General features: G+C 42.6%; 2 protein-coding genes and 1 long non-coding RNA gene across 8 annotated transcripts; 2 read left to right on the forward strand and 1 right to left on the reverse strand.

Moving 5' to 3' along the window:
• The first annotated feature begins 11229 nt into the window (after nucleotides 1–11229).
• Nucleotides 11230–83783, forward strand: ptpn9a (protein tyrosine phosphatase non-receptor type 9a). The gene is made up of 13 exons (XM_041837660.2): nucleotides 11230–11847; nucleotides 52964–53107; nucleotides 61547–61636; nucleotides 70379–70503; nucleotides 71044–71149; nucleotides 71304–71414; nucleotides 72948–73264; nucleotides 73861–73948; nucleotides 77945–78014; nucleotides 80860–80938; nucleotides 81181–81331; nucleotides 81594–81801; nucleotides 82159–83783. Exons 1-13 carry the CDS (start codon nucleotides 11815–11817, stop codon nucleotides 82347–82349), a joined length of 1713 nt encoding a protein of 570 aa, XP_041693594.1. The 5' UTR covers nucleotides 11230–11814; the 3' UTR covers nucleotides 82350–83783.
• Nucleotides 83784–90638: 6855 nt separating this feature from the next.
• LOC121532023 lies at nucleotides 90639–102878 on the reverse strand. Its single transcript, XR_005994227.2, has 3 exons — nucleotides 102796–102878; nucleotides 91232–91370; nucleotides 90639–91122 (listed from the first exon to the last, which is right to left on the reverse strand). It is a non-coding gene; the product is annotated as an uncharacterized LOC121532023 (long non-coding RNA).
• Nucleotides 91603–120723, forward strand: sin3aa (SIN3 transcription regulator family member Aa). Of its 6 annotated transcripts, none has more exons than XM_045212982.1 (21): nucleotides 91603–91639; nucleotides 108035–108248; nucleotides 108514–108675; nucleotides 108826–108932; nucleotides 109008–109329; nucleotides 109476–109727; nucleotides 109825–109977; nucleotides 110733–110888; nucleotides 111077–111166; nucleotides 111456–111574; nucleotides 111783–111993; nucleotides 112347–112463; nucleotides 113123–113361; nucleotides 113963–114146; nucleotides 114270–114855; nucleotides 117208–117377; nucleotides 117590–117763; nucleotides 117890–117982; nucleotides 118268–118362; nucleotides 118488–118689; nucleotides 119106–120723. In XM_045212982.1, the coding sequence occupies exons 2-21, from the start codon at nucleotides 108066–108068 to the stop codon at nucleotides 119334–119336; spliced, it is 3846 nt and encodes a 1281-aa protein (XP_045068917.1). In that variant the 5' UTR covers nucleotides 91603–91639; nucleotides 108035–108065; the 3' UTR covers nucleotides 119337–120723. The 6 variants fall into 6 exon arrangements, with proteins under 6 accessions (XP_045068917.1, XP_045068918.1, XP_045068919.1 ...); XM_045212983.1 differs by having other exon boundaries at nucleotides 109479–109727; XM_045212984.1 differs by having other exon boundaries at nucleotides 91604–91639; nucleotides 109035–109329.
• The last annotated feature ends 13203 nt before the right edge of the window (nucleotides 120724–133926 follow it).

Below are 133926 nucleotides of genomic sequence, written 5' to 3' on the forward strand. Positions count from 1 at the left end.
ACACACAAAATAGCACAGTTGGTCAGGAGCCGTTAAAACGGCAGCTATCCCCTCCGGCGCCATCCCCTCTGGCGTGTGTGTGCTAATTAGATTGTGATGTTTAGGAAATCAGTTCTTTTGAGTAAGCATTTTAACTCAAAAGGAGCCCATGGAGCAGCTGCAACGCCCGCAACCGCAGAGCTCTCCATAGGGTGGTGTGGTCTGCCGAACACATTACTGGGGGCAAACAACCCACCCTCCAGGACACCTAAAGCACCCGATGTCACAGAAAGGCCAAAAAGATCATCAAGGACATCAACCATCCGAGCCACTGCCTGTTCACCCCGCTATCATCCAGAAGGTGAGGTCAGTACAGGTGCATCAAAGCTGGGACCGAGAGACTGAAAAACAGCTTCTATCTCAAGGCCATCAGACTGTTAAATAGGCATCACTAGCACATTAGAGGCTGCTGCCTATAGACATTGACTAGAAATCACTGGCCACTTAAAGAAATGGAACACTAGTCACTTTAATAATGTTGACATATCTTGCATTACTCATTTCATATGTACAGTGGGGAAAAAAAGTATTTAGTCAGCCACCAATTGTGCAAGTTCTCCCACTTAAAAAGATGAGAGAGGCCTGTAATTTTCATCATAGGTACACGTCAACTATGACAGACAAAATGTGGAAAAAAAATCCAGAAAATCACATTGTAGGATTTTTAATGAATTTATTTGCAAATTATGGTGGAAAATAAGTATTTGGTCAATAACAAAAGTTTCTCAATACTTTGTTATATACCCTTTGTTGGCAATGACACAGGTCAAACGTTTTCTGTAAGTCTTCACAAGGTTTTCACACACTGTTGCTGGTATTTTGGCCCATTCCTCCATGCAGATCTCCTCTAGAGCAGTGATGTTTTGGGGCTGTCGCTGGGCAACACGGACTTTCAACTCCCTCCAAAGATTTTCTATGGGGTTGAGATCTGGAGACTCCAGGACCTTGAAATGCTTCTTATGAAGCCAATCCTTCGTTGCCCGGGCGGTGTGTTTGGGATCATTGTCATGCTGAAAGACCCAGCCACGTTTCATCTTCAATGCCCTTGCTGATGGAAGGAGGTTTTCACTCAAAATCTCACGATACATGACCCCATTCATTCTTTCCTTTACACGGATCAGTCGTCCTGGTCCCTTTGCAGAAAAACAGCCCCAAAGTATGATGTTTTCACTCCCATGCTTCACAGTAGGTATGGTGTTCTTTGGATGCAACTCAGCATTCTTTGTCCTCCAAACACGACGAGTTGAGTTTTTACCAAAAAGTTATATTTTGGTTTCATCTGACCATATGACATTCTCCCAATCCTCTTCTGGATGCACTCTAGCAAACTTCAGACGGGCCTGGACATGTACTGGCTTAAGCAGGGGGACACGTCTAGCACTGCAGGATTTGAGTCCCTGGCGGCGTAGTGTGTTACTGATGGTAGGCTTTGTTACTTTGGTCCCAGCTCTCTGCAGTTCATTCACTAGGTCCCCCGTGTGGTTCTGGGATTTTTGCTCACCGTTCTTGTGATCATTTTGACCCCACGGGGTGAGATCTTGCGTGGAGCCCCAGATCGAGGGAGATTATCAGTGGTCTTGTATGTCTTCCATTTCCTAATAATTGCTCCCACAGTTGATTTCTTCAAACCAAGCTGCTTACCTATTGCAGATTCAGTCTTCCCAGCCTGGTGCAGGTCTACAATTTTGTTTCTGGTGTCCTTTGACAGCTCTTTGGTCTTGGCCATAGTGGAGTTTGGAGTGTGACTGTTTGAGGTTGTGGACAGGTGTATTTTATACTGATAACAAGTTCAAACAGGTGCCATTAATACAGGTAACGAGTGGAGGACAGAGGAGCCTCTTAAAGAAGAAGTTACAGGTCTGTGAGAGCCAGAAATCTTGCTTGTTTGTAGGTGACCAAATACTTATTTTCCACCATAATTTGCAAATAAATTCATTAAAAATCCTACAATGTGATTTTCTGGATTTTTTTCCCTCCATTTGTCTGTCATAGTTGACGTGTACCTATGATGAAAATTACAGGCCTCTCTCATCTTTTTAAGTGGGAGAACTTGCACAATTGGTGGCTGACTAAATACTTTTTTTCCCCACTGTATATACTGTGTAAGCTGTTTGGAAAATGACAAATATGTGTGCAAAGCTGTCATCAAAGCAAAGGGTGGCTTTTTGAAGAATCTCAAATATAACATATTCTTTTTTGGTTACTACATGATTCCATATGTGTTATTTCATAGTTTTGATGTCTTCACTATTATTCACTACAATGTAATAAAAATAAAGAAAAACCCTTGAATGAGTAGGTGTTCTAAAACTTTTGACCGGTCCTGTATATATTCTTAATTCCATTCCTTACTTAGATTTGTGTGTATTGGATATATGTTGTGAAATTGTTAGATATTAATCGTTAGATATTACTGCACTGTCGGAGCTAGAAGCACAAGCATTTCGCTACACCCGCAATAACATCTGCTAAACACGTGTATGTGACAAATAAAATTAGATTAGATTTGGTTGGTCTCAGCGTTATCTGGGGCAACCTCAAGGGCTTGCAGCAAGGATCCCAAAGCAGTTCTCTGAAATTCTTCTGGCTTTTGAGTGGTGGTAGTTGTAGATTTTCTTGGCGTCATCAAGGCCAGAAAAACCTTTGAATAAAATAAGTGTTTCCATTAGCATTGAACAGGAACATGAAGGCTATCAAATGTGTACTGTAACAACTGTGTAGGCTATGCTTTGGACATAGGCCCCATCCTCTTACTGGGATGCCAGATCACTTTTATGTGAGGCATACAGTGAGCGAAAAAAGTATTTGATCCCCTGCTGATTTTGTACGTTTGCCCACTGACAAAGAAATGATCAGTCTATAATTTTAATGGTAGGTTTATTTGAACAGCGAGAGACAGAATAACAACAAAAACATCCAGAAAAACGCATGACAAAAATGTTATAAATTGATTTGCATTTTAATGAGGGAAATAAGTATTTGACCCCCTCTCAATCAGAAAGATTTCTGGCTCCCAGGTGTCTTTTATGCAGGTAACGAGCTGAGATTAGGAGCACACTCCTAAAGGGAGTGCTCCTAATCTCAGTTTGTAACCTGTATAAAAGACACTTGTCCACAGAAGCAATCAATCAATTAGATTCCAAACTCTCCACCATGGCCAAGACCAAAGAGCTCTCCAAGGATGTCAGGGACAAGATTGTAGACCTACACAAGGCTGGAATGGGCTACAAGACCATCGCCAAGCAGCTTGGTGAGAAGGTGACAACAGTTGGTGCGGTTATTCGCAAATGGAAGAAACACAAAAGAACTGTCAATCTCCCTCGGCCTGGGGCTCCATGCAAGATCTCACCTCGTGGAGTTGCAATGATCATGAGAACGGTGAGGAATCAGCTCAGAACTACACGGGAGGATCTTGTCAATGATCTCAAGGCAGCTGGGACCATAGTCACCAAGAAAACAATTGGTAACACACTACGCCGTGAAAGACTGAAATACTGCAGTGCCCGCAAGGTCCCCCTGCTCAAGAAAGCACATATACAGGGCCGTCTAAAGTTTGCCAATGAACATCTGAATGATTCAGAGGAGAACTGGGTGAAAGTGTTGTGGTCCAAAATCGAGCTCTTTGGCATCAACTCAACTCGCCGTGTTTGGAGGAGGAGGAATGCTGCCTATGACCCCAAGAACACCATCCCCACCGTTAAACATGGAGGTGGAAACATTATGCTTTGGGGGTGTTTTTCTGCTAAGGGGACAGGACAACTTCACTGCATCAAAGGGACGATGGACGGGGCCATGTACCGTCAAATCTTGGGTGAGAACCTCCTTCCCTCAGCCAGGGCATTGAAAATGGGTAGTGGATGGTTATTCCAGCATGACAATGACCCAAAACACACGGCAAAGGCAACAAAGGAGTGGCTCAAGAAGAAGCACATTAAGGTCCTGGAGTGGCCTAGCCAAAATCTGTGGAGGGAGCTGAAGGTTCGAGTTGCCAAACGTCAGCCTTGAAACCTTAATGACTTGGAGAAGATCTGCAAAGAGGAGTGGGACAAAATCCCTCCTGAGATGTGTGCAAACCTGGTGGCCAACTACAAGAAATGTCTGACCTCTGTGATTGCCAACCAGGGTTTTGCCACCAAGTACTAAGTCATGTTTTGCAGAGGGGTCAAATACTTATTTCCCTAATTAAAATGAAAATCAATTTATAACATTTTTGACATGTGTTTTTCTGGATTTTTTTGTTGTTATTCTGTCTCTCACTGTTCAAATAAACGTACCATTAAAATTATAGACTGATCATGTCTTTGTCAGTGGGCAAACGTACAAAATCAGCAGGGGATCAAATACTTTTTTCCCTCACTGTATAATTACAACGTCTATAATATGTATAATTTTCACATATGTATAGTCATGTATTTAGCATATCTTACCTGGATATGGTCACCGGCAAGCATTTGGTAGCGGCAGCTGGCCTACAATGAGTTGGAAGCCGAACTTGCTTCCTGAGAAGATTCCTGCATCTCCTTCCCGACTATGCGCCCACGTTGATCATGGTGAAGCCCATTTTGCCACAGAGGGATAAGCAACAAAATCCTACTTCAGGACATGCCAGATAGTGTGCCACACTTCCATGATGATGGCACAAACTGTCGAGATTCCTAGCTTATAACTCGGAGCGATACTTTGCTGTGTGCTGCCACTCGCCAAAAACCGAAGGGTCACAGACAGATGGTTGTGTATATCGATGACATCCTTATCTACCTTCGAGGAACACATCGCCCATGTCCGGGTAGTCCTGGGACGCTTCCTGGAGAACTATCTGTAAGTGAAGCGGAGAAGTGCCAGTTCCATCAGGTCACCGTCTCCTTCTTGGAATATTGGTTCAGCCCGCAGGGGGTGGTTATGGAGGAAAGGAAGGTAGATGCGGTCAGGTCATGGCCAGTCCCAACCACCATAAAGGGACTACAATGGTTTTTGGGGGTTTGCCAACTTTTACCGCTGCTTCATCAGGAACTTCAGCTCCATCGCCTCACCTCTCGCCTGCTGAAGGGGCATTTCACCTCTGCCCCGTTGCTGAAACACCCAGACCCTACGCTGCCTTTTGTGGTGGAGGTGGACGCCTCAGAATTGGGTGTGGGGGCCGTCCTGTGACAACGTCAAGATAATCCACAAAAACTGAATCCATGTGCATACTACTCTAAAAAATCTTAGAGCTCTCCCTCTCAAACTGAACAGGACATCAGTAGGCCTAGTCAGCGTGCATAGAGAGAATGCATTTTTTGGGCAAATAAAAAATGGAAGCCTTTGACACACCTCCTGAACAGCACAGCCATTGGTTAGGCAGCACAAAAGCGTTTACATGAGCAAGAGCAGGGAAGGCCGGGGCTCATGATTGGGAACGCCTATCCATTGCAGTCTGTAATGCAGTGGAGCCTAGTTTTATATACAGTGCATTTGTAAAGTATTCAGACCCCTTGACTTAAAGGGAGAGGTTGTTATCCTGGCACCACACGGCCAGGTCTCTGACCACCTCCCTATAGGTTGTCTCATTGTTGTCGGTGATCAGGCCTACCACTGTTGTGTCGTTGGCAAACTTAATGATGGTGTTGGAGTCGTGCCTGGCCATGCAGTCATGGGTGAACAGGGAGTAGAGGAGGGGACTGAGCACGCACCCCTGAGGGGCCCCCGTGTTGAGGATCAGCGTGGCAGATGTGTTGTTACCTACCCTTACCACCTGGGGGCGGCCCGTCAGGAAGTCCAGGATCCAGTTGCAGAGGGAGGTGTTTAGTCCCAGGATCCTTTGCTTAGTGATGAGCTTTGAGGGCACTATGGTATTGAACGCTGAGCTGTAGTCAATGAATAGCATTCTCATGTAGGTGTTCCTCTTGTCCAGGTGGGAAAGGGCAGTGTGGAGTGCAATAGAGATTGCATCATTTCTACATTTAAGTCATTTAGCAGACGCTCTTATCCAGAGCGACATACAAATTGGTGCATTTAACTTAGGATAGCCAGTGGGACAACTACCCTTTGTTTTACGGGGGGTGGGGGAGGGGGGGTATAGAAGGATTACTGTTATACTAATCCAGGTATTCCTTAAAGAGGTAGGGTTTCAAGTGTCTCCGGAAGGTGGTCAGTGACTCTGCTGTCCTGGCGTCGTGGGGGAGCTTGTTCCACCATTGGGGTGCCAGAGCAGCGTATAGCTTTGACTGAGCTGAGCGGGAACTGTGCTTCTGTAGAGGTAGGGGGGCTAGCAGGCCAGAGGTGGATGAACGTAGTGCCCTCGTTTGGGTGTAGGGTCTGATCAGAGCCTGAAGGTAAGTAGGTGCCGTTCCCCTCACAGCTCCGTAGGCAAGCACCATAGAGCATGAACCTGCAGGATCGGGTCACCGCTTTGATGTTAGCGGAGAACGACAGGGTGTTGTCCAGGGTCACGCCAAGGTTCTTTGCACTCTGGGAGGAGGACACAATGGAGTTGTCAACCGTGATGGCGAGATCATGGAGCGGGCAGTCCTTCCCCGGGAGGAAGAGCAGCTCCGTCTTGCCGAGGTTCAGCTTGAGGTGGTGATCCGACATCCACACTGATATGTCTGCCAGACATGCAGAGATGCGATTCGCCACCTGGTTATCAGAAGGGGGAAAGGAGAAAATTAATTGTGTGTCATCTGCGTAGCAATGATAGGAGAGACCATGTGAGGATATGACAGAGCCAAGTGACTTGGTGTATAGAGAGAATAGAAGAGGGCCTAGAACTGAGCCCTGGGGGACACCAGTGGTGAGAGCATGTGGTGCGGAGACAGATTCTCGCCACGCCACCTGGTAGGAGCGACCTGTCAGGTAGGACGCAATCCAAGAGTGAGCAGCGCCGGAGATGCCCAACTCGGAGAGGGTGGAGAGGAGGATCTGATGGTTCACAGTATCAAAGGCAGCAGATAGGTCTAGAAGGATAAGAACAGAGGAGAGAGAGTTAGCTTTAGCAGTGTGGAATGCCTCTGTGACACAGAGATGAGCAGTCTCAGTTGAATGACCAGTCTTGAAACCTGACTGGTTTGGATCAAGAAGGTCATTCTGAGAGAGATAGCAGGAGAGTTGACTAGAGATGGCACGCTCAAGAGTTTTGGAGAGAAAAGAAAGAAGGGATACTGGTCTGTAGTTGTTGACATCGGAGGGATCGAGTGTAGGTTTTTTGAGGAGGGGTACAACTCTCGCTCTCTTGAAGACGGAAGGGACATAGCCAGCAGTCAAGGATGAGTTGATGAGCGAGGTGAGGTAAGGGAGAAGGTCTCCGGAAATGATCTGGAGAAGAGAGGAGGTGATAGGATCAAGCGGGCAGGTTGTTGGGCGGCCGGCCATCACAAGTCGCAAGATTTCATCTGGAGAGAGAGGGGAGAAAGAAGTCAAAGCATAGGGTAGGGCAGTGTGAGCAGGACCAGTGGTGTCATTTGACTTAATAAATGAGGATTGGATGTCGTCAACCTTCTTTTCAAAATGGTTGACGAAGTCATCCACAGAGAGGGAGGATGGAGGGGGAGGAGGAGCAGGATTCAGCAGGGAGGAGAAGGTGGCAAAGAGCTTCCTAGGGTTAGAGGCAGAGGCTTGAAATTTAGAGTGGTAGAAAGTGGCTTTAGCAGCAGAAACAGAGGAAGAAAATGTAGAGAGGAGGGAGTGAAAAGATGACAGGTCCGCAGGGAGTCTAGTTTTCCTACAATGTGATGTCACAGAGAAACATTGTTTATGACCTTTCTTCTTATCTTTTTAACTACAGATCATAGAAACGTGCCGTTTTCACATATGTAGACACTTTGGTGCTGGAGATAATAAATATGAGGTTGAAAAGTGGCAGAATTGCGTTTAAGGCTTCCATGTGGAAACTTCGGTTCTATCTGACAATATGAGAACCTTCATTGCAGTTTTCCAAAATGCATTGCTTTCCACTACATGGGAGTATGTGGGGCCTGTCTCTTAACTTCTAAATGCAATGGATCACTCAATTCAAGCATATTAGCCTAGGCCTACATGTAGAGACAACAACATCTTCCTACTGACTGGTGGTGATGGTCACAAAGAAAATGAGTACCTAAATGCTATTTAATCCAATTGTATAGGTAGGCTATCTTCTGATTAGAATGTTAAAGTTTCCAATATATTTTTAATTCTAGGAGTTTAAAGGTGACTCACTTTTATTAAACAGAGCTGAAAATGACAAATAATTGCAATGTTTGAATCATTATCAGCTGGTTTTATCTAATTGGGTTATTTGGATCCCCATTAGCTTTTGCCGAAGCAGCAGCTATTCTTCCTGGGGTCCACAAAAAACACAAATCATGACAAGTAACAAAACATTGATACACTGATAGACAAGGACAGTCACCCAAATGTACAATTCAACGATATACAAACATTACAACAACAACAAAATAATAATAATACAAACAATACAACTAAAATAATAAAGTGAGTGTTAGCGTGTGTTTGTGTGTGTCCCCTCACAGTCCCTGGCGTTCCATTAAACTCTGTTTTTGGTCAAACTGTAGTTCATTATGCATTGAATTCACATCAAGGTGTGTGCGAGAAACAAAATCGTGATTTTCCTATGCCATTTTTCTGAATGAAAGAAGGGAAGTTGAACTGATCTTCATTGTGGCCACCAGAGGGGTGAGTTGTTATATCTAAGAGTCTGTGCCTCACCAGGCGACATTACGTTCTCCTGGCAGCAGGATATTCCCATAAAAACACTACATGACCAAAAGTATGTGGACACCTGCTCGGCGAACATCTCTTTCCAAAATCATGGGCATTAATATGGAGTTGGTCCCCCCTTTGCTGCTATAACAGCCTCCACTCTTCTGGGAAGGCTTTTCACTAGATGTTGGAACATTGCTGCGGGGACTTGCTTCCATTCAGCTACGAGCATTAGTGAGGTCGGGCACTGATGTTGGGCGATTAGGCTCGCAGTCGGCGTTCCAATTCATCATTTGGCAAAGTGGGTGGGGTTATATCCTGCCTGGTTGGCCCAGTCCGGGGGTATCGTCGGACGGGGCCACAGTGTCTCCCGACCCCCCCCTCCCCCCTGTCTCAGCCTCCAGTATCTATGCTGCAATAGTCTATGTGCCGGGGGGCTACGGTCAGTCTGTTATATCTGGTGTTATTCTCCTGTCTTATCCGGTGTCCTGTGTGAATTTAACTATGCTCCCTCTAATTTTCTCTCTTTCCATTTCTCCCTCCCATCCCGGAGGACCTGAGCCCTAGGACCATGCCTCAGGACTACCTGGCCTGATGACTCCTTGCTGTCCCCAGTCCACCTGGTTGTGCTGCTGCTCCAGTTTCCACTCTTCTGCCTGCGGCTATGGAAACCTGACCTGTTCACCGGACGTGCTACCTTGTCCCAGACCTGCTGTGTTCAACTCTCTCTCTCTACCGCACCTGCTATTTCAACCTCTAAATGCCCGACTATGAAAAGCCAAGTGACATTTACTCCTGATGTTCTGACCTGTTGCAACCTCTACAACCACTGTGATTATTATTTGACCCTGCTGGTCATCTATGATCGTTTGAACATCTTGGAGAAAAATCTGGCATTAATGGCCATGTACTGTTATAATCTTCACCCGGCACAGCCAGAAGAGGACTGGACACCCCTCAGAGCCTGCTTCATCTCTATGTTTCTTCCTAGGTTCCTGCCTTTTCTAGGGAGTTTTTCCTAGCCACCGTGCTTCTACATCTGCATTGCTTGCTGTTTGGGGTTTTAGGCTGGGTTTATGTATAAGCACTTTGTGACATCTGCTTATGTAAAAAGGGCTTCATAAATACATTTGATTGTAAAATTCAATCAAATCAATAATCGGCACAAATAATATGTGTTCACTATAAGCCCAATATTGTCAACATACCAGCCTGAACATTGTATTTTTCAATAGTGGTCTGTATATAATGTTTTTAAAAAAACTTTTACATACACCTTAGCCAAATACATTTAAACTCAGTTTTTCACAATTCCTGACATTTAATCCTAGTAAAAATTCCCTATCTTAGGTCAGTTAGGATCACCACTTTATTTTAAGAATGTGAAATGTCAGAATAATAGTCGAGAGAGATTTATTTCAGCTTTTATTCTTTCATCACATTCCCAGTGGGTCAGAAGTTTACATACACTCAATTAGTATTTGGTAGCATTGCCTTTAAATTGTTTAACTTGGGTCAAACATTTTGGGTAGCCTTCCACAAGCTTCCCACAATAAGTTGGGTGAATTTTGGCCCATTCCTCCTGACAGAGCTGGTGTACGATCTTTGTCCCCATGTGCACTTGCAAACCGTAGTCTGGCTTTTTTATGGCGGTTTTGGAGCAGTGGCTTCTTCCTTGCTGAGCGGCCTTTCAGGTTACGTCGATATAGGACTTGTTTTACTGTGGATATAGATACTTTTGTATCAGTTTCCTCCAGCATCTTCACAAGGTCCTTTGCTGTTGTTCTGGGATTGATTTGCACTTTTCGCACCAAAGTACGTTCATCTCTAGGATACAGAACACGTCTCCTTCCTGAGCGGTATGACGGCTGCGTGGTCCCATGGTGTTTATAGTTGCATACTATTGTTTGTACAGATGAACGTGGTACCTTCAGGCGTTTGGAAATTGCTCCCAAGGATGAACCAGACTTGTGGAGGTCTACGATTTTTTTTCTGAGGTCTTGGCTGATTTCTTTTGACTTTCCCATGATGTCAAGCAAAGAGGCACTGAGTTTGAAGGTAGGCCTTGAAATACATCCACAGGTACACCTCCAATTGACTCAAATGATGTCAATTAGCCTATCAGAAGCTTCAAAAGCCATGACATAATTTCCTGGAATTTTCCAAGCTGTTTAAAGGCACAGTCAATTTAGTGTATGTTGTGTTTGCTAATCCAAGTTTATCATTTTAAAAGTCTAATTGATCATTAGAAAACCCTTTTGCAATTATGTTAGCACAGCTGAAAACTGTTGTGCTGATTAAAGAAGCAATAAAACTGGCCTTCTTGAGACTAGTTGAGTATCTGGAGCATCAGCAATTGTGGGTTCGATTACAGGCTCAAAATGGCCAGAAACATATATATATATATATATATATATATATATATATATGCACACACACATACATTTACATAAATTCCTTCTTGCATTTGGTTATAAGCACCAAAAAAATCGACATTGATAAAATTGTTTATAGCTTTTGAATGGGTTATCTACCTCGCAATGTTTTGAAATGCAGGCTTTTATTTTGAATGTTTCCTCATTACCATAGTACAGTGACGTCATCGTTAGTACTACTGGCAGAATAGTAGTCCAGGCGACGTACGTAGAAAATAAAAGCTTGCACACCAAACCTCTTGACTTTAGTCTTGATTCTTTGCAAAGGTGGGTGGCTGTACTGGCTGGACAAATGGGTCAAATTCGACCAACAGCGATTCGTCACAGAGAAACGCCAAGCTGTTGAGGACTATTTTCTTCAGTACTCGAGCAGATTTGACACAACATCGATTTTCGCTCATGCATGAGTATTTTGATGGAAGATTCCAGATAATTTCATATTCGACTCCACTAAAACAGGCTAGTCAAACAAAAAAATAGTATAAGCTTTCCATTTCTATATGAGGAACATTTCAGCTTTGTAAAATGCCAGTAACATAGGCAAACCGGTTGAGGTACTGCCCGGTACGAGGATAGAACTGTCGTGGTTTACCTTTACGAAAAGAAAAAAAGACGACCAAATTGAAGAATTAAGGTGTCCAAATCTCAAGAACGAGACTGAAGAATGGCAGCCAGTTTGTCAGCGGAGGAAGAACAGGTAATTTTTTAAATAATTGAAAACATTTGATAATATATACCGTCGTAAGAAGTCATGATATTGTGTGTTAAGTAGTTGCATTGCAGGTAGCCTACCATAGCCAGAATCCGGCTTTCGTTCATTTCTTCTCTCTAATCGGAATGGTGTGGTACAGTGTGCTAACCCAATAATGTAGCTACTGTTAATGCGAGTCTACCGTTACTCCATTACTGTAACAGTCCATTGGATTCCATGAAAATACTACGCCTAACATTGGAGTGAGTAACTACCGGAAGTGTTGTCGAATCCAATGGGTTGTATTCGCATTAGCTAGCGTAGCATCCTGAAGAAAACTGCAGTTTAATTAAAATCTAGCAGTATTTCATTGTTCTCAATGTATAATTTTGGATAATTAGGAGTACAGCGCCCTCTCCCATTCCTGAATTGAGGAATGTTTTCCGAGCCATATCTCCCGCGGACTCCGCGGTGTGCTGAACACGGCAGCCTGCAGTTCAGACCTTAAAGTGGAAATATATTTACAGCGACTTTTAGGTCTGAATCTTTAGGCTACCTACACCACTGCAAGTTATGCTCTTAAATTGTTAAATTGACGTTGACGATGCTTCTAACATGAAAGTTCAAAATATTACAGTGGATTGTTTATGGTTTATAGCTAGTGAAAAACACAACAATGGAAACTTGATTTAATCATTTCCGCGAATGTAGACGAAGTGTCTATCAAATGCTATAGAATTAGAAATAATCGGTTTTAGGGCAAGAAAATAAAAAGCAATGATTTTTGCAAATACTTTATATTTGCATTGCTTTTGCATTGATGCACTTAGCCCACACATCCCTCTTAACATACCACACAACAACAATATGGCTAGTACAGGTCAATGTTAAATATATCCATGCCAAGCTGCTGTCACTGCCTCTGTATTTTTCAAACCAGGGCCTATAAGGCAGGAAACTGGTATTATATAATGATAGGCTAGAGTGCTTATTGTCCATATGATTAACATTTATCCACAGCATAAAAAGGAGCTGGTGGGCCTATTGTAGGTCTATTCATGCTATAAAGGCTGATGGCCCTTTTTCCAGCCTGTTGGTAATGATGCTCTTTACACTTTCCAGGCCTTAATCCCATTCCCCGTGGCTCATCTGGCCGGCAGGCAGTGAGTCTTATCTGGGGACTTCATTTCCTCTGCGGGCCCAGCCATGGTGGAGGGCTGAACGGCTGTAGGCTGGGTTATTAGATCCTCAGCCTTGTTGTAGCAGGGGGCCTCTGGGGGACTCTACTATTATGGTGGAACTTCACTTTCAGGCAGCTGTTAAAAGCATTTCCACTGGAGTGATGCTGCTGTTGTGGGGATAATTTCTGTGTGTGTGTGTTGGGGGAGGGGGCAGGCAGTCAGTCGGCTCCCAGGAAGCTTAACAGGAAGAAGGAGAGAGTGGGGGATAGAAAGAATGACGCACGAGACTTCCTGTTAGGATCGACTCGTGCCAAATGGGACTGAATGGAATAGGATGGCACTCTCCACATATGGCTAATGTCGAGAGAAGTGTCTCAGCAATAATCATGATCATGTTACATATGAACCACCCTTGACATTGTTAAACTTATCAGCTCAAACATTTAGCAAGACTGAGTCCTGGCTTGTTTCTTTTAGATTCTGGCCTGTATATCCTAGTAGTGATGCACGGGATACCAACATTTCTGTAGTTCTTCAATACTTGAACATGAAAAAACGGTGTCTCGTGGCGTCTACAGATTGAGGATCAAGTCTATCCATCAGCACAGCCGATCCTTTTATAGCGCGAGTACACCGTTCATGCCTCCTCTTGCCTGCCTGCACCACTTACTCATTGCTAGCTCTAGCCTGCCATGAGGAACCACTGAACTCACTGGGAGTCTGTGCTGCATCACCACTTGTGCTGCACAGAAGTTAAAACACTTGAATAATGCAAGATGCCATGTAGACATCATGAAAATGATCGGAGAGGTTGAGAGTAGAAGAAGTTCAGGAGCAAAAAAATAAATAAATATATATATATAGATATAGAATTACTGTAAAATTAACTCTGTCCATAAGGTGTAGATAGTAAGTATAGACCGTAAGTAGAGGCCTGGGCGTTGTTGTTCACTAATTTACTCCAAGTAGGGAAAGGATGGTGGGGTTGAAAAGTAATAAAGGGGAATATATATATATAAAAAATAAAAATAAACATGGGGGATTGGAAGTGATGCAGACAATTACATTGATAGAAGATACAATCTATCTGCAATATTAAGCTGATTCATCCCCCCCCCCAAAAAAAAAAAACTCCTGTTAATTACTGTTCCCAAAACAATGTCTAGTACAGGCTATACTACAATGGAAGAAGATACTGGTAGCTTTCCTTGCTAGCTTACAGCAGAAGCCAACATCAATTCACTACTATAGTACCTTGTTTGTGTATGGAAAGCCATTTTAAAGTGGAAGTTCACCCAAAATGGCTTAAGGACAACAAAGTCAAGGTATTGGAGTGGCCATCACAAAGCCCTGACCTCAATCCTATAGAAAATATGTGGGCAGTACTGAAAAAGCGCGTGCGAGCAAGGAGGCCTACAAACCTGACCAGCTCTCAGGAGGAATGGGCCAGAATTCACCCAACTTATTGTGGGAAGCTTATGGAAGGCTACCCGAAACGTTTGACCCAAGTTAAACAATTTAAAAGCAATGCTACCAAATACTAATTGACTGTATGTAAACTTCTGACCCACTGGGAATGTGATTAAATAAATAAATAAAAGCTGAAATAAATTATTATATTATTCTGACATTTTTCACATTCTTAAAGTAAAGTGGTGATCCTAACTGACCTAAGACAGGGAATTTTTACTAGGACTAAATGTCAGGAATTATGAAAAACTGAGTTTAAATGTATTTGGCTAAGGTGTATGTAAACTTCCGACTTCAACTGTAAATGTCCTTTTGTTTCCCATGAAATGGGGGCGGCAGGTAGCTTAGTGGTTAAGAGCGTTGTGCCAGTAACCGAAAGGTCGCTGGTTCTAATCCCTGAGCCGACTAGGTGAAAAATCTGTCGATGTGCCCTTGAGCAAGGCACTTAACCCTAATTGCTCCTGTAAGTCGCTCTGGATAAGAGCGTCTGCTAAATAAAAAAATAAAAATAAAAAAAAGAGTTTGAATAGGAAATGTAGTCATTGACAAGGTTAGAACTGTTTTTAATTGAAATAATTGTCCTTCAAACTTTGCTTTCGTCAAAGAATCCTCCATTTGCAGCAATTACAGCCTTGCAGACCTTTGGCATTCTAGTTGTCAATTTGTTGAGGTAATCTGAAGAGATTTCACCCCATGCTTCCTGAAGCACCTCCCACAAGTTGGATTGGCTTGATGGGCACTTCTTACGTACCATACGGTCAAGCTGCTCCCACAACAGCTCAATAGGGTTGAGATCCGGTGAATGTGCTGACCACTCCATTAGAGACAGAATACCAGCTGACTGCTTCTTCCCTAAATACACTGCTCAAAAAAATAAAGGGAACACTTAAACAACACAATGTAACTCCAAGTCAATCACACTTCTGTGAAATCAAACTGTCCACTTAGGAAGCAACACTGATTGACAAATTTCACATGCTGTTGTGCAAATGGAATAGACAACAGGTGGAAATTATAGGCAATTAGCAAGACACCCCCAATAAAGGACTGGTTTTGCAGGTGGTGACCACAGACCAGTCCTTTATTGGGGGTGTCTTGCTAATTGCCTATAATTTCCACCGTTTTGCAGGTGGTGATCTCAGTTCCTATGCTTCCTGGCTGATGTTTTGGTCACTTTTGAATGCTGGTGGTGCTTTCACTCTAGTGGTAGCATGAGACGGAGTCTACAACCCACACAAGTGGCTCAGGTAGTGCAGCTCATCCAGGATGGCACATCAATGCGAGCTGTGGCAAGAAGGTTTGCTGTGTCTGTCAGCGTAGTGTCCAGAGCATGGAGGCGCTACCAGGAGACAGGCCAGTACATCAGGAGACATGGAGGAGGCCGTAGGAGGGCAACAACCCAGCAGCAGGACCGCTACCTCCGCCTTTGTGCAAGGAGGAGCACTGCCAGAGCCCTGCAAAATGACCTCCAGCAGGCCACAAATGTGCATGTGTCTGCTCAAACGGTCAGAAACAGACTCCATGAGGGTGGTATGAGGGCCCGACGTCCACAGGTGGGGGTTACAGCCCAACACCGTGCAGGACGTTTGGCATTTGCCAGAGAACACCAAGATTGGCAAATTCGCCACTGGCGCCCTGTGCTCTTCACAGATGAAAGCAGGTTCTGCTGCCTGCAACATCCTCCAGCATGACCGGTTTGGCGGTGGGTCAGTCATGGTGTGGGGTGGCATTTCTTTGGGGGGCCGCACAGCCCTCCATGTGCTCGCCAGAGGTAGCCTGACTGCCATTAGGTACCGAGATGAGATCCTCAGACCCCTTGTGAGACCATATGCTGGTGCGGTTGGCCCTGGGTTCCTCCTAATGCAAGACAATGCTAGACCTCATGTGGCTGGAGTGTGTCCGCAGTTCCTGCAAGAGGAAGGCATTGATGCTATGGACTGGCCCGCCCGTTCCCCAGACCTGAATCCAATTGAGCACATCTGGGACATCATGTCTCGCTCCATCCACCAACGCCACACCACAGACTGTCCAGGAGTTGGCGGATGCTTTAGTCCAGGTCTGGGGGGAGATCCCTCAGGAGACGTGGAGGCCACACACACTACTGAGCCTCATTTTGACTTGTTTTAAGGACATTACATCAAAGTTGGATCAGCCTGTAGTGTGGTTTTCCACTTTAATTTTGAGGGTGACTCCAAATCCAGACCTCCATGGGTTGACACATTTGATTTCCATTGATACTTTTTGTGTGATTTTGTTGTCAGCCCATTCAACTATGTAAAGAAAAAAGTATTTAATAAGATTATTTCATTCAGATCTAGGATGTGTTATTTTAGTGTTCCCTTAATTTTTTTGAGCAGTGTAGTTATTACATAGTTTGGAGCTGTGCTTTGGGTCATTGTCCTGTTGTAGGAGGAAATTGGCTCCAATCAAGTGCTTTCCACAGGGCATGGCGTTGCAAAATGGAGTGCTAGCCTTCCTTCAAGATCCCTTTTACCCTGTACAAATCTCCCACTTTACCACCACCAAAGCACCCCCAGACCATAACATTGCCTCCACCATGCTTGACAGATGGCATCAAGCACTCCTCCAACATCTTTTCATTTGGTCTGAGTCTCACAAATGTTCTTCTTTGTGATCCGAACACCTCAAACTTCGATTTGTCTGTCCATAACACTTTTTTCCAATCTTCCTCTGTCCAGTGTCTGTGTTCTTTTGCCCATCTTAATCTTTTATTTTTATTGGCCAATCTGAGAGATGGCTTTTTCTTTGCAACTCTGCCTAGAAGGTCAGCATCCCGGAGTCGCCTCTTCACTGTTGACGTTGAGACTGGTGTTTTGCGGGTATTATTTAATGAAGCTGCCAGTTGAGGACCTGTGAGGCGTCTGTTTCTCAAACTAGACACTAATGTATTTGTCCTCTTGCGCAGTTGTGCACCGGGGCCTCCCACTCCTCTTTATATTCTGGTTAGAGCCAGTTTGCGCTGTTCTGTGAAGGGAGACTGGTGTTTTGCGGGTACTATTTAATGAAGCTGCCAGTTGGGGACCTGTAAAGCGTCTGTTTCTCAACATAATTGCAAAAGGCTTTTCTAATGATCAATTAGCCTTTTTAAAATGATAAACTTGGATTAGCAAACACAACGTGCCATTGGAACACAGGACTGATAGTTGCTGATAATGGGTCTCTGTACGCGTATGTAGATATTCCATAAAATATCAGCTGTTTCAAGCTACAATAGCCATTTACAACATTAACAATGTCTACACTGTATTTCTGATCAATTTGATGTAATGTTAATGGACAAAAACAAGGAAATTCCTAAGTAACCCCAAACTTTTGGACGGTAGTGTACATGTAGGTAGAGTTATTAAAGTGACTGCATAGATAATAAACAGGTGGTGGTAGTAGTAGCGTAAAAGAGGGGTGGGGGGGCAATGCAAATAGTCTGGGTAGCCATTTGATTAGATGTTCAGGAGTCTTATGGCTTGGGGGTAGAAGCTTCTTGGACCTAGATTTGGCGCTCCGGTACCGCTTGCCGTGCGGTAGCAGAGAGAACAGTATGACTAGGGTGGCTGGAGTCCTTGACAATTTTTAGGGCCTTCCTCTGACACCGCCTGGTATAGAGGTCCTGGAAAGCAGGAAGCTTGGCCCCAGTGATGTACTGGGGTGTACGCACTACCCTCTGTAGTGCCTTGCGGTCGGAGGCCGAGCAGTTGGCATACCAGGCAGTGATGCAACCAGTCAGGATGCTTTCGATGGTGCAGCTGTATAACTTTTTGAGGATCCATGCCAAATGTTTTCAGTCTCCTGAGGGGGAATAGGCTTCATTGTGCCCTCTTCACGCATGTCTTGGTGTGTTTGACCATGATAGTTTGTTGGTGGCGTGGACACCAAGGAACTTGAAGCTCTCAAACTGCTCCATTACAGCCCCGTCGATGAGAATGGGGGTGTGCTCGGTTCTCTTCTTTTTCCTGTAGTCCACAATCATCTCCTTTGTCTTGATCACGTTGAGGGAGAGGTTGTTGTCCTGGCACCACACGGCCAGGTCTCTGACCTCCTCCCTATAGTCTGTCTCGTCGTTGTCGGTGATCAGGCCTACCACTGTTGTGTCATCTGCGAACTTAATGATGGTGTTTGAGTTGTGCCTGGCCATGCAGTCATGAGTGAACAGGGAGTAGAGGAGGGGACTGAGCGCGCACCCCTGAGGGGCCCCCGTGTTGAGGATCAACGTGGCAGATGTGGTGTTACCTACCCTTACCACCTGGGGGCAGCACGTCAGGAAGTCCAGGATCCAGTTGCAGAGGGAGGTGTTTAGTCCCAGGGTCCTTAGCTTAGTGACGAGCTTTGAGGGCACTATGGTGTTGAACGCTGAGCTGTAGTCAATGAAAAGCATTCTCTCATTCGTGCTAGTGTAAAGGTCTTCTGTATAGTTTGTAATCCGGTAGATACTCTTTGTCGTGGTTCTACGATGGATAATTACAGGAGGCGGGAAGAATCTTCTTACTATTGGTCTTCAAGAAAGGAAATCAGAAGTAAACAAAGATGGTAGCTAGCTAGGCTAGCGGTTAGTAATCTCTTTAGTAAGGCTAGGCGAATAACGTTAGTAGCTGAGTGACATTGGCCAAAATGAAGTGCAATAATGTTCCGGTCAGATACAAATACAGTCATGGTCAAAAGTTTTGAGAATGACACAAATGTGAAAATTATTAAAGTCTGCTGCCTGATGGCAATTTGCATATACTCCAGAATGTTATGAAGAGTGATCAGATGAATTGCAATTAATTGCAAAGTCCCTCTGCCATGAAAATTAACTTAATCCCCAAAAAACATTTCCACTGCATTTCAGCCCTGCCACAAAAGGACCAGCTGACATCATGTCAGTGATTATCTCGTTAACACAGGTGAGTGTTGACGAGGACAAGGCTGGAGATCACTCTGTCATGCTGATTGAGTTAGAATAACAGACTGGAAGCTTTAAAAGGAGGGTGGTGCTTGAAATCATTGTTCTTCTGTTAACCATGGTTACCTGCAAGGAAACACGTGCCGTCATCATTCCTTTGCACGAAAAGGGCTTTACAGGCAAGGATATTGCTGCTAGTAAGATTGCACCTAAATCAACAATTTTTCGGATCATCAAGAACTTCAAGGAGAGAGGTTCAATAGGCCCTTTTCACGTGACGTCAGACAACTTCCGTTCTGCCGCGATGCAGGTTATGTTTACATCCGGTGTCGCTTAGGAACGCTTAGCTAGTAGCACATCATTATGGAGTTCACCCAGTCCCTTTCACATCTGCCACCAATACGACTTAACGACGTAGAACGACTTGCTGACAAGTGGTCCCTTACTTCAAGATCGAAGCTTGATAAAGGCTACAAGTTCTTCGTTGAAGGTTACCTGTTTGATTATGAAGGTACGTGTTTATCTTTATTTAGCTTAAATTAGCCCTATGCTAGCGAAGGTTATGAGCTGACGAGTTTCTGTTTTGCAGCCTCTTTTTAATATTACTGCTGTTTGTATCGACCGTAAGATAAGAGTCAGTAATGTATTAATGGCTAATGCTGCGCCCTTTCTCCCAATCACTGTATTGAAACAGTCTCAAGTGTAGTTAACGGTGAGGTGACAGTGAGAGGGCGATGTTACAGGTCCAGGTGACTGTAGTGAGAGGGAGGATGGTGTTTCACAGCGGATCTCGGTGCAGTCTACTATAACTCTCACCTGAGGGCAGTAGAGCTTGAACTTATCAGGCATTGTGGCCTGCACCTGCTCTCTTGTCATCCACACCGGCAGTGAGCCAAGAACCTGGTAAAGGTAGCTAGTCCATGTTAAAATGATGCGGCTAACTGTGGACAGGCTGACCTCAAAGATGGTAGACAAGGTTTTCTCCTGAAGCCCAGCTGCAACACGACACAGAAACATAAATAGTTCATCAATAAGTGGAAGTTTTCGGTGAGGGCTAGGTGTCACATGTGCCGTTTGCTGTGCCTTAGACCAGTATACAAGCCGTGAAGCAGAGGGATAAACAGAATCCCAAAACACAGTGAAGACCTCCTTTGAGCTGAATCGTGTGTAGTAGCGATAGTCCTCATCTGTGACACAAAAATTAAAAAGGAGTGGATGCTGCTTCTTAACTGTCAGGTGCTGGATCTCAATTTCTAGGGACAACACTTGCAGCTCCAACTCTCGAATTCTTTGAGTAGCACTGTCCAGTTTACCTTAAGGGGAAGAAAAAGCATACATGTTGGTAGGTTAGTTATTACTCATCTATCCCATCCCATTTTCAATAAATAAAACTGAAGAAGCTTCTAAGATGGATGAGGTTTAAAACGCCAAGTCTTTTCACAGAGAGACCAGTTACTCCAAATCGTAGTATAAAATAGTATTTTTACTTAACTGCCATATACTTTTACTTTTTTTGCCAAACAGATACATGGTTACTCTTATTTGTAATACTAACCAGGAGAAGGACGGCAGGCATAGTCGTGATCGTTTGTCACTGCAGGCAAAGCACCCTCTGTGCTGTCAGGCATCTCATGATCAGAATCATCCAGGACAGCAACACCAAGACGCTTTCTTGCTCGCTGGTAAACTGACTCCCGAGCTTGTGAGCCGCCTCCTATATGTGTGAAATTAACCATATGCTTGTCATGATACATTTTGGTAATCACTTTTCAGTCCCTAAAATGACAAAATGTAGCAGCTATATTGCATCAGGATTAAATTATTAAACATTTTGTACAAGTAATATATTATTGGATTACAGTAGTATTACGTTTAACGCTGTCTACCTATCCTTACCCCAATCATTCCAGTGGAATCTAGACGGTACTGATCCCTGTTTAATACGGATCCGTCCACTGGCCGATGTGTATCTATCCTCAGGGGGAAAGTGCTGACTGCAAACAAAGGTGCTCCCACGAAGAATTTTAAAACTTGGTCCCTCATCTGTCCTGATCGCCCTCACCCAACGGGCACGTATTTCTCCATCAACAGGGAAATCGTGAAAACTCAGATACGGGAATTTCTGTTTGTTGTTTGAACAAAATGGTACACTGCAATAGCATCTTCTCGAAGATTGTGCCATGCTTCGGTGTTGGATGGGATACTGTTGCGATACAGACACCGAGAGAAAAGAAACAGCTAAATTAACATTCAGCTTTGACCAGGAATCAATATTTATCTAGCTATCATGCACAACAGTATTTGAATAGGTGAGTTACTATACATTCATGAATAAACTAACTGCCTAACAAAGGGTTAGATAGCTAGCTAAGTAAACTTGTTACATTACAGCCAGGCAGCAATGTAACGCTACCTTTTAACGTTATCGGTATCTGGTACTAAGTTGTTGTTAGCTAACGCTTTGCCCACTTTTAAGTAACTAAGGCAGTGAACAATTATGAATTAACAATAACGTTAGCAAGTTACAAACCATTGCATATACGTAAACATTATTACTCTTAACTTTACTAATTTAACTTAAACGTACCTTTTGGAATTTCTTCAAGTAGCTAGCTTGCTAGTTAGTGGTCAACAGTTGTATTTTCGTTGAGAAGTCTCAGGTTACGGGCGAACGGAAGTGAAGTTAACCTGCTACGCGGAAAGGCGGAAGTTAGATGACGTCATCGTGAAAAGGGCCTATTGTTGTGAAGAAGGCGTCAGGGCGCCCAAGAAAGTCCAACAAGCGCCAGGACCGTCTCCTAAAGTTGATTCAGCTGCGGGATCGGGGCACCACCAGTGCAGAGCTTGCTCAGGAATGGCAGCAGGCAGGTGTGAGTGCATCTGCACGCACAGTGAGGCGAAGACTTTTGGAGGATGACCTGGTGTCAAGAAGGGCAGCGTGGAAGCCACTTCTCTCCAGGAAAAACATCAGGGACAGACTGATACTCTGAAAAAGGTACAGGGATTGGACTGCTGAGGACTGGGGTAAAGTCATTTTCTCTGAATCCCCTTTCCGATTGTTTGGGGCATCCAGAAAAAAGCTTGTCCGGAGAAGACAAGGTGAGCGCTACCATCAGTCCTGTGTCATGCCAACAGTAAAGCATCCTGAGACCATTCATGTGTGGGGTTGCTTCTCAGCCAAGGGAGTGGGCTCACTCACAATTTGGCCTAAGAACACAGCCATGAATAAAGAATGGTACCAACACATCCTCTGAGAGCAACTTCTCCCAACCATCCAAGAACAGTTTGGTGACGAACAATGCCTTTTCCAGCATGATGGAGCACCTTGCCATAAGGCAAAAGTGATAACTAAGTGGCTCGGGGAACAAAACATCGAAATTTTGGGTCCATGGCCAGGAAACTCCCCAGACCTTAATCCCATTGAGAACTTGTGGTCAATCCTCAAGAGGCAGGTGGACAAACAAAACCCCACAAATTCTGACAAACTCCAAGCATTGATTATGCAAGGATGGGCTGCCATCAGTCAGGATGTGGCCCAGAAGTTAATTGACAGCATGCCAGGGCGGATTGCAGAGGTCATGAAAAAGAAGGGTCAACACTGCAAATATTGACTCTTTGCATAAACTTAATGTAATTGTCAATAAAAGCCTTTGACACTTATGGAATGCTTGTAATTATACTTCAGTATACCATAGTAACATCTGACAAAAATATCTAAAAACACTGAAGCAGCAAACTTTGAAGACCAATACTTGTGTCATTCTCAACTTTTGACCACGACTGTACACTACACATTTCCACTTTTCTCCTGACCGCGATGGAGCTTTGTGTCCGGCATAGCTGCAGGCCATCCGACATCCTGCTTATGGTGTCAATAAGACACATGAAGTCATTTACCAGCTGCGGTTGACCGTGTCCAGTGATCACTTTGGCCACTGACTACAATGGGGACCGGTTGAAACCGGGTTCTGTTCCTACCGTCTTTCCACCATAGACGGGAAAGCTCCAACCATTCAAGGTATGTTGCTAACACCTGTAGCTAGTCACCACAAAGTAATTTTATACAGTTTATTTGTTTGCCATTCCTGTTTTTCACTTAGCTACTACGGTAACGTTATCCTGTCCTACTGACGGTCTTGCTTATTTTGCTTTGTGATTCCTTTTTCATTATAATGTTACAGATAAGAAATAGTATGTGATTTTCTACTAGGCATCGCAGTTTTCTGTAGTGCTATTGATTGCATAAAATGACTTGCCGTAGTTAAGGTCCATGAGTAGAACACAGCCCTAGCCAGAGCCATATATCTAAATATATAACTCTGGCCCTAGATGGTGCGTGAGTTGTAATGACGACAAACTAGCCCAACCGTCACATTATTTCTATTAAAACATTTAGAATATCAGCTCATGCCCTAAATTGACAAGTAATTACTGACTCTGTTTTATACCAGCCAACATCACCAATCACTTTTTCAGTTTATACATGCCTGGGAGGGAATGGAAGGAGGAGAGGGGTGGTGGAACAGACCATGAGGATAGGACAATGAACCATACTGTCTTGGATTTTCTTTGTTCAATTTCTTTTGTCTTTGTATCCTTTTCACACCCAATGTTCCTCCACTCATGCCTCATCCAATAATTTTTCAGAAGGATTGAATGAAAGACTAATTAGGACTAATTTTAGTTTTGTTATTCTGTTACACATATTTCAGGAGATCCGAGAAGCCGTGTGGAGTATTCCAAACAGGCCAAGGACTGGGTAGAGAAGCTGGGTACCTCTAAGCTTTGCGCGCGCAGTAGCCCCGAGACTGCCATGCCGAAATATCAGCCCACAGAGAGAAGCATCAGATTGTACTTCAATCAACTTTCTATAACAGTGGTCACCAACCTGTCGATCACATAGGAGCTACCGTCCTATAGGTTTTCAATCCAACCCAACCCTAATCAAGCTCACCTGTTGGAGTGAAAACCTACAAGACTGTTGTTCTCCAGGGACATGTTTGTAAATCCCTAGTCTAACTAATGCTGAGTAACAGTGTGAATAGTATATTAACTGTCATTTTTGTTTTATAATAAAATTGTGTAACAAATTTTATTTGACTGCAATGTTATTTCTTGAAAATGTTATTCTTATAAGACGCTATGAGCCTCCTCAACTTCCTGGAATCCAATGTAGCTGCTGTTGGGGTCAGGGTAGTTAGACGTAATTGTTGCCACCACAGAGTCCGGGAGTACCCATCGTTGGCCTCGACCTAGATGTTCTTCCCTTAGCATCCACTCCAGGGTGATCCGATAAGAGACCAGTCTGTATTGTCTAGAGAGACAGAAAAGAAATGCATCACAATGTTATATACAACAATCAAGAAAATAAATAGGCCTATACAACATGAAATATAACAGGCTCAGGGATTCATTTATAAGCCAAAGGGTGTTAGTTGTGTGAGGGTGGTTTTTCTTCCTCTTGTCTGTGGGTTTACAGGCTAATTAGGATATTATTGGTATAAAAGCTAGATTGGCAATTGCAAGCAACATGTTCTTCTCTACCACTATTGACTTTATACTTCTTACATGGTTTGATAAAATAAATTCGTGTTTATGTAGTCCCAGATTGTGAAGTGCGCGTCCCATGCAGTCTATTTCTAAATATCCTGTGAGTAATATTAGCCAAAACACTTATGATTCAGAGAGCTTCCCATTTGGACCGTCAGGTGTGGTGTGCCATTTCCAGTTGATCCTTGGCATTCTGAAAAAAGTCTCCAACACACCAGGATTGATGTGAGACAAGAAATCAAAGTGTGTATTTACACATACAGTTGAAGTCGGTAGTTTACATACACCTTAGCCAAATACATTTAAACTCAGTTTTTCACAATTCCTGACATTTAGTCCTAGTAAAAATTCACGGTAGGCCTTGAAATACATCCACAGGTACACCTCCAATTGACTCAAATGATGTCAATTAGCCTATCAGAAGCTTCTAAAGCAATTACATCATTTTCTGGAATTTTCCAAGCTGTTTAAAAGGCACAGTCAACTTAGTGTATGTAAACTTCTGACCCACTGGAATTGTGATACAGTGAATTATAAGTGAAATAATCTTTCTGTAAACATTGTTGGAAAAATGACTTGTCATGCACAAAGTAGATGTCCTAACCGACTTGCCAAAACAATAGTTTGTTAACAAGAAATGTGTGGTGGTTGAAAAACTAGTTTTTAATATATTTTAATCCAACCTAAGTGTATTTAAACTTCTGACTTCAACTGTACGCCATCTTCTGCTGCATCATCAGTCTGTTCTACCTCCTCTATTATCGGAATAAGCTGGTCCCATTCTCGAACAGCTGAGACATTCACTGTCTGTTGGTAGTGGTAGGATCTCCCGCAACTGCACCACCAGTCTCCGTGCTTTCTGGGAAAAGCCTAAGTTTCCTCGACATCTGCTTGCTCTTGTCTCTCTCTTCTCTGTCTGCCCGCAAATGAAACAACTCAGCCTCAGTATACTCCGGCTCAAACGGATATGGCACAACTGTGCCATTCCGAAAATAAGGCAGGTCTCCAATTTTCCTCTTCGTTCTCGATCTGACATTCTTTACTCTAAATTTGATGGCAGCAAATACTGGTGAGGGAGTGAGAACAGAAAATTGTTTACATCCTTCAACCACGCCCACCTCGGAAGTCCCGGGTCTTGACTCGCGGCGGGCATTAATCTACTTCCTTGATTTCAGTACAAAAATAACTAAATACATTGGTAAAAATGTACCTACAAAAAGAAGTTTGCAAAAAAATTGCGGCCTTCGGAGGCCAGAGCGGCGTGTTTTGGGGTATTTATGATGGACTTTGACGTTGCATGGGTTTCTATGGGGAAGGTGGGGGTAGCATCTAAATACTCAAGCAATGGACCTAAAAATTGCCTGGGATACTGACAAACGACCAGGCTAGTGTTTAGAAAAGGCCCAGAAGTGTTTTTGGGTGAACTTCCCTTTTAACATAACATGTATTCATTAAATCACTAGCCAGGTTTCCATCCAACCTTTTTAAAATGGGATTTAAAGTACATGGCGGATAGAAATGGCATGACAGGCCTGAAGGAAACATACAATTTGTCTGTAAACTTTTCAAATGTCGACAAAACAAAATACACTAGACAAGGTGGGATCTTTTTGTGTCGGAAAAATGTATTATCAGAGAAATGTCGCTTTTATGTGCAAAATTGATATAATAACATCATATGGAAGTAAACGTGGAGTCACGCGATGACATGTTGTGTGGTCCTCCCACTACGACTCGCCGGGAAAGAATGCAGTTTATTAGGCTACAGATTAAATAAATTATGATGAACTTCATAGGGTGGTGAAAGTGCACGGTGATGAGCTTGATGCTCCTTTCCAATAAATATTGAGGGTCTTATTCTGGTGACATCATCATCGACGCTTGGCTGCCGTTAGACAAATAAAAATAATCTTTCTCTTTTGTCCAAAATAATCTAATGTAGGCTACACCCGCACTGTATATGCAAGCTGTTGGCTAGAGCGCACGTGCCAGTGCCAGAGGTGGGCACACTCGCTATCTAACGGACAATTTATTTTGTGAGAAAATGACCAGTAGAGTTGAAATGCGATGGAAACCCATTTTTTATTCGGTACACGGGAATTTAACCACTAAAAGTATTATGTGCACTACGTCATCATGCACAGCCTTTTATCCGCAACAAGTCAATTTGATGGAAACACATCTTTGGTGGGAAAATGCGCATAATGTTTTTGTGATTTTTAGAATATTTGCATGAAAATATTTTGCCAATTGGATGGAAACCTAGCTATTAATTGTATTTTTGATATCAATACTTTAATTTGTTATATCAATAATTAAACATTTTGATATAATACATTGAATTGTCAATATCAATAATATTTGCATTTGACATCAATAATTCAGTTATCGATATCAATCATTAGAATGTGATATTATAATTGTTTATATAAAAAAGGATATAATGACCTTCATGGAGAAGGGATTACATTTGCATGCTCCTACATATAGTCTCCAGTGAAAGTCTACACTGCCCTTGCAATGTCTTCACACCCAGAGTTAATACTTGGTGGAAATACCTTTTTAGCAGCCATTTACAGCTGTGAATCATTTGGAATAAGATTATACTAACCTTGCACAACTCTTAGGGCAACATATACATTGTTTTTGTCAAAATTGCTCAAGCGCAGTGAATTTGGTTGGGAATCATTGATGGACAACAATATTCAATGCTTGTCACTGATTTTCAAGCAGATTTAGGTCAGGACTGAGACTACTAGACCATTCAAGAACACTCAACACCTCTTGGAAAGCCATTCTAGTGTGTTTCTGGTATCCTTTCATATTTCTTTTGATTCTAACATACTCCCCAGCCCCTGCCGGTAACAAGCATACCCATAACACCACAATACTCACCTTATTCAAAATGATTCACACCTGTAATGGCTGCCAATGGTGCTTCCACCAAGTATTAACTATGGCAAGGCCACTGGAAATGTGTAGCGAGGTGGCATTTGCACCAGCACTTTTCAATGATGTAGTTTAATGAAATATATTTCTGCAAACCGTTAGAGGGGCAAAGTGCGTAATTGTTCTTTACCGATTCGCCTCGTGATTTGTCAACTCAAGCAAAAATGTTTGTCCCTTCACATTGGAGTGCTGCTGCCGGCTCTGTGCGTGTCTTGACCAATCAGATTCACGGAAATCGCAGGTCGCGCGGGCTGGGCACAACGCACAAAGCTGAAGGCGCGCTCTCCACTTTCCTTCTGTATTTATTTAGCAAGCGTCATAACACCACTCCAAACACAAGCAAAAACATACATTAATGTGGCAGAATTATTAACTGAAATTAAACAAACACAATGGCTGACAGACTGAGTTAATTTTTAATTAGGCCTACAGTTGCATAGAGCAGGACTACCAGATGCAAACTTGCACAAAGCAATTTCAGCCCTGTGAGTTTTATTGTCCAACAGATTAATCGCCTCATACCGTGTAAGGTCCAGAGTTTTACCTGGTTAGGTTACCAGATCAGGAAAAACTACAGGCCCCATAAAATATTCCTTCACAACACTCTGGGACTTGTGGTACCACCTCTTAACTATGGGGTGTGAAGACATCTTCCTATTACATTTTTAAAATTAATTTGGAACATTTATGATTTTTCTTTCACTTTAGAAATGTGGAGTAGGTCGTCCACATTGGTAGTATAAAAACCACATTTAGTCCAATATATATTCAATTTTAAGGCGGCAAAATGTGAATTATTGGTATCCATAATACAATTAAACTTTTTCCATATTTTGTTACGTTACAGCTTTATTATAAAATGGATTAAATAAATAAATAATCACATCAATCTACACACAATACCCCCTAATGACAAAGCAAACACAGGTTTTTAGAAATGTTTGCAAATGTATTAATAATATAAAACAGAAATACCTTATTTACATAAGTATTCAGACCCTTTGCTATTTGACTCAATTGAGCTCAGGTGCATCCTGTTTCCATTGATTATCCTTGATGTTTCTACAACTTGATTGGAGTCCACCTGTGGTAAATGCAGTTGACTGGACATGATTTGGAAAGGCACACGCCTGTCTATATAAGGTCCCACAGTTGACCGTGCATGTCAGAGCAAAAACCAAGCCATGAGGTCAAAGGAATTGTCAGTAGAGCTTCGAGACAGGATTGCGTCGAGGCAAAACATTTCTGCGGAATTGAAGGTCCCCAAGAACACAGTGGCCTCCATCATTCTTAAATGGAAGTTTGGAACCACCAAGACTCTTCCTAGAGCTGGCCGCCCGGCCGAACTGAGCAATCTGGGGAGAAAGAACTTGGTAAGGGAGATGACCAAGAACCCGATGGTCACTCTGACAGAGCTCCAGAGTTCCACTGTGGAGAACCTTCCAGAAGGACAACCATCTCTGCAGCACTCCACCAATCAGGCCTTTATGTTAGTGGCCAGACGGAAGCCACTCCTCAGTAAAAGGCACATGACAGCCCGCTTGGAGTTTGCCAAAAGACACCTAAAGGACTCTCAGACCATGAGAAACAAGATTCTCTGGTCTGATGAAACCAAGATTGAACTCTTTGGCCTGAATGCCAAGCGTCACGTCTGGAGGAAACCTGGTACCATCCCTACGGTGAAGCATGGTGGTGGCAGCATCATGCTGTGGGGATGTTTTTTAGCGGCAGGGACTGGGAGACTAGTCAGGATCGAGGGAAAGATGAACGGAGTAAAGTACAGAGAGATCCTTGAAAACCTGCTTCAGAGAGCTCAGGACCTCAGACTGGGGCGAAGGTTCACCTTCCACCAGGACAACGACCATAAGCACACAGCCAAGACAACGCAGGAGTGGCTTCAGGACAAGTCTCTGAATGTCCTTGAGCGGCCCAGCCAGAGACCGGAATTGAACACGATCAAACATCTCTGGAGAGACCTGAAGATAGCTGTGCAGCAACGCTCCCCATACAACCTGACAGAGCTTGAGAGGATCTGCAGAGAAGAATGGGAGAAACTCCTCAAATACAGGTGTGCCAAACTCATACCCAAGAACACTCGAGGCTGTAATCGCTGCCAAAGGTGCTTCAACAAAGTACTGAGTAAAGTGTCTGAATACTTATGTAAATGTGATATTTCAGTTCTAAAAACCTGTTTTTGCTTTGTCATTATGGGGTATTGTGTGTAGATTGATGGGGGGAAAAAACTATTTAATCCATTTTAGAATAAGGCTGTAACGTAACAATGTGGAAAAAGTCAAGGCGTCTGAATACTTTCCGAATGCAAACATAACACAAAATATTGCTGATTACAAAGCTGATTGTCACTAGAGATTTACCATTCAAATAAATTATTACCGTTGTTGTTGTTATGTAGTTAGATTGGTTAAAAATAACAAAGTCAAATTGATTTGTATGATTGCATAATCAATTCATTAATACATATATTTAAAAAATCTAACATGTAAAATATTGATCTCAAAAGATCTGTCTGGATCAAGTGCCATTCTGTGACTTTGGCTAATACGGCTTCTTTTTTTGTTGTTGTCTCAAGTATCATGATACTAAACCCTGGTATCGTTATCAAAGTCAAAATTCTGGTATCGTGACAACACTATGTCCGAGGCTGTCAAAGTACTTTGTGTTGTAACTTTCTCAATGTAGCATGAAGATGTTTGAACAGCCATTCATTTAAAGCATTTTCAACGACATTAAAGACTAGAACCTTGCACTCATTTAATAGCCTATATCTGTACTATTATTTAGCAATTCTGGCAATTTCTGTAACTTTTTTTTACGTGCAATTCTTACATCACATTGTGTCCTGCTTAATGTTTTTTCAATTAAACAAACAGGTCAGTCATTTGCAGTGATCTCTTCTGGGTGATATATGTGAGGGGAAATTCCACAGCAACTGTTTCCCGTGTGTATCAAGAATGGTCCAACTGTGGGAAGCATTGGAGTCAACATGGACCAGCATCCCTGTGAACGCTTTCAACACCTTGAAGAGTCCATGTACGACAAATTGAGGCTGTTCTGAGGGCAAAAAGGGGGAGGCAACTAAATATTAGGAAGGTGTTCAAACAATGCAACAAAACAATTTCTGTGTTAGTGTGTCCCCTCATAGTCCCTGCCGGTCCATGAGTTGTTTTTCTAAATTGTTGTTTTAAAGGTAATTTTGCTGTTTGCTTGAGTAATTTGAGAAGGGAGTTCCATGCAATCATGGCTCTGTATTAAACTGCCTTGCCGTGAATTTGTTTTGGACTTGGGGACTGTGAAGAGACCCCTGGTGGCATGTCTTGTGGGGTATGTATGGGTGTCTCAGCTGAATGTTATTTGATTATGCAGACAATTCTCGTCACAGTAATATTTCTCAAACTAGAAGAGAAGCCGTTAATGTCTCATCAACCCTCAACCAGGAAAGACTGGCATGCATGTTGTTGTTGTTAGTTCTGCATGTGCTGTTAAGGGCAAGGCGTGCTGCTCCGTTTTGAGCCAGCTGCAGCTTTGCTAGGTCTTTCTTTGCTGCACTTGGCCATATTACTGGACAGTAATCCATATGGGACAAAACCAGAGCCTGAACAACTAGTACAGTTGATTTGTTTAAAAAAAAATGCAGAACATCTTTTTGTAACAGACAACAACTTTGTCAATATGACATAACTAGAAGAGTTTAGCTTCCTCAACCTGCTCAATGGTCACGCCCTTTATGTACAACTCCAGTTGAGGTTTAGGTCTTAGAGAAGGTTTTGAACCAAATACAATGCTTTTTAGTTTTTATGTATTTAAGACCAGTTTATTATTAATCACCCATTCTGATACTGACTGTAACTCCTTATTTAGAATTTCAGTGAACAATTTATGATCAATAACATCAAGGCTGCAGTGAAGTCTAACAATACTGCTCCAACTAGCATGTTATTATCCATTTATTTTAACCAATCATCAGTGCAGTACAAGTTGAGTGTCCTTCTCTATATGTATGCTGAACGTCAGTAGTTAACTTGTTCATTGAAAAATAGCATTGTATTTGGTCAAACACAATCCCCTCCATCAGTTTACTAAGAACAAGCAGCAAACTGATTGGGCGGCTGTTACATTTACATTTTAGTCATTTAGCAGACGCTCTTATCCAGAGCGACTTACAGTTAGTGAATACATATTTTTTTATACTGGCCCCCCGTGGGAATCGAACCCACAACCCTGGCGTTGCAAACGCCATGCTCTATCAACTGAGCTACATCCCGGCCGGCCATTCCCTCCCCTACCCTGGACGACGCTGGGCCAATTGTGCGCCGCCCATGAGTCTCCCGGTCGCGGCAGAGCCTGGATTCGAACCAGGATCTCTAGTGACACAGTTAGCACTGCGATGCAGTGCCTTAGACCACTGCGCCACTCAGGAGACTACATTAAAGACTAGAGTGTGTTAAGCCAGCAAACGGTGCTTTGCTATTTTTAGGCAGTGGAATTACTTTAGCTTCCTTCCACGCCAGTGGACACACACACACCATTGTGCTTTGGTTAAAGATATAGCAAAAAGGGGTGGCAATGATACCATTTTCAATAGTTTCCCATCAAGATTGTCTATACCTGGTGGCTTATCATTATTGATGCAAAACAATCGTTTTTCCACCTCTCCCACACCAACTTGACCAAATTCAAAACAGCAGTCCTTTTATCTTTTATACAAAAATATGTTTCACTGTTAAATGTTGTCATTTCACTTCTCAGTTTTTCCACTTTACTAGTGAAATAGTAATTGAAATGATTGGCAATATCGAAAGATGTTATGTTACTCATCAATGTCAATGAACGATGGAGATTAATTGGGTTTTCTGCCCATGATATCAATGAAGGTACTCAAGTCTTTTTCCGTTGTGTTTTATGCATTTTATCTTTGTTTGGTAATATAAATTCTTATTTTTTAAGTTTATTCACATTTCTCAATTTACAGTATGTCAACCAATCAGCTGAGCAGCCTGACCTGTTAGCCACTGCTTTTGCATCATTTATTTGAACCATACAATTTTCCAATTCAGAATCAATCAAGGGGGCTCTATCAGTTCTCACAGTTAGTTTCTTAACAGGTGCATGCTTGTTAACAATTACCATGAATAATTTTAGAAATACTTCCAGTGCTGCATCTGGATTCTCTTCCTCATACACATCAGACCAACATAAATGTTTTACATCTTCAACAAAATAATCCCGAGAACGTTTTGCATGATCTCTTATAAATTACTTTAGGCTCAACCTTTGGCACTTTGGCTTTCCTTGTTATTGCCACAATTGTATGTTCAGTACAGTCTATGGAAATGGATATTGCTTTGGAGCAAAGCTCTGCAGCATTAGTGAAGATATGATCAAGACAAGTGGATGTCACAGATCCAACACTATTGATATGCACTCTAGTTTGTTGCGTGATGGGTCATATTGCAGGCATTAGTCACAGTTAGAAGCTTCCTCTTGAGAGGACAGCTAGTTGCTAGCCAGTCAATGTTCAGGTCACCCAGAAAATAGACAGTGGTGTAGTGATGCCTGGAGAAGTGAGTATACTCTATTTTTGCCAACAATTTCCCAAGCGGCCCGCCCGGCAAAGGAAATGCGCCCTGTGTAAAAACTTCTATGAGAAACAGTGACAAACATTCTGAATGACCTGAAATTATAAATCCCATATTGGTATTTCACAGTCAGGCCAACCAAGCTATGCTGTGCAAATAGGCTAATAGTTGGAAACAGATCATTGAGGCTGTCAACAGAGTAAGAAATTCACATGTTTCTGAGTTTGAACATTATTTTTAGGTTTTTGCTCTGTCACACTTTTTAAATAGAACATACAAGTGCATAACATTGCTTAAACCACATCAGGAGACCACTTTTGAGGTCTGGGAAAAATCTAAGAAATGTTTATTTTGAGTGTAGTTACCCTTTAATTCAATTGCACAGGCACCTAGCACTGTTGTTTGGTTAGCAGTGTTTCTGTAGCACATGAGATGGCGTTTGCGAAACAAATGGCCACTAGATCGATTCAAATAATCATGATATCATTCTGCTATGCTACTTTGTAGTTAACATTTAATAGAGAATGTTTTTGGGAAAGCCTTTCCATCTACCAGAAGATGGTTAGGCCTATCATTAGCATCGCTATATTGTTCCTGTTCTTTAATTGTTTGAAACCTGGACTTTTTACTTCATATTATGAGGCATGTCTTACCTTGCTTCAAATCAAATCAAATTTTATTGGCCACATGCGCCGAATACAACAGGTGTAGACATTACAGTGAAATGCTTACTTACAGCCCTTAACCAACAATGCATTAATTTTTTTATAAAAAAGTTAAATAAAACAACAACAAAAAAGTGTTGAGGAAAAAAAGAGCAGAAGTAAAATAAAATAACAGTAGGGAGGGTATAAATACAGGGGGGTACCGGTGCAGAGTCAATGTGCGGGGGCACCGGCTAGTTGAGGTAATATGTACATGTGGTAGAGTTAAAGTGACTATGCATAAATAATTAACAGAGTAGCAGAAGCGTAAAAAGATGGGGTGGGGGGGCAGTGAAAATAGTCTGGGTAGCCATGATTAGCTGTTCAGGAGTCTTATGGCTTGGGGGTAGAAGCTGTTGAGAAGTCTTTTGGACCTAGACTTGGCACTCCGGTACCGCTTGCCGTGCGGTAGCAGAGAGAACAGTCTATGACTAGGGTGGCTGAAGTCTTTGACAATTTTGTGGGCTTTCCTCTGACACCACCTGGTATAGAGGTCCTGGATGGCAGGAAGCTTGGCCCCAGTGATGTACTGGGCCGTACACACTACCCTCTGTAGTGCCTTGCGGTCGGAGGCCGAGCAGTGGCCATACCAGGCGGTGATGCAACCAGTCAGGATGCTCTGGATGGTGCAGCTGTATAATTTTTTTGAGGATCTGAGGACCCATGCCAAATCTTTTCAGTCTCCTGAGGGGGAATAGGCTTTGTCGTGCCCTCTTCACGACTGTCTTGGTGTGTTTGGACCATGATAGTTCGTTGGTGATGTGGACACCAAGGAACTTGAAGCTCTCAACCTGTTCTATTACAGCCCCGTCGATGAGAATGGGGGCGTGCTCAGTCCTCTTTTTTTTCCTGTAGTCCACAATAATCTCCTTTGTCTTGGTCACGTTGAGGGAGAGGTTGTTATCCTGGCACCTCACGGCCAGGTCTCTGACCTCCTCCCTATAGGCTGTCTCATGGTTGTCGGTGATCAGGCCTACCACTGTTGTGTTGTCGGCAAACTTAATGATGGTGTTGGAATCAGGCCATGCAGTCATGGGTGAACAGGGAGTACAGGAGGGGACTGAGCACGCACCCCTGAGGGGCCCCCGTGTTGAGGATCAGTGTGGCAGATGTGGATTGGAGTGGGTCTAGGGTTTCTGGGATAATGGTGTTGATGTGAGCCATGACCAGCCTTTCAAAGCACTTCATGGCTACAGACATCAGTGCTACGGGTCGGTAGTCATTTAGGCAGGTTATGTTAGTGTCCTTGGGCACGGGGACTATGGTGGTCTGCTTGAAACATGTTGGTATTACAGACTCAGTCAGGGACATGTTGAAAATGTCAGTGAAGACACAAAGTAGCCTATAGCCAAAATCCCACCTTAGAAACATGGAGGCAATTATTTTATGTGAAAAAATTGCTAAACATTTGTCTGTCCTTTTACGCATGTAAACAACTAGCTTGCCTGCTCTAGCCGCACTGATTGGCCGCAAGTAATTTTAACACGCTAAATGTAAATAAACTGATTTCACAAGTTAAAGGAACGGAACGAACTGGTTCAGAACTTTATTTTGCTCGTCGGAACAGTGTAACGAAACAAAAAAGAAAGGGATTCTGTTCAGAACAAAATTATTGGAAAATAATTTTGGTTTCAATCCCTGGTTTCCATGCTCTCTGGCAGCTTTCATAGCTGGGCTAAGTTCTTTCCGCCAGCTTCAGAGAAGTCTTCATTGAGGAAGATGTTGGTTCCTCTGAAGTTCTTGGCTCTCTCCAGAACAGCAATCTTGTCCTTAAACCTCAAGAACTTGACCACTATCGGCCTGGGTCTGTCACCTAGGCTGGTTAAATGTTTTCCAGACCTGTGGGCGCACTCCACCTCAATCTTCGTATTCTCCATATGCAGCTTTTCAGTGATCGTTTTTCTTACTTTCTCCTCACTCGGCCTCATATGAAGACTCTGATATGCTATCCACAATGATGTTATTCCTCCTGGATTGTCCCTCTAGATAGTCTGTTCCCAGTCATTGTTAATAATGATTCACAGAGAGTGCTGATGTCATCTCAAGCGGAATTAGTTTGTTGTCATCTTGCTGCATGTCTCTTTCAGGACATCCACCTCTCCCTGGGAGAACTGCAAACTGTTCTTAAGGTCCTGGACCTCTGGTCAGATTGTCCATTCTTTTGTTAGTGGAGTCTATCAGTATTTGGACAAAGTTCTTGAAGCTATTTTCCTGTTGTTGTAACAACTGCATGTAGAACCCTTTTTGTTCATTGAAAATATTATTCACTTGTGATAGTGAAACACTGTCCTCTGGTAATCCACGCAGTTCCAAACAGGGCAGGTTGCAGGGCAGATTTAAACATCAACTAACAGCAGGGATTTAGACAATGTACTGTACAATGTACTGTACTCTTTGCTTTACTGTATTGTACGACTGTATTGTATTGACTACTCTACTTTACTCTACTGTACTATACTCACTGTGCTGTACTGTGCTCAACTTACTGTATTGTACTGTACTCTAGTTTTGTCACAATACCAGAATTTTGACTTCGATACCAGGTTTAGTATCACGATACTCCATACCATCAAGAAACTCAATACCAAAATGATACCACAGCAAAAAAAATAGGCGTATTAGCCAAAGTCACAGAATGGCACCTGATCCACACAGATCTTTTGAGTTCAATATCATTACATTTGAAATGTTTGTACATTTTTTACTTTGTTTTTACCAACCAACTACATAACAACATAATGGTAATCATTTATTTGAATGGTAAATCTCTATTGATAAACTGGGTAAATCAAGATGTAGCCTAGGCTTATTCACAATACAGGTGAAATCATATTCGATAGGAGTGTGTGTGCATGTTTTGCTGATTTCATGGGACATTTTCCTTTCCATTTGGGACTTATTTTATTGTACTGATCAACAATATTTGCATAGAAGAAGCAATCTCTTTTATAAAAGTGTGCGCTGTCTCTTTTAAGACCTAATGACGTCATTATCACACACACAGACAGACAGATAGACAGACAGACAGACAGTGAAAGAGACAGGAGAGGATGGCTTGGCGAAGATGGCGGCTTCAACAGATAGTTTTTACTGTGCTGCGCACCAAACTAAAGAAAACTTGCCCCAAAAACGAGTTTCCTGTCAATCCTATTGTTTTTATTTGCTCAAGATAGAAGAACTTCCCTGTGACTGGAATGAAGTGGTTAATTTATTTTGGCATGTCCATGCAAAGTCATGACAGAGAATAAGCTAGCCATTCTACTGCTAACCATCAAGAGGAACGTGCTAATAGACAACTGCCACAACTACGCTGGCCCCATGGATAATCTCAAGCTTTCCACGGCTGATGAAGATGACGAGTTCCCCTCTTTACCGGTTACTCCATGCAAACCTCCAGCCTCCAAAAAACCCAACATGGACTCTGACATTGTGGCTACCCTCTCCTTACTCAACTCCAGGTCTGACGCCATTGAGAAAATGATAGGCGCAAACACCGTGGTAATCGAAGGCTTGAAAAACACCGTTTTTTTTTGTGTTGAAATCAAGGATGTGAAAATGAGTGGCTAACGTTGAAAAGAGTGTGGAAAAGGTGGAACGGAAGACCAATGCCTACCATGGACGTCTCACTGATCTGGAGCAATACACAAGAAGATGGAACCTGAGACGCTACGGCGTGCCTAAGGTGAAGAGAAGAACAAAGTTGCTGATACCATCGACGTTGTGCATCGCCTCGGCAAGAAGAAACCGCAAAACTATTCAAGACCAAGGGGCATCATAATCCTCTTCACCGCCAGATTCTACAGGGATGCTGTCTGGAAAGCTGCAAAGAAGAACGCGTTCCTTCAGAGCCACGGTCTGCATTTCGCCGAGCATCTTTGCCCGGAGGACATAGAAAGTAGGAACAAGCTGTGGCCAGCAATCAAGAAAGCACGAGAGGGAAAGGCTTCCTACTTTGTTGCAGGACGAGGCTTCTTCAACGGTTCGGAAGTCAATATTCCTCCCTAGAATCTTACCAGCAAGAACAGACTGATGATTTCAGCCATGGTAGTCAAAACATTTTGTACTGACTACCTAACCAGCCTCGGGTGACTATTTTTCAGACCACTCAGGTACCTCCAATCATTTAGGAGCTTTTTCTTGTATGACCAGACCAAAAAAGCCCTATTTTGTTTATACTCAAATGAGTTTTATTTTCCTGTTCAAAAAGTTACTGTTTTAAAGGGGCATACAGGTCTGCTCTGATTTTACTTTATACTGTTTTTGTTCTATTTATTTATTAATGCTTATTTCCAAGTGAAAGGTCTCAGGAATATATTTGCTTACTATTCATTTTATTTTTCATGAGCACTTTTCATATGCAGTTAAAATAGTCGGTATCTCTCTTTTCTTGTTTTTACTCAGAATAGTCCCTGATTACACTGAAGAGGGTTTTTATTCTCTCTCACTACAGAGAACCCTTGGTTTTGGTCTTTAACATATTCTTCTGTTGTTGACTTTCAAGAGCTGGTTAACAACTAGCCCAGAGAGTTTATGATGTAGGCTTTAAGTGGACTTACTTTAAGTGGACTTAAATGGTGCATATCTCAGTTCCTTATAGCTTACGTTCACTGCTCCTATGTGGTTTTTGACTCATCCTACAGTTGATACTTTCCTATTCTCTTTGTTGTTTTGTCTTTGTCTATAGTTTATCTTAATGCTAGGGGGTTACAAAACAATGTGAAGCACAAGGCCTTATTTTTATTTGCTAAACAACTTTGAACAGATTTTTGTTTTTTCCAAGAGTCACAATTTCCGCTGATGCCAATTTCTGGAAGTCACAGTGGGGCAATGATAGTTGGCTTTCCCATGGCTCTGAACGCTCTGCTGGGGTCACTACAATGAAAAATACCTTTGGTGGTCAAATTCTACACTCGGGACTGTGACCCCTTTGGTCACTTTATTTGTCTTGTGATCAGTTACAATGACATTATATTACTGTAAACCTGTATGGGTACAACACCAAACATGAGAATGATGAGTTACTTGAATCTGTAGAGAAACTTATACTTCATTGGTTATCTAAATTTCCCAATTCGTTATTATTGATAGGAGGGGACTTTAACATTTTACTATGGATAATTCAACTGATAGATGGCCCCCAGGTAGGCCAACCAATCAGAATTTGGATTTTATACTTTTTATGGAAAGGTTTGATCTTACTGATATGGACAGCGAAGGTTTTATACAAATCTCCGCTGTTGAAAACTAAATGTTAGTCTAAAAGAAATGTGAGATAATGTCTAGATGCTTTTTATAACGGAGATCAAGTTTATAAATTGCCTGGCTGGGCGGATGAGACAGTGGATTGCACAGTCAAATGGAACAGAGTAAATAGGCATTTTAACATCATAGATTTAGCCGGTGGTAACTTGTGGAATTAGGTTTTAACCAATCAGCATTCCGGATTAGACCCACCCGTTGTATAAAGAACAATGATCCACAGGTATTGATGGAATTACAACAGAATTGTACAAGTTATTCTCTGAACAAGTAGCTCCCTTCCTACTTGAGGTCATTTTTTAGAGTATTAAAAACAATGTTCTCCCTCCTACAATGAATCAGGGTTTAATAACACTGATTCCTAAGCCTAAAAAGATGTGCTTCTCATCTAACTGGCTTCCAATTTGTCTTCTTAATAATGATTATAAGATATTAGCCTTACTACTTGCAAAGAGAATTAAAGAAGTCCTGGATGAAATAATTGATGAAACAGTCTGGCTTCATGAGAAACAAGACATATCTCTAACAATATCAGATTAGTACTAGACATAATTGGCTACTCAGACCTTTTAACCGAGGATAGCTTTATATTATTTTTAGATTTTTATAAAGCATTTGAAACAGTAGAGCATCAGTTCCTCTTCCACTCCCTTAAGAAATGTGGCTTTGGGGACTTTTCCTGTAGGGCTATTAAGACGATACGAAGGGTAACAGCTCTATCAAACTGAAACATGGCACCTCATCTAGATTTGAGTTAAAGAGAGGAATTAAACAAGGTTGTCTTATTTCACAGCATTTGTTTTTATTAGTCACCCAACTTCTTACAAATGCTATTAATAAAGTCCTGTACAAGGTATTATACAATAAATTATTATAAGCCAGCTGGCTGAGGATACTACACTTTTTCTGAAAGATGCTAGTCAGATTCCCATGTTGATCAATGTGATAAACAAGATGCTTTGGAAAAGGATTCTACACTGAACAAAAATATAAACGCAACATGCAACAATTTCCAAGATTTTACTGAGTTACAGTTCATATATGGAAATCAGTCAATTGAAATAAATAAATTAGGCCCTAATCTATGGATTTCACATGGCTGGGAATAGAGATATGCATCTGTTGGTCACAGATACTGGACCTTCGCATAGAGTTGATCAGGCTGTTGATTGTGGCCTGTGGAACGTTGTCCCACTCCTTTTCAATGGCTATGCAAAGTTGCTGGATATTGGTGGGAACTGGAACACGCTGTCATACACGTCAATCCAGAGCATCCCGAACATGCTCAATGGGTGACATGTCTGAGTATGCATGCCATGGAAGAACTGTGACATTTTCAGCTTCCAGGGATTGTGTACAGATCCTTGTGACATGGGGCCGTGCATTATCATGCTGAAACATGACGTGATGGTGGCGGATCAATAACACGACAATGTGCTATCAAACTGCCATCGATAAAATGCAATTGTGTTCTTTGTCCGTGCCTGCCCATACAAAAAACCCACCACCACCATGGGGGCACTCTGTTCACATTGTTGACAGCAAACTGCTCGCCCACACAACACCATACGTCTGCCATCTGCCCAGTACAGTTGAAACCGAGATTAATCCATGAAGAGCACACTTCTCCAGTGTGCCAGTGACCATCAAAGGTGAGCATTTGCCCACAAGTCTGTTATGACGCCGAACTGCAGTCAGGTCAAGACCCTGGTGAGGACGACGAGCATGCAGATGAGCTTCCCCGAGACGGTTTCTGACAGTGCCGAAATTCTTTGGTTGTGCAAACTCTGTTTCATCAGCTGTCTGGGTGGCTGGTCTCAGACGATCCCGCAGGTGAAGATGTCGGATGTTGAGGTCCTGGGCTGGCGTGGTTACATCTGGTCTGCGGTTGTGAGGCCGGTTGGATGTACTGCCAAATTCTCTAAAATGACGGAGGCGGCTTATGGTAAAGAAATGAACATTACATTTTCTGACAACAGCTCTGTTGGACATTCCTGCAGTCAGCATGTCAATCTGTGGCATTGTGTTGTGTGACACAACTGCACATTTTAGAGTGGTATTTTATTGTCCCCAGCACATGATGCACCTGTGTAATGATCATGCTGTTTAATCAGCTTCTTGATATGCCACACCTGTCAGGTGGAAGGATTATCTTGGCAAAGGAGAAATGCTCACTAACAGGGATGTGAACAAATTTGTGCACAGAATTTGATTGAAATAAGTTCTGAGATATTTTATTTCAGCTCATGAAACATGGAACCAACACTTTACATATTGCGTTTATATTTTGGTTCAGTATATGTCTTACCATTTGAATGCGAACCCATGGCTGTCAAAGATTGTGACACCCTCATATTATGGTATTCCAGTGAAAGATTAACTTACATATACTGTATTTAGGCATAACCATTACTAAGCATCAGAAGTCTAGAGGCTTACTACATTCTATCCCTGTTATAAACATTTAAAAAAATAAAGACGCTAAAGCAATGGCTACAGCAGGACTTATCTTTGAAAGGAAGAGTGGTAATAACCAAGGTTGAGGTTATCTCTAGAGTAAAATACGCTGCGCTATCTATGTCTTGACAGTAAAATAAGCAAAAAGAGAGACCAGATGTTATCAACTTTCTGTGGTTAAACCGTACACATTACATTAGGAAAACTGTTGTAATGAACACTTATGAGTATGGTGGGCTTAATTTTCTGGACTTCTCTACTTTAAATAATACTTTTTAAGATCCATTGGAGCTTTATTCCTCATGTCTTCTCTACTTTTGTTGGCCTTAACTTCATGTTGGTTTGCAATTATAATATTGACAAAGTTCAAGTGAAACTCTGCTTTGCATCGGCAGGTTGTCTTGTCATGGTCCTTAATTTAGAAGCATCATTTCTATCCACGCAGATATTATATCTGGAATAATCGGGACATATTGTATAAAAATAAGTCTTTGTTTTTAGAATATTGGTTCCGAAATAATATCCTGTTGGTGAGCCAACTTGTAAATGCAGAGGGTCTTTTACTTAATTATGAGGATTTCTTATAACTTTACAAGATCCCTGTAAGATTTCACCCCTGTTAACTCATCAGTAGGAAAGATTTTATTTTTTTATTTTGGTCCATACAACAACAGAGCTATACAGTGCATTCGGAAAGTATTCAGACCCCTATACTTTTTCCACATTTTGTTACATTACAGCTTTATTCTAAAATTGATTAAATAATTTTTTGCCCTCATCAATCTACACACAATACCCCATAATGACGACGTGAAAACAGGTTTTACAATTAAAAATAATTTTAAAAAATACCTTATTACATAAGTATTCACACCCTTTGCTATGAGACTCAAAATTGAGCTCAGGTGCATCCTGTTTCCATTGATCATCCTTGATGTTTCTACAACTTGATTGGAGTCCACTTGTGGTAAATTCAATTGATTGGACATGATTTGGAAAGGCACACACTTGTCTATATAAGGTCCCACAGTTGACAGTGCATGTCAGAGCAAAAACCAAGCCATGAGGTCGAAGGAATTGTCCGTAGAGCTCCGAGACAGGATTGTGTCGAGGCACAGATCTGGGGAAGGGTACCAAAACATTTCTGCAGCATTGAAGGTCCCCAAGAACACAGTGGCCTCCATCATTCTGAAATGGAAGAAGTTTGAACCACCAAGACTCTTCCTAGAGCTGGCCGCCCGGCCAAAATGAGCAATCTGGGGAGAAGGGCCTCCTGTAGCTCAGTTGGTAGAGCATGGCGCTTGCAACGCCAGGGTTGTGGGTTCGATTCCCACGGGGGGCCAGTATGAAAAATGTATGCATTCACTAACTGTAAGTCGCTCTGGATAAGAGCGTCTGCTAAATGACTAAAATGTGAAATGTAAGGGCGATGGTCACCCTGACAGAGCTCCAGAGTTCCTCTGTGGAGATGGGAGAACCTTCTAGAAGGACAACCATCTCTGCAGCAGTCCATCAATCAGGCCTTAATGGTAGAGTGGCCAGATGGAAGCCACTCCTCAGTAAAAGGCACATGATAGCCCACTTGGTGTTTGCCAAAAGGCACCTAAAGGACTAAGACCATGAGAAACACAAGATTCTCTGGTCTGATGAAACCAAGATTGAAGTCTTTGGCCTGAATGCCAAGCGTCACGTCTGGAGGAACTCTGGCACCATCCCTACCGTGAAACGTGGCGGTAGCAGCATAATGCTTTTGGGATGTTTTTCAGCGGCAGGGACTGGGAGACTAGTCAGGATCGAGGGAAAGATGAACAGAGCAAAGTACAGAAAGATCCTTGATGAAAACCTGCTCCAGAGTGCTCAGGGCCTTACACTGGGGCGAAGGTTCACCTTCCAACAGGACAACGACCCTAAGCACACAGCCAAGACAACGCAGGAGTGGCTTCGGGACAATGGCCGGCAGGGATGTAGCTCGGTTGGTAGAGCATGGCGTTTGCAAAGCCAGGGTTGTGGGTTCGATTCCCATAGGGGGCCAGTATAAAAAATATATAATAATGTATGCACTAACTGTAAGTCGCTCTGGATAAGAGCGTCTGCTAAATGACTTAAATGTAAATGTATAAGCAGTGAGAATGTGCATTTGGATCTGAGACAAAAACAATTGCAACACCAAGGGCTACATATCATTTTCTACTTCATCTTGTAAACTGGTGACCAGTTTTGAAGGAATAGCTTAAGTTGCAAACCAGACCTAGGAGCAAGAGCACTAGGTCTGGTGAGGATGTCAGATTCTCTTGGCCAGTAGAAAGGGGGAAGCGAAGGGGGTGTTTGGAGTTTGCTCAACTCTCCCAACAAGTCACGAGTTTGAGTAGGTGCGGCTTAAAATGCGGGCGGGAATTTTGCGGAATTAAATTGGTGTCAGAATTTAATAAAATCGTCAGTCATAAAGCAGGAAGTGTGTTGGTCGAGCGGAATTATTATTTTGCAGAAAATAGTAATGTACAGTGAGTTTATAGAGTTAGAAAGTAGCTTACGTCAACTAATGGCTGTCTCTAGTCAGTGAGCCGCGAGCAAGCCAGAGCGTAGACTCGTTGCTAGGCAACTCAGACGCAGGCTGCAGGGAGAGAGAGGAGCAGCATGAAGCAGCTAACAGTTAAGCTAGCAACCAAAAAAGTTTCACAGCCTTTCTCTTATGTTCTACTGGTTTTCATATCAACTTTCTTTCGTTGTCCAGAAGCCAAAGGCACAAACAGATGTTCATCTCTTGTCACATGAAACGTCTCTCATCAGGTGCGTCTTTTAGAACAGTGTTTTCCCGCAAATTGCATTTTGGCAAATGTTTGAAAATGATGTATTCTATTCTCTGCTTCATTACAGTAGTTGCATGTTCAATAATATGAGAGGATAGGCGTGCTATTGTCGCATGTTATTTAAGCTCTTAATGGAAAATGTCCATTCCTTCCATGGCACTAATTTTACTGTTTGGAACGAATTTAACCGTTTGTTAACCGGTTAATGGGGTCGGCAACAAAATTGACCGAAACCTGCATCCCTAGTACACACCCCTTGACTTTCTCCACATTTTGTTGTGTTAAAGCGGAATTTAAAATGGATTAAATTGAGATTGTTTTTGTCACTGGCCTACACACAATACCCCCAAATGTCAAAGTGGAATTATGTTTTTCGAAATATTTACAAAAATAAATAAAAATGTAAAGCTGAAATGTCTTGAATCAATAAGTATTAAAACCCTTTTGTTATGGTAAGCTTCCATAAGTTCATGTGTAGAAATGTACTTAGGTCACATAAGTTGCATGGAATCACTCTGTGTTCAATAATAGTGTTTAACAGGATTTTTGAAAGACTATGTCATCTCTGTACCCCACACATACAATTATCTGTAAGGTAACTCAGTCGAGCAGTGAATTTCAAACACCGATTCAACCACAAAGACCAGGGAGGTTTTCCAATGCCTCACAAAGAAGGGCACCTATTGGTAGATGGGTAAAAATAAAAAAAAGACATTACATGTCCCTTTGAGCATGGTGACGTTATTAATTCATTAATTAAAACAGTTAGAGTTTAATGGCTGTGATAGGAGAAAACTGAGGATGGATCAACAACATTGTAGTTACTCCACAATAATAACCTAAATGACAGAGTTAAAAGAAGGAAGCCTGTACAGAATACAAATATTCCAAAACATGCATCCTGTTTGCAATAACGTACTAAAGTAAAAATGCAAAACATTTAGCAAAGAAATTAACTTTATATCCTGAATACAAAGCGTTATGTTTGGGGCAAATCCAATAAAACACATTACTGAGTACCACTCCATATTTTTAAGCATAGTGGTGGCTGCATCATGTAATGGGAATGCTTGTAATCGCTAAGGACTGGGGAGTTTTTTAGGATAAAAAGGAAACGGAATGGAGCTAAGCACAGGCACAAAAATCCTAGAGAAACTTGTTTGTCTGCTTTCCAATAGACACTGGGAGACAAATTCACCTGTCAGCAGGAAAATTACTTAAAACACAAGGCCAAATCTACACTGGAGTTGCTTATCAAGAAGACGGTGAATGTTCCTGAGTGGCCGAGTTACAGTTTGGATTTAAATCTACTTGAAAATCTATGGCAAGACCTGAAAATTGTTCTCTAGCAATGATCAACAACCAATTTGACAGCGCTTGAATATTTATTTTAAAGAATAATGGGCAAATGTTGCACAATCCAGGTGTGGAAAGCTCTTAGAGACTTACACAGAAAGACTCACAGCTGTAATCACTGCCAAAGGTGCTTCTACAAAGTATTGATTCAGGTGTGTGAATACTTATGAAAATGAGATATTTATCAATTTTGAATTCAGGCGGATTGTTTCCTGTAGTCCACAATCCGCTCCTTTGTCTTGCTGACGTTGAGGGAGAGGTTGTTGAACTAGCACCACACTACCAGGTCACTGACCACCTCCCTATATGCTGACTCATTGTTGTCGGTGATCAGGCCTTCCACCGTCGTCATCAGCAAACGTAATGATTGTGTTGGAGTCGTGCACGGCCACGCAGTTGTGGGTGAACAGGGAGTACAGGAGGAGACTAAAGACGCACCTCTAAGGGGCCGCCGTGTTGAGGGTCAGCGTGGCGGACAGGGCCTAAAATGTTATTTTTGTTCCACCAGCCGCTGTGTTAAGTAGATTTTAAAAATCTACCAGCCACTCAGATTTTTGAACCAGCCAAAGTATTTTTGTTCGCAATAATTACACTAACAAAACACAAAAAGACAGATGAGCATGCTTTGTAATGTTTCTAAAACAATAAATGTATAACTATTAAGAAATAGTGGTATATTGTTTAATTTCATATCGTTTTTTGTGACCAAAGTCTTTTAACCAAAATATCACATAAGACAAACATTTTCACCTGCCCCTTTAAGGGCGGGAGGTTACCGTGGTAACGCAACTCCAGTCATGTTTGTGCCAGTGAGATTGAGTGTCTGACTGGTAGCACATTGTCCTCTCTTCCCTAGCAGTTGAAACTCAAACATTGAAAAACTACCTAGCATTTGAATAAAACAATGTAAATAGCCAAGAAACACAAGGACAAAGTCTCACTTCAGTAGACTTTTGTTTCAAGTAAATTAGACCAACTTTTATGCCTGTACGCAGCGCTTCTAAAAATGTATCTTTCAACTCCTTCACGTGCAGTGTTGCAGCGCGAGGTGGGATAGGCTATAGGATTTGTAGTTCTTTGACTTTGTGCGATCAATTTACCAGATATGAAACAAAATGGCAGAAATACTTTGAAAACAGCTACTGCAGAATTTGTTTTCCTATAAATGTGATCATACTTGACTATTTTTATTCACAAATGTGAGTGAAATGTTTGCACGGTGGAGCCCTGACCAACCGCAAACGTGGAAGGTGAAGTAGAAAATCTACCCACATTTGACAGGTGGAGGGTGTTCATTTTAGGCCTTTGTGGTGGATGTGTTGTTTCCTCCCCTCACCATCTGGGGGCAGCCCGTCAGGAAGTCCAGGATCCAGTTGCAGAGGGAGGTGTTAAGTCCCAGGGTCCTAAGCTTAGTGATGAGCTTGGAGGGCACTATGGTGTTGAACGCTAAGCTGTAGTCAATGAACAGCATTCTCGCATAGGTGTTCCTCTTGTCAAGGTGGGAGAGGGCAGTGTGGCGTGCAATAGAGATTGCGTCATCTGTGGATCTGTTGGGGCTGTATGCGAATTGGAGTGGGTCGAGGGTGTCTGGGATGATGGTGTTGATGTGAGCCATGACCAGCCTTTCAAAGCATTTCATGGCTACAGATGTGAGTGCTACGGGGTGATAGTCATTTAGATAGGTTACCTTGGTGTTCATGGGCACAGGGACTATGGTGGTCTGCTTGAAACATGTAGGTATTACAGACTGGGTCAGGGAGAGGTTGAAAATGTCAGTAAAGACACTTGCCAGCTGGTCAGCACATGCTCTGAATACGCATCCTGGTAATCCGTCTGGCCCTGCGGCCTTGTGAATGTTAACCTGTTTAAAGGTCCTACTCACATTGGCTACGGAGAGTGAGATCACACAGTTGTCCGGAACAGCTGGTGCTCTCATGCATGGTTCAATGTTGCTTGCCTTCGAAGCGAGCATAGAAGGCATTTAGCTCGTCTGGTAGGCTCGCGTCACTTGGCAGCCCGTGGCTGAGTTTCCCTTTGTTATCCGGGATCGTTTGCAAGCCCTGCCACATCCGACGAGCGTCAGAGCCGGCGTAGTCAGATTCGATCTTAGTCCTGTATTGACACTTTGCCTGTTTGATGGCTCGTCGGAGGTCGTAACGGTATTTCTTATAAGTGCCCAGATTAGTGTCCCGCTCCTTGAAAGCGGCAGCTCTTTAGCTCAGTGTGGATGTTGCCTGTAATCCATGGCTTCTGGTTGTGATATACAGTCACTGTGGGGACGACGTCGTCGACGCACTTATTAATGAAGCCGTTGACTCCTCAATGTTATCGGATTAATCCCGGAGCATATTCCAGTCCTGTAGTTTAGCATCCGCTTAATCGGATCACTTCCATATTGAGCGCGTGACTGGTACTTCTTGTTTTGAGTTGTTGCTTGTAAGCAGGATTCAAGAGGATAGAGTTATGGTCAGATTTGCCAAAGGGAGGGTGAGGGAGAGCCTTTTATGTATTTATGTGTGTGGCATAAAGCTGATCTAGAGTTTTTTTTGCCTCTAGTTGCACAGGTGACATGTTGGTAAAACGGATTTTAGTTTCCCTGCATTAAAATCACCGGCCACGAGAAGCACTGCATCTGGATGTGCATTTTCTTGTTTGCTTATGGCCCTATACAGCTGGTTGAATCCGGTCTTAGTGCCAGCATCGGTTTGTGGCAGTAAATGGCGAGCTATGAAAAAAAATTGATAAACTCTGTTCGCAAATAGTAGGTATTCTAACTCCGGCGAGCAAAAACTAGAAACTTCCTTAACAACAGCTGGTGCGCGACCTCTAATGTTAACAAAGAGATGCTAGAACTTCTACAGACATGGAGCAATGGTACATTGTGGGAGGCATCCCATGTGTCTAGAGACTAATCTGACAATGTTGGTCTTTTACCCATAGTGGACGATAATTCCACCAATAACGATATTGAATAAATGTGATCAAAAAATGATATCTCATGCTTATCTGAACACATGCGGCCATTCTCATAATGTCGTTATTGTCACAATGTAAGAAATCAACAGTTGAAGCCTATTTCTTGGACATTTGCTCTTTTGGATGGCAATTTTCGTGCTGTAAAACAGTTTATCTGCAGATGTACCAGTATCGGAAGGTTTTGTTGCAAATATGAACTCGGTCACTGGTTCGAATAGCTTTCTGACTTGTGTTGAAATGGGCAGTCTCTCATGTCTACTCACTTGATATTGATCGCCTCTGGCCCTTGTTACAGCATATAGCCAGTCTCCCCTCTCCGTGTGAGCCAAAGATAACTTGCTGACGAATATGATCCTAACTACTACTGTCAGGTACAGTCACGTTTCTGAGCTTTCATTCGTCTGATAGCTGCTCTCTCTCCCTCAAGCCTGATATCTTAGCCTTTTAAGGAGAAGCAACAGACTCTGGGCAGAGCGTATGGGAAGGCTGTGACCTCCTGTTCCTAGAGAAAGTAGTCGTTTTTGGTTTTCTGCCGAGAGAGCGAGATCCGTAAGAAAATGCCTCAGTGAGGACGGACACTCTGCTTTTATTACGGCATGTCTAAGCCAGCAGATCCACCATTTGAGGAACAGCATACTGAATTCCTCTAAGATATGTAAATATTTTCGTGTATCATCTTGATTCACAGAATTTGCCTGCGCCAGAACATTTTTCTTCGAAGTAGAACATTTTGTTTAGGCCTAATCCTCATGACGGCTATAAGCAGTAGCAAAGCAAACAGGCCCAGAACCTGGGTTGGTGACACACAGGGGCCATAGAATACTTTCTAGGAATCCATTCATGCACTTAGTTCACCTGAATTAGAAAATGTACCTGTCTTGAAGTAACAGGTCAGTAATGGGTCCTACTCTTGGTGCAGGTTCAAGTGTGAACTGTGAAGTTTAAACGTTTGTTTGTGAACCAGAAAGTTATTCCAGAGGTAGGTTACTTTTCAATAGTTTATCCATGCACCTGTTTCTAATCCCTCAATAACATTGTAATTAATGGGCTGGATGTTGTCCTATGAACACAAAGTAGGCCTATGTGTGAGTCTACGAGAGCATATTCTGTGTCCTTGTATCACAATTTGTAGTGGTCTGGTATTGAATCCTGGTTGTTGGGCTCTTTTTAGATCATAAAGAATAGCATTCCTTCATCTTCTCTGGGAGTCCAGGCTTCCTGGTTGTATTTTGAGTAGAGCCAGACTGATATATCAGTTGACCGGTATTATCAGCCGATATTGGCCCATTTGTGTTGTCTTTTACCCGATATATCGTATCAGTTTTTATACAATCAATATTTATGTAGGATGACCCCAAAAATATTATGCTAATTAGAGCACTTTAAAATGTACTGATAATCTGATATTAGATATTGAGGCCCACCTCCTTTACTTAAACACCACCTGCAACTAGATTAAATGCTTTTTACATGAGATGTCTGAAAGAACCGGGCCAATATGATGACATTCTTGGATTTACCAGTTAAAATAATCGGATGATACACAGAAAAACAGAGCTCCGAATGAGAATGAAAGAACCACATGGTGAAAACAACAACAATACAGCCTCACGGTGAGAGTTCTTTTTTTCAACAATTATGTAATTACAAGTTGGCTTCCTCCTCAGCTTTTAGCTGTTTTAATAGTGCAGGAGCCCCTGACACTCACCAGTTTGTCTTTGAAAGCCCGGGCTTTGCAAGAGGACAGTGGCATCCTGTGCTTTTTAGCTCTGCTCATCAGTAGCTTTTTGTATTCCTGAAGAGGCTGACTCGACTTCCCCCTCTCACTTGCTGGAGAAGTGGAACACTTGCTCTGAGCATGAGCTTTCATTACCCCCCCTCGGTCTTCTGTGACAGCTTGCTGGTGCTGCCTGGCTGGGCTCGCCAAAGAGAAAATGTCCGGAAGCCTTGAGGGAGGACGTAAACCTAGAGGGCGTGCACGCTTAGATTGGTCTCTTTACTAGTTGAAACATAATATAGTGGGGGGTCTCTAGTGCCTTTTCACACTACTGTAGGTTTCACTACTGATTTTGTTTAATGGATCCCCATTTAGCTTTTGCAGAAATAGCAGCTACTCTTCCTGGGGTCCACAAAAAACACAATACATGACAAGTAACAAACACTGATAGTCCCACATGTAAAATACAACGATATACAAACAATACATCATCCAAAAAAAAATATAGTGTTATGAAACCATTTTTGTCCAAATGTGTTTGTTGAATATTTTATTGAATGGATATAATGGGCCTGGTGTCTAGAGTGAAAGATGGCATGATATGAGGGACAGGAAATGAATGGTCCACCTTGACGGTCGCCCCCGGTCACCTCCCAGCTATTAGATATAAGGATGAACATTGTGTTGAAATTCGGAAATAACTCCCTGAACATCAGTTCAATATTGAAATCTAGCACCTAGGTAATGTTATTTGTCATAGCATTCTTCTATAAAACATTATCTATGCACATCACTTTTTACTCTTTGAAAAACATTGTTGATTCAAATCTCTACTCAACCTTCATAAAGAACGCTTTTCAGAGTGCTGAAATGGAATTGTGTTCATAGTTATGTAATTGATCAATCAACATGAAAAAAAAACATAGTCCCAGGCAGCGTTCATGTAGTATGATGCTACTGTAATCACTTAGGCCTATCTAAAGTACATTTTGCTTAACAAGGCGTGTGTCTGTCTGTCTTTGTGTTTGGTGTGCGCACATGGGTGTGTGTGAAATCTACATCCACAGGGCTTTACAGTGCAACCATTTTACTCGCATATACGCCTAAATGTTTTGCTGTGCGACCTGAAATTTTGCGCCTAGACAAATGAAGGATTCTAGCTTTATTACCTCAAATATTTTTCATTGTGCTCCCAAATTTCTCTGTGTGCTTACATTTTTCAAATTAGGCGCACACATGCTCCTTGTAAAAAAAGGTTAGCGTAGAGCCCTGATCCATTTTTGTTTAAAACTGCCATTCCTTCAAGTGCAAGAGGGCACATATTTTCTTGAAATTGATGCTGATGTTGCAATCTTGGATCTCAAGCCTCATTTTAACTGTAGCTATTCAACATGGGAGGACTGACTGCAAGTCAATGTTTTCTGCACACAAGCCCAATGTATTTGTTATGGCAGGTTTGATAGAGTCAGACCTTATGGAATCCAAGTTGTTCTGATTTAGATTAATAGACCAGCACTTTTCACCCAACAGCTAGTCCCAGTTTACAAAAGCTGGTCTCCAACCACTGTGTTGGAAGTACAGAAATGTGGAAGCACAAAGTGCTTCTGTACCTACAATTTGAACCTCATTTTTTGTTGGTATCGTAAAATTTTTGCACAGCCGAGTTAAGTCTCCTCTCCGCCTCGACACCCTTTCCTAAATAAACCTACATAGTCCCACCTCTACCATGAGATACACAGGAGGTTGGTGGCACCTTAATTAGGAGGACAGGCTCATAGTAATGGCTGGAACGGAATAAATTGAATGGTTTCCCTGTAGCTCAGTTGGTAGAGCATGGCGCTTGCAATGGTAGGGTTGTGGGTTCGTTTCCCACGGGGGGCCAGTATGAAAATGCATGCACTCACTAACTGTAAGTCGCTCTGGATAAGAGCGTCTGCTAAATGACTAAAATGTAAATGTAAAATGTTTCCATGTGTTTGATACCATTCCATTTACTCCATTCCAGACATTATTATGAGCCTTCTTACCCTCAGTAGCCTCCTGTGATGAGATAGTATTTCATGTCATAGAAAGGTCATAAATACACCAACACCTTAGGATGTATCATGTTAAACCCGAGTTTCACTTATTCTAGTCTCTTTAATTTCTCCATGGAGTGAGTACATAGTGTGTGACCACATCTCTCTGTGTGTGTTCCTTTAGGCTACCAAGCAGTTTCTGGAGGAAATCAACAAGTGGACCACACAGCATGGAGTGTCCCCTCTGTCCTGGGAAGTGGCTGTCAAGTTCCTCATGGCGCGCAAGTTCGACGTGCTCAGAGCCATCGAGCTCTTCCACAGCTACAGGGTGGGTGTGTGTGTGTGTGGTGCCAGTGGTGGCTGGTAACTTGTGAAGTTGGGAGGATGATTATTTTGAACTAAACTTTTTAGGAGGGTTAATTTTATTTAAAATGTTTTATTTTTCCTACATTTTGAGGGGGACCATCCTCTTCCTCCCTGGAAGAGCCTCTTCTGGCCACATGCAGGTGTATGTTTCCGGTCGTGTGTATGTGTACATGTCGGCATGCAAGCATGTTTGTGGAGTGATAACACAACCAAATTGCACATTTTTCTTTTTCAGTCTACACTATTTTTAACAAGCCATGGACACATTTGCTGAAAACAAAATGGCCAAAGTAGATTCACCAGAAAATCCAGTCCAGACGCACGCACACACACACACACACACACACACACACTGGCCCCCTACACACACAACACATGCTTTCTGCAGAAAGATTTACCTGTATTGTCAATAAGCTCATGGGGGAACGTGACATTACAAGCACTACCCATTCCACTCCTAAGGCTTGGCAGACTTTTGAAAAATGAATTAACTTTCCCTCTGGGGAAAAATAGATGAGTTCATCTATTTTTAAAGGGTGACTGCACTTCCTGATTTGGCCTTGTTTTTCATCAATGCTTATTAAGACATGCTAGCGGCCATGACTAAAGGGAAACGAGTTGTCTTGGGGGTATGGTTTGATGTGGGTGTTTCTTGGGTGTGTCTTTGCCATTCAATCAAAACAAACACGGGCAGTAGTGAGCACAGCCAGGTAAAGTAAGCTAAGCTAGCTTTGCTATGGAGAGATCGAAGTTTGGAAGTTGAGGACTTCTCTCATCCTGACTGACTCGCCATCTCAAGATGGTCAGCTAATTAAGTTCTATGTGTAGGCTAAAGCCTGCTCTGACCTTGTGTTTTAAGCAAGCTGACAGCAGCTAGAAAGCATAGCTTGGGGATAGTTGCAGCTGGCTGATATTTCTGGTAAATCAGTTATAGCAAGATAGCCAGTGTTTCGAATGTGTTTCATAAGACACTCGTTCTACAACACCTTGCTACGAAAGTAGCTTGCAACTTAGTTTCAACGTTTCATCACGTCATGTAAATAATTTACATGTTACTGTGGAAACTGTATGAACTGCGAGTTGAATGACCGCGGGTCTTCAGGCAGCTCAGCTGTCCTACAACACAATATTCAATAACTGGCTAGTTTTGTCCCGTCTCTCCTTATGTCCGCTGTTAGATCTTTCCCGGGAGACAAATTCCAGAACTACTAATATCCGTACAACAGGTGTAGGCTACATGTGGACATTGCACAAAACATCGCCCAGCTTGTGTGTAGATACATTTCTCAACTAAAAATGGATGTGTTCATGTTACAAAGACCAAACATTTGATGGTGTAAATATCATATTGATGTGCTTTACTTGACACCTAGTGTCATAACACTTTATGACTTGGTCGTAACCATGTCATAATATGTCATAACAGCTGACATAACCTGTCATAATATGGTCATAACACTGTCATGACACACATTATGCCTGTTGTGACATATGGTGTTATTTTATGGCTGGTTATGACACCTACATAAGTGTCAACCTACCACACAAGGCAAAACATTCTATTACACCATAGCCTACTTGTCAATAGTATTTTTATGTTATATCACATTTTCTGAAATTGACCATAGTAAATGATTATTGTAATCCTGCACACATTGCTGTCAGACATGCACCTACCCCAATGCTTTGTTGCTGATGACTGGGATGCAAGAGAATATTTCAGAAGTATAACAAGACACCCCCTGATGCAAATGAGATGAATGCTACCACTATTCATGGCTTTATTATGTGTGCCTGCGTCAGCGACATAGGCTACAGAAAAATAGCCATGCATCCCATGTATTTTGCCAGGCAATGTCGACATTATTCTCACATACAGTACTTTAGAATGTAATCATAAATTGAATATCAATGCATTGGCAAGGCCTAAAAAAAATGCATTATTCTTAAAGTGGTAATGGCCTACTTTTTTTTAACACGTTGCATGCTTTTTTGGGGGAGGGGGGTTCTACTGTATATTACGCCCTATATGTACAATTATTTAAATTATACAATTGTATAACACTGAGGCCCTTCAATTACAATTAAGTGTTTTGAAAAGTCCCTGAAAGTCCTTGAATTTGACTTGCCAATGTCTGTATGAACCCTGCTTAAAGGATGTATAGTCCTAGACCTATGTTGTTGTATAGGTGGAGTTATGGGCTAATTTGCATATTCAGTGCATTCGGAAAGTATTCAGACCGCTTGACTTTTTCCGCATCACAGCCTTATTCTAAAATGGATTAAATACACATTTTTCCTCATCAATCTACACACAATTTTTACATATTTGTTGAAAATAAAACACAGATACCTTATTTACATAGGTATTCAGACCCTTTGCTATGAGACTAAAAATTGAGCTCAGGTGCATCCTGTTTCCATTGATCATCCTTGAGATGTTTCTACAACTTGATTGGATTCCACCTGTGGTAAATTCAATTGATTGGACATGATTTGGAAAGGCACACACCTGTCTATATAAGGTCTCACAGTTGACAGTACATGTCAGAGCAAAAACCAAGCCATGAGGTCGAAGGAATTGTCTGTAAAGATCAGAGACAAGATTGTGTCGAGGCACAGATCTGAAGAAGGGTGGGTACCAACAAATTTCTGCAGCATTGAAGGTCCCCAAGAACACAGTGGCCTCCGTCATTCTGAAATGGAAGAAGATTGGAACCACCAAGACTCTTTGGCCACCCGGCCAAAAAAAGCAATTGGGGGAGAAGGGCCTTGGTCAGGGAGGTGACCAAGAACCCGATGGTCTCTCTGACAGAGCTTCAGAGTTCCTCTGTGGAGATGGGAGAACCTTCCAGAAGGACAACAATCTCTGCAGCACTCCACCAATAAGGCCTTTATGGTAGAGTGGCCAGATGGAAGCCACTCCTCAGTAAAAGGCACATGACAGTCCACTTGGCGTTTGACAAAAGGCACCTAAAGGGTTCTCCGACCCATGAGAAAAAATATTCTCTGGTCTGATGAAACCAAGATTGAACTCTTTGGCCTGAATGCCAAGCGTCACGTCTGGAGGAAACCTGGCACCATCCCTATGTGAAGCATGGTGGTGGCAGCATCATGCTGTGGGGATGTTTTTCAGCGGCAGGGACTGGGAGACTAGTCAGGATCGAGGAAAAGATGAACGGCGCAAAGTGCAGAGGTCCTTGATTAAAAAAAACTGCTCCAGAGCGCTCAGGACCTCAGACTGGGGCAAAGGTTTACCTTCCAACAGGACAACGACCCTAAGCACACAGCCAAGACAACACAGCAGTGGCTTCGCGACAAGTCCCAATGTCCTTGAGTGGCCCAGCCAGAGCCCAGACTTGAACCCGATCTAATATCTCTGGAGAGACATGGAAATAGCTGTGCAGCAACACTCCCAATCCAACCTGACAGAGCTTGAATGAGAGAAACTCCCCAAATACAGGTGTGCCAAGCATGTAGCGTCATACCCAAGAAGCCTTGAGGCTGTAATCGCTGCCAAAGCTGCTTCAACAAAGTACTGAGTAAAGGGTCTGAATACTTATGTAAATGGAGTATTTCTGTTTTGCTAAACTTTCTAAAAACCTGTTTTTGCTTTGTCATTATGGGGTATTGTCTGTAGATTGAAGGGAAAAAAAACAATTTAATCCATGGGTATGCTTGTCATCGGCAAGGACTAAGGAGTTTTTTAGGATTAAAAACTAAATGGACCTAAGCACAAGCAGAATCCTAGAGGAAAACGTGGTTCAGTCTGCTTTCCAACAGACCCTGGGAGACAAATTCACCTTTCAGCAGGACAATAGCCTAAAACACAAGGCCAAATATACACTGGAGTTGCTTACCAAGACGACATTGAATGTTCATGAGTGGCCTAGTACGTTTTTTTTTAAAACTTAAATTGGCTTGAAAATCTATGTCAAGACTTGAAAATAGTTGTCTAGCAATGGTCAACAACCAACTTGACAGAGCTTGAAGAATTGTTTTAAGAATAATGTGCAAATATTGTACAATCCAGGTGTGCAAAGCTCTTACAGACTTTCCCAGAAAGATTCACTGCTGTAAACGCTACCGAAGGTGATTCTAACATGTATTGACTTTTCTTTTTCATTCGTTTTTTTAACAAATTCCACTTTGACATTACAGAGTATTTTGTGTAGATTGTTGACAAAAAAAGGACAATTTAAATCAATTTGAATCCTACCTTGTAACACATCTAAATGTGGAAATAGTCAAGGGATGTGAGTACTTTCTGAAGGCACTGTATCTACTTAGCTAATGTACTCACCAACACCAGTGGTTTGACAGTTTACAGGCAGCAGAAGTGACCATGTTGCATGTAATCCATTCCAATCCTGGCCATCTGGCAATATTATTGAAATGCATTGCAAGTTAGCACCAACTTTATGGAAGCCCATTTTCACTCCCATTTGCGCGTTGCACCCATAAGCAGACTTGACAACAAATGTCCAAATGACAGCTTGGGTGGACCACAAGGTGTTGTCTCTGGGCAATTGGGCATCATTTGGCAAAAGTGGGCATGAAAGTAATCCATACCCAACTCTCCAGTAAATCGTGACGAACTCTCAAAACTCAGTTTTGGATGAGACTGACTTAATGACCAAAATTATCCTATTTACACTTTGTAGTACATTTTGACACTAATTTGTTTCTGACTCATATCGATGCCACAAGTTAAAACCAAATAAATTGGTTCTAAGGGGCGGTTGACCTTTAAGTAATCCTCTATTTGGATGGTGCTGTGTTTAGTCACTGTGTGGACAAAGTGCTCTTTAACTGTTGAACACAAAATGGGACTTAGCAGTTCCAATCCACCACAGCAAATGGAAAGTTCCCAAACGTCTTGTTCTCCCTCTAATTGCCTGAATAGCAGCAGGACGTGGCTAGATTTTGCTGCCTCCATTAAGTCACTTTATCAGAGGTTTTTGTTATTTGAGTGGTGGTTGATTTCAAGGCCTGAATAATCTTGCCTCATTTATGAAAAACACCCTATAAACCCTTTCAGTTTGAGTGAAAGGTGTTTGAAATGCTTTACCTCTGCTTGAATGAAGAAGTGTGTGGTGGTTTGAGCGTGAGCTGTGTTTGAGTAGCTGACATGACACCATTTTTTTTTTGTCCATGAAGGCAAACGCAAATATAACTTAATTTGGTTCAAATTGTGACCTACAAGTAACTGCCAAAAAAATGGAAACACTTGAGTAAATTAGGGATACAAAGTATATTGAAAGCCGGTGATTCCACACAGGTGTGGTTCCTGAGTTAATTGCTTAATTAACATCCCATCATGCTTAGGGTCATGTATAAAAATGCTGGACAGGCCATGTCTATGACCCCATAGGATGACAATGCCCTCATCCACAGGGCACAAGTGGTCATTGAATGGTTTGATGAGCATGAAAACGATGTAAACCATATGCTATGGCTGTCTGTCACAAGATCTCAACCCATATTTAACACTTTTATAGGAGATTCTGGAGCGGTGCCTTAAACAGCTTTTTCCACCACCATCAACAAAACACCAAATGATGATATTTCTTGTGGAATAATGGTGTCACATTCCTCCGATAAGAGTTCCAGATACTTGTAGAATCAATGCCAAGGTGCATTGAAGCGGTTCTGGCTCGTGGTGGCCCAACGCCCTATTAAGACGCTTTAAGTTGGAGTTTCCTTTATTTTGGCAGTTACCTGTATTACTAAAAGCTTTTTTTTTTTTTTTTTACTTGGATCATGAGTAAATTCATGCAGTGCAATATTAGTTTTCTTACAATTTTGAACCAAACTGGGTAATTGTCCAATGGTGTGACTGTCCCAGGTAAGGTTGTGGAACTTTGAACTTAAGTAAATTAATGAAAACAGGAATAAAATTCCCTTCACCTACTCTTGTACTTATGACACAGAAGTCTATTTCAAGAAACCGTATTTCCCAAGTCCATTCATGATATTTCCAAATAATTCTGATTGATTACATTTTGTCCCTAAAATCAATGTCCAAATTGTGTGACACAATTCTGTGATTAAACAACGAGCCAGCATTTGGGCAAAAACAATATACTTTTTATTTAGACCTTTTTTGGAAGTACATACCGTGTGTAATGTCAGTAATGATGATAGTTGCTCTGTGAAACTCCATATTTTGGTGAGTACCGTATGTATTTTGACATAACGTTTGCAGAGCTGGTTAATGGGACTTTGAATTGAAGGATCATGGGCGTCAGAGGAGATCTTGTCATATTCATCGTCTCCTCAAGCCCAGGTACTGGTTCAGGGTGCCGGCAATAAATAAAAGGGAAAAAAAGTGTTTTCTTTAACTAAATTAAAAAATAAAGTGGCACTCCAGTCTCCTTTTCACCTCATTTAACACCTGATTGCTGCTGCCTATTGAAATCACTGGCCACTTTAAGAAATGGAACACTAGTCACTTTAATAATGTTTCCATATCTTGCACTACTCATCTCATATGTATATACTGCATCCTATTCTATAATATTCTTCTGTATCTTAGTCCATGCTGCTCTGTCATTGCTTGTCCATATATGTATATATTCTTAAATCCCATTACTACCTAGTTTTGTGTGTATTGGGTATATGTTGTGAAATTGTTAGATATTACTGTACTGTCGGAGCTAGAAGCACAAGCATTTCGCTACAGCCGCTATAACATCTGCTAAACACGTGTATGTGACAAATAAAATGTGATTTGATTTACTTAACAAGTAAAGTCATGACATAGCATGGGGGGTTTCCTCTTTTGTCTATTGCGCCTCAATTGTTCCTCAAGCAAAGGGGGAGGCTGATGACATCACTGATTTCCCATCGGAACCACTCCTTGAATGCCCTACTCTTTGAAGTTTGCAGTTGTCAACAAAACACTATTTTGCTCAAAACTTATTTTTTTACCCTTGAGTGTGTGAACTTTACTGTATTTATACTTGGGATAATCGCTTTTCAACAGTAAAAGTAAAAAAAATCGCTGCAGGATGTCTGAGGCAGGGAACATCATCATAATACACAAGTAAACTAAAGGTTTTTGTCAAATTACTGTGAATTTTACTCAAAATGTAATGGGGAGACACTTGGTTACTGTCATTATGCAAGTAAATAATGGGTTTTTCAATTGAAATTCCACAATATGATTACTGATTTGAAAACAGAAAAAATATATTTAAAAAACATTTGTCTATTTGAGAATCATTAAACCTTTTTATATTAGCATTAATTATGTCACACCAGAGGACAAATTCAAGGCTCTAATGCATGAAATGGTTAATTAATCTGGACAAAACATTTTAAACACAGATGGCCACGAAACATTTGGAATTGTTTAGAACTATATATTTTTGTACTTACATTTTAGAGTAAATATTTTTTCCACTTGTTTTGGCCATATGGCAACTACCCATGTTGTACTCACTGAAAGTGTGCTTTGTGTGCACTCTCACTAAATATTGAATGCTACTTTGCCCCTTAGGGCCACTGTAGTATATTGTCCCACATATTAATTCTATGGTGACCCCTCTTATAAATGTAAGCATGTTATGTAATACATCAAAGTCCTTTGTCCACGGGTATCCAATTATTTGCCACGGTAGTCCATTTAAGCCTCTTGCTTCCCGCTTCGCTCAAGGTAAAGGCGTTCTAGTCACTTGGGCAGGTAGTTCTATGGAACTGTTGATGTAGTGTAGCCTACAAGGTTTAATTCACAGCTTCCCACAGGCATTTATAGCTTATCTGCTTGGATATCACGGTATCTCTGTAATATGATACATCCTAGCACTGAAGCAATACATCCTGAAGCTCATCCGTCAGAAATGTTTTTTTTTTTTTCTTCCTTTCATCTAAACTTCCCTGTAATCACATGATGGGTGAAAGCACTGTTGCTGGTAGGCCTCATCCATATATTGCCTTCATCCTTCCAGCCTTTGATCAGATCAGTACAGATGAAGGAAAGGATAGTCACTGAAGAGTTCTGAGACACACTATGTCTGGGATGGGGGAATGCGGTCCTGTTTTGGAGGAGGCAATATTTTTGCTCCGGCCCAGCACTAACACACCCGATTCAACTAATCGAGGTCTTAATCGAAGACTGATTAGCTTATCATTTGAATCAGTTGTGTTGGTGCTGGGCTGGAACAGAAGAAGACTTTTGCTCCGGCTTTTGCTCTAACACACCTGATTGGACTGATAGTAGCGGCCTACATTGAAGATGTAGGTGGATTTGGATCATTTTGAAACAAGTGTGTTAGTGCTGGACTGGAACAAAAGCATGCACACACTGCGACCCGAACACCTGTGTAGTGGATGCATGTTGTACTGTACGCCTCACAGGCCTGATGTTCCCTTAACTCTTATTTTCTCACATGTCCAGGAGACGCGTCTGAAAGAGGGCATCGTCAAGCTACAGCCCCAGGAGGAACCTCTGCGCTCGGAACTGCTCAGTGGAAAGTTCACTGTGCTGGTGAGTCTAATAGTTTCACGTTTTAATGTCACGTACACAAGTACAGTGAAATGCACGACTGTAAGTCGCTTTGGATAAAAGCGTCTGCTAAATGGCATATTATTATTATTATTATTATTATTATTATTATTATTATTATTATTATAAATGCCTTTATTGCAAGCTCTAACCCCAACAATTCAGTAATCAAGAACAATGTTATTCTAAAAAATAAGGTAGAACAGAAACACACAAGCCTCCTGTAGCTCAGTTGGTAGAGCATGGCGCTTGCAACGCCAGGGTTGTGGGTTCGATTCCCACGGGGGGCCAGTATGAAAAATGTATGCACTCACTAAAACTGTAAGTCGCTCTGGATAAGAGCGTCTGTTAAATGACAAAAAATAAATTAAAAAATAAATAAGAACACGATTAAGTAAGTAAGCATACTATATACAGGGTCAGTTCCAGTACCATATTTACAATGTGCAGGGATACTGGATTGTTAGAGGTAGATACTGTATGTATAGGGGTAAGGTGACTAGGCATCAGGATATATGATTAACAGAGTAGCAGCAGCGTATATGATGATTGTATGTGAGTGGGTGTGTGTAGAGTCAGTATAAATGTACAGTATGTGCATAATTATGTGTGTGTGTGAGCAAATGATAGAGTGAGTGTTTGTATGTGTGTTGGAGTATCAGTGGGCGTAGTGTGTTGGGCCCTGTGAGTGTGCATAGGGACGGTGCAAAAATAAGAATAAAATACAAAAGTCAACTCTGATAGTCTGTGTAGAAATTTAGTTAGCTATTTAGCAGTCTTATGGCATGGGGATCGAAGCTGTTCAGGAGCCTGTTGGTGTCAGACTTGATGCACCAGTATCACTTGCCATGCGGAAGCAGAGAGAACAGTCTATGGCTTGGGTGGTTGGAGTCTTTAATGATTTTCCAGGCCTTCCTTTCACACCACCTGATTGTCCGCACCACCCTCTCTAGTGCCATGCGATCGAGGGCGGTGCTATTTCCATACCAAGCAATGGCTTATACGGATAGGGCTAAATTAAAATGTTTCTTACAGAATAAATATGGAAAGCATATGCATAACCATGGTAGCAATTAAAAGGGAACAGTTTGGAGATTATGGGAAAATTCTTAGACTAAAGGTAAGGACACAACAGTTCACCTGACATGACTGAATCCAAACATTACACTGTTGATCTAATGTGCATTTTACATTTACATTTTCACCGCATTTGTTGTTAATGAAATCTCAAAATACTCTGGATACATTCAGTAGTATGATAATAATATGCTTGGAACATTTGGGGTAGGTGAAACATAAGACAAACAAAATGACAAGGGTTTGAGTGCGAGGTCCAACTGGTGCTTCCATGTGGCCACACACCTCTCCAAAGTGTGCACAGTTCCTAAGTAATTTCAATGCACTTTTATGACTCAAAAAAGAGTCTTCAACTATAAGGTGCTTTTTTGAGCTCCCCTAGCTGTGCCATTAAGGAACCAGGGCAAGCACACTTGTAGTTGTTTTGAACACAGCCCTGCATCCCCGCCTTTACACAATTACTGGTACAATTACATGTCTGGAACCAACAGGACCTTGAAAAGCTTCTACCCCCAAGCCACAAGACTACTAAATTGTTAGTTAAATAGTTAACCAATAGCTACTATCTGCATTGACCTTTTTTGCACTAACTCTTTTGACTCATCGCATACGCTGCTGCTACTGTTTATCTCTCCTGTTGTCTTGTCACTTTATCCCTACCTGGAGTGCCTTCAGAAATTATTCGCACCCCTTTACGTTTTCCACATTTTGTTGTTACAAAGTGGGATTAAAATTGATGTTTTTTTTTACGATCTACACAAAAGAAAAATTGGAACGTTTGTCAAACATGAATGAAAAATAAAACACTAATATACACTATATATACAAAAGTATGTGGACCCCCCTTCAAATTAGTTGATTCGGCTATTTCAGCCACACCCATTGCTGACAGGTGTATAAAATTGAACACACAGCCATGCAATCTCCATAGACAAACATTGGAAGTAGAATGGCCTTACGGAATAGCTCAGTGACTTTCAACGTGGCACCGTCATAGGATGCCACCTTTCCAACAAGTCAGTTCGTCAGATTTCTGCCCTGATAGAGCTTCCCCGGTCAACTGAGTGTGGTTATTGTGAAGAGGAAACGTCTAGGAGCAACAACGGCTCAGCCACAAAGTGGTAGGCCCCACAAGCTCACAGAATGGGACCGGCGAGTGCTGTAGCGCGTAAAAATCTTCTGTCCTCGGTTGCAACATTCACTACCGAGTTCTAAACTGCCTCTGGAAGCAACGTCAGGGTTTGGTGGATGCCAGGAAAACGCTACCTGCCCGAATGCATAGTGCCAAATGTAAAGTTTGGTGGAGGAGGAATAATGGTCTAGGGCTGTTTTTCATGGTTCGGACTAGGCCCCTTAGTTCCAGTGAAGGGAAATCTTAATGCTACTGCATACAATGACATTATAGACGATTCTGTGCTTTCAACTTTGTGGCAACAGTTTGGGGAAGGCCCTTTCCTTTTTCAGCATGACAATGCCCCCGTGCACAATGTGAGGTCCATACAGAAATGGTTTGGAATGCCGACTGCGAGCCAGGTCTAATCGCCCAACATCAGTGCCCAATCTCACTAATGCTCTTGTGGCTGAATGGAAGCAAGTCTCAGCAGCAACATCTAGTGGAAAGCCTTCCCAGAAGAGTGGAGGCTGTTATGGCAGCAAAGGGGGGATCAACTCCATATTAATGCCCATTTTGGATTTTGGAATGAGATGTTTGACGAGTAGGTGTCCACATACTTTTGGTCATGTACTGTATCTTGATTAGATAAGTATTCAACTCCCTGAGATAATACATGTTAGAATCATCTTTGGCAGCGATTACAGCTGTGAATATTTCTGGATAAGTCTCTAAGAGCTTTGCACACTTGAATTGTACAATATTTGAACATTCTTATTTTTAAAAAATTCTTTAAGCTCTGTCAAGTTGGTTGTTGATCATTGCTAGCAACTCCAGTGTAAATTTGGCCTTGTGCTTTAGGTTATTGTCCTGTTGAAAGGTGAATTCATCTCCCAGTGTCTGTTGGAAAGAACCAGGTTTTCCTGTAGGATTTTCCCTGTGCTTAGCTCTATTCCGTTTCTTTTATCATAAACTCCTTAGTCCTTGCCGATGACAAGCATACCCATAACATGATGCAGCCACCACCATGCTTGAAAATATGAAGAGTGGTACTCAGTGATGTGTTGTGTTGGATTTGACCCAAACACTTTGTATTCAGGACATAAAGTTAATTTCTTTGGCACATTTTTTGCAGTTTTACTTTAGTGCCTTATTGCAGACAGGATGCATGTTTGGAATATTGTTAATCTGTACAGGCTTCCTTCTTTTCACTGTTTTAAAGTCACCATTGGTCTCATGGTGAAATCCCTGAGCGATTTCCATCCTCTCCGGCAACTGAGTTAGGAAGGACACCTGTATCTTTGTAGTGACTGGGTGTATTGATACACCATCCAAAGTGTAATTACTAACTTCACTATGCTCAAATGGATATTCATTGTCTGCTTTTTATTTAATTTTTACCCATCTACCAATAGGTGCCATTCTTTGCGACGCATTGGAAAACCTGCCTGGTCTTTGTGGTTGAATCTGTGTTTGAAATTCACTGCTCGACTGAGGGACCTTACAATTATCTGTATTGGTCGGGTACAGAGATGAGGTAGTCATAAAAAAATAATAATGTTAAACACTATTATTGCACAGAGTCCATGCAACTTATTATGCGAATTGTTAAGCATGTTTTTACTCCTGAACTTATGTATGCTTACCATAACAAAGGGGTTGAATACTTAAAAAATTACATTTTAAAAAATCCAAACATTTCGAATAACATTATTCCACTTTGACATTATGGAGTATTGTGTGTAGGCCAGTGTCAAAAAATCTAAATTTCATTCATTTTAAATTCAGGCTGTAATACAACAAAATGTGGAAAAAGTCACAACTAGCTAAATTATAAAATACTATCTTACAGTTTTAGGCTTTCACAAGGCAATTCAGAGAAGCAGATTTGTAATTTTGATGCGGATAGAATGGAGTCATGAGTAGGGCTGTTACGGTGACCACCACACCGGTGGTCACGAGTCATGACAGCAGTAAAATTCCATGTGACCGTTTAGTCACGGTAACTAGGCATCTCCAAGCTCTGATGCTGCTGATGGTCATTAGTAGCCTATCAAACTTGCTAACTGCCTTGTATTCAGCACTCTATTCTCCCTCAATCACTCTGACATCAATGCAAATCAAATCAAACACTTTGAGAGACCATGAGCTCATGTTGCGCAACATTTCTATATGCTATGCAATTGCGTGGGAAAACAGAGTGATGGCCTCTATTAAAAAGAAGATGATCCCATCAGCGTTCTATAGGCTAGGCCTACTATATTTATTTATTTATTTATTTATTTATCTACCAACTTTCCTAATATTAAGTACATTGCTTCGCTTTACAACAGGAGTATAGCCTACCTGGCTGGCATGAAAATGCACCACGGGAAACGTGTCCTCCATTCGCTATTTAAGTGCATTTAGTTTTTTCATACATCTGTTCCGAGACAGGTGCATGTTAATGGTCCATTCTAAATCAAAACTAATTTCACACAATTATTATACTCTTAAATGGAGTGCCCCTAATCTCAGCTTGTTACCTGTATAACAGACACCTGTCCACAGAAGCAATCAATCAATCAGATTCCAAACTCTCCACCATGGCCAAGACCAAAGAGCTCTCCAAGGATGTCAGGGACAAGATTGTAGACCTACACAAGGCTGGAATGGGCTACAAGACCATCGCCAAGCAGCTTGGTGAGAAGGTGACAACAGTTGGTGCGATTATTCGCAAATGGAAGAAACATAAAAGAACTGTCAATCTCCCTCGGTCTGGGGCTCCATGCAAGATCTCACCTCGTGGAGTTGCAATGATCATGAGAACGGTGAGGAATCAGCCCAGAACTACACGGGAGGATCTTGTCAATGATCTCAAGGCAGCTGGGACCATAGTCACCAAGAAAACAATTGGTAACACACTACGCCGTGAAGGACTGAAATCCTGCAGCGCCCGCAAGGTCCCCCTGCTCAAGAAAGCACATCTACATGCCCGTCTGAAGTTTGCCAAATGAACATCTGAATGATTCAGAGGAGAACTGGGTGAAAGTGTTGTGGTCAGATGAGACCAAAATCGAGCTCTTTGGCATCAACTCAACTCGCGGTGTTTGGAGGAGGAGGAATGCTGCCTATGACCCCAAGAACACCATCCCCACCGTCAAACATGGAGGTGGAAACATTATGCTTTGGGGGTGTTTTTCTGCTAAGGGGACAGGACAACTTCACCGCATCAAAGGGACGATGGATGGGGCCATGTACCGTCAAATCTTGGGTGAGAACCTCCTTCCCTCAGTCAGGGCATTGAAAATGGGTTGTGGATGGGTATTCCAGCATGACAATGACCCAAAACACACGGCCAAGGCAACAAAGGAGTGGCTCAAGAAGAAGCACATTAAGGTCCTGGAGTGGCCTAGCCAGTCTCCAGACCTTAATCCCATAGAAAATCTGTGGAGGGAGCTGAAGGTTCGAGTTGCCAAACGTTAGCCTCAACCATAATGACTTGGAGAAGATTGGGAGTGGGACAAAATCCCTCCTGAGATGTGTGCAAACCTGGTGGCCAACTACAAGAAACGTCTGACCTCTGTGATTGCCAACAAGGGTTTTGCCACCAAGTACTAAGTCATGTTTTGCAGAGGGGTCAAATACTTATTTCCCTCATTTAAAATGCAAATCAATTTATAACATTTTTGACATGCGTTTTTCTGGATTTTTTTATTGTTATTCTGTCTCTCACTGTTCAAATAAACCTACCATTTAAAGTTATAGACTGATCATGTCTTTGTCAGTGGGCAAACTTACAAAATCAGCAGGGGATCAAATACTTTTTTCCCTCACTTTTTAGGTGACGCGTGAGTTTCAAGTTTGGGGAAGATAATTCTCACCATAAAAATTCAGATTTTATAATAAAGCATTACATGCATAATCTCATTTGCGGTCACTTTTGAGAACAGTGTTTTCCCCCTAATTGATTGCATTTTGGAACATTCGCGCTTATAGCCTACTGCAGTGTGTGCATTGCTGCGCTTATAATGTAATGTCAAGACAACTCAGGGTATAACACAATGTCATCTTGTAACGGTATATCAAACATAGTGATCATAAATGTTGACGCTGTACACTGAGTGTAGAAAACATTAAGAACACCTTCCTAATATTGAGTTGCCCTCAGAACAGCCTCAATTCGTCGGGACATGGACTCTACAAGATGTCAAAAGTGTTCCACAAGGATGCTGGCCCACAGTTGTGTCAAGCTCGCTGGATGTCCTTTGGGTGGTGGACTATTCCTGATACACACAGGAAACTGTTGAGCATGAAAAACACAGCAGCATTGCAGTTCTTGACACAAAACAGTGTGCCTGGCACCTGCTACCATACCATGTTCAAAGGCACTTAAATCTTTTGTCTTGCCTAGTCACCCTCTGAATGGCACACATACACAATCCATGTCTCAATTGCCTCAAAGCTTAAAAATCCTTCTTTAACCTGTCTCCCCCCATTCATCTACACTGATTTGAAGTGGATTTAACAAGTGACATCAATAAGGGATCATAGTTTTCACCTGGTCAGTTAATGTCATGGAAAGAGCAGGTGTCCTTAATGTAATTTACACTCAGTGTATATGACATGAGTTTTATGATATGGAAATGTGAGGTGCACATTTGGACTGTGGTGTTTGGCTTGCTTGTATGACATCAATGCGGTATTATAATCCTCAACGTCTCATCTTTCAAAAAACATTGAGTCCTCGTAAATTACAGCATTTCCCTCACTCAAGCAACAACAAATGTGCAAAAGCTGCCAAATTAGCGGGAGGATGTGGGCAACTTCTTGTCGTGCGTGGTGGTCAAGTTCAGAACGGCTGTCAGTGAAAATTGTTACAGAGCTGTGAAGCAGAGTCCCTGAGCTCTGATGTCATGTATAGCATGTTACTGTACAGCCACTGCGTTCCAATTTAGGCGCTTATCAGTGTCGAAATCTGACATTTTCAACCCATATACGGGTTTACTACTACTACTACTACTACTACTACTACTACTACTACTACTACTACTACTACTACTACTACTACTACTACTAGAAATTGTATCAGAAATTGGATTGGACGTTGAATTCAAGATGGTATTTTATAGTAATTCACAATTGTGAATGATAATGGTAAACTGCGCAGAGTTTCAGCAAGAATCTGGGGGGGGGGGGTGTAAGATATCAGAATGTTGGGTGTATGGTAGTCTTTAGAAGACTGTTGGAATGGGTTAATAATAACTCAATGGTTCAAATAGAGAAGTTAGGGTCCTTCAATGTAGTTTATCTTGGACTGGGATCAAGTGTGGTAGTGAAGGGTCCCTCCCTCTCTCCCTGCCCTCCTTGCCAGGAAATCTGAGTCAGTCGACAGGGCTAGAGCTATGACAGCTGATTGTCACAGATCCCTCTTTTCTCCCCCCTCCCTCCCCATTGTCACGCCACTGCCAGTCTGCTGCATCGATTTGAGACAACCTCCTTCCTCATAGAAAGAAGACTTCCACCACTTCAGCACTGGCCCTCTGTCTGTATCCTGTCGGGTATTTTTAGGAACAAGGCTATTTTGCCCTCAAATAACAGGAGTGTCCAGGGCCCGTATTCATAAAGCGTCTCGGAGGAGGAGTGCTGATGTAGGATCAGGTCTTCCCTGTCAATGTCATCTTATTCATTATAATCTAAAAGGCCAAACGTATCTTATTAGGCACTCTCACTCTGAGACACTTTATGATCTGTGAATAATTGCCTTTTTTGGGCAGAGGGTAAATAAATTAGTCAAAATAGTCACTCAATCCACTTTTTGGATGCTGGGGTGAGTGTCAATTGTGGCGAAATGTATTGTATGCTCTTCACTGTTGCGGTTCAGACTAGAGACTATTCAGTTGAAATTCTGTCATTTTGAATAGGTCACACAGTTACGCACAGTGCACGAACAATGTCCTTTCATTGATACTCCAGTAACCTGGTAACTTGTTTTAATGAAATGGGACCCTAGTTTTAACAATGGTTGCCTCTTAAGTGGGATGTCCCATTCATACTGATAGTTTCATACAAGTCACTCCTTCAGAGATATGAGGCGGCGCCCATTTTAAATCTGTCTGTGAACCCAGGCGCCTCCATCTGGCCAAAGCTCTCATTGCTTCTCGTGGTCATGTCCACTCTGCCACCTTGTGGTCAACCTGAACCCAGACCCCATTTTAGATACTTGGACCTGCAGGCTGGATCCAGTGTGCAACTAGTTCTGTATGCACTTCTTCTGCAAACTGTATGCACCTCTGTCAGAATACCACTTACAATTCCCTGTGTATTTATATCAATGTAGAAAATGTGAAATGAATACTAAATTAAACTTGCAGTCCCTTTTTTTTAAATGACTTCTGATTTGTGATGCTGCTTGTTCTCCTAATTTCCTCACCTAAGGTGCTGTATAGAATCTCATTCGAATGTTAGGGCTGTTGGCGTCTGTGCCTAAGTGGTGCAGCCAAGAAGCACACCCTAATCTCTCCTTCCTTTGACCCGTCTCTGTTCTGTTCTACTAGAGTGTGCGAGACCCATCGGGCGCCTCCATAGCCTTGTACACAGCCAAGCTCCACCACCCCAACAAGACAGGCAACCATGTTGTCCTACAGGCTCTCTTCTACCTACTGGACCAGGCTGTGGAGAGGTGAGAACAAAGAGATGCATATATTATAATATATATGTCATATAGCAGACACTTTTATCCAAAGTGACTTAGCCATGCGTGCATACATTTTTTTACGTATGGGTGGTCCCGGGAATCACACCCACTATCATGGTGTTGCAAGCGCCACGCTCTACCAACTGAGCTACAGAGGACCAGTATTAGCCTATTATGTGTTCTGTTCAGTTATGTGGATGAGACTCCGGCTTAAATGACTGGATTTTCTTTTTCAATAAAAGGAAATTGATCAAGACCATTGGGTAAAGAAAACAGACAAATTGGACGAAATATGAGACATGTTGGTGTTACACTGTGACTGTGTTGTGAAAGTGTGTGTAATGTGTATGACCTGACAGTTGATTTTTGAATCTTTATTTTACGCCACTAATTATGTGCAGCTATTAGCGCCTAAGTCATGCATTATAGTGCATTATGCAGAGCACAAGGCATTATAAATATGCTTATAATGTATTATGAAGAGGGTATTACCAACATTTTTTCTTTCTCTCTCTCTTCCCCTAGCTTTGAAACGCAAAGAAACGGCCTGGTGTTCATCTACGACATGGCGGGCTCCAACTACACCAACTTTGAGCTGGACCTCAGCAAGAAGATCCTCAACTTACTCAAGGTTAGAACGTACTGAGCCAGCGTATTGTAGTAGTGTATCAATATCTGTTCACCAGGCTAATATGTTGACAAAAATGTACACTGTATGTTTCTGAAAAAGTGGCCAGGATTGCGAAACCGTTCCAAAACTGCAGCTCTGCTCTCCTCTCCCCCAGGGGGCGTTCCCTGCCAGGCTGAAGAAAGTGTTGATAGTGGGCGCCCCTGTCTGGTTCCGCGTGCCCTACAACCTGCTGAGCCTGCTACTTAAGGAAAAACTCAGGGAGAGGGTGAGTGCAGTGGTATAATTCTCACTATGGGCAGAATCATATCTTTAGAAACAAGCACCGAGTCCAACTATAACTGTCAAGAATGTGTGACAGTGACAGACGCTTTCCTCCAAACCGACTAACTAAGTATATGTGGCCCATGCAAGAATCACACTCACAACCCTGGTGTTGCTAGCACCAAGCAAGCTGTGCCATCAGTTGCCATCAAAACACAGTGGTTTTTCAGATGCAGCATGATGGAGATATGTTCTGGCATGGTGCCTATCATAGGCCTATCCTCACAGTGCAGAGCAAAGCATGGCCCCTGTGTCTCTAAAGACATTGCACCAGTAACCCCTTTCACTCCCTGCCCTAGTTTGGGAACATCTCCTAGTAAGGAGTGCGCTAGTAAGGAGCAGATAAACCCTCCTGGGACCTGGGGATGATCATTATGATCCCTTCCAGTGTATAAAACCTGACATTGGAAGGTGAACCGCTGTCCACCCCTGCAATGTAATTGATACACAAGGCACTTCCTCAGCTGTCATGATTGATGGATGCAAGGTGTCTCCACGGTGACCTCTACACAGGAAGTCACTCCCCTCAGGGAAAGCGAACGTTTTGGGATCAGGAATCTCCACTGCAGCATCCAAAATGGCACTCTACACCCTATATAGTGCACTACTTTTGATCAGAGCCCTATGGACCCTAGTCAAAAGTAGTGCACTATATAGGGAAAAAGGTGCCATTTTAGACTCAGTCCATGTCACTTTAGATTTCACTAAACATATGACAAATCTTTCACTTGCCTCTGATATATACAGTATTTACTGTATCTCTTAAAGCAGATTAGTTAAGAAGGCAGTAGGAGAGTGATTTGATTTTCCTCACCAGAACTAGGAAGACGATTGAGTTAGTCATTGATGATCTTGTTTAACTTTAACCTGCATCTTTTCATGAACTGGAGAGGAGGTCATGATATTGAGTGCTTGGTGTTATCACCACAATCACATTATTCATTGATGAGATGACGTTTGTAGAATGGCTCTAATATGCAACATCAGAACTGGAATCCATTTATTGAACGGCACGGGAGCATAAATGAAAGCACACTGTTTTTTTCAGTGTTTCCCAAACTCGGGCCTGGCAGCTTTGATTATTTCAATCAGCTGTGTAGTGACAGGGCAAAAACCAAAACGTGCATCCAGGGTGGGCCCCAGGAATGAGTTTGGGAAACCCTGGTTTTATTCATCGACTTCCTATTTTTTTCAAATCGAGTCACATTTTCAATCTGATGTCTTGTCCCATGATTCATTTAATGGAATGAAATCAACCTAATCCCCTATTATTGTACAGAATCCATTTAGAACATCCTCAAGACTGAAACCTACAGCTTACAAATCAGGATGTCCTAAAAAAGGATTCCATACTTGTATTGACATGAGGTCCAGTTTGAATGACGTGAGTGTGTTTCGAAACGGAGCAAGGATGTCATTTGACTGTGATAGGTGAAGCCCTCACTCTCTCCTACCTCCTTCCCCTCTCCACTCCCAGGTCCAGATGGTCAAAATGTCTGACCTCCGCCAGCACCTCCCACGGGACTGTCTCCCTGAGCACCTGGGGGGGCTGCTGCCCCTGGACGCCCACGGCTGGAACCAGCAGCTCCTGGCTGGGCATAACGGCCGCGTGGATCCCGTGGATGAGCTGGTTGGCATCCCCCTGGAGGACTCGTCAGTCCACAACCCCGGGCCGGAGGCCATGCGCCTACCTGAGCTCGTTGCCCACCTGGGCAGGCTCCAGCGCTCAGGCATCCACCTGGAGTATGAGGAAATCCGCAAGGAGCAACCACCAGGGACATTCCACTGTGCCCTGTGAGTAGATGGGTAGAAGCACTTTTAAAGGGTTAGCTTTGGGTTAGTCTACATTTCCAGGCTTTTGAGCTGCACGGGGAGAAGCCTAGACCGTTAAGACCCGTATTCACAAAGCGTCTCAGAGTAAGAGCTGATCTAGTATCAGGTCCCTCCAGTCCATATAATCTTGTTCTTTATGATCTAAAAGGCAAAACTGATCATATACCTGCCCTCCTACTCTGACTCTTTGTGAGGCCCATGAACCCTCACTGGGTTAAAAATGAGAGGAGACTATGTGGGTTTATCAATTAAACCAAGCAGGTAGCTTAGTGGTTAAGAGCGTTGTGCCAGTAACCGAAAGGTCGCTGGTTCTAATCCCCGAGCAGACTAGGTGAAAAATCTGTCGATGTGACCTTGAGCAAGGCACTTAACGCTAATTGCTCCTGTAAGTCGCTCTGGATAAGAGTGTCTGCTAAATGACTAAAAATGTAAGAAGCAAAGCATCAAACTGGGTGGCAAAACTTTGCACCAGTCCCTTGGAGTTGGAACTTGATGTAATGTTTTATGATATTCATAAATCACCATTGGTTGATTTGTATCTGTCAAAATCTCTCCAGTACTGCATACAACCAGGAGAGGAATCGCTATGGGGATGTCCTGTGTCTTGACCAAACAAGAGTTCGCCTGGTAGCTAGAAGAAACGAGGTGTGTACTTCTCAAAAGTCAAATGACAATGTCATCATGCAGTTAAAGTTTACAGAATCATAACATAAGAGATATCAGTAACACTTTCTAAGAACCACCTGTGCATACAGTGCCTTCACTAAGTATTCACACCCCTTGACTTATTCCACATTTTGTTGTTAAAGCCTGAATTCAAAATGGATTAAATATTATAATTGTTTTCGTCCATCCTACACAATACCCCATAATGACAAAGTTAAAATATATTTGTTTAAATGTTTGCACATTTATTGAAAATGAAATAGATATCTCATTTATATAAGTATCCACACCCCTGAGTCAATACTTTGTAGAAGCACCTTTGGCAGCAATTACAGATTTGAGTCATCTTGAATATGTCTGTATCAGCTTTGAACATCTGGATTTGGGGATTTCTCCCATTCCTTGCAGATTTTCTCAAGCTCTGTTTAGTTAGATGGGGAGTGGCGGTGAACAGCAATCTTCAAGTCTTTCCACAGAATTTCAATGGGATTTAAATCTGGGCTTTGGCTAGGCCACTCAAGGACTCACATTCTTGTGCTGAAGCAATTCCAACGTTGCTTTGGCTGTATGCTTTGGGTCATTGTCCTGTTGGAACGTAAATCTTTGCTCCAGTCTAAGGTTGTTTGCACTCTGAAGCGGGTTGTCATTGATGATTTGCCTGTATTTGGCTCCATTCATTGTTCCCTCTATCTTTACCAGTCTCCCAGTCCCTGCCGCTGAAAAGCATCCCCATAGCATGATGCTACCACCACCATGCTTCACGGTAGGGATGGTGTGAGACGGGTGATGAGCTGTGCCTGGTTTTCTCCAGACATAGCGCTTTGCATTCAGGCCAAAGAGTTCAGTTTATGTCGCATCAGACCACAGAATCGTTTGCCTTATGCTCTGAGTCATTCATGTGCCTTTTTGCAAACTCCAGGCGTGCTGTCATGTCCCTTTTCCTCTGGAGTGGCTTCCGTCTGGCCACTCTCCCATAAAGCCCAGATTGGTGAAGTGCTGTAGAGACTGTTGTCCTTCTGGCAGGTTCTCCTATCTCAGCCAAGGAACTGTGTAGTTCTGTCAGAGTGGTCATTGTGTTCTTGGTCACCTCACTGACCAAGGTCCTTCTTGCCTGGTTGCTCAGTTCGGTCGGACGACCAGAGTCTGGCACAGTCTGGGTAGTTCCATATTTCCAAATGATGGAGACCACTGTGCTCTTGGAAACTTTCAACACTCTAGAAATTGAAACTTCCCCAGATATATGCCTCATCACAATTCTATCTCAGAGATCTACTGACAGTTCCTTGGACTTCATGGTATAGTTTCTGCTCTGAATATGCACTATCAACTGTGGGACCTAATGTACTGAGTGTACAAAACATTAGGAACACCTGCTCTTTCCATGACATGGATTGACCAGGTGAATCCAGGTGAAAGCTATGATCCCTTATTGATGTCACCTGTTAAATCCACTTCAATCTGTGTAGATGAAGGGAATGAGACCGGTTAAAGGAGGATTTTTAAGCCAACATGACACAACTGTGGGAAGCATTGGAGTCAACATGGGCGAGCATCCCTGTGGAACCCTTTCGACACCTTGTAGAGTCCATGCCCCGATGTATTGAGGCTGTTCTGAGGGCAAAGGGGGTGCAACTCAATATTAGGAAGGTGTTCCTAATGTTTTGAACACTCAGTGTATAGACACAGGTGTTTCTTTCTAAATCATGTCCAAACAATTGAATTGGCCACAGGTGGACTCCAATCACGTTGTAGCGATAATTCAAGGATGGTCGAAGGGAATTGGAGTGTCCATAGCAAACGGGTGTGAATACTTACACTACTGGTCAAAAGTTTTAGAACACCTACTCATTCAAGGGTTTTTCTTTATTTTTACTATTTCCTACATTGTAGAATAATAGTGAAGACATCAAAACTATGAAATAACACATGGAATCATGTAGTAACCAAAAAAGTGTTAAACAAATCAAAACATATTTTATATTTCAGATTCTTCAAATAGCCACCCTTTGCCTTGATGACAGCTTTGCACACTCTTGGCATTCTCTCAACCAGCTTCACCTGGAATGCTTTTCCAACAGTCTTGGAGTTCCCACATATGCTGAGCACTTGTTGGCTGCTTTTCCTTCACTCTGCTGTCCGACTCATCCCAAACCATCTCAATTTGGTTGAGGTCGGGGGATTGTGAAGGCCAGGTCATCTGATATAGCACTTCATCACTGTTTTTCTTGGTAAAATAGCCCCTACACAGCCTGAAGGTGTGTTGGGTCATTGTCCTGTTGAAAAACAAATGATAGTCCCACTAAGGCCAAACCAGATGGGATGGCGTATTGCTGTTGAATGCTGTGGTAGCCATGCTGGTTAAGTGTGCCTTGAATTCTAAATAAATCACTGACAGTGTCACCAGCAAAGCACCCCCACACCATAACACCTCCTCCTCCATGCTTTAGGTGGGAAATACACATGTGGAGATCATCAGTTCACCCACACCGAGTCTCACAAAGACACAGCAGTTGGAACCAAAAATCTCAAATTTGGACTCCAGACCAAAGGACACATTTCCACCAGTCGAATGTCCATTGCTCGTGTTTCTTGGCCCAAGCAAGTCTCTTCTTATTATTGGTGTCCTTTAGTAGTGGTTTCTTTGCAGCAATTCGACCATGAAGGCCTGATTCACACAGTCTCCTCTGAACAGTTGATGTTGAGATGAGTCTGTTACTTGAACTCTGTGAAGCATTTATTTGGGCTGCAATTTCTGAGGCTGGTAACCCTAATGAACTTATCCTCTGCAGCAGAGGTAACTCTGGGTCTTCCATTCCTGTGGCGGTCCTCATGAGAGTCAGTTTCATCATAGCGCTTGATGGTTTTTGCGACTGCACCTGAACAAACTTTGAAAGTTCTTGATATTTTGCGCTGTTCTTGCCATAATATGGACTTGGTCTTTTACCAAATAGGGCTATCTTCTGTATACCCCCCTACCTTGTCACAACACAACTGATTGGCTCAAACGCATTAAGAAGGAAAGAAATTATACAAATTAACTTTTAACATGGCACACCTGTTAATTGAAATGCATTCCAGGTGACTACCTCATGAAGCTGGTTGAGAGAATGCCAAGAGTGTGCAAAGCTGTCAAGGCAAAGGGTGGCTCTCTGAAGAATCTGAAATATAAAATATATTTTGATTTGTTTAACACTTTATTTGGTTACTACATGATTCCATGTGTTATTTCATAGTTTTGATGTTTTCACTATTATTCTACAATGTAGAAAATAGTAAAAATAAAGAAAAAACCTTGAATGAATAGGTGTTCTAAAACCTTTGAATTAGATATTTCTATATTTCATTTTCAATACATTTGCAAAAATGTCTGAACATGGTTTCACTTTGTCATAATGGGGTATTGTGTGTAGATGGGTGAGATTATATATATATTTTTAATCAATTTTGGATTCAGGCTGTAACACAACAATGTGGAATTAGTTAAGGGGTAGGAATACTTTCTGAAGGCATTGCCTTGCATCAAGGACAAAGTGCATTAGAAGACTTGCTGTAAGCATTCCCATCTTTGTAAATGCACATATGCCTACGCATTACATGTGGTTCCTAGAACTTTAAATATTAATTTAAATGTTGTATTAATCTTAAGACAAAAAAACACAACTGAGCTATATTGTCGTATGTTTGTATTTAATAGACTCTCCATCTCTTTCAGCCTCTAATAGAATGTTGAAGGTCATCTTTGGTTCAGGTGCTTGTAAAATAAAGCCTTTAGTTTTACACTCAGCAGGCTCACCAAAGCCCTCTGATAAATGGCTCAAAACCGCCTTGATAGCGCTATATTTCTAAACACTACATTCCTTTGGCATTTATCCAACAGGGCTCTATAATGTTATCTGAATTGCCACTGTACAGCTTTGATGTTTTAAGACCCCTATTCTCTTGGTCGCTGTGACAATGTCCTGTTTGTTCCCACAGAGATCGGACTACATCAACGCCAGCTTCATGGACGGCTACAAACAGAAGAATGCGTACATCGGTACTCAAGGTACAAAGATGGCCGTCTATGACACCTGCTAGTTTCACCATCGGAGACTTTTGCACAAATAATTGTTTATGGGATATTCATTCATTTGTAAGAGGTTCCTTTGGTTCTCAAACTATTGGTATTTTAGTAACGCTAAAGTCGACAGGTATAATGCATTATGATGTGGTGGATGCATTGGAAGACTTGTCATAAGCATTTATGACCCCCTGATATTTAACTAAATCATTTTGAGTCAGTTGAAAATGTGATGCATAAAGACACATTTTAAATGCCCAGTGCAGTCAAAAACGTGATTTTCCTGTGTTTTATATATATTTCCACACTGAGGTTGGAATAATACAGTGAAAATGATAATAATGCCCTTTTAGGGTAACAGCCTGTTTTGGTGGGATGGAGTTTTGGCCTGCCTGGTGACATCACCAGGAGGTAAATTAGTTAATAGACCAATAAGAAAGAGTTCCAAACCTCTCGGCCAATAACAGCTAGTTTTCAGTTTTCCTTTCCCGACTCAGACCACTCCCAGACAGTCCTAGCAAAATTCTTGCTTGAGAAATTGCTCTTGCTAAGAAGCTGTTTTTGTTTCTTTTTGACCATTTTCATTGAAAACAATCACAGTAAAGTACTCAATTGTTACCCAGATTTTATATTTAGATCAAAATGGCTACTTTGGGCATTTAACATATAGCATGTTATAAGTGGATACGACCGCGATGACCAGACGCTCTCGGACTATGAGAGAAAACGTAGTCTGATGAAAAGAGTAGCAGTGTTCTCTGGGGTGATCCATGTCAGGGCCAAAATGTCAAGGGACTGAAGGGCAGCATAGGCTGAAATGAACTCTACATTCTTGACCGCAGAACGGCAGTTCCAAATATTGCCAGAAGCTTTAATTTCGGTGATTACTAGCGAGCAGGACACAGTCAAGAAACTGTATAAATGTAGGTCCATTATCATTTCTACACAGTTTCAATTTGGTTTTTGTCCTTTTAAAGTATTTTAGTTCAGGAATTGGCGGAAGCAGCATGAGTCCATAACCCAATCCTGCCTGGCATCAACGGTATAGGCTGGCTCACATCAACAGCATAATCCCAGAAACCCTAGACCCACTCCAATTTGCATACCGCCCCAACAGATCCACAGATGATGCAATCTCTATCGCACTCCACACTGCCCTTTCCCACCTGGACAAGAGGAACACCTACGTGAGAATGCTATTCATTGACTACAGCTCAGCATTCAACACCATAGTGCCCTCAAAGCTCATCACTAAGCTAAGGATCCTGGGACTAAACACCTCCCTCTGCAACTGGATCCTGGACTTCCTGACGGGCCGCCCCCAGGTGGTAAGGGTAGGTAACAACACATCTGCCACACTGATCCTCAACACGGGGGCCCCTCAGGGGTGCGTGCTCAGTCCCCTCCTGTACTCTCTGTTCACCCATGACTGCATGGCCAGGCACGACTCCAACACCATCATTAAGTTTGCCGACGACACAACAGTGGTAGGCCTGATCACCGACAACGATGAGACAGCCTATAGGGGAGGAGGTCAGAGATCTGGCCGTGTGGTGCCAGGACAACAACCTCTCCCTCAACGTGACCAAGACAAAGGAGATGATTGTGGACTACAGGAAAAAAAAAGAGGACTGAGCACGCCCCCATTCTCATCGACGGGGCTGTAGTGGAACAGGTTGAGAGCTTCAAGTTCCTTGGTGTCCACATCACCAACGAACTATCATGGTCCAAACACACCAAGACAGTCGTGAAGAGGGCACGACAAAGCCTATTCCCCCTCAGGAGACTAAAAGATTTGGCATGGGTCCTCAGATCCTCAAAAAATTCTACAGCTGCACCATCGAGAGCATCCTGACTGGTTGCATCACCGCCTGGTATGGCAACTGCTTGGCCTCTGACCGCAAGGCACTACAGAGGGTAGTGCGTACGGCCCAGTACATCACAGGGGCAAAGCTCCCTGCCATCCAGGACCTCTATACCAGGCGGTGTCAGAGGAAGGCCCTCAAAATTGTCAAAGACTCCAGTCACCCTAGTCATAGACTGTTCTCTCTGCTACCGCACGGCAAGCGGTACCGGAGTGCCAAGTCTAGGTCCAAAAGACTTCTCAACAGCTTCTACCCCCAAGCCATAAGACTCCTGAACAGCTAATCATGGCTACCCGGACTATTTGCACTGCCCCCCCACCCCATACTTTTTACGCTGCTGCTACTCTGTTAAGTATTTATGCATAGTCACTTTAACTCTACCCACATGTACATATTACCTCAACTACCTCAACTAGCCGGTGCCCCCGCACATTGACTATGCAACGGTACCCCCCTGTATATATAGCCTCCCTACTGTCACTTTATTCTATTGTATATATAGCCTCCCTACTGTCACTTTATTTTTACTTCTGCTCTTTTTTTCTCAACACTTTTTTGTTGTTGTTTTATTCTTACTTTTTTTGTTTAAAATAAATGCACTGTTGGTTAAGGGCTGTAAGTAAGCATTTCACTGTAATGTCTGCACCTGTTGTATTCGGCGCATGTGACCAATAAAATTTGATTTGATTTGATTTGGTAGTGTAATGATGTGGGGAATGTTGTCCTAACACATGTTTGGTCCCTTGATGCCAATTGAGCAACGTTTCCATCCCCCAAATAAATCAGGCTGTTCTGGAGGCAAAGGGGGGTCCGACCTGGTACTAGGTCGATGTACCTAATAAACTGGACACTGAGTGTCACACATACACAGGCTGTATGTTTGACACCACTGCTTTATGATGTCTTTATTATAAGGTATATCACAAGTAGTTAATTCCCTTCATTCTACTCTCTGCTGTCCATAGGACCACTGGAGAAAACCTATGGGGATTTCTGGAGAATGGTCTGGGAGCAAAACGTGCTAGTCATTGTCATGACAACAAGGTAGTTCATCTTCTTACATATTTGTTTTACTCAGTGGGATTTGAAATTATATCAATTCTTAATTGTGGCATGAAGTAGAGGATTGTTGTTAAATGAGTCATTGACATTTGGAAATGTTGATATGTGGTGACTGTTGTGAACCAGATGCAGATGTAGGTTACAATGAGGCACTTCCTAGAGGTTCTTGAGTTCTAGAAAGATCGTCAATACCCTCATGGAGATAATTGATCTGCGTGTTGCAGGACGGACGAGGGAGGTCGGAAGAAGTGTGGTCAGTACTGGCCGCTGGAGGAAGGCGGTCAGGAGGTATACGGTCACATGGCTGTGGTTAACCAGAGAGTGGACAACCACTCCCACTACAACCAGACCACCCTGGAGCTGCACAACATGGAGGTACAGTATCTAGCTACAGGTCTAAAGTGACCTCTGCTCCCTTTTCCCAAGGAAGAACACATGCTTTCCCAACGCTGAATTTGTCTGAGATTATCTAGCTATAGCACACACTACTATCTCTTCTCAAACTGTTGGCTAACATCAAAACTTCCATCAAGTTTGAACATGTAAGAAAACGATTGCAAAATATTGCTGGTTGTTCACCCATTTGAAGCTACATCTCATGGGCTGTGTGTGTGTCTGTCTGTACTGTCCTAACCAGAATTGTGAGCAGAGGCGGGTGACCCACTTCCAGTACCTGAGCTGGCCCGACTACGGCGTCCCCACCTCGGCCGTGACGCTCATCGACTTCCTGGGGGCCGTCAAGAGGCAGCAGAGGCAGGCAGTGAAGGCCATGGGGCCCCAGTGGAGCGGCCACCCCCTGGGACCCCCCATGGTGGTTCACTGCAGTGCTGGCATCGGCAGAACAGGTGAACTATTCATTCTCACTGACGACCACCACTCCTTTAGTCTATGCGTCAGACTCATTCTAGTCCTTGAGTCCCAAATAAAGACACGTAAAACATGACATCATAAAGGTTCATACATGCTTATATCGAGAACTTAATTATCTTCTTTCCTCCCAATGTGTAACGCACAGAATGAAATAGAATCTCTATGGACAGTCATAGGTGTCACCTCAGTTTCTCTAATAGGGATTCTATTTCTATGGCCATCACCTTGGCTATAATGTATGGAGGCCATAGTGAACTAAAGTTATTCCTGCATTTTCCCCACAACAACACATCTGTTAATAATGTTTCCCCCCTTCCCTCTCCTGTCCCCAGGTACCTTCTGTGCCCTGGACATCTGTCTGTCCCAGCTGCAGGATGTGGGGATGCTCAACGTGTGTCAGACGGTGCGGCGGATGAGGACACAGAGGGCCTTCACCATCCAGACCCCCGACCAGTACTACTTCTGCCACAACGCCATCCTGGAGCACGCTCAGAGACAGGGCCTGCTCTCAGCCAATCAGTGATGCCTGGGGGTCGCCTCGTAGTTCTCACAGCCAATCAGTGATGCCCTGGGTGTTGTCGTAGCCAATCAGTGACCCTTCTCGCAGCCAATCCGTGAATCCAGGGGACACTTTGTAGCCAATCAGCATGCCTGCTTCTAGCAAATGCCATCACTACTTCTTCCCTTTTAAGAGGCCTTTAAGACTAACTCATTCCTCCTTCTGACAGAGCCACAGTTGTGATGAAAAATGTTAGATAGATAGTAACACTTAATAACATACAAGACACAGCAACCTGGCAACAAATGTTGTCAGTTTTGTGTCTTCTGAGGAAGATTTTGAATCATTACGTGGCCAATCGTTCTGTGTCTATGCGAGTCTGTCGTTAGTGTTGTGACATACTGCACACATCATTCGTTTTGGTGTCTTGTGTGATCCAGGTACTTAGCAGTAACCGATGACATGAACTTTGCGCTCATCATCCTTTTATAAGAACCTACCACTTCTGTGACCAGTTCAGTGACCTCGAAGGCCTTGGTAATGTTAGACACGAGTGTGTCTCTCTCTCTCTCTTGCTCTCTCCTGCTCTCTCCCTCTCTCTCCATCCTCTATCCCTCAAAGACAGTGAAAGCAAAGAGGAATGGTATTGGAGAAGAAAGTAATAATACGTTAAAAAAAATATTTTGCCTCTTGGTATTGTCGTCGTGACCTTAGCGATTCGAGGGTAGAACCCCACCTGGGACGAACCCAAACCCCCCCCCCCCCCTTAACTTCTCCTGGGCCGATTGAATCGAATGGCTACATGTAGATGTTGCCCCTAAGATGCATGCAGACTTCTCATCTTACCCTACCCCCAATCCAAGCCTCAACCATTGAGAGATAAAATGCATAGATGACCTTAAGTTCAACTTAAAGTAATACTACACATATAACTTTTTTTGCGAGCGGCTGATAAAGTTGCCATCTCAATGCATTTCATGCAGATCGAAGAATTAAGAGCTGGCCTCCTTACAACACATGAACCATCTGACTTCATTCTGTTATTGTAAGTCATTCACATTGGCTGTTCAAACGTTCCTTGTGAAAATATTGTAGTGATCGTGACATTAAATGTTTCGTCGCAGTTGCTTTCACTCAGTAGTCGTTCCGTATGCTTCAGTTGTGTCATGTACGTCTGTTGAGCAGCCTATGCTGCGATGGACATGGTGTAGGAAGGCCATGACCCTGCTTCCGCCTTAAGACACCAGTCTTAGACCTCACCTCAGTAAAGTGCAATAGACTTTTATACACAGCCATGTTGAAGCACTTTGTGCTTTTAGAGATTACAGTTCTTGTGTTGGTAAAGTGCATTTAAGGTCAAATTACAATTATAGGAGATTGTATACATGTCATATACAGTGCCTTCAGAAAGTATTCACACCCCTTGACCTATGCCACATTTTGTTACAGCCTGAATTAAAAATGGATTAAATCTATTTTTTTCTTACCCATCTACACACATTACCTCATAATGACAAAGTGAAAACATGTTTTTAGATTATTTATTTTTTACATTTATTGAAAATGAAATACAGAAATATCTCAATTACATAAGTATTCACGCCCCTGAGTCAATACTTTGTAGAAGCATCTTTGGCGGCGATTACAGTTGTACGTTTTTTGGGTAAGTCTCTTAAGAGCTTTGCACAACTGGATTGTACAATCTTGGTAAGCAACTCCAGTGTAGATTTGGCCTTATGTTTTAGGTTATTGTCCTGCTGAAAGGTGAATTCGTCTCCCAGTGTCTGTTGGAAAGCAGACTGAACCAGGTTTTCCTCTAGGATTTTTCCTGTGCTTATAGTTGTATTCCATTTATCTTTACCTTAAGAAACTCCCTAGTCCTTGCTAATGACAAGCATGCCCATAACATGCTTGAAAATAGGAAGTGGTACTCAGTGATGTGTTGGATTTTCCCCAAACATAACGTTTTGTATTCAGGACAAAAAGTTCATTTCTTTGCCACATTTTGTTTTGCAGTATTACTTTAAGTGCCTTGTTGCAAACAGGATGCGTGTTTTGGAATTTTTGTATCCTGTACAGGCTTCCTTCTTTTCACTCTGTCATTTAGGTTAGTATTGTGGAGTAACTAAAATGTTGTTGATCCGTCCTCAGTTTTCTCATATCACAACCATTAAACTCTGTAACTGTTTTAAAATCACCATTGGCCTCATGGTCAAATCACTGAGCAGTTTCCTTCCTCTCCAGCAACTGAGTTAAGAAGGACGCCTGTATCTTTGTATTGACTGTGAGTATTGATACACCATCCAAAGCCTAATTAATAACTTCACCATGTGCAAAGGGATATTCAGCGTCTGCTTTTTAATTTTTTTACCCATCTACCAATTAGTGCCCTTCTTTGCAAGGCATTGAAAAACCTCCCTGGTCTTTGTGGTTGAATCTGTGCTTGAAATTCACTACTCGATTGAGGGACCTTACAGATAATTAATTAAATGTGGGGGGTACAAAGATGGCGTAGTCATTCAAAAATCATGTTAACCACTATTATTGAACACGGAATGAGTCCATGTAACTTATTATGCAATTTGTTAAGCACATTTTTACTCCTGAACTTATTTAGGCTTGCCATAAGAAAGGGGTTGAATACTTATTGACTCTATAGACATTTCAGTTTTAAATGTTTAATTATTTTCAAAATGTTTTCCCAAACAAAATTCCACTTTGACATTGTGTGTTGATCAGTGACACAATCTTAATTTAATCCATTTAAATTCAGGTTGTAACACAACAAAATGTGAAAAAAGTAAAGGGGTGTGAATACTTTCTGAAGGCACTGTAGGTATAACTTGATTGTTACTGTTGATTGGACCTTCTGACTTACAGTGCATTCGGATAGTATTCAGACCCCTTCACTTTTTCCACATTTTGTTACGTTACAGCCTTATTCTAAAATGTATTAAATAAAAAAAATGTCCTCATCAATCTACACACACAATACCCCATAATGACAAAGCAAAAACAGGTTTTTAGACATTTTTAGCTCCGAGCCAGGATTGTGTCGAGGCACAGATCTGGGGAAGTGTACCAAAACATTTCTGCAGCATTGAAGGTCCCCAAGAACACAGTGGCCTCCATCATTCTTAAATGGAAGAAGTTTGGAACCACCAAGACTCTTCCTAGAGCTGGCCGCCCAGCCAAACTGAGCAATCGGGGGAGAAGGGCCTTGGTCAGGAAGGTGACCAAGAACCTGATGGTCACTCTGACAGAGCTCCAGAGATCCTCTCTGGAGATGGTTATCCTTCTGGAAGGTTCTCCCATCTCTGCAGCACTCCACCAATCAGGCCTTTATCGTAGAGTGGCAGACAGAAGCCACTCCTCCCGCTTGGAGTTTGCCAAAAGGCATCTAAAGGACTCTGACCATGTGAAACAAGATTCTCGTCTGATGAAACAAAGATTGAAGTCTTTAGCCTGAATACCAAGTGTGTGGATGTTTTTCAGCGGCAGGGACTGGGAGACTTGTCAGGATCGAGGGAAAGATGAACGGAGCAAAGTACAGAGAGATCCTTGATGAAAACCTGCTCCAGAGAGCTCAGGACCTCAGACTGGGGCGAAGGTTCACCTTCCAACAGGACAACGACCCATAGCACACAGCCAAGACAACTCAGGAGTGGCTTCGGGAAAAGTCTCTGAATATCCTTAAGTGGCCCAGCCAGAGCCTGGACTTGAACCCGATTGAACATCTCTGGACATACCTGAAAATAGCTGTGCAGCGACGCTCCCCATCGAGCTTGAGAGGATCTGCAGAAAATAATAGGAGAAACTCCCCAAATACAGGTGTGCCAAGCTTGTAGCGTCATACCCAAGAAGACTCGAGGCTGTAATCGCTGCCAATGGTGCTTCAACAAAGTACTGAGTAAAGGGTCTGAATACTTACAGTACCAGTCAAAGGTTTGGACACACCTACTCATTCCAGGGTTTTTCTTTATTTTTACTATTTTCTACATTGTAGAAATAACACATGGAATCATGTAGTAACCAAAAAAAGTGTTAAACAAATAAAAATATATTTTAAATTCTTCAAAGTAGCCACCCTTTGCCTTGATGACAGCTTTGCACACTCTTGGCATTCTCTCATCCAGCTTCACCTGGAATGCTTTTCCAACAGTCTTGAAGGAGTTCCCACATATGCTGAGCACTTGTTGGCTGCTTTTCCTTCACTCTGCGGTCCAACTCATCCCAAACCATCTCAACTGGGTTGAGGTCGGGTGATTGTGGAGGCCAGGTCATCTGATGCAGCACTCCAACACTCTCCTTCTTGGTCAAATAGCCCTTACACAGCCTGGAGGTGTGTTTTGGGTCTTTGTCTTGTTGAAAAACAAATGATAGTCCCACTAAGTGCAAACCAGATGGGATGGCATATCGCTGCAGAATGCTGGTTAAGTGTGCCTTGAATTCTAAATAAATCACTGACAGTGTCACCAGCAAAGCACCCCCACACCATCACACCTCCTCCTCCATGCTTCACAGTGGGAACCACACATGCGGAGATCATCCGTTCACCTACTCTGCGTCTCACAAAGACACGGCGGTTGGAACGAAAAATCTAAAAGTTTGACTCATCAGACCAAAAGACAGATTTCCACCGGTCTAATGTCCATTGCTTGTGTTGCTTGGCCCAAGCAAGTCTCTTATTATTATTGGTGTCCTTTAGTAGTGGTTTCTTTGCAGCAATTCGACCATGAAGGCCTGATTCACGCAGTCTCCTCTGAACAGTTGATGTTGAGATGTGTCTGTTACTTGAACTCTGTGAAGCATTTATTTGGGCTGCAATTTCTGAGGCTGGTAACTCTAATGAACTTGTCCTCTGCAGCAGAGGTAACTTTGGGTCTTCCATTCCTGTGGTGGCCCTCATGAGTGCCAGTTTCATCATAGCGCTTGATGGTTTTTGCAACTGCATTTGAAGAAACTTTCAAAGTTCTTGTAATTTTCCGTATTGACTGACCTTCATGTCTTAAAGTAATGGTGGTCCTCTGTAGCTCAGCTGGTAGAGCACGGCGCTTGTAACGCCAAGGTAGTGGGTTCGATCCCCGGGACCACCCATACACAAAAATGTATGCACGCATGACTGTAAGTCGCTTTGGATAAAAGCGTCTGCTAAATGGCATATTATTATATTATATTATATTATAATGATGTACTGTCGTTTCTCTTTGCTTATTTGAGCTGTTCTTGCCATAATATGGACTTGGTCTTTTACCAAATAGGGCTATATTCTGTGTACTGTGTACCCCCTACCTTGTCACAACACTACTGATTGGCTCAAACACATTAAGAAGGGAAAAAAATCCACACATTTACTTTTAACAAGGCACACCTGTTATTGAAATGCATTCCAGGTGACTACCTCATGAAGCTGGTTGAGAGAATGCCAAGTGTGTGCAAAGCTGTCATCAAGGCAAAGGGTGGCTACTTTGAAGAATCTCAAATATAAAATATATTTTGATTTTGTTTAAAACTGTTTGGGTTACTACATGATTCCATATGTGTTATTTCATAGTTTTGATGTCTTCACTGGAATGAGTAGGTGTGTCCAAACTTTTGACTGGTACTGTATGTAAATGAGATATTTCAGTTTTTATTTTTAATAAATTAGCAAACATTTCTAAAAACCTGTTTTTGCTTCATCATTATGGGGTATTGTGTGTAGATTGATGAGTGGGGAAAAAACGATTTAATCCATTTTACAATAAGGCTGTAACGTAACAAAATGTGGAAAAAGTGAAGGGGTCTGAATACTTTCCGAATGCACTCCATCTGAACCTGACATCTTGTCATGATTACACACAGAATATTACCGTTCCCATTGCTGTACAGTGCCTGTGCATCATATTACATGATATCTTGTAGTTTGATGAAAGAATGTGTTCTTTGCAACTGAATTCATATTGAATTTGCTTGTAGTGGAGCCTCATTTAAGTCCGCCATTCTTGTGCACTCTTAATGATTTGTAGAATTATTACTTTCAATGACGGACACAAAGTGTGACCAATATTATTTTTCTATTGAATTCAACAACTTTTTCTTACAAGTATTCAGACTTTAAAAGTATCTACTTTAAATTATATTAGCTCCGTTATAACCTATTACTTTTTTATTAGTATGATTGAGGACAACTGAATCAAACTATGCTGTATGAAAAGCCAACATTTGTCTGCACATGTACATTTGAAATGCTTATGTCTTTATTACCCAATTAATTTTTTGCCAAGTATTATGTGTTCCAATCGAAGGAGATTGGGATATGTTCAATAACCTTTCAAAGGAAGACCAAAACAGTGTATTCAGCATATTAAATGAAACATTGTGATTCCCAATGGATTATGTGTGCTTTTGTCATATTTGAATCTGGTTTGTCTAGACTAATCATCTTTCTGTTTGAAGAAAATTCTCAATGATTCATTTAGCTTTAAATATTTTTTGTGACTTGATGAAATGTCTTAGCATCTATAAAAGGCTCTAGTCTTGCCTCCAGAATTGTTTTGCAGCCTTCTGAGGTGGCCAAAAGCTCCATAAATTCCATAGTATTCCATCTCCCCTGTGATAACTCAAACTTTTAGCAAGAGCAAGTAACGGTTATCCACTGTTGAACTTTAGTTTTAGTGTCCAGTACAGGGACGGCCTGTTCAATAGGGCGATATGGGCGACGCACTGCCAAACGGGAAAAGGAAGGGATTTTTTTTCTAATCAATTATATCACGGCAACAGTAGTTATCAGTGTTGTAATCTGATCTGACTGCCACTAAATGTCAAATCAGGCTAAAGTCGTGCTTCAAATGGCCCCGCCCGTTTTTGGGCGATTTCAGTCAGGTTGAAAATCGCCCAGAAGTCTCTCATAGCCTGTCATGTAAAATCTATTTTTTTCAAATTTCAAAGCTTTCAATACATTCTCTATGGGTGTCTGTGGGCTTGCACTTACGCGCTTTCGTCATACGTGACGTAACCATGAACGTAACTAAGCAAATAGCGGCTAGCAGCGTCTCTGTTGCGACCTGCAGTGTGGCGTTATTTTATGTTTTTAATTTGTACACTTAGTGGCGTTATTTTATGTTTTTAATTTGTACACTTAGTTTACAAACATTCTGCCAACCATGGATTTCCAGTGGTGGGTTTTGGACTGATCTTGTTGATCGTGTACATACCCGCTACGAACGGACTAAATAATGAAAACGTTGCTGGCAGCGGAATCCAATACAGCTGGGAGACTTGGCTGGATGACAGAGTCCCGGACAGAGAAGTGGAGCCGGCCGGCTTCACCCTGGTCGGAGCGGACCTCGATCTGACAGTCACAGGGAAAATCGATCCTGGTAAGAGAGCGACTCTGTACCCCCGAGCCCCGACATTGAACTGCTTTCTGTGTCACTGCGACCTTACTATCTGCCCCGTGAGTTCCCCCAATTGTTTGTTACCGTTGTGTACTGTTGATAATCACAAGTTTACTGGAGAACTGAGACCAAGTAGAGACTTTGGACAGGGTGGATATGGTATAATAAAGGCAGTTTATTCAGAGGTAAAGATATCTGGAATCGCGTGCACGGACTCGTTCGTCAAACTCTTAGGGAGCTATCTGAAGAGAGCCCCGAAAACATTGTGTGCTGACATTTTATACAATAAATGATGTAGGTTGAATCTAGTAGTTCTGATCTTCTGATTGGTCCTGATGAGTTGGGCGAGGTCCCCTCCACTGTTGCATTGGCTCTGAGTCGGGTTCTCTGTCTTCAAATGTTCAGCCTAAAGAGAGGGGATTTTTGTGTGTGTGTGTGTGTGTGTTTAACAGTGATGATGTGTGTGTGTGTGTGTGTGTGTTTAACAGTGATGATGTGTGTGTGTGTGTGTGTGTGTTATCAGTGATGATGTGTGTCCTCAGAGCAAGAACTCGTGAGTTGGAAGAACTGAGAGACCTATGGCGTGGGTGTTGTCCTTGGCCACCTGCTGACAAGGCTGACAAGATAGGACTCTTTTGTCCATTGTTATAGGATAGGAACAGCATTGATTGAAAACAAACGCCCAACACAAAATGGGTCATGCACAAGATTTTAGTCAGACCAAGCTATAACATTATATATTTACTACGACAGTACATTCAACCAAAAGCTAATATAACAAAGGCATCAGAGATTATTTATAATCTGTCACAGAAACTGGAATCCATCTCCCCAGATCAGTCAATAAATGCTTCTGGTATTGACTTATATGCTGCCCCTGTCTTCATGTTGTTGCTGGACATATCTTTTTTTAAAATGTGTGTAGGTCACCTAAATCATCAGAAAAATTGCCCCTCCTGAGAATTTTTTCAGGAGCCGCCACTGGTCCAGTAGTAGTGGTTTGGACATCAATGAAGGGATGCCCTAATGTTATCACCACAGGGAAGAGGTCGCCCCTAATGAGCATTTATACTATCCTTACTTCTTACTTTTAAAAAAAAAAATGTATTATTGGACAAACGTGAATAAAATTGCATTTACTGCACAGACTCAGATTCAACTCACAGGTTTTATTTTTTGCTCCAACACAGCAGTAGCCTATGGCCAAGTGTCACTTCTCAGTAGTCTGCATGGATTTAAGATATCACAGCAGTTAAAAGTAGCAGAGGCTTTTACATTTACATTTACATTTTAGTCATTTAGCAGACGCTCTTCTATGCATTTTAAGTGTAATGTCTCATGTCTTGAATCCATGGTTATAATTTAGGCTTGCTTGAATCAAGATGCTCTTCATTTGGAGGAAACCTGGTGGCATCCACCTGAAAGTGAAAGGAGGGTAGCCTAATTGAGAATATACATTTATTACTACATTATGTACCATTTAATTATATGGTATAAGATGCATAAACAAAAGTAATTTCTGCTCACTGTTTAGCTGCTCCCAAAGGCTATTATTTAATAAAGAATGGTAACATTTCAACCGTCAAGGTCTTCATCTTTCGCTGTTTTCTCTATTGTCACAAGGTGACAGTCTTCTGCCATAGCTTATAAATCTGGATAGAATCTACTGACAAAATCAAATGTATATCGATAATAAAAAAAGTATTAATCAACAAAGTTCATACCAAATTCTTATGTTTCAAACTATTACATTTCTTAGACTAGACCAGCAAACCTGAGGTCATAAAAAAAGTAGGCCTACCAGGTAACAGTTTGGCGGGTAATATTTAAACACAAATGACGTAAGAAGTGTACACCAATGCAAAAGGAGGGGGGGGCGTGCCCAACTATTTTGTTACAAACACGAATCCGGAGTGAGAAGATTCTTTTTCCTAGGTATGTAACAGCTGGTAAAGCAAAAATAAATGTTGCTGCTTTCATATAGCAAACCATATATGACGTTCATAAGGATTGGGAAGGTTAAGCGCATGTAGGCTATAAATCTTGTTATTGTAAATGTATTATTGGTGTTTACGCGATAATGTCAAAGGAACGGCCAAAATTATAAGGACAAGGTTGCAAGCCAAATGTCCCCATAGTGTGCGTTTCTGTTACTGAAAGAACACGAATTAAATGTAAATTAGGTTATATAGTATTAGTTTTACTTCTCGGGAAGTGTAAACAATTTATATGTAGTAGCCGATCTTGCAGACCTGGATGTATAGGCTACAGTTTGCAAATGGATCGGCAGGGGGAGGGAGTTGTGGTGAATAGGACATGTTACTCCGACTATCAAAGTAACCAAAGAATTTGATCAAGAAGCTCAAACGAAGGCATTTCCTTTACATTTAAAACTGCTTTTGACACGGAATTTCCTGGAACTTCAATTGTAATGACGCTTACAATGTTTCATCAAATAGTTCCCATTTGACTTTGGCATTGAATGTTGAGGGCAACTGACTTGCATGTTTCAAACGAAATCTGCTCTTGATATCTGAAAATAGCTAAATTGTTGTGTAGTCTTGCATGTCAGGTTTCAACCATTGTCCTCGCTGCGAGTGCCAAATCTACCGCAACCGAGGCAATAATATAGTTGCTTTAGAACGCAGCATTTCACAATCGTTCCTGTTATTGTTCGGTGGAAAAAGTAAGAGGGGCCATATCGAACCAGCCAGCGCAGCCTAGAGCATTTGGGATTTTGCAGTTACTGTTATGGTCAACCACTATCGAGGATAGTGAGCGGATTGTAACGGGCTAATGTGATGCTCCAGTTACAATCTGCTAGCTATATCGAGGGAGACCAAGACTTGTCTGCCGTCAATCCTATAAAACTTTAAGAAAGGTCCTTGCTCTGTCCTAGCTGGTTAGCTTAATGATGGCTACATGCTTAAAATGTTCTGCTGTAGCAATAGCCATATAGTTGTATGTGTTTGACAACATTATAGATCTGCTGCCTACGTCGTTTGAAACTGTTAGCTGTGCTTCTATTTCCGAGTCTGAATAAGTCACATAGGCGAATCCAGTCGAGGCCCCTGTTTGACTGTATTCAGCAGAAGGATGCCAAAAGACGATTCAGAACGTTCTTTACGAAGTAAAATGTGTGCACTGGTCAATGTCTAGGATTCTGTACACTGGCACCGTTGTCATACAATCCCTGCTGTAAATCCTCGGGTGGAGGAAGGAATCCCTGGCAGTGTTTCAGCTCCGCCTCCCGTGGGTGATGGTTTATTTTGGAAGTTCCACCAGTTTCTAAACCGAGGCGCAACATCGCGAGACTTCTGGGAACGCTTGCGAAACAGACCAGGCCAGGGTTTGAAAAGTCAAATTTTATTCCATAGTTAATTTTGTCGAAATATAAAGGCACTACCTAGATTTGAGCCAATGTCTTGTTGAACATGTTATTACTCCAACCACGTGAAAGTGACAAACTGACACGTTTTCATTTTCGTAAAAAACAACTTTATATTGGAGTGCCTTTGACGGATTGCATATGCGCTGTTCTGCGAGAGACGACCCGATTACGTGTATCTACGCATGAGTTTAGCCAGAGGAAGAGAGGTGATGACTTCAAATCCATATGTGAAGATGAGTTTTCTATAGTAGAGATTAGAGATGCGGTATGAAGAAGGGCAAAGCACCTGGAACAGATGGTTTTACTGTGGAATGTTATTTACACTTTTGGGAACATTTAGAGGGACCAGTATTCAACATGTTCCAAGAATGCCTAGCAATGGGTGAGATGATCACTACCATGAAACAAGGGGTTATTTCCTTAATACCAAAACCTGATAAAGATCCCCTTTTCATAGATAATTGGAGACCTATTACATTATTAAATACAGATTTTAAATTGTTAACTTTAGCATATGCTAATAGACTTAAAATGGGCCTAAACCACCTTATTAATTAAACCCAAACTGGTTTCATGAAAGGTCGCCACATCAGCTGTAATATTAGGTTAGTTTTAGACTTGATTGATTACACTGATTCAATTGACTCAGAGGCTATTTTATTCCTCAACTTTTGTAAAGCATTTGATACAAATGAACACAAATTCCTAATACATTAATTGTACACTTTTGGTTTCGGGACTAGCTTTGTCTCTGTTATCAGTATGTTTTATAAAGATATGAATAGTTATATTATGAATAATCGTAACACATCTCAAATATTTTATATTCACCGTAGTGTACGCCAGAGTTGCCCTATTTCAGCTTTCTTATTCCTTTTAGTTGTAGAATTACTATCTATTAGCATTTGAAACAACCCTGAATTAAAAAGGTATTTCAATATTTGGAAAATTAATAAAAAATCTCAATTAGCAGATGATACAGCTCTGTTTCTAAAAGACAAGGATCAAGTTGCTATTACGCTTAATATTATCAAATCATTCTCTTCTGGTCTGGAACTTAACTTAAATAAATGTGAAATATTGTCCATACATAACTCAAATTACCAATCTGTTGAGAATATACAGTGAGGAAAAAAAGTATTTGATCCCCTGCTGATTTTGTACGTTTGCCCACTGACAAAGAAATGATCAGTCTATAATTTTATTGGTAGGTTTATTTGAACAGTGAGAGAGAGAATAATAACAACAACAAAATCCAGAAAAAAGCATGTCAAAAATGTTATAAATTGATTTGCATTTTAATGAGGGAAATAAGTATTTGACCCCTCTGCAAAACATTACTTAGTACTTGGTGGAAAAACCCTTGTTGGCAATCACAGAGGTCAGACGTTTCTTGTAGTTGGCCACCAGGTTTGCACACATCTCAGGAGGGATTTTGTTCCACTCCTCTTTGCAGATCTTCTCCAAGTCATTAAGGTTGAGGCTGACGTTTGGCAACTCGAACCTTCAGCTCCCTCCACAGATCTTCTATGGGATTAAGGTCTGGAGACTGGCTAGGCCACTCCAGGACCTTAATGTGCTTCTTCTTGAGCCACTCCTTTGTTTCCTTGGCCGTGTGTTTTGGGTCATTGTCATGCTGGAATACCCATCCACGACCCATTTTCAATGCCCTGGCTGAGGGAAGGAGGTTCTCACCCAAGATTTGACGGTACATGGCCCCGTCCATCGTCCCTTTGATGCGGTGAAGTTGTCCTGTCCCCTTAGCAGAAAAACACCCCCAAAGCATAATGTTTCCACCTCCATGTTTGACGGTGGGGATGGTGTTCTTGGGGTCATAGGCAGCATTCCTCCTCCTCCAAACACGGCGAGTTGAGTTGATGCCAAAGAGCTTGATTTTGGTCTCATCTGACCACAACACTTTCACCCAGTTCTCCTCTGAATCATTCAGATGTTCATTGGCAAACTTCAGACGGGCATGTACAGTGGGGAGATAAAGTATTTGATACACTGCCGATTTTGCAGGTTTTCCTACTTACAAAGCATGTAGAGGTCTGTAATTTTTATCATAGGTACACTTCAACTGTGAGAGACGGAATCTAAAACAAAAATCCAGAAAATCACATTGTATGATTTTTAAGTAATTCATTTGCATTTTATTGCATGACATAAGTATTTGATCACCTACCAACCAGTAAGAATTCCGGCTCTCACAGACCTGTTAGTTTTTCTTTGAGAAGCCCTCCTGTTCTCCACTCATTACCTGTATTAACTGCACCTGTTTGAACTCGTTACCTATATAAAAGACACCTGTCCACACACTCAATCAAACAGACTCCAACCTCTCCACAATGGCCAAGACCAGAGAGCTGTGTAAGGACATCAGGGATAAAAGTGTAGACCTGCACAAGGCTGGGATGGGCTACAGGACAATAGGCAAGCAGCTTGGTGAGAAGGCAACAACTGTTGGCGCAATTATTAGAAAATGGAAGAAGTTCAAGATGACGGTCAATCACCCTCGGTCTGGGGCTCCATGCAAGATCTCACCTCGTGGGGCATCAATGATCATGAGGAAGGTGAGGGATCAGCCCAGAACTATACGGCAGGACCTGGTCAATGACCTGAAGAGAGCTGGGACCACAGTCTCAAAGAAAACCATTAGTAACACACTACGCTGTCATGGATTAAAATCCTGCAGCGCATGCAAGGTCCCCCTGTTCAAGCCAGCGCATGTCCAGGCCCGTCTGAAGTTTGCCAATGACCATCTGGATGATCCAGAGGAGGAATGGGAGAAGGTCATGTGGTCCGATGAGACAAAAATATAGGTTTTTGGTCTAAACTCCACTCGCCGTGTTTGGAGGAAGAAGAAGGATGAGTACAACCCCAAGAACACCATCCCAACCGTGAAGCATGGAGATGGAAACATCATTCTTTGGGGATGCTTTTCTGTAAAGGGGACAGGACGACTGCACCGTATTGAGGGGAGGATGGATGGGGCCCTGTATCGCGAGATCTTGGCCAACAACCTCCTTCCCTCAGTAAGAGCATTGAAGATGGGTCGTGGCTGGGTCTTCCAGCATGACAACGACCAGAAACACACGGCCAGGGCAACTAAGGAGTGGCTCCGTAAGAAGCATCTCAAGGTCCTGGAGTGGCCTAGCCAGTCTCCAGACCTGAACCCAATAGAAAATCTTTGGAGGGAGCTGAAAGTCTGTATTGCCAAGCGACAGCCCCGAAACCTAAAGGATCTGGAGAAGGTCTGTATGGAGGAGTGGGCCAAAATCCCTGCTGCAGTGTGTGCAAACCTGGTCAAGACCTACAGGAAACGTATGATCTCTGTAATTGCAAACAAAGGTTTCTGTACCAAATATGAAGTTCTGCTTTTCTGATGTATCAAATACTTATGTCATGCAATAAAATGCAAATGAATTACTTAAAAACCATACAATGTGATTTTCTGGATTTTTGTTTTAGATTCCGTCTCTCACAGTTGAAGTGTACCTATGATAAAAATTACAGACCTCTACATGCTTTGTAAGTAGGAAAACCTGCAAAATCGGCAGTGTATCAAATACATGTTCTCCCCACTGTATATGTGCTTTCTTGAGCAGGGGGACCTTGCGGGCGCTGCAGGATTTCAGTCCTTCACGGCATAGTGTGTTACCAGTTGTTTTCTTGGTGACTATGGTACCAGCTGCCTTGAGATCATTGACAAGATCCTCCCGTGTAGTTCTGGGCTGATTCCTCACCGCTCTCATGATCATTGCAACTCCACAAGGTGAGATCTTGGATGGAGCCCCAGGCAGAGGGGCGGCAGGTAGCTTAGTGGGTAAGAGCGTTGTGCCAGTAACCGAAAGGTCGCTGGTTCTAATCCCCGAGCCGACTAGGTGAAAAATCTGTCGATGTGCCCTTAAGCAAGGCACTTAACCCTAATTGCTCCTGTAAGTCGCTCTGGATAAGAGCGTCTGCTAAATGACTAAAATGTAAATGTGAATGTAGAGGGAGATTGACAATTATTTTGTTTTTCTACCATTTGCGAATAATCGCACCAACTGTTGTCACCTTCTCACCAAGCTGCTTGGCGATGGTCTTGTAGCCCATTCCAGCCTTGTGTAGGTCTACAATCTTGTCCCTGACATCCTTGGAGAGCTCTTTGGTCTTGGCCATGGTGGAGAGTTTGGAATCTGATTGATTGATTGCTTCTGTGGACAGGTGTCTTTTATACAGGTAACAAACTGAGATTAGGAGCACTCCCTTTAAGAGTGTGCTCCTAATCTCAGCTCGTTACCTGTATAAAAGACACCTGGGAGCCAGAAATCTTTCTGATTGAGAGGGGGTCAAATACTTATTTCCCTCATTAAAATGCAAATCAATTTATAACATTTTTGACATGCGTTTTTCTGGATTTTTTTGTTGTTATTCTGTCTCTCACGGTTCAAATAAACCTACCATTAATTATAGACTGATCATTTCTTTGTCAGTGGGCAAACGTACAAAATCAGCAGGGGATCAAATACTTTTTTCCCTCACTGTACCAGTGAAAGATAATGTGAAATATTTAGGGGTGCACAAGGCGAAACACCATATTGTCCGTCAACATCTCAATTTCTCTCAGAGATGAAAGAAAACAAAGTCCATCTTTAATAACTTCCTCCAGCGTGACCTCTATTATTGGAAGGGTTTACTGTCCAAAGCAAGAGGTTCTGTCACATTTTGTCTACCTTGCTCTATTCCTTTTTGTAGCTGATCAAACCCGCAAGGATATCAACAAAACTTTCCTAGACTTTATATGGAAAAATAAACAACACAAACTTAAGAAGTCTGTAATATCAAACCAAAGAGCTGATAGTGGGCTTGAAGTACTAGACTTCATTGATATCAACAATACCTTTAAAGTAAACTGGATAAAAATACGTATGCTTAGCTCTGAATCTATATGGTACTTCATTCCTTGTCATATTTTTATGAAATTGGGTGGTCTTCAATTTTTGTGGAAGTGCAACTATTCTCCAGCAAAATTACCCATCAAACTGTCCGAATTTCATGAACAAGCCCTTTAAGCCTGGAAACTATTTTATGTCCACAACTTCTCCCCACACAAGGCACTTCTGTGGAACAACAAAGATATTGTTGTTAAAAACAGGTCTTTGTTCTTCCCTTAGTGGTTTGAAAGAAATCTTATATTTGTGCTTGATTTATTTGATTAAGAAGGAAATATACTCTCTTAAAGAAAGTTCTTAGAAAAATATAACTATCCAATACATTATAAAGAATGTAATTCTATATCCAAAGCAATACCTTCAGGACTTACTCAATTAATGAAATCTCATTTGTGTTTTGGAGAACATGTCAAGATAGATGCATAACTTATGTTAGAAGGTTGCCCCCTGCTGGATAAGAAATGTAATAATACATTATTAAGATAACTTTTTAACTCCAAGAACAGGATCTCTCCTTGAGGGAAATTCTTCTGGAATGCATATATTACTGAAATTGAATGGAAGAAAGCTTGGTTTCTCCCTCACAAATGTTGTATATTAAACAAAGTAAAATAAATCCACTTTAAAATCTTGCACAAAATATACCCTTACAATAACTTGTCTAAATTCATGGACTTAGAGGACAAATGCCTTTTCTGTGATAAAGAAGGGGAAACTATTTTACACATTTTTTATGAGTATGACTCTGTGAAGTTATTTTGGAGTGAGTTAAGTATCTACATTTTTTATTTAATTAATAAGACCCATGTATGTACAATGAAAGATGTAATATGTTATTATTCAAATGAAAACCAAACTACTGAATTAGTTGTTAATTTCTTCATTCTCTCTTGTACATTTTATATATACAAAAACAAATATTTGAAATCTGTCCCCAAATGCAATATATTTTTACTTGAAATCCAATATTTAATAAAATCTCTAGAATTAATAAATAACAAACAAACAAAAAAACTATTCTTACAACTCTATCATAGGTTTGCACATTTGTAACCCCTGACCTTATCTAATTAATTTTATTTTAGGTACTTTAACTTTTGAAACTCAATTCATGTGTAGTGGTTTTATTCATACCTTTAATGTTATTTTATGTTTCTTCAGAGAAAATATACATGTAGTGATGTTCTGTTTTTTTGTTATTGTAATTTGAAATGTAATATAAAATTAAATTTAAATTTTTAAAAAACGTATGTAATTTGGAACCCCCATGTTGGTAAGGTCCAATATATAACTCATTGGTAAGGTCAGGGCAAAACGTTAGCCGGTCTTTATTAGAGGTCTGTGTGTCATGATTTCAAATCATAAAGTCAATTCAAATGTCAAAAAAAGAAAAATAAAAAATAAGTAAGAGGCCCAACTCTGCGGAAAATCTGTCTCCCTCCAGCAGGTGGCATTGTTTCGCCCACAAATCAAGGAGTTTTTGTATGGCAGTCAATGAGTTGAATATGGTCAACCAAAAAATGAATGGCTTATTTGCTAACTGAGGTTTATTTGATCGAATATATACGTTTTATAATTCTCAAGTTGTTACGAGTGTACTGATATAAGTAGGACACATGACATCCCGGCAACTTTGAGAAAAAAACACATTACCGGAGTTGTCTCGAGATGACTATGCATATTCATGAAATGAGGTGGCGAAGGATATCATTGCTACTTAACGTCCAAGTTCAGTTTAGAGATCCACCGCCGTCATTAGCGTAGGGTTTGCTGGACGCTTCTGACCAGTGCTTGACTTGGACTGAAATAGGTGCCGGTACGCATTTTGAGTGCCGGTACGGTTTATATTTAGGTGCAGGAACGCCACAATACTTTTGAGCTAATATTCTATAAGAGGAACAGGAGCTCAAGCAGTAGAACATTTTAGGTGATGGTACTCCGCTCCAGTGAGCTCCTGCCCAAGTCAAGCACTGCTTCTCACTGGTCTTGGAACGGTAACAACGGGCAGTCTCTCCCCGCTTGGCTCAATGGGATATGTAGTGATTTCTGCCAACACAGCCAGATATGTACACAGTCTTGTACCATTAACCTTTTTTTAATTGACTATCGTATTTGTTGATTAAATCAGACTTTATTAGTATAATGTGTAATCCTGGAATGTCAAGTTAATTGACACAAGAAAACTCTACAGAGCGCCAATGGCTACAATGAATAGCTAAATTACTTCCCGACATTAAGGGTCCGTGGAGATCCTTCTCACCACTCTGAAAGAGACTATACAGACATGCCTGGTGACCAAACTGATGACGTTTGCCGCGCAGCGCGAGACGAGTGGAGACTAACGGATTTGGTTCAGTCAGTCGTCCTGATGAGCCCTTCCCAGCTAGCTAGTTTATGCTTGTGGCTAGAAACTTCCGCGAGAATTTGACATTTGTGTGCCGAAGTTGGAATCATTCAGTTTTTACCGGAGTAATTGTTAGTTTAAATGTTTTTATGTCACGTTAGACGTTATGCCGTAGTTGCACATTTTCTGTGAAAATCACTACAATAAATGTGCTTTAGCTGCCACCCTGGACTTATATTGGCTACACTATCTAGCTACTTCCCTCTTCTTACTACGGCAAGCGGAAGCTAAAGACACGGTGACCCATACTACTTGTGTTGTCGGCTTGCATCTGTAAAACTGTCCCCATTGAGCAGTGAAGACTATCACGTGACATCCAGATGGTACCAATATTACAAGTTATTTTTCATGTAGGCTGCTATCCTCTACAAAATAAAATCAAGTGGGATGGAACAAATTGGAGATTGTGACCACCAATGTTCCATCCAATTTTTGGGGGCACTGGGCACATTTTTTGGTCTTGTGAACGGAAACTTGAACATTGTGAGAAATTTGCTACTTCCGGTGCACGTTTATAGTGAACACTGAGGCTGTACCCTTACAGTTTTAAACCGTAGCTAATATGCTATTGTGGCTATTTGAGTATAATGTAGGCCTACCAACAAAACCAATGGAGCAAATCCCATAACATTTTTACATGTTACTAGCTTTTGATTTCTATGATATAGCCTACAGTAGCCTATATGTGGTGTTCAATGCGGGCTTACATTACATGAAACTTTTAAAAACATGTTTATAGTATGAAGGGCTTGACATTAATTCATGTTTTGTTACTTGTTCTCTAATGACATAGGCCAAATAGGTTACTGTAAATTGTATTGTGTTGTATGATGCAAGAAACCACTTACAAAATACAATTAATTATTATTACCATACAGAGAATTAGACAATGTAAGCTACCCCTCTGCTTATTGGCTTATTTGCATAGTCAAGCTTGTCTCAAAATACAACACTGCCCCTTTAATTAAGACATAAGCTTTTTACCTGACTGGCTTTTCAAAGACATCTTGAAATGTAGCCTACACGTTTTGTGCTCTTGTAGGAAGCAGTAACTCCCAATTACTGACCTATACGTGTCTATAACTGGGCTAATAACTCGCTAACTAGCAAAGAATTTCAACAAACGTGCGGCTATGATCTGAACTGATCTAAAAAAGTGCATTCATTCGCGGGTGATTGAAAGACCGCTCGAGGGCTACCACCGCCAATAGAATTGTACTCCGTTGCGCTCTTGCTCTGCTACAACAAAATAAGACTCAATCTTACTAAGTTAGGATTTGTTTTGGTTTGTTTAATTTAAAAATGGCTGATTTAATAACAGAAAAAAACGTTGATCTATATAGTGCAAACTAACGGGGTGAACTCAGTGAAGTTCAATCTCTTGTGTCTGCGCAGCATGTCATTTATTCTGCGCCGCAGACCCGGAGGTGGGCGCAGCTTAAAGGGAACTTTGGCGATCACATCCAGATAATGACCAATACTACAAGTTATTGATCCCTTGGCCATCTACATAACGATACTTTCTTTTACAAGTTTTAACTAGCGCCATGCTGTTGCCAGCCTAAACTTTAGCTGGTAAGGGCTTATTAGGACAACTCACTGAACCGAATCCATTCGTCTGCACACTACTCTCAGCTGGGCGACATATGTCATCCATTTGGGCACCATGCGTGTCCGTTTAGCCTCCCCAAGCTAACTGGCTTAAGTTGGCTAGCTACTTCCAGACACAAATGAGAGAACACGTCACTCAGATCATTTTACTCGCCCAAGCAGAGATGGTTAGGCTGTTTTACATGTTATCTAGAGCGTTGGTGACTAACTGCTGCTAGCAGCAATTTAATTGCGTTTTTTTGCCGATGTTTCCTGACATCGGTCATATTCAACGGGTGTTGCGCGTTCATAAATTCATCAGGTATTCTGTGCTCTGGCACACTCAGACGCGAGTGCTCTGAAATCGGAGTAGATAGCCACATTGAATTTACGAACGCACCCTTGGACACCTGGTCCCCACAATTTGCCACTCTTCCACACCGAACAGCTTGAAGCCTAGGTTGAAGATGGGAAGGTTAAGACAACGTTATTTAAAAAATGTCTAAATTAACAGATTGACAATAAAGCAGTTATGTTATGTGACCGCTGAGTAGTTAGCTGAAATTCACTACAATTAAGTTTCTTTCTCACTTTGATTGCGAACGTTTTGCTGCTACCATTCACTCCCAGTCGTTCCGCATTCAGTCCCTTGTTGAATAGTGGCGCTACACATAGTATTTTTTGTGTTTTTTCATTGTGTAATTTCAGAAAATGTACATAATATATCTGCAGTAATAGTGGAATGATAGTGTTTCACAGTATTACTTACCGACCAGTGTTGTGATTGGCTGAGATATTCGCCTATTTGATTTCTCCCACCAGGGCGGCATCGATTGCCAAAATGGAAAAGCTGTTTTGATTTTGTGTCTGGGCCGGAAACGCAACCCAGACAGCGCGTCAGGGAGAAGGAGAATATGGGAGGCGGATGTTTCGTTTGAAACTGATGGCGCGTTGAGTGGAGGTGAGTGAGAAGAAATGCATTGGAGTGGCGAACAAGAAGGGAAATAAGAGAAGTCAAGTGGTGATGGAATCTAGTATAAAGCCTTGCTCGGATTTTTATTTTATTTTATTTTATAAGTGATGGTTTTGGACCCTGGGAGATGCGTTTGATGTCTCAGTGAATATCATAGATGCTTTGGATAAGGTTGATAACAAGGGGGTTATCTCTGGAGTGGCGCTAGAAGTTAGTGCAAGGGATGTAACTGAAAAAGTAGATGCAGTGGTTGATGCACGCCGACTGTCCCATATGTAGTAAGGAAGACCACTCCATCCATTATTTTGTTATTTGAAGAAGAGTCTCTTCCTTCGTATGTATATTTAGGTTATGTGACCTGTAAGAGCCTTTGTGCCCAAACCAATGCAGTGTGATAAATGTAAACTATTTGGACATGTGTCAAGTGTATGTAGACGGGAGGAGTATCGTATGCCATTTGAGGCGAAATGCTGCAATTGTAGTGGCGAGCATGCGCCCAAATTCATGAAGTGTCCTGTTAGGGTGAAGGAGACAGAGGTGGCAAGAGTAAGGCCTGTCCAGCGTGTCTCCTATCCCGAGGCGTTGAGAAGAGTAGAAGAAGGGAGTAAAGTTATGTTAAATGTTAAAAAAGGTGCAAACGTATTGGAAATCAGAGAAAATAGGCAGTGTTGTGAGTGCGGCTTAATGTTTTTTGGGACCCAGGGATTTTACAGCAGAGGCATTACAAGGAAACCTGTCTACGAACGTTCCATCCTCACAGGCCCCTGCTGAGCCTGTGTAGGGATGTGATTTGGACTATGACTGAAGGAGTGGGATGTGTTTTTGGATTTATTTTTGTATTGTAAATGATGTTGGTTTTTTTCCACTTTCTCAGTTTTGTTTTTTTCCTCGTTCACTACACGTACAGTATGTGGCGGCATGCACCTTCAACGTTTGTTTGCGGGCCGCCATAATACCACAGAAGAAGACTTTGTGGCTGTGTTTATATAGTGGAAATCGGGTCAAGCTGGTTGCAAAAATGTAAAATTTCTGTTTGTGAGAAAATAAGCACTGAATAGTGTAGGGAATCATTGTACCATCTAAATCGCTGTTAAATATATTTTAAATAACAAAAAATATAGTTTTTCAGCTGTTTGAAGCTGGTGGACCACAACCGAGAGTAAAAGGCTCAAGCGTGAGTTTCCGCCATGTTACAGGGAAGGGGGGGATTTTGTCACTGATACTATGTGTTAATGTGAATAATTTGTCATATTTCAGAGGTATAACATTACAATAGTATAGCTAATATGCAGTGTTTGTAGATCAACAGGTAAATGAATCCCCCCCCCCCCCACCCACCCCATCAGATGAAGGATATCATAGTCAAACAATAATAATGTCTCCCGAGTGGCGCAGTGGTCTAAGGCACTGTGCCACTATAGATCCTGGTTCGAATCCAGGCTCTGTCGTAGCCGGCCGCGACCGGGAGACCCATTGTGTGGCGCACAATTGGCCCAGCGTCGTCCAGGGTAGGGGAGGGAATGGCCGGCAGGGATGTAGCTCAGTTGGTAGAGCATGGCATTTGCAACGCCAGGGTTGTGGGTTCGATTCCCACCGGGGCCAGTATGAAAAATAAAATAAAAATGTATGCACTCACTAACTGTAAGTCGCTCTGGATAAGAGCGTCTGCTAAATGACTAAAATGTAAATGTCATGTATTTTAAACAGAGGTTATTTTATGTGTATAACATTAACTCTAAAATTGCCATGATTAACGTTACATGTCGACATATAGGCTGTAGCTTATGCCAGACAAGTAGCTTTCTGATAACCTTGTAGCCCCAGCTCAGCAACTCCAGTATGGCAGGCTATGGAACCATCGGCATCGGGTAAGGAAATATGTGTGTGCTGTTGTAGATACCAAACCAGCTTATTCATTGAAAACGAGGGTTGTCTTTGCTTTGACGGACATCTGCATTCATCCATGCGTGCTAACAAGATAGCCAATGTAATGGCTGAGGCAGGAATATTTAGCTAGCGCACCCACTGGCAGGCATCTTGTGGTCGGTCATTAGGTCTTCAAACAAGATAGCTGAAAAAGGAGGGTGATAAATGGAACTCCGCTAACTAGGTAGTTGGGTGCTACAGATGGGCTACATTCATTCTGCACAATGTGGGTGGGTGAACATTAAATAAAGTCAGTTAAGGCGCTATTTTCATATATGGAACAGATTAGCTATCTATCCAGCATTGCAATTGGAGTGAGCTGACATTTATATATATATATATATATATATAATTTAAATACATACAAATACATGGCTCTGACTAGCATACAGGTCAGCTGCAACCATGGCAATGTAACTTTGTAGTTAGCGTTTCCTCTGAACGAAGCAAGCTAGTTATCTAGCTAACATAGAAAAATGGAGGCTTGATAACAAGAGTAGTGTTGATGATTTTATAGAGATGTTAAGAGTATATTAATTGTTCATTAGATAATCTAGTTAGTACGGCGGTGGTCTGCATATGGTTTCATTTGCGTTCTCGAGTGCAGCTTTCCGACGCTTGCAACCCGGAACAACCAGAATGGCTTTGTTTACAAACATTCTGATTATTTCCCGAGCATTTTGTTCAGTCTAATTTTCGAACGTTGAGTGCAGAGTGGCGGGTGAAAGTACAACCCCTTTTGAGTGCTTAATATTTGATGGACTTCTCAAACTGCCAATAATAACTACAATACCATCCCACATTGCCGCTTCTTTCGAGCGCCGACCAATAACATTGTTCAGTGGGTGGAAAAGAGAAATACACAATCGTGGCCACGCCTCTTCCTTAAGAACGGAGCGGAGGTTGTTTTCTCTCGACGAAGATTTTCCTTTTGCGGTCCGGGGCACCGATTGTTAAAATACTTATAGCTGTTTAAATTATTTCATTTACAAAAGTATATGCATGCTCCTGTTAGTCTTTTCGGCTTTCAAAGGTTTAAGTTCATACCCACGAATTGACTGCAACTTTAGCGTGCCTGTTCAAGTCTGTGTTACCAGGGCAGGGGGTGAGTTCAATTTGACAATAATTAAAAAATATTGTTTCGTTTGAATTAGCTATTTCCCGATAGCAACTTTGATATAGCTAGTACTTCAGGGAAACTGGTGTGGGGAAAAGGGACTTTAAGTCACTGCTGAAGTTCTCTTTAGCAAAGATTTTAGGCAAAACAATTGGTGACTTGGCTAGCATCCCGATTTGCATGTGAATATTGTGCACCGCTACCGTCTGTAGTTAGTTAGCCTGCCGTGCTCCACTCGGATCGATTCTCAATGTGTTGTTTGTTGTATTATGCTAGCAAGACAGCTTGGCTAACTAACAAACCTACCTTTACAACTGGTAGTTTGCTCATTTTTAAAAGGCACCGTTAGTGTCCCATCTTTTGTTGTGGTGGTCTTAACTATGGAATTTGAAAACATGATAACTAGTTAGTATGTTTTCTCTAAACACTTAATACTTGAGTCGTTTTCCAATGGCGGGCACACTCTGGATCGCTTCAGCTTCTCGCGGTCGGTGTTCTGAAATGGTGACAGGCCGCAAAGCAGAGGGGGAGGGTGCAGGGGACTGGCCATTACTTTCGACTTCAAAATAAGGCCGAAGCTATTGTTGTGGCCAATACACTTGCATATGAGCCGTTCCCTTTATACTTACTCGCAATGCCTTTATTTGGGAAATGCTGGTTGTTTTGTTAGCAAGCTAGTCACATGTGACATGGCATGTGACTACAATCAAACTACACAGCAGCATAAGCCGTTAGTTAACTAGCTTGGAGTGTGTTGGCAACTAGTTACCTACCTGATTGAAGACGCTTGCTAAGTTAACTAAATGTTGGCTAGTTTGCGAGTCGTCCAGCCGAGGTTGTATGTGGCACCGACCAAAAACATGGACCCGGTCATATATTAAGCTAGTGGTCTAGTCATCATAGCCTACGACGTGTCTAGCCACAGATGGATTGGAATATTAATTAAATATAGCTAACGTTAGCTAGCTAAACTTTTGCTAGCAAGCTTGCTATTTCTAAGCATAGCAAATGCAGCATTATGTTACAGGAGCCTGTCCCGAAATGGTACCCAGCTGCTTAGCTAGCTATTTTATTACATCATAATATATATTTGTTAGAACACTATTCAGACTAACCAAGTAGAGATGTCATGATATTTTGACTATTTTTCTGTCATGCGAAATTGCTGGAAAGAAATCACTACAACGGTAGCTATATCTGAATGGAAGGTAGCAACTCAGCCACATTCAATCAGGGGTGTATTCATTACCTCTTGCAACGGAAACCGTTTACCGTTTTAAGAAGCAAACGAAACGGGGAGGAACCTACCTGAATTTGTCCAATAGAAACTCTCGTTTTCGTTGCATAACATTTTCCGTTAGGAGTAAACGGTTTCTGTTGCAAAACGTTTTGCAACAGAATCGGCGTAATGTCTTGAATACACCCAAGTGCTGTAGTGTCGTTTCGATTACGTAATTCATAGTTCTGCAGCATGCCTTGGCTGCTAGGTTGTTTTCAGTCTACATAGTATTATAACATTGTCTCAACACGTGCCAGTCGTCTTTTTATGTCCATGTTTAGCTTCAAATGACAACTGGCACGCTCACACTTTCTTCCCAGGATGTGGTCGTCTGTAGCTCAGCTGGTAGAGCACGGCGCTTGCAACGCCAAGGTAGTGGGTTCGATCCCCGGGACCCACCCATACGCAAAAAAATGTATGCACGCATGACTGTAAGTCGCTTTGGATAAAAGCGTCTGCTAAATAGCATATTATTATGGATGTTTGAAATAAATAAAACAACCTGTTTGTGTATTAAGTTTAGGCTTACATTTTTTGCAAAACGTATACCTACCTACCTGATAGTACATATATTTTTGACGCTACCTTTGTCTTCATTTAAGTGAGAAGGTAAACACTAATAGTGTTTACTATTTTTGCGCGAGTATGACAAAAAAACGGGCCCGTAAATCCATGACTACCCGGACTCCATGCTGAAGTTGTTTCATTCGCAGGTTTTTCAGCCCCCTCGAGCATGAGTTCAAAATGAAACGTCGCTTGGAGGAACAGGAACCGGTATTTGCGTCCCAACAGCGGCGCCTCCCCGGCAGCACGGAGGCTCTCCAGCACCGCGTCCTGGCCCCGGCGCCGGCCGCGTATGAGGCCGTGGCCGACAGCATGCAGCCCACTGCAGGCAGCATCCAGTATTCTGTCCCACAGGGCTACCAGGTACACAGTGCTACACACACAACCAAGGTTTACAGTTTCATTCATTTTGAACTGCTATTTTTAATCATAAATGAGCGGTAACCTCCCTAATAGTGATATTCTGTGGCTGTGTACACTTTGGAATTATTTAACAATTGATAATTCAATTCAAGAACGTCATTTATCAAACAATCAGTAATTTCCCCCCCAAAAAAGAAATGCCTTTATATGCATGTATACACCCTAATGATCCAGTCCTAAGTTACTTCTGTTGGCCCCCCTACAGGCCCCCAATGTGCCACAGAACTCAAGTGGCCATGGGCACGCCCCTAGCCCAGCTGTACACCACCACAGCCCAGCAGTCCAGCCCCACGGGCCCCCTGTGATGCAGGGCCACGCTCACCCCCCTGCGTCAGCCCAGGGCCAGCAGCAGTTCCAGAGGCTCAAGGTGAGACCTCCTGCCCCCCCCACACCCCCCGGTTGGTGTTTTCCAGGCCAACCTAATGAGAGCAATTTATATATTTATCTGAGATATAATCACATAAGACCCAGATGAACAGTGCTCAGACTCAAAGAGTCATGGATGTCTTTCTCTCAGGTGGAAGATGCTTTGTCCTACCTGGACCAAGTGAAACTGCAGTTTGGCAACCAGCCTCAAGTCTACAATGATTTCCTGGACATCATGAAGGAGTTCAAGTCTCAAAGGTGAGGTCATTCACTATTGACATTTTCGTTTCGCCTCTCTTACTCTAGCATGACAAAAGTTAACTGCCTTTCAAGCAAATATGTTTCTCTTTTTTGTCACAGCATTGACACTCCAGGGGTGATAAGCAGGGTATCCCAGCTCTTCAAAGGCCACCCCGACCTCATTATGGGCTTCAACACCTTCCTGCCACCGGGCTACAAGATCGAGGTCGCGACTAACGACCTGGTCAATGTGACCACGCCGGGTCAGATCCACCACATCACCCCTCACGGCATCTCTGTCTCGCAAATCCCCCTGACGGGACCACCCACCCCGCTCCAGCCCCAGGTGCCAGCCCCCACCACCACCTCTGCCCCGCCCCCTCCCACACAGCCAACCCCTGCCAAGATGAGCAAGGTGAGTGGGTGAATATATAAATATTACACATTATTTGCCTATATTTTGTTTACCACTATGTTCTCTCAGTCCAAAATGTTAAATATGTTAGTTCTTTCCCCCAACATGCTTTTTATATATCTGTTCGTTTGAATGTATTTGTCTAGCAGCCACTGCAATCTCCGGCCCTCACGCCAAGCAGCCAGCCCAATCCGTCCATCCCCGCCTATGCCCCCCCCCGATCCCCGACACTGCAGCCCCACACCCCGATCACTGGCACGCCCAACGCCCCTCCGCTGCAGAATAACCAGCCTGTGGAGTTCAATCACGCCATCAACTACGTCAACAAAATCAAGAACCGTTTCCAGGGCCAGCCCGACATCTACAAAGCCTTCCTGGAGATCCTGCACACCTACCAGGTCAGCAGCCAAACCAAATGTTCCTCTTAGATCACATATCACTTAATATTCCAACTGGAGCACTCATAATATAAATGTTTGTCTTTGTCAACTCTAGAAGGAGCAGCGGAATGCTAAGGAGGCAGGAGGGAACTACACCCCAGCCCTGACAGAGCAGGAGGTCTATGCCCAGGTGGCCCGGCTCTTCAAGAACCAGGAGGACCTTCTCTCGGAGTTTGGCCAGTTCCTACCAGATGCCAACAGCTCGGTGGTGAGTAGAGCACAAAGCATTTATCTGTGCCCTGAGAATCTACACTGAGTATGCAAAACATTAACAACACCTGCTCTTTCCATGACAGCCTGACCAGGTGAAAGCTATGATCACTTATTGATGTCACTTGTTAAATCCACTTCAGTCAGTGTAGGTGAAGTGGAGGAGACAGGTTAAAGAAGGATTTTTAGCCTTGAGACGATTGAGACATGGATTGTGTAGGTGTGCCATTCAGCGTGTGAATAGGCAAGACAAAATATTTAAGTGCCTTTTGAACGGTGTATGGTAGTAGGTGCCAGGCGCACCGGTTTGTGTCAAGAACTGCAACGCTGTTGGGTTTTTCACGCGCAACAGTTTCCCGTGTGCATCAAGAATGGTCCACCACCCAAAGGACATTCAGCCAACTTGACACAACTGTGGGAAGCATTGGAGTCATGGGCCAGCATCCCTGTGGAACGCTTTCGACACCTTGTGGTGTCCATGCCCCAACGAATTGAGGCTGTTCTGAGGGCAAAGGGGGCTGTTCAACTCAATATTAGGAAGGTGTTCCCATTGTTTGGTATACTCAGTGTATGTCTAATAAAGTGTGTTCAAGGTATTAATTTATATTTGTCCCCAAAAGTCCATATCAGACAGAATATTCAGGGGTTGACGTAACTTTTCGATAGCAGGTGTTCAAATGAGTAGCTGAGGTAATATTGTGGTGCAACTACCGCTGAGCTATCTGACCATGTTGTGTCCCTTGTCCTCCCTAGCTGTTAAGCAAGACGACAGCAGAGAAGGCGGAGTCTGTGCGGAATGACCACGGTGGCACAGCGAAGAAGCCGCAGCTCAACAACAAACAGAGGCCCAATCAGAACGGCTGCCAGATCCGCATGCACTCTGGTACAGGTGCCACACCCCCTGTCAAGGTACACTCCCCTTTTCTATCAGCACACTGTAGATACGAAAATGCATTACCCTCTGGCTGCTTTCCAGGCTGCTCTACTAATTCACAGCTTGTGTTGAATTATTTATCAATATAAACTGATATCATGATATTTTCTACATCACTGTTGAGAACTCACTCTCTTTTGTCCCCGTCTTTGCCATCTTGCAGAAGAAGCCCAAGTTACTGAATTTGAAAGACTCGTCCCTGGCAGAGGCCAGCAAACATGGAGTTGGCACAGAATCTCTGTTCTTTGAGAAGGTGAATTTGAGCTTGGCTTTCTACCCCATTTAGTTTAATTAGCTACGGAATTAAATAACCTGAAAGGTAAATGTTCTTAACTAATTGAATTAAATATGAACGAGTAAAAGTTGCTTATAATTTCCTGCTGTAATGAACTAAATACCCCCATAAAGCTTTAGAAGGTGCAGTATGATATAGTAATCTTCGGGGGAATTAGGTGCTTGCATTTTGCCCTTTTTAAAATTATTTTTGAATCTGTCTTTACTTGACGTCTCATCCAGGTTTTTTCTTTTTTTTCTTTTTGCAGGTGCGGAAGGTCTTGCTAAGTGCAGAGGCCTATGACAACTTCCTGCGTTGTTTGGTCATCTTCAACCAGGAGGTCATCTCCAGGGCCGAGCTGGTGCAACTGGTGCTGCCCTTCCTGGGGTGAGTACCAAGGTTGGGAAACTGCCTCACTCAGTCAGTGACCGACTAAGTCTAGATTAATCCACTCCTCATTGGTCGGGGCTTGATTCACATCATTGACATGTTCGACTGGTTATGCATTCATTTAATCCATTCAGTAAAGCTTTGTTAAGTGGGGCTAAAGCAAAACAAATTATAGTCTGAACAAAATGGCCACTCTCGTTGACAGGAAATTCCCAGAACTGTTCAATTGGTTCAAGAACTTCCTAGGATACCGGGAAATGTCCCACACTGAGCGCTATCCCAAGGAGCGTGCCATGGAGGGCATCGCCATGGAGATCGACTATGCTTCCTGTAAGAGGCTAGGCTCGAGCTATAGAGCACTGCCGAAGAGCTACATGCAGCCCAAGTGCACCGGGAGAACGCCACTGTGCAAAGAGGTGAGTGCAACACTGCCCCTCGAAGTCAATCTTAAGAACTACAGCCATTCAACAGGCCCTCAAGGGAACCTTTTTCACCAGCCGTTAACCACACCTACCTAGCAGCTGTTCACACAAATAATTAATCTCCAGTTACTCTCCTCACTGTGTGTACTGTTTTCTGAATGTAGTGGATGTCGGAACCATGTTGCTATAGGTTTACTCTGTGAAATCAGAGCAATATTGGAGCTGCATTATTACCGGTGTGTTGCCTCACAGCTACGCATCACACAGTCTTCTTTTACACCTTTTTTATATGTGTAGATGTGTAACGTATGTACACAAGATGTTTAGTGTGTCCTTGCTTCATCCAGGTCCTCAATGACACCTGGGTGTCCTTCCCTTCCTGGTCTGAAGACTCCACCTTTGTGAGCTCCAAAAAGACCCAGTATGAGGAGCACATCTACAGATGTGAGGATGAACGCTTCGAGGTGAGTTAGCCCATGACCGACCACGCAAACTGTAAATGTCCTCTCACCAAATTAATAAAAAAAACGATGTTTCGATCTGTTTCTTGGACAAATACATCAATCTATGCCAGGGATGGACAACTTTGATGGGGGTGGGGGCCACAAAAAAACGGAACTCGTATCATGAGGCCCCCCACCCCCCTGCGAGCAAAACCATTTTATCAGCCCCCCTCGTGACATCGAAGATACATTTCATGCTTTTACCGTTAATTTCCTGCAATTCTATACATTTAGCCAATGTTGCCGTTTTGGAGCAAGTTTGCTGCAATTCTACACAGTTTGCCATAGGGTGGAGGTACATTTTTGCAGATTTTAATATAACTAATGATGAATGGGCCCCACCCCGGTCGGTAATTCGACCATGTTTACTACAAGTTTAGATAGCTGGCCGCTAGACTAACTTACCAATCTAAAACATCTTTGCTGACAATTGAGTGTCTGCTGATGCACAACCAAATTGTGAAATTGCACCTTGTGTATTCTATTCTAACTCTCAACAGTAGAATTAAGACCACGACTAATTGGCGGGCCGCCAGTTGCCCATCCCTGATCTATGCTATTGTGTTCTCTTGCCCATGTTGTGCTTGTCATCTAACGCTCCCTTGTGTATTTACCTCCAGCTGGACGTGGTGCTGGAGACCAACCTGGCCACCATCCGCATGCTGGAGACCGTACAAAGGAAACTGTCCCGTATGTCTGCCGAGGAGCAGGCCAAGTTCCGCCTGGACAACACGCTGGGAGACTCCCCGGAGGTCATCCACCGCAAGGCCATCCAGAGGATATACGGTGACAAGGCCCCTGACATCATCGATGGGCTCAAGAAGAACCCTGCCGTGTCTGTTCCCATTGTGCTAAAGAGGTGAGTGTCAAGCCAAAACTCGGGCTCCTGAGTGGCGCAGTGGTCTAAGGCACTGCATCGCAGTGCTAACTGTGCCACTAGAGATCCTGGTTCGAATCCAGGCTCTGTCGCAGCCGGCCGCGACCGGGAGACTCATGGGCGGCGCACAATTGGCCCAGCGTTGTCCAGGGTATGGGGAGGGAATGGCCGGCAGGGATGTAGCTCAGTTGATAGAGCATGGCGTTTGCAACGCCAGGGTTGTGGGTTCGATTCCCACGGGGGGCCAGTATGAAAAAAATAATATTATTCACTAACTGTAAGTCGCTCTGGATAAGAGCGTCTGCTAAATGACTTAAATGTAAATGTAAAACTCAAACTGTACCAGGAAAGCAGTATTGTGTATTCTGCATGTAATTTGGTTGAACTATCCCTAGTTTCTCTAAACTGTTGGTTCAATGTTTATGTATTAGTGTACAGGGCTTTTGTGGGGGTCTATATCTTTCATGCATGCGCATACTCTGCCTGTTCTTACATCAAAGTTGAAAACTATTCATATTTTCCCTTAGTCACACTTTGAGGTTTTCTCCTGCAAGACATCCTCATTCCCCTGTGTTGTCCTCAGGTTAAAGACCAAGGAGGAGGAGTGGAGGGAAGCCCAGAGGGGCTTCAACAAGATCTGGAGGGAGCAAAATGAGAAGTATTACCTGAAGTCTCTCGACCACCAAGGTATCAACTTCAAACAGAACGACACCAAGGTGCTACGATCCAAGACACTGCTCAATGAGATTGAGAGCATATACGACGAGGTAGAGTTTTCTAGAATTCCAATATGTTAAAATTGATATAATCCTACATCCTGGGAATTTTATGTTGCTGGTCATGCAATAGCACGTAGGTGGAAAAGTGTGTGCTTTTGTGTTGTGGTGTAGCGACAGGAGCAGGCGTCGGAAGAGAACACCGCACTGCCCAGCGGCCCCCACCTGACTTTGACCTACGAGGACAGCCAGATCCTGGAGGACGCTGCTGCCCTCATCATCCACCACGTCAAGCGGCAGACGGGCATCCAGAAGGAGGACAAGTACAAGATCAAACAAATTATTCACCACTTGATCCCCGACATGCTGTTCACCCAGCGCGGCGAGCTCTCGGACGTGGAGGAAGAAGAAGAAGAGGAGGTAGAGGAGATGGAGCTGGATGAGGGCGTGGCCAAGAAGCGCAATTGCGTCGCGCAAGGCGGTAGCCCAAACAAGTCCTCCAAGCTCCTCTTCTGCAACACTGGTGCCCAGAAGCTGCGAAGTTGCGCCGAGGCCTACAATCTATTTTACGTCAACAATAACTGGTACATCTTCCTGCGGCTTCACCAGACACTGTGCTCGCGGCTGATGCGAATCTACGGGCAGGCGGAGAGGCAGATTGAGGAGGACATCCGGGAGCGTGACCGGGAGGGAGAGGGGCTGGGCCTCAAGCGAGACAAGAACGAAAACCCTGCCATCCAGCTGAGACTGAAAGAGCCCAGTGAGTTCATAGCACAAACCTGTTCTTTCCACACAGCAATAGCCTTTTCACACTCAATCACTCATTGATTTTCATCACTTTCATTGGTAAGTCTCATAGACACACGGGGGCTACTGTGAATCTGTGAAGCATTGAGCAAGCTAGAGCTTGGCTAATCATAGCCCTTGGCCAAACATTCAAGTATGTGCAGTAATCTGCAAATGTAGTCAAATATATACTACTTTGCACAGTAAATAAGTTTCTATTCAGAGTGTGTATTAAAAGATGTGTTTAAGTGTAGAGGTCTGCGCGGCACTGATTTCTTCCTCCCGCCAGTGGACTCCCACCTGTTACCGCAAGAACTGGTCCTAAACCCAACCGCAGTCCCGCAATGTTATTTTAGGTGTATGTGACGCAGCTCACTTGCCAGCCATGGTCCCAGCAATTTTGTGGCCTATAGGCATTATCAAAATGCGCAAAAATAATCTTAAGAAATAACCTAGGTGAAATTACAAGAGATTTTCACGTGGCCAATTATATTAAGCTATCGGTATTACTGGGTTATATCAGCCAATATGCTAGATGTAGTTTGACGAGAGCCGAGTTGGAGAGGCTTGCACTTTCTCTTGAGCTATTTTTATAGCCTACCTCCTTAGGAGTGATACGAATTTCAGACGGAGACAAATATGGTTAATCAATATTTATTCCTTGGCAATGTAGTAAACTATAGCCTTAATCATATTTAGGAAGTACAATTCCTTGGAAAGATACACCACGTGGCCAAAAGTATGTGGACACCTGCTCGTCGAACATCTCATTCCAAAATCATGGGCATTAATATGGAGTTGGTCCCCCCTTTGCTGCTCTTCTGGGAAGGCTTTCCACTAGATGTTGGAACATTGCTGCGGGACTTGCTTCCATTCAGCCACAAGCATTAGTGAGGTTGGGCACTGATGTTCGGCAATTAGGCCTGGTTCGCAGTCGGCGTTCCAATTCTTCATCCCAAAGGTGTTCATTGGGGTTGAGGTCAGGGCTCTGTGCAGGCCAGTCAAGTTCTTCCACACTGATCTCGACAAACCATTTCTGTATGGACCTTTGTGCACTGGGGCATTATCATGCTGAAACAGGAAAGAGCCTTCCCCAAACTGTTGCCACAAAGTTGGAAGCGCAGAATCGTCTAGAATGTCATTGTATGCTGTAGCGTTAAGATTTCCCTTCACTGGAACTAAGGGGCCTAGTCAGAACCTTGAACAACAGCCCAGACCATTATTCCTCCTCTGCCAAACTTCACAGTTGGCACTGCATTCGGGCAGGTAGCGTTCTCCTGGCATCCGCCAAACCCAGATTCGTCCATCGGACTCCAGTGAATGCGTTTCCACTGCTCCAGAGTCCAATGGCAGCGAGCTTTACGCCACTCCAGCCAACGCTTGCCATTCGCATGGTGATCTTAGGCTTGTGTGCGGCTGCTCGGCCATGGAAACCCATTTCTTGAAGCTCCCGAAGAACAGTTATTGTGCTGAAGTTGCTTCCAGAGGCAGTTTGGAACTCGGTGAGTGTTGCAACCGAGGACAAATGATCTTTACGTGCTTCAGCACTCGGCGGTCCCGTACTGTGATCTTGTGTGGCCTACCACTTCACGGCTGAGCCGTTGTTGCTCCTAGACATTCCCACTTCACAATAACAGCACTTACAGTTGACCAGAGCAGCTCTAGCAGGGCAGAAATTTGACGAACTGACTTGTTGGAAAGGTGGCATCCTATGATGGTGCCACGTTGAAAGTCACTGATCTCTTCAGTAAGGCCATTCTACTGCCTATGTGTGTCTATGGCGATTGCATGGCTGTGTGCTCAATTTTATACACCTGTCAGAAACGGGTGTGGCTGAAATGGACAAATCAAATAATTTGAAGGGGGGTCCACATACTTTTGACCATGTAGTGTAACTGCCAGTGGTTCTCGGCCCATGCATAGGCAGCCTACCCTATTTCAATGAAATCACACATATACTAGGCGCACTTCATCTCACACGCCCAACTAGAAGAGGAGAGGTAGGCTACTGAACTTGAAGCAGCGAATTCTGAGTGTGTGAGTCATGCGACATGCTTTTAATACAATGGGTAGGCCTAGGCTAAAGCATTCAAAGCGGAAAGATGACCGTTTCCAACTCTGCAGGACAACACAAATATTTGTCTGTCTGACCGCCCACTCCCACCCGCAGCATGAAAAATGCTGACCGCGCCGCAGGTCCTGCGGGCATCCCGCGGGAATGCAGTCCTCTATTTAAATGTAATCTGTGCATTGGTTGAACCCAAATGCATAATGCCATGGTCAGTCTCTGTCAGTCTCTGACAGTCTGGTTTTTCCCTACCTGCAGTGGATATCGAGGTGGAGGACTACTACTCTTCCTTCCTGGAGATGGTGCGGAACCTTCTGGATGGCAACATGGAGTCGGCTCAGTACGAGGACTCACTCCGGGAGATGTTCACCATCCATGCCTACACCGCATTCACCATGGACAAACTCATCCAGAGCATCGTCAGGCAGGTCAGTAGCCCCTCGTTACTGCTACTCTTTTACACTAGATTTGAGCTAGTTCCTGGTAGCATAGCTACCTTTTTGATCCTCCAGGTTGATGAGCCAATCCTAAACCTGTTTTCAGTTTTTGTTAAAGCATTTTTTTTTACAGGTTGGTTCTGCTGGTCTAGACCTCGTGCACTTTTCTCCACTCAGCTCTTCCTCTTTTTCTGTGTCTGCAGCTCCAGCACATAGTGAGTGATGAGATCTGCGTGCAGGTGACAGACCTGTACCTAGCAGAGAGCACCAACGGGGCCACCGGAGGTCCCCTTCCCACCCAGACATCCAGAGCTTCCACAGAGGGATGCTACCAGCGCAAGGCGGAGCAGATCATGTCTGACGAGAATTGCTTCAAGGTAGATCCACCACTGTCAGAAATTGGTTTTTCTTCTGTGATGTCGGTTTCTGACTATCGCACGCATATACCCTAATGTCATCTTTCTCTCGCCTCTCCTGCCTTTCTTCCTTCGCTCTCGCCACAGCTTATGTTTCTGAAGAACCGAGGCCATGTTCAGCTGACGGTGGAGCTTCTGGACACCGAGGAGGAGAACTCTGATGAACCCATGGAGGCAGAGGTAATAGACAGCGCAGTACAAATATATGCTTTCATTTTCTCCTGTGTGAACCCAGGCACCTCTCAGCTTTCCGCCACTTAATTGGCGCACCTGGATTTTTTGTTATACTGTATTTGACCAATGGGGAAGATTGACAACAACATGCAATCAAAAGAATCTGTGAACCCATGTAGTTGAAAGTTGTTTTTAGTGTTGTGGTAAATGGTAGATGTGTGTTATCACTGCTAACCTTTTTATTTTGGCAGCTGGTCTGCGTATTGAGTGGATTTGTTTTGTATTTTCTAGCGCTGGTCAGATTACGTGGGTCGCTACCTGAATTCTGACTCTACCTCTCCAGAGTTGCGGGAACACCTTGCTCAGAAACCCGTCTTCCTTCCCAGGTTAGTGTCAAACCCTATTTTTTAAATTCTCTTACAGTTGCCTTTCAAGAGAGAAGTGGTGCAAAATGCCCCAAAGGAGCGAGCCTTAGCTTTGACTAGCCTAACCTGGAACCTTTTCTAATCAGGAACCTTCGTCGGATACGGAAGTTCCAAAGGGGTAGGGAGCAGCTAGAGAAGGAGGCCAGCGAGGGAGAGAAAAAGTCCATGGAGAGCGCTGAAAACCTTCAAATGGAATGTATGTTCAAGCTCAACTCCTACAAGATGGTGTATGTCTTCAAGTCTGAGGACTACATGTACCGACGCACTGCCTTGCTGCGTGCTCACCAGGTATTCACCTCTCCTCCCATTTACTCATATTCCTCTCCCACTACCCTCTTAGAGTAGTGGAGCTGTACATATTACCCTTTGTGGCCTTTTAATAGACACAATCCTATTTGTGACTTGTTATTCAAGTCGGTTAAACTAGTAAACATCCTGTAAATCAGTGGTTCCCAAACTTTTTATACTATTACAACTTTCAAGAGTGCGCGGAAAGCCAGACTGAGTTCCTTTTTGGGGTGGGACGCCTGCGCCTCCCCGCCGATCCCTCGTGCGCCTCACTGTTTGGGAACCACTGCTCTAAATGACCACCAATTGTGTGAGAGATACCTTAGAAACCTATATTTTCTGTGTTGAGAGTTCTGTTTTTTTTTTAACACAGCAGTATCATGACCACAATGTCCCCCTCTCCTTTTCACCTGTAGTCACACGAGAGAGTGAGCACTCGGCTGCACAAACGCTTCCAGGCCTGGGTCGACTCCTGGGTGAAGGAGCACGTCACTCGCGACATGGCCGCTGAGACCAACAAGTGGCTGATGGGAGAGGGGCGTGACGGCCTGGTGCCATGCACCACCACCCGCGAGCCAGATATCCTCCACTTCATGAACATCAACAAGTACCGTGTCAAATACGGCTCACCCTTCAATGCACCATAACCCACCAGGAATGGAGTGGGGGGGGGGTTGGGATTATATAGTAGGACAGGTCAGGAATGGGTGAGGAGGAGAGAGCTTATCAACAACTTTCTAAGGCTGATATGGGAGCACAACACAAAACTAGCTGCCAGGTCTTACCAGGGGCGACTGGATCACTGTTTTTAACCGGCGTTTTTAGCTGTGCCCACTTTTGCAGGGCTTTCGGTGCCAAAACGTAGGGAGTTGTCCTGTTGGTTGAAATCTAGCCACAGTTACTGACCTGAGCTCTTACCAGCAGACCAAACCATTTCACAAATCATGGTCTTCAGGCCTTTAATAAAAGGCTTTTGATAAACTTGCACTGTGTGCTCCCTAGAGGTGCCTGCTAGGTAACATCACTTGCGCTCAGTCAGTAGGCTGGGGTTTGCTTGTTTGTTAATGACAGACATAGTAATATATGAAGACATCAGAATAAGGATTCTGTTGTCAAAGATTACTTTTGACGGTGTAACTGCGGTATCCGTGGAAAATAGTTTTGGGGGATAAGTGCACTTAACTACGATGGGGTTGAGTTTGAGTTGCCACGGTTTCATGGGTGCATGGAGCTCAAAGCAGACTGTAGTTGAAACGATCTGGCACAGCGACGTCCCTGTGTTGGGGCCAAATCACAATAACCCATCACTTCAAAACGAGAACAAGATGTTTCTTATTGGTCACCTTTCCTTTTCAACCACAAGGCCGCATTAAGAGAACGAGGCCTGAGTCACAAGCAGCATTGTGGGGTGAGGAGTGAAAAGCACTGTTGCGTTTAATGTAAAAAGACAAGTAGATTAGCCACACAATTCTGTTGTGTCTCAGACTGTAAAATTGTATAGCTTGTGAATGTCAGAATATGAAATGTATTCTGATGTGTGTGTGTGTGTGTGTGTGTGTGTGTGTGTGTGTGTGTGTGTATATTTATTATAAGTATATAAACACAGCTAATCCTGGCCGCCCTGATATTCAACCTTTTGAAGTTGCTGGCAATGCCCTACTACGCCAATACACCAGCTTCTACACATAAACAGAGATCATTATGGATGGACTATCCACACATTGTAAATAAACTGTACATAGTGTCAGACCTTTTTTATGACTGAGATCTGCGTTGTTGTGCTAGTAATACTTTCCAAGCTTACTGTGGACTTTAGTGAGAAATGGCTGAAGTTAGTACGTATATGAAAAATGTAAATGCAAGACAGTTTTTACCAAAGGGAGTTGATTATGATAGTAGTTTTGTTTTTCCTTAGCGTGTGTTTTGTTTTGTCTTTTTTTCTTTGTAGTAAGAAATGTTAATTTGAAAAGTAGAACTGTATCCAGGTCTTTGTTTTTGAAATGGAAGTTTTATAAAATCTTTAAATTTTTTGAAGTTTGATTTTGGCTTTCATTTCAGTCGATATCACTGCCCATGTGGATATACTGAACATAATCTGAATGGAGTGGAGCCGGGCTATTAGCGGAGGGCCTGTATCCACAAAGCATCTCAGAAAAGGTCCTAGGAATCCTGTTTTAAAACTGGTTTTAAACCCACAATAAAAAAAAAAATCCTAACTCAAAGTAGGTTTTAGGATGATGTTAAATGCAGCTATTTTTTAAAAATATCTATCAAATCATTTCTGGGTAGCAATTTAAGTACCTTATTGTGATTGTTTTAAATTAAAATGGTCTTCAAAATTCAAAAGGTATTCGCACATCTGAGCTATCTTTTTTGCAGGTGCATGGTAACAGTTGAATAAGATGAGAAAAAAAAAAGACACCTGCACACTGCTCTTGATAGTATCACTGCTCTTTAATAAGCTTTACGTATCGGCCTCAAGGACTTCATCAGAGCTTTTTGAAGGCTCTGACGAAGGCCTTGAGGCCGATACGTAAAGACTCATTTCCCAATCAAGAATTTTGCTAGGACTGTCTGGGAGGGGTCTGAGTGGGGAGGGAAAAACTGAACTAGCTGTTATTGGCTGAGAGGTTTGGAACTGTCTTATTGGTCCATTAACTAATTTACCGCATGGTGAGGTCACCATGGAAAGGCCAAAGCTCCAACCCACCAAAACAGGATGACATTTCAGGCAGTCTTTTCAAACAGCTCTTACGCGAAAAGGGCATTATCATTTTCACAATTTCACAGTAGTATTCCAACCTCATAGTGTGGAAATGTATATAAAACACAGGAAAATCAATTTTTTGACTGCACTGGGCCTTTAATCTTCTCTAAAGTTGTTTGGCATGTGATACTAGATGTACACTGAGTGCTCTTTCCATGACCGACTGACCAGGTGAAAGCTATGATCCCTTATTGATGTCACTTGTTAAATCCACTTCAATCAGTGTGTAGATGAAGGGGAGGAGATGGGTTAAAGAAGGATTTTTAAGCCTTATATAAAACACAAATGTGTCATCACATTTTCAACTGACTCAAAATGATTTAGTCAGGATCATCAGATTGTCCGGATCAAGTCTTCCAATGCATCCACCACATCATAATGCATTTTACCTGGCGACTTTAGTGTTACTAAAATACCAATAGTTTGAGAACCAAAGGAACCTCTTACAAATTAATTAATAGCCCATAAAATATTATTGGTGCAAAAGGCTCGGATGGTGAAACTAGCAGGTGTCATAGCCGGCCATCTTTGTACCTTGAGTGCTGATGTACGCATTCTTCTGTTTGTAGCAGTCCATGAAGCTGGCGTTGATGTAGTGTATATAAATCATTTGTTGACTGCACTGGGCCTTTAAGACACTGCTTTGACAAACAGCCAGAAGTAAAATCAATTCATAAAAGTTAATCTCAGTTTGTAATCACGACCGTTTGAGGTACCGCAAAGGAAAGGTAGTGATGACGCTCAATGACATTGTTGCAAATAATGGGGAATAAACAATCGCGATGAGGCATCGGCAGCTATGAACTACCGGTATATAGCACGCTTCAGACAATCACGGTGAACGTGACAATTAGATAGAATATATATATATAATTTACATCTGACACGATCACTTTGCCTACTCTTAATTGTAATTTGTTGGCATACATAACCTTTTGAAATTCTTTACCAATTCTGATTGTTGTTAAAAGCGGTATTTTTATAATTATACCGTTATATCAACACACTCGTCACTCCCGTTTACCAACTCTAAATCGCTTTGGCACAGTTGTCATCAAATCACTTGCTGATAGTGTTGCATAAAACGATTGAAAGCTATCATTTACATCGAACTCAAATTTAACATAGACCCTAGATGCCTTCAATTGCCCAATTTATAGGCATACATGCCCAATTTAGGCATATTTTAACAACGTGATATTGTACTCCAAATTGATAACTTGAAATAACATGTAGGTTAATTAAATAATACATTTAAAAAACGGATTATTTATTAGCCTGTGTGGTTAGGTATATCATGTGAAATAGGGCTCATAAGAAATCATTTTCACATCAAGTGCAAGATACTGTTTCATGTAGGTCTAGATTATTTATGCATGGTTCCTATAGAAAATCAAAACATTAGTTCAACAACTCTACTGACTTGCTGCCTTTTTCTATTATCAAGACACCTACTGGTTAACTGGTTAGGACAGCTCATGAAATATGTTCTACTCTGAGACGCTTTGTGGATATGCCCCCAGTTCATACTTGCGGTCCCTAGGCAGCAAGAATACTTGAACTAGTCTAATTTGTTCGCAAGGTCTCTCCCACCCTGGATAGATTTCTGCTGAGTGTGTGATTTATAAAAATATATATATATATATATATATATATATACACTTTTTTTTTTTTTTAACAAAAAAGTCACTTGACCATGTATTTTCTGTGGATCATAGCCCATTTATTTCAACATTATTTAAAATAATAATAAAAAATGACATTTGTAGCTGATGTACCCTGTCTTGAGGGGCTGTTTCAATTGTTTTATTTGCAGCCTGTACATCCAATGGACACAAAAACAGGATGTAGCTACTAAACAAATTATTGCTTTCCAACATCAGTATTCACAACCCTGAATCAATACTTTTATGGAAGCACCTTTGGCAGCGATTACAGCTGAGTGTCTTTCTGTGTAAGTCTATCACAGCCATTAAACACTGTTACTCTTTTAAAGTCACCATTGGCCTCATGGTGAAATCCCTGAGCGGTTTCCTTCCTCTCTGACAACTGAGTTAGGAAGGACGCCTGTATCTTTGTAGTGACTGGGTGTATTGATATACAGTATCTCACTAAAGTGAGTACACCCCTCACATTTTTGTAAATATGAGTATATCTTTTCATGTGACAACACTGAAGAAATGACACTTTGCTACAATGTAAAGTAGTGAGTGTCCAGCTTGTATAACAGTGTACATTTGCTGTCCCCTCAAAATAACAAAACACAGCCATTAATGTCTAAACCGCTGGCAACAAAAGTGAGTACACCCCTAAGTGAAAATGTCAAAATTGGGCCCAGAATGTCAATATTTTGTGTGGCCACCATCATTTTCCAGCACTGCCTTAACCCTCTTGGGCATGGAGTCAGAGCATATGAGCGGAGTGGAGCGGGAGCGAGCGTGGAGCGTGAGCGGACGGATTTTGAACAGAGCGCAGAGCGGCATTTTTAAAAGGATGGAGCGTCGCCCTATGTCCCGCTCCAATTTCGCTCGCTCACACCACGAGTCTGAAGCATGCTCAAGCCTGACCCAGAATCCATCTGTTTAATTTAATTTGTGTCGTCCATGAATTTGTATTTTATAGAGCGAGAGGAGCAGCAGCAGCAACAAGAGAAAAGGGTTGAGGAATTCAAAAGTTTATTCACTGCACGCAAAGGCCCAACCATAACAAGGGAGAGAAAAAGAGAGCTGGATGTAGCATTTAAAAAAATGATTTTCATGGACTATGAACCGCTGAGTAAAGGAGAACGCGAAGGGATGCAACACTTCGCCAGCGCAGCTCAACCGGGCTACACCCCCCAAGAAACTATGATAAATCAGTACTTTACTTTGTCAAATTTACATCTGAGATGCCCCATCCACATGCTTCAGCTGGCGATCAAAAACGCCGTTAACGAGCACAACAACATTAATAGGCTGTTAGTGAAAGTCGGGCACCTGGTGAAAAGTGTACGCAAGAGCACAGAGGAAACCGACCAATTAGGTGTCCGCCCCACAAATGCCTGCGCCATTCGATGGAGCAGCCAGCTGCGGATGATTCAGTCATTCATCCGGTTGTTCCAAAAAGACCCGTTATGGCAAAACAAACTCAAGTCTAATGTTGCTAACATCACCCTGAATCAAGTACGGCAGCTGACGCACCTTGTCAGTGTGCTGACATCACTAGCAGACCTCACAGACAAAATGCAGGAGCTGGGGAACCTGGGGATGATCCTCCCTGCTGTCACATAAATCAAATCCCTGCTCACCGATTACACTCACGCTGCACTTCCAATGGGCATCGCTGCTTTTGCAGAAACATTGGCAAACAACGTGTCAATTCGCTATGGAATATACTATACTGATTAACATCTCATTTTAGCGTCAGTGTTAGATCCCCATTTCAAGACAGAATGGATAATCCGAGATGAGTCTGTATGCAACAAATTCGGGGAGATAAAGTAAGGCTGTGGTTTAAGCTAAAAGTGAAATACATGCAGATTTTGTTCCTTTTTTGGAGTGAGCGTGGGCGATTTGAGTGGAGCGCGATGCAAACTGCGTTGAGCGCTGAGCGATAATGAGCGGACTGGCCTGATGTGGCTTTGAGCGGGGGGAGCGGAGGGGTGAACAGCTCCGTGAGCGAGGAGCTGAGATTCTCACCGCTCCACTCCGCTCATATGCTCTGCATGGAGTTCACCAGAGCTTCACAGGTTGCCACTGGAGTCCTCTTCCACTCCTCCATGACAACATCACAGAGCTGGTGGATGTTAGAGACCTTGCACTCCTCCACCTTCCGTTTGAGGATGCCCCACAGATGCTCAATAGGGTTTAGGTCTGGAGACATGCTTGGCCAGTCCATCACCTTTACCCTCAGCTTCTTTAGCAGGGCAGTGGTCGTCTTGGAGGTGTGTTTGGGGTCGTTATCATGTTGGAATACTGCCCTGCGGCCCAGTCTCCGAAGGGAGGGGATCATGCTCTACTTCAGTATGTCACAGTACATGTTGGCATTCATGGTTCCCTCAATGAACTGTAGCTCCCCAGTGCCGGCAGCACTCATGCAGCCCCAGACCATGAGACTCCCACCACCTTGCTTGACTGTAGGCAAGACACACTTGTCTTTGTGCTCCTCACCTGGTTGCCGCCACACACGCTTGACACCATCTGAACCAAATAAGTTTAGCTTGGTCTCACCAGACCACAGGAAATGGTTCCAGTAATCCATGTCCTTATAATATAATAATATAATATGCCATTTAGCAGACGCTTACAGTCATGCGTGCATATATATTTGTGTATGGGTGGTCCCGGGGATCGAACCCACTACCTTGGCGTTACAAGCGCCGTGCTCTACCAGCTGAGCTAGTCTGCTTGTCTTCAGCTAACTGTTTGCGGGCTTTCTTGTGCATCATCTTTAGAAGAGGCTTCCTTCTGGGACGACAGCCATGCAGACCAATTTGATGCAGTGTGCGGCGTATGGTCTGAGCACTGACAGGCTGACCCCCCACCCCTTCAACCTCTGCAGCAATGCTGGCAGCACTCATACGTCTATTTCCCAAAGACAACCTCTGGATATGACGCTGAGCACATGCACTCAACTTCTTTGGTCGACCATGGCGAGGCCTGTTCTGAGTGGAACCTGTCCTGTTAAACCGCTGTATGGTCTTGGCCACCGTGCTGCAGCTCAGTTTCAGGGTCTTAGCAATCTTCTTATAGCCCAGGCCATCTTTATATAGAGCAACAATTCTTTTTTTCAGATCCTCAGAGAGTTCTTTGCCATGAGGTGCCATGTTGAACTTCCAGTGACCAGTATGAGGGAGTGTGAGTGCGATGACACCAAATTTAACACACCTGCTCCCCATTCACACCTGAGACCTTGTAACACTAACGAGTCACATGACACCGGGGAGGGAAAATGGCTAATTGGGCCCAATTTGGACATTTTCACTTAGGGGTGTACTCACTTTTGTTGCCAGCGGTTTAGACATTAATGGCTGTGTGTTGTGTTATTTTGAGGGGACAGCAAATGTACACTGTTATACAAGCTGTACACTCACTACTTTACATTGTAGCAAAGTGTCATTTCTTCAGTGTTGTCACATGAAAAGATATACTGAAATATTTACAAAAATGTGAGGGGTATACTCACTTTTGTGAGATACTGTAACATCCAAAGTGTAATTAATAACTTCACCATGCTCAAAGGGATATTCATTGTCTGCTTTTCATTTTTACCCATCTACCAATGGGGCCCTTCTTTGTGAGGCATTGGAAAACCTCCCTGGTCTTTGTAGTTTAATCTGTGTTTGAAATTCACTACTCGACTGAGGGACCTTACAATTATCTGTATGTGTGGGGTACAGTGATGAGGTAGTCATTCAAAAATCATGTTAAACACTATTATTGCACACAGAGTGAGCGAGTCCATGCTACTTAGGTGACTTCTTAATCAAATTTTTACTCCTGAACTTATTGAAGCTTGCCATAACAAAGGGTTTGAATACTTTGACTCAAGACATTTCAGCTTTCCATTTTCTATTAATTGAAAAAAAATTCTAAAATCATAATTCCACTTTGGCATGATGTCTTATTGTGTGTGTAGGCCAGTGACAAAAAATCTAAATGTAATCTATTTTAAATTCAGGCTATAACACAACATTTAGAAAAAGTATAGGGGTGTGAATCCTTTTTTTCATTTTTTTCTTTAGGGGGTAGATCAGCTTTAATATTTCAGATAGATTGTAACTTCCATCAATGTAATTGTCTGCATCACTTCCAATCCCCCATATGTTTTTTTTTCTCGCAAATATCTATATATATATATATATATACAGTGAGGGAAAAAGTATTTGATCCCCTGCTGATTTTGTATGTTTTCCCACTGACAAAGACATGATCAGTCTATAATTTTAATGGTAGGTTTATTTGAACAGTGAGAGACAGAATAACAACAAAGAAATCCTGAAAAACGCATGTCAAAAATGTTATGAATTGATTTGCATTTTAATGAGGGAAATAAGTATTTGGTGGCAAAACCTTTGTTGGCAAGCACAGAGGTCAGACGTTTCTTGTAGTTGGCCACCAGGTTTGCACACATCTCAGAAGGGATTTTGTCCCACTCCTCTTTGCAGATCTTCTCTAAGTCATTAAGGTTTCGAGGCTGACGTTTGGCAACTCGAACCTTCAGCTCCCTCCACAGATTTTCTATGGGATTAAGGTCTGGAGGCTGGCCAGGCCACTCCAGGACCTTAATGTGCTTCTTCTTGAGCCACTCCTTTGTTGCCTTGGCCGTGTGTTTTGGGTCATTGTCATGCTGGAATACCCATCCACGATCCATTTTCAATGCCCTGGCTGAGGGAAGGAGGTTCTCACCCAAGATTTGACGGTACATGGCCCCGTCCATCGTCCCTTTGATGTGGTGAAGTTGTCCTGTCCCCTTAGCAGAAAAACACCCCCAAAGCATAATGTTTCCACCTCCATGTTTGACGGTGGGGATGGTGTTCTTGGGGTCATAGGCAGCATTCCTCCTCCTCCAAACACGGTGAGTTGAGTAAATAATAATATGCCATTTAGCAGATGCTTTTATCCAAAGCGACTTACAGTCATGTGTGCATACATTTTTACGTATGGGTGGTCCCGGGGATCGAACCCACTACCCTGGCGTTACAAGCGCCATGCTCTACCAATTGAGCTACAGAGGACCACGTAGATGCCAAAGAGCTCGATTTTGAGCCGATTCCAGCCTTGTGTAGGTCTACAATCTTGTCCCTGACATCCTTGGAGAGCTCTTTGGTCTTGGCCATGGTGGAGAGTTTGGAATCTGATTGATTGATTGCTTCTGTGGACAGGTGTCTTTTATACAGGTAACAAACTGAGATTAGGAGCACTCCCTTTGAGTGTGCTCCTAATCTCAGCTCGTTACCTGTATAAAAGACACCTGGGAGCCAGAAATCTTTCTGATTGAGAGGGGGTCAAATACTTATTTCCCTTATTAAAATGCAAATCAATTTATAACATTTTTGACATGCGTTTTTCTGGATTTTTGTTGTTGTTATTCTGTCTCTCACTGTTCAAATAAACCTACCATTAAAATTATAGACTGATCATTTCTTTGTCAGTGGGCAAACGTACAAAATCAGCAGGGGATCAAATACATTTTTCCCTCACTGTGTATATATATACACACACATACATACAGTGGGGAAAAAAAGTATTTAGTCAGCCACCAATTGTGCAAGTTCTCCCACTTAAAAAGATGAGAGAGGCCTGTAATTTTCATCATAGGTACACGTCAACTATGACAGACAAAATTAGAAAAAGAAATCCAGAAAATCACATTGTAGGATTTTTCATGAATTTCTCAATACTTTGTTATATACCCTTTGTTGGCAATGACACAGGTCAAACGTTTTCTGTAAGTTTTCACACACTGTTGCTGGTATTTTGGCCCATTCCTCCATGCAGATCTCCTCTAGAGCAGTGATGTTTTGGGGCTGTCGCTGGGCAACACGGACTTTCAACTCCCTCCAAAGATTTTCTATGGGGTTGAGATCTGGAGACTGGCTAGGCCACTCCAGGACCTTGAAATGCTTCTTACGAAGCCACTCCTTCGTTGCCCGGGCGGTATGTTTGGGATCATTGTCATGCTGAAAGACCCAGCCATGTTTCATCTTCAATGCCCTTGCTGATGGAAGGAGGTTTTCACTCAAAATCTCACGATACATGGCCCCATTCATTCTTTCCTTTACACGGATCAGTCGTCCTGGTCCCTTTGCAGAAAAACAGCCCCAAAGCATGATGTTTCCACCCCCATGCTTCACAGTAGGTTTGGTGTTCTTTGGATGCAACTCAGCATTCTTTGTCCTCCAAACACGACGAGTTGAGTTTTTACCAAAAAGTTATTTTGGTTTCATCTGACCATATGACATTTTCCCAATCCTCTTCTGGATCATCCAAATGCACTCTAGCAAACTTCAGACGGGCCTGGACATGTACTGGCTTAAGCAGGGGGACACGTCTGGCACTGCAGGATTTGAGTCCCTGGCGGCGTAGTGTGTTACTGATGGAAGGCTTTGTTACTTTGGTCCCAGCTCTCTGCAGGTCATTCACTAGGTCCCCCCGTGTGGTTCTGGGATTTTTGCTCACCGTTCTTGTGATCATTTTGACCCCACGGGGTGAGATCTTGCGTGGAGCCCCAGATCGAGGGAGATTATCAGTGGTCTTGTATGTCTTCCATTTCCTAATAATTGCTCCCACAGTTGATTTCTTCAAACCAAGCTGCTTACCTATTGCAGATTCAGTCTTCCCAGCCTGGTGCAGGTCTACAATTTTGTTTCTGGTGTCCTTTGACAGCTCTTTGGTCTTGGCCATAGTGGAGTTTGGAGTGTGACTGTTTGAGGTTGTGGACAGGTCTTTTATACTGATAAAAAGTTCAAACAGGTGCCATTAATACAGGTAACGAGTGGAGGACAGAGGAGCCTCTTAAAGAAGAAGTTACAGGTCTGTGAGAGACAGAAATCTTGCTTGTTTGTAGGTGACCAAATACTTATTTTCCACCATAATTTGCAAATAAATTCATAAAAAATCCTACAATGTGATTTTCTGGAGAAAAAAAATCTCAATTTGTCTGTCATAGTTGACGTGTACCTATGATGAAAATTACAGGCCTCTCTCATCTTTTTAAGTGGGAGAACTTTGCACAATTGGTGGCTGACTAAATACTTTTTTTCCCCACTGTATATATATACACACACATATATATACATTTTAGTCATTTAGCAGACGCTCTTATCCAGAGCGACTTACAGTTAGTGAGTGCATACATTTTCATACTGGCCCCCCGTGGGAAATGAACCCACAACCGTGGCGTTGCAAGCACCATGCTCTACCAACTGAGCTACAGGGGACTATACACACACATACACACACACATACATACACACACATATATACATATATACATACATCCATACACACACATATCCTTTTTTAAATTATATTTCCCTTCATTACTTTCCAACCCCACCACCCTTTCCCCAATTGGAGTAAACTAGTGAACAACAACGCTTACGCCTCTACTTCCAGCCCATACATACTATATACATTTTATTTTACTCCTGAACTTCCTCCGATCATTTTCATGATGTCCATCTGGTTTGCTTCTATATGCCATATTTTTCTAACTGTGCTCTTTCACAAAAGCTCTCAACCTATAACCTATATACTTATTATGGACACAGTATGCTTTACATTAGTTATCTTGTTGTTATTAGTTGTTGTTATTAGTCCCATCCTTCAGTTCCATTCAACACCTCCCATCTATCTCTTAACACCATCCATATTGGATTTCTATTTGCCATATATTTTTCAACTGTACTGTGATGTTTTACAAAAGTTCTGAACCTTTCTGTTCTCATTGTTTCTACAGATCGTAAATTGAATATAAACATTTTTGCTAAAAGTATTATTATATTATTGATCGATTGACTATGACTTTTCAGATCACCATTCCTGGACCTGTGTCCAAAAACAAGCTATATGGGTGTGAATACTTTCTGAAAGGCACTGACTGTACGTATGCCATGGTTGCCTTAAAGGAATGATTGTGTATCCCCCTAGAAGAGGACATATCTCTGAAGAGGGAAGGTGGAGGGAGAATCGGCAGAAAAGTGTCTGTAGTCGTCAGTTTACTTTTTCTTGTTCGACCATGAAGATAAACCGCTAACACATTTCTAGCCATAAGCCTTTGACCGTGTGCCCATGTCATTGACTGTATCATTGTTCTTCCATTTTCATGTTGAAAATATAGGAACTGTCCCAATCTTGAGTCTTTCGCTGACCCCAGTACTCTGTGTGGCGATTTGTTGGGCCACCTCCAGGCGCATTGGATTTCAGGTTGCCTATTTATTATAGTGTTATTATCTTAATACTGTTAAGCCGTTGGAGGATGTTGTAGGATAGGATGTGTGTCTTGTACCAAACGCATAGAAATGTACACGCACGCAATGTTTTTATTTTCCAGGAGATGGCGTTCTTTCACCATCTAACTTATAAGTTATCTACCAGTGTACATTATAATCATTGATAAGCAGCATTGCCAATAGAAAATAATAATGTTATACCAGTAGTGTAAAGTGGTCAACTGAAGTAGATTGTTGTGGTAGGTGGTCTCAAAGTCATCAACAAAAATGTTACTAAATATATACTTGGAATGTGTGTGAATGTAAGTACATCTTCACTATATCTGTGGACACCAAGTTTCATAGGCACCTGAGCAATGGCGTTAAAGGAGCAGCTGCATCCCCACTTACCAAAAAAGTTTCAACGTCCATTGGGTAATTTGTCATTTTCAATGAATAGTAATATTTTGAGCTAGTCTGTATTAAAATGGATATGTTCATTTTATATACACTGCTCAAAACACTAAAATAACACATCCTAGATCTGAATGAATGAAATAATCTTATTAAATACTTTTTTCTTTACATAGTTGAATGTGCTGACAACAAAATCACACAAAAATTATCAATGGAAATCAAATGTATCAACCCATGGAGGTCTGGATTTGGAGTCACCCTCAAAATTAAAGTGGAAAACCACACTACAGGCTGATCCAACTTTGATGTAATGTCCTTAAAACAAGTCAAAATGAGGCTCAGTAGTGTGTGTGTGTGGCCTCCACGTGCCTGTATGACCTCCCTACAACGCCTGGGCATGCTCCTGATGAGGTGGCGGATGGTCTCCTGAGGGATCTCCTCCCAGACCTGGACTAAAGCATCTGCCAACTCCTGGACAGTCTGTGGTGCAACGTGGCGTTGGTTGATGGAGCGAGACATGATGTCCCAGATGTGCTCAATTGGATTCAGGTCTGGTGAACGGGCGGTCCATAGCATCAATGCCTTCCTCTTGCAGGAACTGCTGACACACTCCAGCCACATGAGGTCTAGCATTGTCTTGCATTAGGAGGAACCCAGGGCCAACCGCACCAGCATATGGTCTCACAAGGGGTCTGAGGATCTCATCTCGGTACCTAATGGCAGTCAGGCTACCTCTGACGAGCACATGGAGGGCTGTGCGGCCCCCCAAAGAAATGCCACCCCACACCATGACTGACCCACCGCCAAACCGGTCATGCTGGAGGATGTTGCAGGCAGCAGAACGTTCTCCTGCTTTCATCTGTGAAGAGCACAGGGCGCCAGTGGCGAATTTGCCAATCTTGGTGTTCTCTGGCAAATGCCAAACGTCCTGCACGGTGTTGGGCTGTAAGCACAACCCCCACCTGTGGACGTCGGGCCCTCATACCACCCTCATGGAGTCTGTTTCTGACCGTTTGAGCAGACACATGCACATTTGTGGCCTGCTGGAGGTCATTTTGCAGGGCTCTGGCAGTGCTCCTCCTGCTCCTCCTTGCACAAAGGCGGAGGTAGCAGTCCTGCTGCTGTGTTGTTGCCCTCCTACGGCCTCCTCCACGTCTCCTGATGTACTGGCCTGTCTCCTGGTAGCGCCTCCATGCTCTGGACACTACGCTGACAGACACAGCAAACCTTCTTGCCACAGCTCGCATTGATGTGCCATCCTGGATGAGCTGCACTACCTGAGCCACTTGTGTGGGTTGTAGACTCCGTCTCATGCTACCACTAGAGTGAAAGCACCGCCAGCATTCAAAAGTGACCAAAACATCAGCCAGGAAGCATAGGAACTGAGAAGTGGTCTGTGGTCACCACCTGCAAAACCAGTCCTTTATTGGGGGTGTCTTGCTAATTGCTTATAATTTCCACCTGTTGTCTATTCCATTTGCACAACAGCATGTGAAATGTATTGTCAATCAGTGTTGCTTCCTAAGTGGACAGTTTGATTTCACAGAAGTGTGATTGACTTGGAGTTACATTGTGTTGTTTAAGTGTTCCCTTTATTTTTTTGAGCAGTGTATTTGCACCCCCTCCCCCTGTCGCCTCAAGATTAATATTAATTGTCCACTGGAAAGTTTTGCTTCCCTCTGGTGCGCCACTGTTTTGGTTCAGTGCAGTTAGAAAGCACTAGTGTTTAAAATGGTGTTTAAAATCAAAAGGCACCTGTAAAATAAAATGGTTTATCTATTTTGTTGTGCTGTTACATTTGTATCGTTGTTTCATGTCCGATGCACTCAGGGTGTTGTTACATGTGATTTGAGGGGCGTGCACCACAAGCAAATTGTCATTTCACTTTGCCTGTAAGAACCATGATGATGGGCACGGGCATGACTGATTAGGCCTCGCCTTGTTTTCAAAACCCATTGGAGGAGAAGGTCAGAGGGGAGGGACCTCTTGCTTTCTCATCCAATGGATTTTGAGAAGGAGAGAGTACGCAAGGAGGAGGCAATTGAGATTCTCCCACTGACTCTGAGTAGCCTTCCATTCAGCCTACCTAATGTTGCGCCTTTGCAGAAAACTGCATGTGCGTTAGCTAATATTACATGAT

The sequence above is a fragment of the Coregonus clupeaformis genome, unplaced genomic scaffold (genome assembly GCF_020615455.1).
Source record: "Coregonus clupeaformis isolate EN_2021a unplaced genomic scaffold, ASM2061545v1 scaf0067, whole genome shotgun sequence".
NCBI lineage: Eukaryota > Metazoa > Chordata > Actinopteri > Salmoniformes > Salmonidae > Coregonus > Coregonus clupeaformis.

Excerpts from the sequence above, each read along its gene's own strand:
- ptpn9a (XM_041837660.2), top strand. The coding sequence starts at position 11,815 with ATGGCAGCCAGTTTGTCAGCGGAGGAAGAACAG. Across the intron at positions 73,265-73,860 it reads GGGACATTCCACTGTGCCCT|TACTGCATACAACCAGGAGA; the intron begins GTGAGTAGATGG and ends AAATCTCTCCAG. Across the intron at positions 73,949-77,944 it reads TGGTAGCTAGAAGAAACGAG|AGATCGGACTACATCAACGC; the intron begins GTGTGTACTTCT and ends TTGTTCCCACAG.
- sin3aa (XM_045212982.1), top strand. The coding sequence starts at position 108,066 with ATGAAACGTCGCTTGGAGGAACAGGAACCGGTATTTGCGTCCCAACAG. Across the intron at positions 111,994-112,346 it reads GAACGCCACTGTGCAAAGAG|GTCCTCAATGACACCTGGGT; the intron begins GTGAGTGCAACA and ends TGCTTCATCCAG. Across the intron at positions 114,856-117,207 it reads GCTGAGACTGAAAGAGCCCA|TGGATATCGAGGTGGAGGAC; the intron begins GTGAGTTCATAG and ends CCCTACCTGCAG.